Below are 144,179 nucleotides of genomic sequence, written 5' to 3'. Positions count from 1 at the left end.
CCGAATGCAAATGCAAGTCAACTTTCCTATGACCAGGTTGTAGATTCGCTAACTATTACGACCAACAAGTGTATGTGGTGGCAGCTAAGTACCAATTCTTTTGTTTCAAGAAAAGATCAGAACAAACTTGTCGCGAGTGGGTGATAGGTTTTCAGGGTATGATGAGGAAATGTAAATTCAAATGTCCTTGTGGTGCTTTATATAGTCTAGCAATGCCGGAGACTGAAGGTCGAAACACTCGCCCAGTGGCAGCGATTGACAGGGAGTCCAATGTTTGAGTCTTTATAGGGGCACGCTGGTCTCGCACTTACAGATTGGGATTGATGACCCTGAAGTTTGGTCCCTTTATGCTCCAAACCAGCCAACCAACCAACTTAATATTTACAGCCCCGGCCATAAGGTTTACGCACGACGAGTAGCTTCGGTGCTGAGCATCTTTGCAGCCATGGAAAATAAGTAACTTTTGTTCCGAGGAGTGTATTTTCGACTCGCAGTAGCTGTTGTTCAGTTAATGCATGTTGCACAGTCTTGCAGTTTAGTGGTTCACCATCTCTGTCACTTAAAATACCGTCAGTCAGATACGTTAATGTTGATACTCAAAGAGGGAGGGGTAATGCAGATAGTTCCACCTCTCCTCACCAACTTTGCCAAACGATCATCATCAGTACTTATCTGATTGTGATTTATAGGTGTTCTAATTGCATATCTGCTCTTGGTTATTGCGGTTGAATGGTCATACTTCATGCATGTTGTTTTGCAATAAATCCATCTTCGCAATGAATAACCTTTCTCATTTCGATAGGTAATATACCTTATTAACTTGATAATTTTTGTCTTTTTCCGTGGATATTTGATTTAATTTATTACACTACTGGCCATTAAAATTGCTACACCAAGATGAAATGAAGTTGGTAAAAGGGTATTCATTGGGCAAATACAATATTCTAGAACTGACCTGTGATTATATTTTCACGCAATTTGGGTGCAAAAATCCTGAGAAATCAGTACCCAGAACAACCACCTCTGGCCTTAATAACGGCCTTGATACGCCTGGGCATTGAGTCAAACAGAGCTTCGAAGGCGTGTACAGGTACAGCTGCCCATGCAGCTTCAACACGATACCACAGTTCATCAAGAGTAGTGACTGGCGTACTGTGACGAGCCAGTTGCTCGGCCACCATTAACCAGACGTTTTCAATTCGTGAGACATCTGGAGAATGTGCTGGCTAGGGCAGCAGTCGAAAATTTTCGGTAACCAGAAAGGCCTGTACAGGACCTGCAATATGCGGTCGTGCATTATCCTGCTGAAATGTAGGGTTTCACAGGGATCGAATGAAGCGTAGAGCCACGGGTCGTAACACATCTGAAACGTAACGTCCACGGTTGAAAAAGTGCCGTCAATGCGAACAAGAGGTGACCGAGACGTTTTACCAATGGCACCCCATACCATCACGCCGGGTGATACGCCAGTATGGCGATGACGTATACATGCTTCCAATGTGCGTTCACCGCGATGTCGCCAAACACGGATGTGACCATCATGATGCTGCAAACAGAACCTGGATTCACCCGAAAAAATGACGTTTTGCCATTCGTGCATCCAGGCTCGTCGTTGAGTACACCATCGCAGGCGCTCCTGTCTATGATGCAGCGTCAAGGGTAACAGCAGCCATGGTCTCAGAGCAGATCGTCCATGCTGCTGCAAACGTCGTCGAACTGTTGGTGCAGATGGTTGTTGTCTTGCAAACGTCCCCATCTGTTGACTCATGGATCGAGACGTGGCTGCACGATCCGTTACAGCCATGCGGATAAGATGGCTGTCATCTCTACTGCTAGTGATACGAGGCCGTTGGGATCCAGCACGGCGTTCCGTATTACCCTCCTGAACCCACCGATTCCATATTCTGCTAACAGTCATTGGATCTCGACCAACGCGAGCAGCAATGTCGCGATACGATAAACCGCAATCGCGATAGGCTATAATCCGACCTTTATCAAAGTCGGAAACGTGATGGTACGAATTTCTCCTCCTTACACGAGGCATCACAACAACGTTTCACCAGGCAACGATGGTCAACTGCTGTTTGTGTATGAGAAATCGGTTGGAAACTTCCCTCATGTCAGCACGTTGTACGTGTCGCCACCGGCGAAAACCTTGTGTGAATGCTCTGAAAAGCTAATCATTTGCATATCACAGCATCTTCTTCTTGTCGGTTAAATTTCGCGTCTGTAGCACGTCATCTTAGTGGTGTAGCAATTTTAATGGCCAGTAGTGTATTTTATTACGAATTTGCAATTTGGGGTTCACTGCTAGGGTCACGCATCATTAATAAGCGTTTAGATAATTCCATACGCACAAATTAAAGAAGCGTATCCTAAGGGTGTTTCTGTGTCAGGGGCCATTCCGACGTAGAAATTAATCTCAGGTTTTCCCACGTTACCATATCACCGTGGCATTTATTAAGGTAGCTGGCGCTTATTTTCTCTGACCGTTTCCGGCGTTACTTGGGGACCCACTGTACTTTGGGGCTCTGATACGTGAAGATGTCCTGGAAGAACATCTCTAGTAGCGTAAACGAAGAAGTTAGAATCTTTAAAACACAGCGTAGTTTGAGGCTTTAATGCTTTTCCTCCAAGTGTAAGCATCGAAAACCAGGCCGATAATTCATTTCAGTTATGGAGCAGTATAATTTTTAAAAACATTCCGTTTCTTTAACTTGATCTTTAGTTCTACCGCAGCTTAGTGATGGGTGAGTGTAATAGCCAAGCTAGGTCCAAATTCAATCAGTTTGTGTTTCGTATGCTTGAATGCATTGTCTGTTTTCTGTAAGTTGTGGTAGAATTATTCTTTTGTTGTTGGTTTTCATTTCATTTTCGCAGAATTCCGTGTTTCTTGTAGCGTGCTGCATTGTGTAGTCGCACCCAACTGTTTCCCATATGGTGTAATGAGCCTTCAGCTTTGGTAATCCATCTTCTTTCTCTGTGGCCTTTTAGAGGTCCTCCGTGCGAGTATGACTTCATTTAATAATAATATTGTCCTCGAGTTTAGTGTTTTGCATTGTGTTTCTTGTCTGAGTTAGAACACATGTGTTCTCGACCTGTGATGAATTTTCAGACCAATGTAATCATCCCATGCTTTGATCTGAATACTAAATTCAACTTACTAATAAATGTATTTCGCTGTGGTGGTATTTATCAAGACAACAGCGTTTACTGAAGTAGAACCTTGTTCACTGCTGAACCGTATAGTTGTTGATGTACTCAAGTTTCGTGGTTTAATCTAGATTCTACGAGTATATCACTTCCTAAATTACCTTATTTCAAAGTTCCTGCATTTACTGTATTTCCGGGGTTGGGAGTTCCTAAGGAAGTTACTGATTTTGTGGTTGGTAGTTAACACTAGTTACTCTCTGGCCCAATGCGTGTGAGTCTTCTCTGTTTGTGGACAGTTAGTATGAATGTACGTGTGGCTGTGCTTTGATAAATCCTTTCTTTCACCTATCCTACATATCTTCCACGTATTAAGCCATAAGTTCGTGAAGTGCTTGGTGTATTGTGTAATAAGTATCAGGCACCAGCATTCCCTTGCGGTTGTGATTCTTATTTGAAAGTCTTTGTATTTTGTGGTAAGCTAACCAGAGAATAAATGGCTAGTTAACTCTTAATCGGGATGCCGAAATTACTTTCTGCAGTCCACCTCAACATTCCAGGCAGCGCTTCTTCAAAACCATTCGGCGTTAGTTCTTGCGAAAATTTCAATGTTTACCATTTTATTGTTAAGAATCATTGAATATTTTACATTGAGAAGTAATTTTATGTTAATATGGAGAATCGTGTTGCAGATAACACACAGAAAATTAGGATTATCGAGCTGTGTTGGCAATCTGCTTATAAGCCGCCTAAAACGAAACTACTTGAGTTTTAATATATCATTTTAGGCACTTCGATACAGGAATCTCTAGTCTCTTTTGATTAAACGGTAATCAGAGAGGTAATTTTGCGGTATTTAGTTTCAAATTTTTCTCAATTAGTTTAACAAACCCACTCAGACTGAACGAATACTTACTAAATTCTTTTTCATCTGGACCACGTTCTAAATGAAAACTGAATATGAATCACTTAATATTACTGACATCGTTAATCTAAAACAAAATTTCAATACCTTCAACCGTTTATTTATTGGCAGAAGGGGGGGAGGGGGACGCTTATTGAATACGCGAAAGAATACAGATTCGTTTTTAAAAAGCAATCAGTTCCGACTTGGAGCAAGAAATATTTCGATTGTGCAAGAACCTCGAGAAACGGCCGAATGTGTGCGACACAGCGGACGCTTCCCATTTTTCTGCCGCTATGGTAACAGCGTCATAAAAATTTCAACCTGTTTCATTCCCCCCACCCCGGCGTAAAATTTTCCGCTCCGCAGCGCGCGCGCACCGAGAACCCAAGACGGAGAGCAAACGTATGCATACGCCCCTCTCAGCCACCAACCCCATCTCACCCCAATTCGCTACCCCTGCCCCGTACCGGCTGTAATTTTCGTCGGCAGTCGTAAAAGTTTCAGTGCCCAGCCAGCCAACCGGGGCGTGTGTGTAATTGTTTTTGCGCCCGGACAAAAATTTCTAGCACGGCATACATTTGCTCCGCAGTAGGCAGCGACGGCCGCTCTGTTTATGCAACAGCTGCAACGCCAACGGAGCCAAAATCGATAGTGGCTTCGACATGGCGACTTTGACCACGGGCGGCTACTTGTGTATGCCGTCTGATCTCTTGGCGTGCATTGTCCCTTCATACTGCTGGCGCCGAAAGAGGTCACAGTGCAAGGGGGTACCCCGTCTTCCTCCCTCAACTGTCATTATATACGTTCCGACTGCAACCATAACCACGTAAAATCAAAGGTCCGCGAACATCACACAGACTTACTAATGATCAACATTGAACATTAACGCTGTACGCACATCTTCGTTGCAGAACAGTTAGGTCGAGAATGAACCCAGCAATAAAATCTCGCTATCTGCAAGGTGTACCTAAAACAATCATTGAGTGGCATCACGAAAAGTAAATACGATCATTCACTTTCAATGGAATCTGTATTGGGCTCTCCACACTTTTGGCAACCTATTTATAGTAACTGGGAACTGTCAACAAAGGACTGTTTTTGTACAGATATTGCTAGTCCTTATATTCGCATGTCCGAGATGTCTACAGTGTGTATACCCTTCAGAACTCCCTTGAGAAGGGAAATAAAATCAAGTCTGCAGGCGTCAGGTACTGCTAGTACGTTTGATGTTCGACAAATCTCGTTGTTGTTAGGACAGATTCACACTAGCCCAGTAATTTCGTGCAGTGGGGAGCGATTTGTTCTTTAACGCAGAGCTTTCCACTGTCGGATGAATGGTGAAGTGTCACACAGATTATAATAGACACCAATATTACCGATTTTTATCTTTCTTCCAGCAGTCTCTCTCTTGTCTAAAGCAAGCCTCCAATACGCACACACGCGTAGCACTACAATGAAGTGGAAATTGTTCAATGTGCACGCAGATGGCATTAGCAGGACATAATGGACAACTAAACGACAAATGACCGCCTCTGCAGCCGAGGTCGCTACCGTGCACTTGTACTGGTTGCTTGACTCGGAAGTAAACCGGTTCGAATTCTGTTGGTGAAAAATTTTCGCAGCCAGTATTTGGCCGGCAAGGGGAGGAGATGTGTCGAAAAGTACCTGATAACCAGTCTTTGTGGTAATGGCCTGGATTAAATTCCTAACCTCCCCACAGCGTCTCATGAACAGACCAGGAAAGTACTTGGGCTCGTATAAACAGATCTGTATGAACGTTTGGTTACAGGATCATTATGTACCTATGAATGTGCTGGTGGGTGTCGTTTTTCTGCAAAACTCTGCAGTCATGCTCTAGATATCACTGTAGATGTAATTGTAGACGCCATACGCAATGCAGCAATCTTAACTATAAATGGAAATGCAGAATGTCAATAAAATGCTCCGAGCAATACGAATGACTGCAAAACGGACAGTGAAGAAATGCGAGTTGATCGCATGGCGTATTTGCACATTTTATAATATCAGTGTTGAACGCCACGTCAATGACACTTTTGAAGTTGTTCACTGGTTCACCAATATCGTAGCCAGCGGTCTGCCACGCGTAACGAAGCATTGGTCTGTATACTCCCGCAGATAATTGATTGTAAATGACAGAATGCATATTCATGATAAAGAATCTGTCGTGCAATTTCGGCTGCATATTACTGGAACGTAGTTTAATGAAGTCTGTTATTCGCTTGGTATATTATTTATATTGCCTGATGAAATACACATCCAGAGGTTGTGCATATTTTGTAGTTTTAGGCGGAATGATTTTTAAATCTACATCTTTTCCGCCAGATGCTTCCAGTAGTACTCGTTCATCATTATGTCCAGACCAGGAGTCACAAAGGACTAATGACTTTCTCGACAAATGTGGTTTCAAAACTGACAGAATAAACGTCTTCAGATGTTGTTTCGTCATCTTCCCACTAACACTTGCATCGACGACGATATTTGGACACGCGGGGTCCAAACTTTCCACTGGATTCTTGGGAGCAAATATAGGATTTGTCTGCTAATCGTCCGTCCACTGATATAGCAACATCGATCGTGTAACTATGTGTTGCACAGTTAACTGATTGCAACGTCGCGACAGTGTTTCTCTCCCCTTTCATGGATAGTGTTCAGTCACAAGAAAGTTCAAAGTTGAACTGACTCTGATCACAGTTCCATACAGAACTAATATCGATGTTTTCTCTCGTGATATGCTCATTGACGTCAGCAACAAACGTTTGAGCTCTTTCAATCAGCTCTTCTTCGTCATCCTTATCTTTTCGTGCTTGGAGCATAGTGATACGGCGTGATGATATCCTAAACTCCTTTTTCAAATTAGTAATAAATCGTAGGGAAGCTGTAAAGTTTGTAAACCCGAGATTTCTGGCGACGTCCAATGCCCAATGTTGCAAATGCCAATAATGAACGGCGGAACCGCATTCTCCCGCTTCATCGAATTTCGCCATTACACGCTCCTTGATGGTCTTGACCAGCAGTGTACGATTTCCTTTGAAAACTGTATTTCCTACTCTTTTCTTTGCCACGTAATCCAGTATGCTTTTAAAATTGCTTTTAGACTTCAGTTTAGGGTATCTTTTCAGAAGCTTGTCGTATGTGTCGAAACCTCTTACGTAATAATCATCGTACATGTTCTCCAGTGTGTTGTCATCAAACGCCGTGATGATACTTGCAACTTTAACCTTCTTCTTGGGAGACGGTTGGTATTCACTGTCACTGCTTCCATCGCCTCTTCCCGCACTAGCCGTAGCACTACCGTTTGCCATGAGTTGTTCGTCATTACCATCCCTATCATCGTCATTATGTGTTAGTGTTACAACAGTATCTGTTTCTAACTTATGCTCATATTTCTGCACTATAGTAGATACCAGAAAACATGCGAATGATTCGTCTTCTACACCAATACCATCTTCACGAAGACGGTGAAACGTCCCCTTTGAACAATTATACACGACTGTCCTTAAACTGATACACAATACTTTTTTTTTTAGCGCAACGCAATCTGACTTTCAAAAATCCCTACAAAAGAATGGCCCTGACTAACATTAAACTATACCTTTCACAAATCACTTACCTCACAAAAATCTTCGCTGCTCAAGCTACTGCAATACAGAGAGCGCCACTACTGCCAGCTAAATAAAAGATTCAAACTATGGAAGGCACTAACTACTGATAGGGATAGTTAGCAAATGAAAGATATTAGTAGAGAACAAACAATGTATTTACCTTGATATCATCATATATAAATATAGCAGTTCATGACAAATTTCAAAACTCCGCCATCTCTCTCCCCACATCCACCACTGCTGGCGGCTCACCTCCAACTGCGCAACGCTACGCACTGTTCACAGCCAGCTGCCTAACACTACAATGGCGAGTATTACAACAATGCAAAGCAGCCACAGACTGCACACAGCACAGCCAGTGATTTTCATACAGAGGTGGCGTTACCAATAAAAAAACCTAAACAGCCTACTTACATAGCCCCCATGCTCCCCACAAAAAAATTTTACAAATTTTTTTGGGCATTGGCCAATACATATTTGTTAAAAATTTTTTCACAATTACAATAACAAAGATATCAAATGCACACACTTATTGATACAATGTTGGTCAAAAGCTAAAATTTTCTCACAGTCTATAAAGACAGTCCTGATTCATCACAGTAAAATTACAGTGTTTTTCTTTTTATTTTTCAAAGTCTGAACAGTAAAAGAGAATGCACACAGAAGTAGTGGATTTCCATGCAGTCTTGAAGAAGTAGTGTCCTTCCATCAGAAAGACAGTGCTGACTCTTGACATGCTGACAGGTAATGGGCCACAACATAGCAAACCCACAGCAGAGTCATTCGACGTTTTGAAGAACATTGGTAGGTAGGTCATCACAGAGTAGACCCACTGCAGTCCTGGTAGAGATTACGGTATTAGTGGGCCATCAGAGGCGCAGACCCACTGCAGTCCTTGCAGAAATAATGGTACTGGTGAGTCAGCAAAGGTGTAGACCCACTGTAGTCCTAGTAGAAATGTCCAGCAGCCATCTGTTGCGATTGTGCAGGTGCACATTCACCATCGAAGAGTCTTGCGGAGAACATAGCAAGTCCATAAACCACCACTTGTGCACTCACAAAGTTTTTGGAATTGTCCTTAGAACCAGCAATGCTGTTATCCAGTCCCTTGCTGAATCATTAACACACGTGCAAACACTATCAGTCCCTACTTCTCACATATTGTCCATATACTATGACCAACAGAAACGTGTGCAGTGAAATGTAACTTACAAGTTAATAATATCATGAACTGGTGACAATTACAATTTGATAACATAAGAATACAATTACAAAGGTACAAAATACATCATTAAAGAACATAACAATACAGATAACATTTGTAGTAAAACAGGCGTTACAAAAGAATAGAAATAGACATATACGTCAGTGTTACAGGAATTAGGACATGAGTACACACATAAAAGATCACAATAACTTTTGAAACATCAACTTCACACATGAGCATTAGACAGAACAGAATTAATAATGTCTAACATCTTTACAAAGTAAATAACATATTATTAATGCCAATTATATTCGAGGATAACAGTATTCCTCATCATAGTAAATGTAGCTTAATATTAAAAGAAGAAAAAATTCTATGAAACTACACAGAGACAGGAAGAAAACAAATACACAAGGGTACACAAACATATAGTGGGATAACACAAAAGGGAAAGGACAGGGTTTGTTTTACTGCAGTATTTTGCATGGAGATCTCCCTTTGTTCATCATTATTCCCAAAAAGTCCTATCTAAGCCTGCCTTCTGTATTTTGTTCACATCCTCTGTCAATAATAGTTTTTCTCCACTGTACAGTATCTTATTTCTTATAAATTTATAATAGTTAGTTTCTTATATAGTCTACCCCCTCTTAAGCTAACTTAAATCTACTGAGCTCAGATGCTAAACTAAGGGACGAGGCAATGCAGCAGCACATAAAACAATTAATATAAACAGCAATAAAAAAATGGAAAATCGCAAAGCAAGCTACAGTGAATCTAAATTACCAAGCAATTCAACATTACAGCTAATATGAGGCAATGCGCAGCAAACAAAAAAATAAATCTGGCTTAGCAGAGTAACACAAATTAAAGTTCAGTAGCACTATGCCTGGCAAACAGCAGCTTATATCTAAACATGACATAGCTCAAGCAGAAAAAATATTACAGTAAAGATAACAATGCAGATAAGGGAAATGTATAATCACATCTTAATGTCTAAGTAATTAAAGTGGTGCACCACAACAACTTATTGTAAAAAAAATATTACCATGTACTTGAAAAGAAAATTATGTGTCCAGTTACTGTTACTAGTCCCTTCTTATTGTTCTTTCCTTTCCAAGTGCTCCTTTTTTTAAAAGAATGTGGATTACAAAATTATCATTTAATAGATCTGTTGACAGAAAGTGTTCACATTAGCAAATGCATCTAAGTTTATTTTATAAAACTAATGCTGTAACACAGCTGGAAAACAGGTATCAAATGAAATAAGCAATTACGCAAACCAAAGCATACAAATATCATTCAATAGTCATGTGACATTTCATAAGTCAGTAGCTCTCAACTCTCGTAGAAAGACACTTGTCATTATCAGGTTTGCAGATGTAAGAATATTTCCCATCAGTTTATAAGCATTTCAGTAAGTAGCAGAAAGTAGGCGCTCCACAATATAATCATATGTTTCCAAGTAATGAGCGTGTCTTATTTGCGATGCTTTCCACAAAGGAATGTCAATAGCCGGGTTAATGGTCTCTCCTTTTTTTTTTCTCCACCTGCGCCTCTGAAAGGCTAATGGCTTTTTTTTTCGGGCGGCCATCGCCCAGGTGGGTGCCCGCGACGCATTACGTGCAGGTGGTCACTTAACTTTCTTACGGAAATATTTACGACAGCAGTTTCCGCTACAGTGACAGTCTCACATAAAAATATTTCACAGGTCAAGAATTAGCGTTGCAAATCTGTAGAAAGAAAATCCTATAAATATAAGTGTCCAAATAAAATATTCGTCAGCATTGTGATACAGTCACGAATTTACGCACATTTCATAACTCTTAAAGTACGATTCTTGGTTTCCAACATCCTGTTTCACAAGTCAAGAGTCCCTACCCACTATTCATTACTCCTTACCTTATTACACATATACGTATCCATCGACACTCGTCAATATTTCGTCATTATAAATATGAAGCATAATCAAATAACTCATATAGCCTCAGCCTATTAATCATAAACATACCTCAGCAGCATAATACACATCGTCGTCGTAAAAATAACATCATAACACCTCAGTCAAATCTCAAAATCGTCGTAGCTTCCTCCAATAATTAAAAAAATTCTCTGCTCATGTCAAAAGTGTCATCTGCCTCAAACGTACTTTAAAATCATGCTCCCTTACCAAATACATCATTCAAAGCTCTCATAGTATCACAATGATTCCGAAAAAATATGAACAGTTTACAAAGTACAGACAAAATACAGTTTCATAAGTGTGAAGTTACCCAACTGTGTATTGCGTAAACATGTCTCACTGATGTAGTAAAAAAAATGTTTATCTCTCAGTTAAATGATCAGATAGCTGGGTAATTTGTGTGTTAGAGAAATATGGTACCGATGTGTAAAGTTGTATAAGCAAATACCATATTAGCTAGGGTTCCTTGTGGTTGCCAAACACATGGTACACAAAGTAAGTGTGTAACCCCCTGAGGATAAATGTAATTATACTCCCAGGTGTTACAAATTACAGCAATGGAATGAAATGTATCACGGAAAACTTTCTTTGTAATTAAAAAAAATCTTTAAAAATAAGTGTTTTAAGTATAAGATTAATCACTGAAATGCGTGTTCTGTAGCGCTAAATGTGCATCTTGTTGTAAGATAATCTCTGTGGAAGTGTCGTAGTTATTTTCCTCCGAAAGCTAAGTTCTGCAGAAGCCAATGTACTTACCACATGATAAACAAAAGTGAAATGCTTTGCGTATAGATATCGTAGTTATTATGCTTATTGGCGTGATGAAGAAAGTACTGTACAGTAACGTATTGTTATGCCACGAAAAAGGCTGTCTCGTTGTTGCTATACCACAAAAGTTACTACTAAAACATGTTTTTCTACCCAGAAGAATTCAGAAAACTGCAGATATGAAACAGAAACACTGCAAAAGCAACATTGTAAATTGTCACTCATTAGTAGCGTCGTGATAACATCGTGTAGCTGTCACATAAACTAACCACTGTGTCATCTGGTATCTCACAGAAAGTACTTTAAATCCAGAATATATTTTCAAGTAAACCAAAATGTTGCATTAAAATCTCATTAGCAGTACCAGATATAATGTTATTTTTCTCGGAGCCAGCCGGCGCACGTGTATGCCTGCGGTGCGAGTCATTGTCTGTCTCTTTGTTGCCGCGCGTCGTTACTGGGATTAGGAGGCCTAACTTCCACAAATTCGCCTTGCCGAGAGGGCCCAGCTCTGTTTGAATCCCGCCAGTTCTGATGCAATTCAGGTCTGTCGTTACGAATATATCGTCTGTCGTCATGTCGGTAGCTTCCGTAGTTTCTTCCTTGTCCGTCACGTGGTGGAGAATTTCTCCCTGAATCGTAACTGCGCGCTGAACTGTTGCGTCTGAAGTTATTCTGTCTCCCTTGATAATAATTATTTTGGTTCCCATATTGTCTGTTTCTCTGATTGTCTCTGTGATAGTCACTACCGCGGAGAGGTGATCTTTCCCTGTAATTATTACTACTCTGCCAATGGTTGTCGTATGGGTGGTGTCTATTTTGGTCACGATTTGCGTTGTAAGAATAGACCAGTCATGTCCGGTTATTGTTTCTGTCGTCACGGAATTGTGACGGATGTGACCTGTAATTGTTGTGTCCTTGTTTTCGCGTTCCGCGATTATCAGTGTCAATTTCTAGTTCTTGTAACAGTCCCTGAAAAGCTTCAATGTCGTCTTTGCAACGTCCTGCTAAAATAATATGCCGTAAATGTTCAGGTAATTTGATTAAGCAAATGCGGATGAGTTCTGAGGGGCTGTATGGGTTTGACAGGTACTGATTCTTGTGCAACATGTCTTCAAAATATTTCACAAGGCTGGGGAATTCAGATTGTTCGAAATGTTTCATCATTATGATACCATGTTTTACTCGGTCTTGTGTGGCTTGAGACCAATATGCTGAGAGGAAGGCATGGTAAAATTCTCCTTCACTGTGGCAATCGTGAATGACCGATCGCATTCTTACAGCTGGTTCATTCTCTAAGTAGCCACACATAAATTCTAATCTGTGTTCCAACGACCAGTTGGGAGGAAAACAATGAGAGAATTGATGGAGCCATGCTTGTGGATGAATGTCGTTGCCAGAATTCTTAAATGTTTTGAATTTACGTGTAGTAATGAACAGCTTATAGTCAAAATCATCATGTCGGCGAGTCGCATATCGGTCATTGTTAGGTCGTGTCGGCCGTTCCATCTCAAAATTCGGTGCACATTGCCAATTTCTTTCATAACTTCCGAAATGCCCTGTGTTATTATTTTGCGGCTTTTCCGTGTTTCTAAGTCCCTCTTCCCGTGTTGGAGCGCCAGTGTCCTCTGAAATACGTAATTCTTGTATTACTTGTGTCAGCTGATCTTGTACTTCCCGGATTTCTCTTTGGTGTTGTGTATTAATTTGATTCTGATTTTGTTTGAATTTTCTTATTTGTTCATACTCTTGTGTGTCAGTGAAGGCTACGGGTCTTGTGTCATTCAGATCATCATCTACCTTTGTAGATAAGTTAGTGACCTGATCCGAAAGTTCGGCTACTTTCTCCGATAGTGTACTTATTTCTTCAGTGTGTTTTTCTGAACCAAGCTTCAGAGTATCTACTGTGTCCTTAAAGTTTTCCTGAGTTTTTGCAAGTTGCGTAACCGAATCGGTAGATGCAACTGAGTCAAATTTAGCTTGCAAGGTCTCATGATTTTCATGAACAATAATTTGCAGTTCTTTTATGGCTGCTTCGTAATTCTGTAATGCATTTTCATGCCGCGAAAAAATAGGTTGAAAATGCTCACAAATTTGTGTTTTTACGTCATTACAGACTTTTTGACATTTCGATTCAATGTTATGTAACTCAGTAGTTAAATCTTCACGTGTTTGTTCAAGTGTTTGTTCCAATGAGTCTAACTTTTTAAGATTTTGTTCCACTGTGTCTAACTTTTGAAGCTTTTGCTGTGTTTGTCTCTGATTTTGTTCCATTGTGTCTAACTGTTGCTGTGTTTGTCTCTGATGTTGTTCCATTGTGTCTAACTTTTCTAGCTTTTGTCCCATTTGTTGCATTAATTGTAATAACAATGCACTGGTGTCTGAAACATGTTCCTCAGTGCTTTTCGGCAGTGAAGTTGCACCGGCAACATTCACATTTTGACAAGTGGAAAATGTGTCTTGACTCATTTGAGAAAACGGTGGGAACCCAAAACCTGAGTCTGCAGTATTTGCAATATTGTGTTCTGTCATTCCCGATTCCTGAGGCGAGCTGTTGCCGACCAATCGATCGATAACGCTTCCCTGTTCACTACCTGTTTCACTGTCTACACCATTGTTTGCCGCCCGCTCCATTTCCCTATGCGCAATTACCAAATTACTACTTTGAACATTAGTTAATTCATTACTCTGCGGCGCTAACACACTGCTTTCGTCTTCACTGTCATTTCTCAGTATACTTTGGAGCCTAGTATTACGTTTTTCACACGCCATTATTGTCACAGTATTTCACACGATAACACAGAAAAGCGCAATTTGAAGAGCAAAATAAAATAACATAGCAATGGAAATAATGTCTACTTAATTGCCAGCGCAGCTGCGAAATACTTGGTGCAAATCTACATGCATGTCACAACTGTTTTACTGTACAACAATGAAAAACTACAACTACAAAGGAAATTCTCTCTATAATTACGCGCTAGCAATAAACAATAGCTACACTAATTACACAAACTACAAGAAAAAAATCAGAAGATTCCAGTGAGGTATCCTAGGCTAAGGGTCGACATATGAAACGTCCCCTTTGAACAATTATACACGACTGTCCTTAAAGTGATACACAATATTTTTTTTTTTAGCGCAACGCAATCTGACTTTCAAAAATCCCTACAAAAGAATGGCCCTGACTAACATTAAACTATACCTTTCACAAATCACTTACCTCACAAAAATCTTCGCTGCTCAAGCTACTGCAATACAGCGAGCGCCACTACTGGAAAATTGCCAAATACGTTCGCAAATAGGATCCGATGTTCCATTTTTTATTCGCTAGAACGAATCAGTACAGTCCAGCAAATCGTCCACTAAATGGTGTACAGGTTTACGTGGAATAAAATCGTCACCTCTGACACTCTCTCATCCATTTAGCGATAATGCAAAAATAATTCACCCTTCTTTGAACTTTCTTCGACGTCATCCATCAGTCGTATCTGGTAAAGATGTTGTACCACGCAGGAAGGGTGAACAAGCATGGTGGTAGCAGTGTCTTGTGTTCGTGTATTTGCTGTACGTGGGGATAAAACAGTTTCTGCCTCGCCTTATCTTTCCACGTGATGTAAACGATGCTGTAACCACATTACTTCGCCACCGTTTCAGTGTCTTTAGAACCCGAAACACGTTAAACAATGTCGAAATGTTACTGTAGACTGCTAGAGGGCATCTCCATACATTACCTCCAGAAAACGTTGCATTCACAGCACGTCTCAGACTTGTCTGTCACGTTTTCTTTTTTAATATGGCGTGCAGTTAGACCATTAGACGGATCTCACATTATTTTCGACTAGCAGATGTCCGGATACTTTCAACCAGATTGCACATCGCTAAAATGGGAGCAAATTCTCGAATTGGTTTTGTTAACTGTTCTCTCTGAGTGTTAGTGCACTTTTTTTTAACACCGCTGATCCCTAAAGCAGCTGGTCCGTCGCCGACGGCAGCCAAGTCTCGGTAGGCCATAACACGCAGCCTCAGTTTAAGCGCCCACGGAGGTTGGGGCGGAGGCATTACTGACGTTACTTGAGGCGAGGCTGCTGCTGGCAGAGCTCAGAAAAGTCGGCGCCCATGCTGAGAAAACTCCCGCTAAAACAGCGTGTTCTGCGGTGCGATAGGAATACAATGTGCGGAGTAAGGAAGCTCTTTCTTGCTTGTTTTTAAACAAAGTACATGGATGGCTCTCCAATTCTTATCCTGGTGGCAGCAGCACAAGCGTGGGATATTAGTAACGTATATACGTATATACATCTCCATCGTCATTTGGTGTTACAGTCTCTTAGGTGGCCTAGTAGTGATACCATTGCGTTTTAACACACTATGGTTGCTTGGATAAGTTCCTTACATTGAAACATAGCGTTGGAGTGTAGCAAGAGCATATTTGTTGTTAACGTGAGAGGCACCCACATGCGTTGCTTATACTGTGGCATCAAGCGGTCAGGCCTGCAAGATGAGTGGTCTGCCAAGCGAGTGGACTCATTCTTATTTATCGCAAAACATCAATGACTGATTGTGAGCTCTAGTACCCACAATTAAGATACAAATTATTCTCCTGTTTCAATATTACGCAACGGAAACCGATAACGCACATCTGACTATTATTAATTTACACAACTCGGATTGTTCACTACGCTCTGGCAATACCACATTTTCTTTCTTACCCAACGGCTTTGATCAACACATGGCCGGCCGGCCGAAGTGGCCGAGCGGTTCTAGGCGCTACAGTCTGGAACCGCGCGACCGCTACGGTCGCAGGTTCGAATCCTGCCTCGGGCATGGATGTGTGTGATGCAGTCTGGAACCAGGCGACCGCTACGGTCGCAGGTTCGAATCCTGCCTCGGGCATGGATGCGTGTGATGTCCTTAGGTTAGTTAGGTTTAAGTAGTTCTAAGTTCTAGGGGACTGATGACCTCAGAAGTTAAGTCCCATAGTGCTCAGAGCCATTTGAACCATTTGAACCAACACGTGACCATCGCACTGAATGTGAATGGCGCACACATTATAAATTCTGGGTATCATGATCACACACTATTCGAAGAACAAGGCCACCAATCTTTCTCTTTTCACTATCTTTTTTATTCCGATAAATTCTATTATGATTCAAAGGTAACCTAAACGCACCATTACATTTTATACAACAATTACACATGAGAAACTACGCCCAGTGGGCATGGCTTTACATTGGTGATTCGCTAACTTATGGTCTCGTAATTATCTAACGCTACAGTGCACTTTCTGGATAGGATGGTGGATATTTTGCTGTATCTCACACTTCGACTCTCACACCCTTCATCACGAAAATTTCCTCCAGACCGAGCGGTACAAAAAGGAACATGCATAACCCACTGCCTCTGAACCTATCTTGCTACTCTTCCATGCAAACCACACGTACTAAAATTTCATGAAATACATCACACTGACAACATATAATACGTCACAAAGAGTAGTCACAATGTTAGAATCACTTCAGTTTCAGCTTTCCCACTTCAATTAGTATTCATCCCAGTTTCACACGACGCTGCCCCACTTTGTAACTTTACTTTCCTACTACGAACTCTGGAGGATATATGCACGTCTTCCTGTGCAATGCAAGCCAAGTGGCGTTGCTGGAGAGACGGCTGACTCACCTTGCTTCTCTCTCAGAGTATTAGAGTTTGAATCCAACGTCACACGGAAACGTAACACGCAAAGTAATACTAAGATCATATTCGTCACACACGCGAGTCCTCAACTGATACCATGGACGAGTACTTCTCTTTATCCTTTGTCTCATACACAAATTGAGACTCAGTACTCACCACGTGGAAGTGCTCGTCACTAATTTCAAGTCCTGCACACGCCATTTCTTAAATATTTCCAACTTATAGTACACACGCCAGTAATTCAGCTTAACTTTAGTACTCGGAAGTATTAACAACTTAGTACTAGCACTCGCAAGTATTTCAACTTATTGCTACACGTGGTTTCATTGTGACCGTTGGTCACTTCCGAAGATTACTACGATCACTTTAATATTACCTGCCTGTCATTTAATTCTCCCCACAAAAGTTCCTGAAATAGAGAAATAATTATTCCAAACTACTCTTAAGTATTCCACATGCATACCATTCTCTCCACTCTTTTGTCTTTACGGAGCACACCTAAGACAGGTCTTACCAACACAAGATCCAGCGCCAGAGTGCTGAAACATGGCGTTCTTCAGGTCATCTCGCACCTGCACCGAGGTGGGGGAGCACCTTGCTACCGTATTGGTCAGCCACATTTCAGGCGCTCAAAGCTCAGGTAAATTTCATCTCTTTGGTTCCACCAAAGGTGACCAAAGGACCGTCTCAAAGATGATCATATATTGCACATTCACTATCTGCAGTTAGCAGATGACCATACATTCATTCATTTCGCAGTTCTCACCTAATTGGATATAGGGATTTATTTTGTGGGAGTGCACATGTGATCAGTTAAATAAATATTTGTCCTTATTTCCTACACTGGTATCCGGCTTTGGTGTATTAAGTGAAATTGAGTTATTATTACAAAAAATATGTGGTTCTGGCAAGAATAACGAAGAATGTTGTACCTATTTTCAGTGTAGGACAGTACTGTACATTTCAAACTAATACATTGCAGAAATTGTTTAAACTGGTATATTGGTGTAATTTCTTTAAATATCACGCTGTAATAGTTGTGTAACATTTAGCAGTCTCAATGTGTATGGAATACCGTGAAAAACTGGAAAAAATTGTAGAGAACTGCACCAAAACCGTAAATAATGATGGAAGAAGATAGAGTGCTTGGCAGAAGATATGTAACAAAAGTGTATTTGTTGTTAAATAATGCATTGCAGAAATTCTCTTATCAGAAACATCAGTGTATTTGTTAAAACATCAGACTGTGGAAATTATATCTTCTTGAAAATTGGGAGACAGTCAGCATAATTGTACCGTAAAGCCGCAAAAACTGTGAATAATATCATAAACTGCAGAAAATCCTTTGGATGTAATACGGTAATACGGGAAGAAGTAGGAATGCCCTACATGAGTGAACAAGGGGAGATACCACTTCTTGATCATAAATTATGATCATTAAGATAAGACATAAAATATGATTATTAAGTTGACAGTTATCAGATTAGGCTAAAAGCTTTCGAACACCTACGCAAACATGAATGCAAGTGTACTAATCGGTGTCCAACTTAGGTCATAAATTATGGTAGTTAAAGTGACAGTTATGGGCCATTAATTAAATAAATCTTAAATAAATAAAACAAAGAGTCCAAATGAGCAGTTTCTTTATACGCTGAAGCGCCAAAGAAACTGGTATAGGCATGAGTATTCAAATACATTGACATGTAAACAGGCGCTGCGATCGGCAACGGCTGTATAAGACAACAAGTGTCTGCCGCAGCTGTTAGATCGATTTCTGCTGCTACGGTGGCAGGTTGTAAAGATTTAAGTGAGTTTGAACGTGGTGCTATAGTCGGCGCACGTGCGATGATACACAGTATCTCCGAGGTAGCGATGAAGTGGGGATTTTGCCGCACGACCGTATCACGAGTGTACCGTGAATATCAGGAATCCAGTAAAACATAGATCTCTGACATCGCTGCAGCTAGAGAAAGATCCTACAAGTCCGGGACCAACGACGACTGAAGAGAGTGGTTCAACGTAAAAGAAGTGCAACCCATCCGAAAATTGCTGCAGATTTCAATGTTGGGCCATCAACAAGTGTCAGAGTGCGACTCACTCAACGAAGCATCATCGATATGAGCTTTCGGAGCCGAAGGCCCACTCGTGTACCCTAGATGACTGCAATACACAAAGCTTCACGCCTGGCCTGGGCCCGTCAACACCGACATTGGACTGTTGATGACTGGAAACATGTTGCCTGGTCGGACGAGTCTCGTTTCAATCTGTTTCGAGCGGATGGACGTGTACGGGTATGGGGACAACCGCATGAAGCCACGGACCTTGCATGTCAGAAGCGGACTGTTCAAGCCCGTGGAGGCTTTGTAATGATGTGGGGCGTGTGCAGTTAGGGTGATATGGGAGCCCTGATAGGTCTAGATACGACTCTGACAGGTGACACGTACGTAAGCATCCTGTCTGATCACCGGCATCCTTTCATGTCCATTGTGCATTCCTACGGACTTAGACAATTCCAGCAGGACAGTGCGATACCTCACGCGTCCAGAATAGTTACAGAGTGGCTCCAGGAACACTCTTCTGAGTTTAAACATTTCTGCTGGCCACCTAACTACCCGGACATGAACATTATTGAGCATATCTGGGATGCAACATGCTGTTCAGAAGAGATATCCATCCCTCCGCACTCTTATGGATTTCTGGACAACCCAACAGGATTCATGGTGTCAGTTCCCACCAGCACTACTTCAGACGTTAGTCGAGTCCATGACACGTCATGTTGCGGCACTTCTGCGTGCTCACGGGTGCCCTACGCGATATTGGGCAGGTGTATCAGTTTCTTTGGCTCTTCAGTGTACAAGGGAAGCTAGGGCAAAGGCTGGTTTGTTTACATAGGAAGAACAACGGGCTCATTAAGGTCGAATCCGCCCAACCCCTCTACTAACATCTAAATACATTATTTTTAGGAGCAGGTATCCATATTCTTCTGATATAGGTACAGGTAATCGTAGATTTCTAAGATAGTCTCGAATTAACCCCAAATATCTTAGCGTTTGCACTGCAGTACTGCTAGGATCCCTTTTTCTGCGTACATGATGACACGTACTCAGTACTTAATTCTCTATATAGTGAGGCTACTAGTATCACTACTCATTAAATGTGACGAATCCAGCTATTCTCTTTAATCCTATATCTGTCGTTTTTAGTGAATATGTAATGAACTGTTCCATTTTTAATATTTGCTCTTTAGTTGCTATGTAGTCTATATGTGATTTAGCCCAGACACGTTGCTCGTGCTAAGGCAATTTTTCCATTTCGTAGTCTCAGCAATCTTTCTACATCTACATACTCCGCTAGCCTACAAGCGGTGTGTGGCGGAGGACACAATTCGCGCCAAAGTCATATTTCCGCCCCTCTGTTCCACTCGCGGGTCGCACGAGGGAAAAGCAACTGTCTGAACGCCTCAGTACGAGCTCTAATTTCCCTTCTCTTTGAATGGTGATCATTGCGCTATTTGAAAGTTGGTGGTAATAATATATGCTCTATATCTTCGGCGTCAATCGGATTTCGGAATTTAGTAAGCAGCCCCTTCCGTTTAGCGCGTCGTCTATCCCACTTCAAACTTCATATGAGATTCGCGCCAAAGTCATATTTCCGCCCCTCTGTTCCACTCGCGGGTCGCACGAGGGAAAAGCAACTGTCTGAACGCCTCAGTACGAGCTCTAATTTCCCTTCTCTTTGAATGGTGATCATTGTGCTATTTGAAAGTTGGTGGTAATAATATATGCTCTATATCTTCGGCGTCAATCGGATTTCGGAATTTAGTAAGCAGCCCCTTCCGTTTAGCGCGTCGTCTATCCCACTTCAAACTTCATATGAGATCTGTAACGCTCTCGCGATGGCTAAATGTACCAGTCACGAATCTTGCCGCTACTCTTTGGACCTTTTCAATCTCTTGTATGAGACCTCACTGGTAATGTTCAAATGGCTCTGAGCACTATGGGACTCAACAGCTGAGGTCATGAGTCCCCTAGAACTTAGAACTACTTAAACCTAACTAACCTAAGGACATCACACATATCCATGCCCGAGGCAGGATTCGAACCTGCGACCGTAGCAGTCGCGCGGTTCCGGACTGAAGCGCCTAGAACCGCTCGGCCACCGTGGCCGGCAATTGGTAAGGGTCCCATAAGACTAACAATACTCTAAGACTGGATGAATTAACGTATTGTAAGCAATTTCCTTTCTTGAAAGACTGCATCGCTTCAGAATTCTACCAATAAACCGCAATCTAGAGTTCGCCTTGCCCTTTACTTGTGTAATCTGACCATTCCATTTGAGATCATTTCGAATAGTCACACCCAGATACTTGACGGATGTTACCGCCTCCAAAGACTGGGCATTTATTTTGTACTCGTACATTAATGGGGGATTTTCGCCTTTTTGTACGCAGTACGTTACACTTACCAATATTGAGAGATGAGTGCTAGTCATTACACCACGCATTTATTTTCTGCAAATCCTCATCGATTTGTTCACAACTTTCGTGTGATACTACTTTCTCGTAGACTCAGCATCATCGGCAAACAGTCTAATGCCGCTGCCGGTACCATCAACCAGATCGTTCATGTAAATCGTAAAAAGCAGAGGACCTATTACGCTGCCCTGGGGCACACCTGAAGTTACACTTGTTTCTGTCGAAGTCACCCCATGTAGGACGACATACTGCTCTCTCTCTCTCTCTTAAAAAACTTTCTATCCAACTGCATATGTCATCAGGTAGACCGTAAGCGCGCACTTTTTTGAGCAAGCGACAGTGCGGAACTGAGTCTAACGCCTTTCAAAAGTCCAGAAATATGGTATCAACCTGGGAGATGGTATCTAGAGCCTGTTGTATATCGTGCACAAAGAGGGCCAGCTGTGTCTCGCATGACCGTTGTTTCCTAAAACCGTGTTGGTTGCTGCAGATGAGCTTCTGAGAGCCTAGAAAGGTAATTATGTCTGAACACAAAATATGTTCCATGATTCTACAACAAATCGATGTCAGAGAAATTGACCTGTAATTATGCGCATCCGATTTTCTACCATTTTTATAGATTGCTATGACCTGGGCCTTCTTCCAGTCCCGTGGAACTTTCCGCTATTCCAATGATCTCTGATAGATGATGGATAAGAATGGTGAAATATTTGTAGCAAAAATGGTTCAAATGGCTCTGAGCACTATGGGACATAACTGCTGAGGTCATCAGTCACCTAGAACGTAGAACTACTTACACCTAACTAACCTAAGGACATCACACACATCCATGTCCGAGTCAGGATTCGAACCTGCGACCGTAGCGGTCGCGCGGTTCCACACTGTAGCGCCTAGAACCGCTCGGCCACTCTGGCCGGCTATTTGTAGCATAGTCAACATATAATCTTATGGGGACACCATCTGGGCCAGATGCCTTCCTGGCGTCTAAGGATCTTAACTGTTTTACAATCCCAGAAACACTAAACACTATGTCAGCCATCCTTGCGTTTGTTCGATAATTGAAAGGGGGAATGGTGTTGCAGTTCTCTACCGTGAACGAGTTTTTGAAAGCTAGGTTTAGAATTTCGGCCTTCTGTTTATCATCATCCGTTACATTACCCGTACTGTCAGCAAGAGAAGGTATTGAATTATTTGTAGCGTTCATGGATTTTACGTACGACCAAAATTTTTTGGGGTAATTTCTACAATCTGCAGATAAAAAGTTGCTTTCAAATTTGTTAAAAGAATCTCTCATTGACCTTTTGTCAGCTGCTTTCATTCGCATAATTTCTGTTTGTCAACGGGGCAGTGACTACGTTTTAAACGACTGTGCAAAATTCTCTGCTTTCTCAGCAACTTCCTTATATGTTTGTTGTACCAAGGTGGATCCTTTCCCTCCCCTATATTTTTGCTAGGCACATACTTCTCTAGCATGTGGTGGACAATACCTTTAAATTCCAACCAAAGATGCTCGATGCTTGGAGCTGACTCTGAAGATATTCATTAATGACAATTTTATTTGCTTTCCCAAACAAGAAAACTCTACGCTGTATTATTATTATTATTATTATTGTTATTATTATTTTGCACCTTCCACTGACATAGAAGCCACAACGACATTATGGTCACTAATACCTTCTGATAGATTAACTTCCTCCAAATGATCAGGTCTGTTTGTCGCCAAGATAGCTGATATGTTCCCATCTCGAATTGGTTTTCTAACCAATTGCTCAAGGTTATATGTTGAGAGCGCTCCTAGAATAACTTCACACGAGTCTTTGCTTCTGCCCTCTGTGATAAACGTGTAATTTTACCAGTCAATAGATGCCAAATTAAAGTCTCCACCTACAACTAATGGATAATTTGAATATTTATTTCCTATGTACTCAAGACTTTCCCTGAAACATTCTGCGACGTTTGTTGCGGATGCTGGTGGTCTATAAAAACAACCTAATATAATGGTCAATCCTTGTCTGATTGACAGCTTTATCCGGACTAGTTCACAGTCCGACCCAGTATCGATCTGAGCTGCGTTAAAACAGCTTTTAACTGCAATGAACACACCACCTCCCATAGCGTCAGTCCGACCCTTTCTAAACATTGTCCAATCCGAGTTCAAAATTTCACTGCTATTTATGTCTGGTTTCACCCAGCTTTCGGTGCCTAATATAACATTGGCAGTGCTACTATTTATTTCGGAGAGTAACTCGGGGGTCTCGCTACAGACACCTCGACTATTTACTAACATGAGATTTAGCATATTTAAATCCTTTGGAATGACCTGTTTAGGCGAACTAACAATTTTTACAGTTGGCACACCCACATCAGTGTCATGAACTGGTAATTTCTTAGGCCAACGGTTTGTTTCCCGTGGGGAGGAACCTAATCTAAAAAAAAAACCATGTGCACACTACAAGTACTGCGCTACCCATGGAAATGCTTCCTGTGTGTAGTACACCCCTGATCTATCGAGGGAAGTCCTACAACGTTCCATCCCATAGCACAGGTCGATGAATCTACAATTTTCCTCACGGAGTCGATGTAGCCTCTGGTTTAGATTCTCCACTCGACTCCAGATCAGAGGACCCCGGTCCATCCTGGGTACGATGGTGCAGATCGTCAGCTCGGCTTCCACTCCTCGAGAGGTGGAGGCCGCCTTCGCCAATTTAGACAGCCGTTGAAAGGACCCAAAGATTTCCTTGGAAACCTGACGACAGGCATCGCTGGTGCCGACATGTGGAGCTGGCTGCACCCCACGCACTCGATAGCTGCCGGAAGAGCCTCTTCCACATCCCTCCAGCAAGCACACCAAGTGAACGTTGGACTTCTTCTCCGCCCTAGTCGCTATGTTCCTGAGGGGCTCCATGACCCGCTTAACATTGGAGCTCCCAATAACTAACAAACGCCTACCCTCACGGCCTGTTCAGACCTTGCTGAAGGAGCGGCCACTATCCTGGCAGAAGGTGCATTCTGATACGGCTCAGCCTCCCACCAGTATCAGATAGCACACTGAATCTATTAGCAAAGTGTGTGGGATTTGGCAGGAGCCTGCGTCCCCCATGCAGCCTTCGTCTTGAGGCTCGAGACCTCGACACAGTCCGCCACCCACACTGAAGTGAGAGTGGGCCGGCCAGCTCAGTCGCACCTGAGGTCGGCTCAGTGACAGAGAGCTGTGACATGCCCCCCCCCCCCCCCGCTGCACATCTAGTATGACATGCCCCCCCCCCCCCGCCCCCCGCTGCACATCTAGTACAGAGGCTGCCCCAGGCATCCCATACCCATCGCACCTCAAGGTGGCACTCTGGAGCTCGAGTGAATATTATTAACGAATTAAACGATAACCTACGATAAGCTATACTTACTGATTATCCCTCGTATTTATAATGTAAACAAGCGTTACGTACACTCGAAAATGACCTAATAAAACTATAAAAACTGCTACCTTAAATGTACCGAGTCTAAATGACACTAATAAACGTAAATACTGAGTATTGTACACTGACAGATGCTGGTACAAAACAAAACCTTTTGCTAACAATAAGAGATCAGAATGCAAAGCAGAAATACGAAATCTACTTTACAGGAACTGATGGGCTTACAGTACACGATCACTAAAGCCCACAATAAGCTAAGGAATTTAAGCAGACGGCGAGATGAGATTTAACTTTCTGCTAACTAAATCGAATGTAAGAAGGGCTCAAAAGTTGTATTGTAACACTGATTTACTCAGTCGTTGTAGTGTAACACTAATTTATCACGTATTTTACGTATGCTTAACTGTTAACGGTTGCAGGTTGCTCTAGTCAAACGTACACAAGTGAGGTTAGAATTCACTGTCAGTATCACTTTTCCTAATAAAACGTATAAAAACTGCTACCTTTAATGTATCGAGTCTAAATGACACTAATAAGCGTGAGTATTGTAGACTAACTTAAACTGATTAACCCTCGTATTTACAACATAAACAAACGTTTACGTACACGCGAAAAAATACCTAATAAAACGTATAAAAACTGCTACCTTCAATGAATCGAGTCTAAATGACACTAATAAACGTAAATACTGAGTATTGTGCACTGACTTAATTGATAATCCCGCGTATTTAACGTCAGTTACGAATGTAAACAAACGTTTGGGTACACGCGAAACTTCCCTAAACAGAAACTTCGGTTATCTCATTCAGACGCAAATAAAAACTGAAACCTTCAATTTATCACGTCTTTCTGAAACTAATGCACGTAAATACTATAGAATATACAGCAAAAACGATTAATTACTAGTTAAATTACTTATCTCGTAACACAGCAATCGCCGGCCGGTGTGGCCGTGCGGTTAAAGGCGCTTCAGCCTGGAACCGCGTGACCGCTACGGTCGCAGGTTCGAATCCTGCCTCGGGCATGGATGTGTGTGATGTCCTTAGGTTAGTTAGGTTTAATTAGTTCTAAGTTCTAGGCGACTGATGACCTCAGACGTTAAGTCGCATAGTGCTCAGAGCCAACACAGCAAGCGGAAAGCGCTCATAGCCGGCGTCAGGGCTGCCAACTCCGATCGTGCTTCCATTGCGTTAATGTATGCTTTATAATTTGAAGCAACAGCTACGTCCAGAGTTCCGAATAGTATTTTACTGATTTCATCCACAACATTTAAAATTTACCTCCTGGATCTGGAGCTATGTTTGATTAGTTGCTGAACTAATTGTTTAGCTTACTCTAATCTGGCTATATTACTATCAGAATCATTAGTTAGAAAGTTACATTTTGTTCTACTGAAATTCCTTTATCTTTCTCTTCATTGCTGGAAGGCCTGCTTTCTTATTCGCACCACTGTGTAGAATTTTTCATCAAGTGTTCCCAGATTCATATACGTCACAATTTTCTATGTGGTATTCGTGACCTCTACCTTTCCCTGTTGATGGTAGTAAGCCATAGGTGAATGTTTAAACTTTCGGATCTCCACTGAATTTTCATGGGGTCTGGCAGTCAACCATCCTGCTTAAGAGGATCAGTACGAACGAAATCAGTTTCGTTTCGGCCATGGCTCCTTGGTTCTGTGTAAAATTTTACGTCATACTACTGTCTCTCGTAGGCCCTTCTTGCCGTTACTAATAAGGCTTCAACCAGTTTGCAAGTATCTTGATTTACATATTCCTAGACATCGTGATTGTTCCATCGAGTAAGTCTACCGCAGTCACTTCCTGTGGGCCTCATAATTAGGCATGCAGCTTCTAAGGAGACACCTTCTAGCAGTCTCATTGCACGAAAGAAACTTATCTCCTGTACTGCGCATTCTTGGATTCTCCGTCTTGTCATAGTGAGTCGCACTTATTTCTTTTGCTTCCTTTATCCTTTCTCGCGCTTCTCGGCGCAACTAATACAGGGTGTTACAAAAAGGTACGGCCAAACTTTCAGGAAACATTCCTCACACACAAATAAAGAAAAGATGTTATGTGGCCATGTGTCCGGAAACGCTTAATTTACATGTTAGAGCTCATTTAAGTTTCGTCAGTATGTACTGTACTTCCTCGATTCACCGCCAGTTGGCCCAATTGAAGGAAGGTAATGTTGACTTCGGTGCTTGTGTTGACATGCGACTCATTGCTCTACAGTACTAGCATCAAGCACATCAGTATGTAGCATCAATAGGTTAGTTTTCATCACGAACGTGGTTTTGCAGTCAGTGCAATGTTTACAAATGCGGAGTTGGCAGACGCCCATTTGATGTATGGATTAGCACGGGGCAATAGCCGTGGCGCGGTACGTTTGTATCGAGACAGATTTCCAGAACGAAGGTGTCCCGACAGGAAGACGTTCGAAGCAACTGATCGGCGTCTTAGGGAGCACGGAACATTCCTGCCTATGACTCGCGACTGGGGAAGACCTAGAACGACGAGGACACCTGCAATGGACGAGGCAATTCTTCGTGCAGTTGACTATAACCCTAATGTCAGCGTCAGAGAAGTTGCTGCTGTACAAGGAACGTTGACCACGTCACTGTATGGGGAGTGCTACGGGAGAACCAGTTGTTTCCGTACCATGTACAGCGTGTGCAGGCACTATCAGCAGCTGATTGGCCTCCACGGGTACACTTCTGCGAATGGTTCATCCAACAATGTGTATGTGTCAATCCCCATTTCAGTGCAAAGGTTCTCTTTACGGATGAGGCTTCATTCCAACGTGATCAAATTGTAAATTTTCACAATCAACATGTGTGGGCTGACGAGAATCCGCACGCAGTTGTGCAATCACGCCATCAACATAGATTTTCTGTGAACGTTTGGGCAGGCATTGTTGGTGATGTCTTGATTAGGCCCCATGTTCTTCCACCTACGCTCAATGGAGCACGTTATCATGATTTCTTACGGGATACTCTACCTGTGCCGCTAGAACATGTGCCTTTACAAGTACGACACATGTGGTTCATGCACTATGGAGCTCCTGCACATTTCAGTCGAAGTGTTCGTACGCTTCTCAACAACAGATTCGGTGACCGATGGATTGGTAGAGGCAGACCAATTCCATGGCCTCCACGCTCTCCTGACCTCAACCCCCTTGACTTTCATTTATGGGGGCATTTGAAAGCTCTTGTCTACGCAACCCCGGTACCAAATGTAGAGACTCTTTGTGCTCGTATTGTGGACGGCTGTGATACAATACGCCATTCTCCAGGGCTGCATCAGCGCATCAGGGATTCCATGCGATGGAGGGTGGATGCATATATCCTCGCTAACGGAGGACATTTTGAACATTCCCTGTAACAAAGTGTTTGAAGTCACGCTGGTACGTTCTGTTGCTGTGTGTTTCCATTCCATGATTACTGTGATTTGAAGAGAAGTAACAAAATGAGCTCTAACATGGAAAGTAAGCGTTTCGGGACACATTTCCACACAACATATTTTCTTTCTTTGTGTGTGAGGAATGTTTCCTGAAAGTTTGGCCGTACCTTTTTGTAACACCCTGTATACAGGGTGAATCACATAAAACTTGCATCGCAAATATTGCGGAAATAAACAGTCCTACTGATGTGTGGTTTTCACGGAAAGGATATGTAGGCATGATCTTGTACTGTTAGCCAATCAGCAGATTGTAATTATACTTGGAAAGTGTATTTTTGTGCAAACATACACTTCTGTAAATGTAACAAGCCTATTGACATTAACAAGCTAGTAGTGGGGTAAATTAGAACGTCAGTAACGGTTGTTTCAGGATTCTAGTGCGAGCCATTTATGAGATATCGTATTTTTAAAAGTTTCCTCACCGACACTTGTTTGTGCCATTCAACTTGCATAGTTGCTAGGTACGATGCTGTTATGTTTCATTACAATGTGCTTGTGTGTTTGTTGAGTGCTCTGCGACCTGCTAGTCGCGTAGTGGGTAACATCCGAGCAGTAGATCGTGACTCGAAGATGGGATTTAACAATGCAGTGTGTATGGCGTGTGTAGGAAGAATGCAGTTCATTCTTATTGGCTGTATGTGGCAATATATCCCAATAGCCGTCAACGATCTCGGCAGTTATTTATCAACATCTTCAACCAGTGAGAGTTGGCAATACTCTCCTAGGATTTAAAGGTTGGCTACAGCGTGCATACATAAACTCTGGAATCTAAGCTATTGTTGTCGCGCTTCGCAGCGCACTGATTGATTTGTGGCAGTTTGGAGGCCAGTGTAGGAGACCGCCTGCTGTGGTGCGCACATGTGTTGGGCGAGGGGTCGTCGCCGAGCTGCCGTACTGCCGTGTCCGCCAGCGGCGACACAGGATTTGGTACTGAGTTGATATTTTTTATAATTTGCAGTGCGCTTATTAATTTAAAGAAAAGTGTTTGTGTATGTGCGTAGCAGCAGACGGTAATTTTGATAATGATAGGAGTTGAATTCTTAAGGGAAGCCATTGTTAGGCGAATAGATTAAGTATTGATTTTTGTCACTGATTTCGTTTGTAATTGTCAGGGAATTGTTTCACCATGTATTTAATTGAGAAGTATTTCAGTCCGTCTCATAAAGCTTGATTAATTTGTAATATTGCTTTAATGCCACTGGAGGCAGATTTACATATGAAGTGATTGTTCAAAGAGCTTCTAGCGTTTTGTTAATTGAATGAGAAAGAATCGCTTTCAGAATATAGTTTTTGACATAAGGAATTGCTTGTTTGTGTTATCATTTATCAAGTTTAGATTTGACCAAACCCTTTCTCTTGAATTATATGTAGTTGTAGTAAGCAGCAGCAGCCGCAGCAACAGCAGGAGCCGCCATACAGAACATGCATTGCACTCAGCATGAATAATAGGTTTTTTTACGTTTTTGTTAAATAATGGAATCCAGCAGATCAAGCAGTGGCAGCAGAAAGACCAAGTAAGTTATCTGTTGCGCACAGGAACAATTAAAAAGAGTAATAATAAAGTTCAGGGATCTCTGTAATAGCAAAGTTAACAAGAGTACAAGCACGAGATTCTCAGTAGAAAACAGGAGATAAGAAAATAGAGCTCGCGACTTTCACCAGTTACATGAAAGTGGTAGTATAACACCTGGACAACGTAACATAAGGAAATAAGTGCTGACAGAATAGGGAGAAATTGATGTTCATGCTGCTGTTGCGGTTGATTCGCACGTTAGCTCCCGCGCAATCGCTCGAGAGGTGGCATGAGTCATGCAAGTGTGCTACGCGTTTTCCATCGACATAGGTTCCATCCCTATCACATCCCTCTCCATCAACAGCTGCACGGCAACGATTGTAAGAACAGTGTTAACTTCTGTAAATGGGCATACGACAGGATACTCCAGATGTATCACGTTTCTTGTTTAGTGATGAAGCCACATTTGCCAATCATGGTCAGGTAAACCACCGAAACGTGCCCTATTGGTCTGCTGGCTATCCCCATTGGCTCGGTCAGGTGGAGCGTCAGCGTCCACGGGGTGTAAACTTATGGTGTGGGATTGTAAACTATCAGCTCACAGGCCCGTTTTTCATAGAACGGAACACTGAACGCGTAGAAGTATCGCAGCCTCCTAACAGATCATCTTCCATGGATACTAGAAGACGTTCCTCTGCAGGCTAGGAGGAAACTGTGGTCGAACAAGATGGCTATCCAGTCCAAAGTGCACGAAGTACTACAGCATGTGTTCACAAAATTGTTTCCAAACCTTTGAACGGGACGCAGAGTACCTATAGCTTGGCCGACACATTCGCCAGGTCTGAGGCCAGTAGACTTTTTCTGGGGGAGGAGGGGGGCGAGGGGGGGGGGGGGGGGGGGGAGAGGGAAACTGAAAGACGCCGTCTACAAAGACTTACCAACAACACCCGATGATATGCAACGGCGTATTACTGAGGTCTGCTCGGACATCTCCTCTGGAGCGCTAGCACACGGGGAACAGTCGTTCCATACGAGGCTGGAAGCATATATTGTCGCTGCCGATGGTCACTTTGAACGTCATGGTCACTCGTCGTTGCTGGTCAAAAACCAATTACCTAGTGTATGCATTTGTGTTGTTCTTTAGTCCGAGCTGCCATAGGTATTGTATAAATGTCGAAGTGTCGGTGTGGGAGATTTTCCAAAAACAATTGAACCGCTTCGCTATCAATAGTTCGCGCTACGTCTGCCGGAACGCAATTTTTGGTGTGAAGGGGGCGTGGCACGTTTGCCGCGAGTGCTGTAGGGAGCGTATTTCGGTAGCTTCAGCGAATGAAGCAGCACGAACAGCGAGGTCTGCGGGCAACGGGAAGACTGTTCTACCGCCCATGTGGTTTCCAAGTTGGTCTGGATGAGCATCTTTCCGACATTATGGACCTGAACTGGAAACGGGATTGGACAAATTATTGCTATGGCCGATCAAGTCCGGAGGCTACCGTTGAGTCGTTGTCATCCACACATCTCTTAGCGGCTCCAAGTTTTTCCACTGTTCGCCATCGCACTGCGGTTTTGTGTGCTCGGGGAGCGGCTTCTGGTTTGTTGCTTAGGTTTCGAGGCCTCGCTGCATTCGTAAAGACTGATCTTGCTCTTCGCTGTAAGCGTGCTAATCGTGACTGTTTCGCGTCCTGCGTGTGCTTCCGCTGCTTCTGTATCGGATTCCGTTCAGCTTTCTGTTGTTGTTGCTCTCTGTTCCTGTGTCTCGCCGGGCGATTTGAGGGGCGTGTCCATCGTATCAAATGGTTCAAATGGCTCTGAGCACTATGGGACTTAACATCTGAGGTCATCAGTCCCCTAGAACTTAGAACTATTTAAACCTAACTAGTAACCTAAGGACATCACACACATCCATGCCGGAAGCAGGATTCGAACCTGCGACCGTAGCAGTCGCACGGTGCCATACTGAAGCGCCTAGAACCGCTCGGCCGGCACGAACGTATCAAAATATAATAGCTTCCATTTGGTAATTGTCATAGGGTTGTTTGATACTGTGTTCTAAGTTATTCAGGTTTTGTAAATTGCTTTAATAATTAATGTGTCATTAATTACTGCGTTCAGAGTATTTTTTTGACTGGTACGTTGTGCACTAAAACGTCAAGTCGCCTTCTTTAGTTGTTTGGAGACCGCTAGCTTATGCGCCTTACCGGGGCAAATCTTGTTGCATGTATTTTGGTGGGTTATACTTCCCAGCCAAGCTTGTCTTGGACACAGATGAGGTTCATCAGCCAACTATTCGCGTCTCCTTCAACCTATGTTTTCCGTCCCGCGCGACGGTTAAGTACACTACTGACCATTAAAATTGCTACACCACGAAGATGACGTGCTACAGACGCGAAAATTAACCGACAGGAAGAAGATGCTGTGGTATGCAAAAGATTAGCTTTTCAGAGCATTCACACAAGGTTAGCGCCGGTGGCGACACCTACAACGTGCTGACATGAGGGAAGTCTCCAACCGATTTCTCATACACAAACAGCAGTTGACCATCGTTGCCTGGTGAAACGTTGTAGTGATGCCTCGTGTAAGGAGGAGAAATTCGTACCATCACGTTTCCGACTTTGATAAAGGTCGGATTATAGCCTATCGCGATTGCGGTTTATCGTATCGCGACATTGCTGCTCGCGTTGGTCGAGATCCAATGACTGTTAGCAGAATATGGAATCGGTGGGTTCAGGAGGGTAATACGGAACGCCGTGCTGGATCCCAACGGCCTCGTATCACTAGCAGTAGAGATGACAGCCATCTTATCCGCATGGCAGTAACGGATCGTGCAGCCACGTCTCGACCCATGAGTCAACAGATGGGGACGTTTGCAAGACAACAACCATCTGCACCAACAGTTCGACGACGTTTGCAGCAGCATGGACTATCAGCTCTGAGACCATGGCTGCTGTTACCCTTGACGCTGCATCATAGACAGGAGCGCCTGCGATGGTGTAATCAACGACGAGCCTGGATGCACGAATGGCAAAACGTCATTTTTTCGGGTGAATCCAGGTTCTGTTTGCAGCATCATGATGGTCGCATCCGTGTTAGGCGACATCGCGGTGAACTCACATTGGAAGCGTGTATACGTCATCGCCATACTGGCGTATCACCCGGCGTGATGGTATGGGGTGCCATTGGTTACACGTCTCGGTCACCTCTTGTTCGCATTGACGGCACTTTTTCAACCGTGGACGTTACATTTCAGATGTGTTACGACCCGTGGCTCTACGCTTCATTCGATCCCTGTGAAACCCTACATTTCAGCAGGATAATGCACGACCATATATTGCAGGTCCTGTACAGGCCTTTCTGGTTACCGAAAATTTTCGACTGCTGCCCTGGCCAGCACATTCTCCAGATCTCTCACGAATTGAAAACGTCTGGTTAATGGTGGCCGAGCAACTGGCTCGTCACAATACGCCAGTCACTACTCTTGATGAACTGTGGTATCGTGTTGAAGCTGCATGGGCAGCTGTACCTGTACACGCCATCCAAGCTCTGTTTGACTCACTGCCCAGGCGTATGAAGGCCGTTATTAAGGCCAGAGGTGGTTGTTCTGGGTACTGATTTCTCAGGATTTTTGCACCCAAATTGCGTGAAAATATAATCACAGGTCAGTTCTAGAATATTGTATTTGCCCAATGAATACCCTTTTACCATCTTCATTTCATCTTGGTGTAGCAATTTTAATGGCCAGTAGTGTAATAAATTAAATCAAATATCCACGGAAAAAGACAGAAATTATCAAGTTAATAAGGTATATTACCTATCGAAATGAGAAAGGTTATCCATGTGAAGATGGATTTATTGCAAAACAACATGCATGAAGTATGACCATTCAACCGCAATAACCAAGAGCAGATATGCAATTAGAACACCTATAAATCACAATCAGATAAGTACTGATGATGATCGTTTGGCAAAGTTGGTGAGGAGAGGTGGAACTATCTGCATTACCCCTCCCTCTTTGAGTATCAACATTAACGTATCTGACTGACGGTATTTTAAGTGACAGAGATGGTGAACCACTAAACTGCAAGACTGTGCAACATGCATTAACTGAACAACAGCTACTGCGAGTCGAAAATACACTCCTCGGAACAAAAGTTACTTATTTTCCATGGCTGCAAAGATGCTCACCACCGAAGCTACCCGTCGTGCGTAAACCTTATGGCCGGGGCTGTAAATATTAAGTTGGTTGGTTGGTTGGTTTGGGGTATAAAGGGACCAAACTTCAGGGTCATCAATCCCAAACTGTAAGTGCGAGACCAGCGTGCCCCTATAAAGACTCAAACATTGGACTCCCTGTCAATCGCTGCCACTGGGCGAGTGTTTCGACCTTCAGTCTCCGGCATTGCTAGAGTATATAAAGCTCCACAAGGACATTTGAATTTACATTTCCTCATCATACCCTGAAAACCTATCACCCACTCGCGATAAGTTTGTTCTGATCTTTTCTTGAAACAAAAGAATTGGTACTTAGCTGCCACCACATACACTTGTTGGTCATAATAGTTAGCGAATCTACAACCTGGTCATAGGAAAGTTGACTTGCATTTGCATTCGGGAACAATTTCTGGATGAGGTGAAACACTGCACTTCCTACCATTGACAAAAAGTAATGTACCTCCACAGGACCTTTGTAAGGTGGCTATAATTTCGCACCTTCAAGCACTCATGTACATACTTTGCCGTGATTTACAACCGGAATTAGGTATCATTTGATAGGTTGTACATCGAATATATGAATATTTAAAGAAGACTGACATTGTCACGTACACCTTGTAAACAGCTGTTAACGCTTATTGCATGAAAGGTGACGGAGTGTCTTTATTATCAAAACGGCGTAATGAAGGATTGCCTATACTAGTAGAAGTTGGACCGCCAGTGGGAATGAAACGACAAGCGTAACTCAAGCCCCGGGTGGAAAAGCCCACACAGGTGTGTTGGTCCTGTTTGACACAGGAAGTAACCAAGACGGACGTTCGGGGCACCTGAGCGCTGAAGCACAAGACAGTTGCTGCCAGCCGGTCTTGTAGTGGGGCTGGAAGGATAACTGGATAATACCTGTGAAACTGTGAAAATCTTCGATGCAGCAGAGAGGAAAGAGGAAGTGTTACCTCGGAAATCACGCAGGCTGGGTTATTTCCGAGGACTTTTACTCTGAGAAGCGTAGCATTGTATGTATTCCTAATTAACAGTGATAGGTAATAGGTATTTCCTCGCAAACTTTCCGAGCTGGACGACAAAAGACTGAAATATGGTTGGTCGGCGTTCGGAAGAATCTGTAGAGAGGGAGAATATTCCGTGGTTTTTAAAATATGATTCGCTTTCTGCAGTTACGAGAGAGGGGAGCCGAGCTTTGCTGGGAAGCCAGCGGAGGAGAGAAAGAAGTCTTCCTTTTTGAGTGCCCGTGTTTAACGGTCGCTTAGTATCAGCTTTTCTTGGTACAGATGGACTTGCTGTCTTTGCTCTCAGGAGATTTCCTAGTTAGAACGGTTAGGCGCTGTACTGTTGCGAACTTATACGATTCTGGACTTCGCCTCCTGGTAGGGAGTCATCATTGAGTACGCAGCGTTCAGTGATTGAGAGCACTTCTTCTGTTTATACGCACGTACAGACGTTATCTGAATTCCGGTCTTGTGGCTGGGAGTTTGCGTTTCTTGTCTGTAGAACACAGAGAGAAGAAGACAGTATTAGATCATACTAGTCAGGGGGCCGCCTTCTGCCTTCCTAGTGTTTGAAAGAGATTTTTTATTTTGTGGCTGGAGTTCTTCCGTCACAGATGTGTACGAGGACCATCACTCGGACTCACCGGACGCAGTACATACGGTGATATTGCTAACTGCTTCGGCTTAGTAGGGCTATAAAACTAAACAGCTAAGATCAGCAAGTTTTATTTCCACTGAGATTGCACACCACTGTAGATCATCTTGGAAAGTATTGTCTTCTAGTGTCTGGGATGAAGATGAGGTCAGTCATATCGAGTTATTTACAGTAGAATGGGTACCCATAAAAAGGGGCAGATTTGGGCAATTGATCAATAATATTAGTTAGGAAATTCATTTTTATCTCTTTATGTCCATGGATTATTGATATATAAACATTTGTAATACATAAAGGGGTTTTAATCTACAATAAATGTATAATCAGAACTGAAATTTATCATTTAGTATTTGCTAATTTCCTTAACCATTCAGTTATGTTTATTTTGTAATTTATATGTTAAAGAGCAAGAAGGCGGAAATAATATCACCGATAAGAGATCCTAAGATCTGCTTCAGAGGGTAGTCAGACAGGGCCGAATCTTCATTTTCGCGTTCAGTATTTTCTGTTGCGCACATTCATTTTTACACCTGCCTGGAGTAGCATCTTGGACCTGGTACGTTGTGGGCAGTTAGGTGGGCTTCATACTGTTGCTACCACTCGAGCCATTCCTTGCCTTTTTCGTTAAACTGGCGTCAAAGTGGTATGGCACTCGGAGCTACAGTTGTAATTTGCACTGTATTGGAGGCTTGAGTGGTCAGTAGCTACTGTACCGTGTTTAGCAACGAGGCAGTTTGCTGGGTCTGAAACTGAAACATCTGTGTTAGCTGCGTTGCATCTAACACTTGCAGCTGAGGCGCTTGAGCAGGGGGTGGGAGAGGTTGGTTGCTCATAGTGGAAGAGAGAAATGCAATAAACAGATAATGCAAGGAATAAAAATAAGCACACAAGCAAAGAAAATTTATGCAACACCCAGCCGAAAACCCTGATTAGAATAAACGGTATAAGACATTGTTAAAGCAAGGAAACACACCCCTGCAACGAAAAAGACAAAGTAGAATTAAGGCACCAGCACAACATAAAAGCCCATGGAAAACTGTGGCAGCCAGGCACTGAGTTGCCGCTACAGGATCCGTTGAACCCTCGTCGACAAATGCTAAATCCGGCCTAGTCGTCAAATTTGGGGTGTCTAGGAGACCTGCTTTCTCGGGTCGCTAGACAACATTCAAACAAATCGTATTCATGAGTTTTATTATAAAATGAGCAATTACGGTACTTAACTTTGTATTACACTGATGTCTCGCAAGCAAAGGGCGACATACGAAATAATCAATGTTCTTCAGTATAAACAATATTAATACAAGAGATTTTCACTCTGTAGGGGAGTGTGCGCTGATTATGAAACTTCCTGGCAGATTAAAACTGTGTGCCGAGCCGAGACTCGAACTCGGGACCTTTGCCTTTCGCGGGCAAGTGCTCTACCAATTGAGCTACCCAAGCACGCCTCACGCCCCGTCCTCACAGCTTTACTTCCGGAGCACTTGCCCGCGAAAGGCAAAGGTCCCAAGTTCGAGTCTCGGTCCGGCACACAGTTTTAATCTGCCAGGAAGTTTCATTTGATAAATTGTTCATCAATTATCAGCAATTGTTCTGAAGTAATTTTATTTAACAGTTTGGTATTAATATGTAAAAGTCCTGTTGACCTAGTTGATAATGTCATTTTTCTGTCAAGTGTTAATAAAAATCCTCACACGAATGATGTTCAACCCTTATTTGGCCTGGTTATTCCACTCCCAGCCGACCTTACGCCAGCAGTGCGCACCAACAATATCTCTTAAACGACTCGTACTAGAATCTTTCAAGAAACGCCACTGACACTACCCTACTTTTAGTCTGTTGGTGTCAACAGGCATTCTTCCATTTAATAAAGTATATGTTAACACAAAAAAATTTCCAAGTATTATTACTACCTGTTGATTGGCTATCGATATACGAGCCCTTGACTACGCAATCACTCAGTGAAACTCGCACGTCAGTAGCACTTTTCATTTCCGCACTATTTGTGGTGCAAGTTTTATGCGGTTCACTTGTATAATCATAATAATTATATCTAAGGGCTCTTTTTGCTTTCTACAGGTCTGCTGATATGTTTACTTCTCTCCCTAACGTTAAAGTAAACATTGTATAGCTAGCGTTGCTATGAGGTGTTGTATGAAGCACAAAAATATTATATGGTGCACATACGTCCCAATTACTACGGTCCTCTACCATGAAGTGTCGTAAATATTCCACCAGCGTCTTCTGCGTCCTGTCAAGTGCCTCATTTGTCTGTGGGTGAAACGTAGTGGTCTGGATCTTCCAGATTCTTAATAATTTACTTACACTTTAGAAAACTTTGCTTAAAACATTCGACCACTTGTCAGTCAACAGCACTGATGGAATTCTGTACTCCAACACAACTGTTTCGACAAAATTCTGCTCCATTGTCTCGGCCTCCTGTCTCTCAGTTGAATCTGCAATTGTGACTCAGTCAGGCCATCTTGGAGTGTCAAGATGCATCGATTGCCAGTCCAGTTCTTGTTGTATCTAGCAGACCTACAATCTCCATGCTACATTTCTCGAATACTGCCGCCACCGTAATTACTAGTGGCATCTTTGTCTTGATCTGCATGAACTTATTCCTATGGCATTGTCACATCTCTCTACATCTCTTTTCTTGTTTTTCGATTGCTTGTAATATTTTATTCAGTCTAAGGGTCTGTACAGTCCCTGATGTCTGTGTAACGGATTATCATTAATTTACTTTGTGATTTCAGCCTTTTCCTCTGTGCTAAACTCCTGTCTTTCTTCTTGTTCATTTTCCCAAACAACTCTTATGTGTCCCGTGCTTTCATCAAGCTTTCTATAGTCTGTTGTGAATCTATATTTCACTATTCCATTACGTCTCGTTTTTCCTGTACTAGCAATAGAAGTGCATTCCATGGACTCTAACTTTCAACGACTATATTTGCATTAACCATTTTCTCAATTTGCTCCTGTAATACCGAATTTTGTGCTTCAGGTATTCTAGACGGATGTACATTCACAACCTTTCCTTTGTGATGTAGCAAAATTGGGAGAGCATACTTTTCCTTGTCTGTTTCTGCCAATGGCTCATCTTTTCGATAAAATATATTGCAACACGTAGGACAAAGTTTCTACAAATCGTGCTGCTCTTCTTTATTCAAACGATTGTTTCAGACTGCTCCTCTAACCAACTCGATGTGATTTCTGTGTGTCCCTATACCACTCGTTGCCTCCTGTTGATACATGTACGTTTGAAATACGATTGGAACATGTGCGTTTGAAATATAATTGAAATTACGTAACTGACAGTAGTCTGAAGCACAACTGTTAGAAAGGGAATGGTTTGTAAATGTGTATTTATATCGTCGCTTATGCACTTTGCCCTGTGCTGACCTTTTCTGACTGCGAGAATGTAAACTGTCAATAACTTTAAACCAAACCAAAACTGCACGAATTTAGATAACAGGAAAACTGAATCTGATGCAAAACTATTGATCTGATTTGGCCCTGGTAATAATACAAAGCTTGACCAATTTGAAAATAATGGTTCCTGTGCTTAATGAATGCTATTCCTGAAATAATAACATTTCTTACCTTTATCTGCACAATGGTAACGCTCTCTGCACTGCTCTCTGTTATTACTGTCAATTGTACAGTTAGCAAACAGTTATTGTGCAAGGCTTTTGCTTAGCATACATTTTGATTAAATCGAATATGACTGAGACAATAACTTCTTTGGCCGAGTGGTTCTAGGCGCTACAGCCTGCAACCGCGAGACCGCTACGGTCGCAGCTTCGAATCCTGCCTCGGGCATGGATGTGTGTGATGTCCTTAGGTTAGTTGGCTTTAAGTAGTTCTAAGTTCTAGGGGACTGATGATCTCAGAAGTTAAGTCCCATAGTGCTCAGAGCCATTTGAACCAATAACTTCTTGAGAAAAATAGTCAATGAAAATGACATGGATCTGTAACTAGTATTGACTTGGAGTAAGTTACAATATAGTACTAATTTTAAAACTTGTATTTTGTCCCTTTTAAAATTAATGATGCTCACAATTAATATGCGCAATAAACAGATTATACATTAACAATTACCTATACAAAATTATTGTACATGAGTGCTATGCATTGTCTCAATCATCACTTACGAATACGCGCATTGCATTAGTAACAAAACAACTTTCTTTACCTTAATTATTTAAACTTCTATTGAGATTACTTTTACAGTTATCAAACCTCATAGTATCTTGCAAATAAAATAATCATTACTGTCTGTAGCGAGTAAGTATATATCCAGCACACACACACACTATAATATTTTCTTACAAAACTTGAATTAATTTACCCTGTGTATATACCTTTCAGTGTACTGTTTGTATTGTTTGTATTGCTGTCACTTTCTTTGTTGGTTCGCCCAATACTTTCACTGTCGTCAGATCACACTCGGTCTCAGTCATATTCAATACACTGTAAATACATTTCCCTTGCTCTGTTCATACCATAGATCTGTTGATATACAACACACTCCTGGCATCACATCCTGTTTGCCAATAAACACTTCTTTTTCTTTATTGGGATTCGAACCGGTTTCTACACTTATCTTTAAGATTTTTTCTTCCCTAATACCTATTCTCGTGTAACTTTCTGGTGTCATGCTACTTTGCCTTGAAGGTAACCCATCACTTTTCATCTCATGACTTGCCTGTGATTTGCATATTTTACTTTGTCATTCGTTAAGCTGTGATGTATACTGTCTCATCTTTGTTTCATGGGGGGCTTACCCCCTTATTAGAAGATCCTTTTTACATGCACTGTTTCCGTTCATTTCCAGTTTCTCAAAACATGCCTTCTTTCATTACGTATCGCTTTTTCGGATCGTCTATAAATTCGTTATTGATTAATCGTTGTTGCTACCCGACCCGTATGTTTTCTAAAAGCATGCGGTGTTGCTTCAGTCTCAGGCACTGTCAGGAGCGGAATATTTCGAACCTGTTTTCAGATAGCCTTCTCATCGTAATTAATCACTACCTTTAACTTCCTCAGGATGTCTCTTCTTCCTCCACATGCTGCTTCCTATTAGACCATCATAAGGAATATCCGATCCTCTGCCTACGATATTTAACTCGTGCTTTGACTGGAACCTTTCTGTTGCTAGTAATTAGATGTGGTTCCCAATGTATCTTAAGTACCTTGAGTCATATCCTTTAATCTATGGACATCTTTCATGCTAATTACTGCTTGTTTCGTGGCCTTCTCTTCCTTTATGAGACTTACGTCTGACCCAGTATCTATTAATGGCTCACTAATTCGTAGCAATATGCAGTTGTAATTTCGTTCTCTGCTTCACAGTCTATGACTCTAACGTTTGATGAGTTCGTCGTGGTAACACGAGACTACTTCATGGACCACATTCTTAGTTTCACGTTTTACTTGTGGATACGGTCCCTAATTTCTCATTGCATTGGGGTGTAATGTGTCCACACCGACTGCACCTCTAACATCTAGGTGTTTCACAATCCAGTGGTAGATGCATGTGCCTTTGGCACCTTTAACAAATGATTACTCTTTTACATACGGCATCTGAGTACCTTTCACATTCAAGCTACCCGAAGATAAAGACATGTCAATATTTCGTTTTGAGATACAGTGTCATCCCAACAGCTTCAGTAACAAAATTATCCGTAATTCACTATTGAACCTATGACTAAATTGTTTTTAACACTGTAATACTGCTGATAAATAGCTCTGCCTCCCTAGAGCTTGTAATCTTGTCTGTATTCCCGCCCAGGTTGGATTTCCTACGACTATTCTTAATCCGATGTTCCGCTGGATCAGAACGATACCAAGGACATAGGTGCATCAGCCTCGAGGTACTGCAGGTACCACTTACAATCTTAATCATTCATATAGCATCTGCCATTTCACACATCACTGTGGAGGAAGCAACATTTGATGGCGTCCTTAAATGTTTCTCACGACCATGATAGTTATGGGCACAACTGTCTCAGACGTGAAGCCCGTATTTAAAAACAGGAAGATGAGACCCTCAAGCGGGCTCTGTCACTGTTACGTTAATCTTTGAAATTTAAAAAAGATGCAATGAAGTGTTACCCTAACGGAGAAAGCGTATCTGAATATAACATTGCAGAGTGGCCTTTGACATCCCAAGTGAGTGACAATGATAAAACGTTGGAACTGCAATCGCAATAAGTATTTTTAACGGCCTTTTGCGGAATGACTCCTTTCAATAATTGCACTAAGGCTGAGGACGCTGTCCTCAACAACATTAACAGTTGTGACGTTTACTTTCAAAAACTCAGTATTCGACACCACTTTCCTATGACTGGTTTTTTGTGGGAACTACACCAACCGAGCAACTTCAGAATTATCGGTCGAAAAACTTCTACACGAGATTCCCTTATTAAACGTAGTGTGTCTTGGGTCTCCCGTCGGGTAGATCGGTCGTCCGGTGCAAGTCTTTTGAGTTGACGCCACTTCGGCGCCTTGCGTGTCGATGGATGATGCGATGATGATGAAGACTACACAACATCCACTCCCTGAGCGGAGAAAATCTCCAGCCCAGCAGGGAATCGAACCCGGGCCTCATTACATGGCATTCCGTCGCACTGACCACTCAGCTATCAAGGACGGATTACCTTACGAAATCGTGGTCTTTGCAAAAAGCCACGCAGAATTTGTACTGATGTTGGATAACTTTTCTGAGCGTAGTAACGAAGTAGGACTTATTGATCGGTGAAATTAAGCCCGATACCATGGTCTGTAACCTCACAGAAGACAAATCAGCTAACAGTGTTATAAACTACCCCTCTTCAAAGCAGATAATTTCTTTCCAAAATAAATAATTCTTTGCACGCTACCAATATGGATTACTCCAGAGCACTCTGGAAAACCATTGTCCCCCTAGAGCTTAGTGATCTCTTAGAAATCGCCTTCGTAAGAAATGTATACGGAAAATGTTGAAAGGAAGAGCTTGTAGAAAGGAAGGGCTTCCACGGTTGGCCTGGACATTTTGAATAAGTTGGGCTTGGTGATGAGAATGACCGTAGAGGATGATTAGGGTGATTGACACGTGAGGCAAGTTATGAATCACACGCGTGCTTGAAAATAATGCGCCGCCCCTCATTCGTAGAGGGGTTACTCGAGACTTTCAAATATAAAATCAGACTGAAAATAGTCCCACACTTGGAGAATGAGCGTGACTGGTGGTGGCGGCGGGGAGGGGGTGTGTGTCCAGATGCAGGAGTGCTGCGATGCTGCGTCGCCGTTTTCTAGGCAAGGTTCTACTGGAGGTGACTTGCCATTGCCTTCCTCCGATCTGTTATGAAGTGTCAAGTGTGCATCTGTGCCAAGAGGATGACTTATGTGTGCTTGTAGTGTGTAACGGTGGTTTTGTATTGTCAGGGCGGGTTTTCCTAACAGAAGGACTTTTCGTTGTGGAAACAGGACGAGGCATTTTGCGTTGGCAGGGACGCAAAACTTAAATAGGTTGCGTCTTTGTGTTTTTCCAGAAAATGAAACCGCAAGTGCGTTAACTATTCAGTCCACACATTCTGTCTGGGATGAGCGTTCAAAGAAAGTACTGTCACTTCAGCCAAAGTGCTAATTACTGACAGTACTGATGAACAGCATGGAAGGGAAGAAAAAGAAAATTCCTAGGTTTGTTGATAGCTGAACAGATAACGGGCGATAAAGAAGAGGATTGTTTGTTCCAGACTTAAGCGACGCGCAGAAAAACAGTCAGTAATATGTTTTTGAGGGTACGTCAATTAACAGTATATCTTGAAACTTTCTAGCAGATTAAAACTGTGTGTCGGACCGAGACTCGAACTCGGGACCTTTGCCTTTCGCGGGCAAGTGCTCTACCAACTGAGCTACCCAAGCACGACTCACGCCCCCTCCTCACAGTTTTAATTCCGCCAGTACCTCGTCTGCTACCTTTCAAACTTCACAGAAGCTCTCCTGCGAATCGGCCAGGAAGTTTCATATCAGCGCACACTCCGCTGTAGAGTGAAAATTTCATTCTAGAAACAGTATATCTTCCTCGGCACTGAAACGGACTTGTAGCTTTTTAGCACTCTTTGTAGCACATGAACTATGCCTGAGGTGCAGCAATTGCTTCGTTAGAACGCAGCGTACAACACATTACACTTGTCTAGAACCAGTTGGTCTGTCACCGCGGAAATAAAAGGCTGGCGGTTTGTGCAATGCCGTCTGCCGGAAAACACCTTCACTATTTCTGACGCTGGTTGGTTGGTTGATTTGGGGGAGGGAATCATGCAGCGAGGTCATCGGTCCCATCGTATTAGGGACGGATGGGAAAGAAAGTCGGCCGTGCCCTTCCAAAGGAACCATCCCGGCATTTGCCTGAAGCGATTTAGGGAAATGACGGTAAACCTAAATCAGGATGGCTGGACGCGGGTATGAACCGTCGTCCTCCAGAATGCGAGTCCAGTGCGGTAGCCACTGGGCCACCTCTCCCGGTTTCTGTCACTGTCGAGGGGACGACGCACTATGACGTGCGCGTTACTTACATCTTGTGATCAAAAGTATCCGAACATCCCCAAAAACATACGTTTTTCAAATTAGGTGCATTTTGCCGTCACCTACTGCCAGGTACTCCATATCAGCGACCTCAGTAGTCATCAGACATCGTGAGCGGAACTCACGGATTTCGAACATGGTCAGATGATTCGGTGTCACTTGTGTGATAAGTCTGTACGCGAGATTTCCACACTTCTAAACGTCTCAAGGTCCACTATTTCCGATGTGATAGTGAAGTGGAAACGTGAAGGGACACGTACAGCACAAAAGCGTACAGGCCGACTTCGTCTGTTGACTGACAGGGACCGCCGACAATTGAAAAGGGTCGTAAAGTGTAATAGGCAGACAATTATCCAGACCATCAAACAGGGATTCCAAACTGCATCAGGATCCACTGCAACTACTACGACAGATAGGCAGGAGGCGAGAAAACTTGGATTTCATGGTCGAGCGGCTGCTCATAAGCCACACATCGCGCAGGTAAATGCCAAATGAAGCCTCGTTTGGTGTAAGGAGCGTAAACATTGGACGATTGAACAGTGGAGAAGCGTTGTGTGGAGTGACGAATCACGGTACACAATTTGGCGATCCGATGGCAGGGTTTGGGTATGGAGACTGCCCGGTGAACATCATCTGCCAGCGTGTGTAGTGCCAACAGTAAAATTCGGAGGCGGTGGTGTTATGGTGTGGTCGCGTTTTTCATGGCGGGAGCTTGCACCCCTTGTTGTTTTGCGTGGCACTACGCAGCACAGACCTACAGTGATGTTTTAAGCACCTTCTTGCTTCCCACTGTTGAAGAGCAATTCGGGAATGGCGATTGCATCTTTCAAAACGATCGAGCACCTGTTCATAATGCACGGCCTGTGGTCAAGTGGTTACACGACAATAACATCGCTGTAATGGACTGGCCTGCGCAGAGTCCTGACCTGAACGCTATAGAACATCTTTGGGATGTTTTGGAACGCCGACATCGTGCCATGCCTCACGGACCGACATCGATACCTCTCCTCAGTGCAGCACTTCGTGAAGAATGGGCTGCCTTTCCCCAAGAAACCGTCCCAGCACCTGACTGAACGTATGCTTGCGAGAGTGGAAGCTGTTATCAAGGCATATTGAATTCCACGAACTTGTAAGTCATTTTCAGCCAGGTGGCCATATACTTTTGATCACAAAGTGTACTATGCAGCACAGAATTCCTGCTGCTAGGAAACGCGGCTTAATGAATGTAGGAAGACAGCGGATGAAACCCGGTGTCCGAACGTAGCCACCTCCCCTCGAATGGCATCAACAGAACCGCCGAGCTTAACGTCCCCACAAACCATCATCAATAGTGGAAATTGCTCTATCTTCATAAGACGCTGCGGAGTAGTTTGAAATTTAATCGAGGACATTGATACGAGGCGTGTTTTTTAAGTAAGTACCGTTTTGAAATTAAAAGAAGACGTGCTAAGATATCTCAATAATTTTATTTTTACATGAAAGCCTGTACCTTAATCTACGCACTGACGCCATTACAGTCTGATTCTTCCTTGTTTACGTTGTGTACTGAGTGTTTAAGATGCCTCTCCCCCCCACCCCCCACCCCCCACCCCCACCCCATGAAACATGGACCTTGCCGTTGGTGGCGACGCTTGCGTGCCTCAGCGATACAGATAGCCGTACCGTAGGTGCAACCACAACGGAGGGGTATCTGTTGAGAGGCCAGACAAACGTGTGGTTCCTGAAGAGGGGCAGCAGCCTTTTCAGTAGTTGCAGGGGCAACAGTCTGGATGATTGACTGATCTGGCCTTGTAACAATAACCAAAACGGCCTTGCTGTGCTGGTACTTGGAGCGGCTGAAAGCAAGGGGAAACTACAGCCGTAATTTTTCCCGAGGACATGCAGCTTTACTGTATGATTAAATGATGATGGCGTCCTCTTGGGTAAAATATTCCGGAGGTAAAATAGTCCCCCATTTGGATCTCCGGGCGGGGACTACTCAAGAGGATGTCGTTATCAGGAGAAAGAAAACTGGCGTTCTACGGATCGGAGCGTGGAATGTCAGATCCCTTAATCGGGCAGGTAGGTTAGAAAATTTAAAAAGGGAAATGGATAGGTTAAAGTTAGATATGTGGGAATTAGTGAAGTTCGGTGGCAGGAGGAACAAGACTTCTGGTCAGGTGACTACAGGGTTATAAACACAAAATCAAATAGGGGTAATGCAGGAGTAGGTTTAATAATGAATAGGAAAATAGGAATGCGGGTAAGCTACTACAAACAGCATAGTGAACGCATTATTGTGGCCAAGATAGATACGAAGCCCACACCTACTACAGTGGTACAAGTTTATATGCCAACTAGCTCTGCAGATGACGAAGAAATTGAAGAAATGTATGATGAAATAAAAGAAATTATTCAGATAGTGAAGGGTGATGAAAATTTAATAGTTATGGGTGACTGGAATTCGGTAGTAGGAAAAGGGAGAGAAGGAAACGTAGTAGGTGAATATGGATTGGGTCTAAGAAATGAAAGAGGAAGCCGCCTGGTAGAATTTTGCACAGAGCACAACTTAATCATAGATAATACTTGGTTTAAGAATCATGAAAGAAGGTTGTACACATGGAAGAACCCTGGAGATACTAAAAGGTATCAGATAGATTACATAATGGTAAGACAGATTTAGGAACCAGGTTTTAAATTGTAAGACATTTCCAGGGGCAGATGTGGACTCTGACCACAACCTATTGGTTATGACCTGTAGATTAAAACTGAAAAAACTGCAAAAAGGTGGGAATGTAAGGAGATGGGACCTGGATAAACTGAAAGAAACGGAGGTTGTACAGAGTTTCGGGGAGAGCGTAAGGGAACAATTGACAGGGATGGGGGAAAGAAATACAGTAGAAGAAGAATGGGTAGCTTTGAGGGATGAAGTAGTGAAGGCAGCAGAGGATCAAGTAGGTAAAAAGACAAGGGCTAGTAGAAATCCTTGGGTAACAGAAGAAATATTGAATTTAATTGATGAAAGGAGAAAATATAAAAATGCAGTAAATGAAGCATGCAAAAAGGAATACAAACGTCTCAAAAATGAGATCGACAGGAAGTGCAAAATGGCTAAGCAGGGATGGCTAGAGGACAAATGTAAGGATGTAGAGGCTTATCTCACTCGGGGTAAGATAGATACTGCCTACAGGAAAATTAAAGAGACCTTTGATTATCAGAGAACCACTTGCATGAACATCAAGAGCTCAGATGGAAACCCAGTTCTAAGCAAAGAAGGGAAAGCAGAAAGGTGGAAGGAATATATAGAGGGTCTATACAAGGGCGATGTACTTGAGGACAATATTATGGAAATGGAAGAGGATGTAGCTGAAGATGAAATGGGAGATACGTTACTGCGTGAAGAGTTTGACAGAGCACTGAAAGACCTGAGTCGAAACAAGGCCCCCGGAGTAGACAACATTCCATTGGAACTACTGACGGCCTTGGGAGAGCCAGTCCTGACAAAACCCTACCATCTGGTGAGATAGATGTATGAAACAGGCGAAATACCCTCAGACTTCAACAGTCGAGGGACATGAAAGGGAAGCAGTGGTTGGGAAGGGAGTAAGACAGGGTTGTAGCCTCTCCCCGATGTTATTCAATCTGTATATTGAGCAAGCAGTAAAGGAAACAAAAGAAAAATTCGGAGCAGGTATTAAAGTCCATGGAGAAGAAATAAAAACTTTGAGGTTCGCCGACGACATTGTAATTCTGTCAGAGACAGCAAAGGACTTGGAAGAGCAGTTGAATGGAATGGACAGTGTCTTGAAAGGAGGATATAAGATGATCATCAACAAAAGCAAAACGAGGATAATGGAATGTAGTCGAATTAAGTCGGGTGATGCTGAGGGAATTAGATTAGGAAATGAGACACTTAAAGTAGTAAAGGAGTTTTGCTATTTGGGGAGCAAAATAACTGATGATGGTCGAAGTAGAGAGGATATAAAATGTAGACTGGCAATGGCAAGGAAAGCGTTTCTGAAGAAGAGAAATTTGTTTACATCGAGTGTAGATTTAAGTGTCAGGAAGTCATTTCTGAAAGTATTTGTATGGAGTGTAGCCATGTATGGAAGTGAAACGTGGACGATAAATAGTTCGGAGAAGAACAGAATAGAAGCTTTCAAAATGTGGTGCTACAGAAGAATGCTGAAGATTAGATGGGTAGATCACATAACTAATGAGGAGGTATTGAATAGAATTGGAGAGAAGAGGAGTTTGTGGCACAACTTGACAAGAAGAAGGGACCGGTTGGTAGATTTAAGTGTCAGGAAGTCGTATCTGAAAGTATTTGTATGGGGTGTAGCCATGTATGGAAGTGAAACATGGACGATAAATAGTTTGGACAAGAAGAGAATAGAAGCTTTCGAAATGTGGTGCTACAGAAGAATGCTGAAGATTAGATGGGTAGATCACATAACTAATGAGGAGGTATTGAATAGAATTGGGGAGAAGAGGTGTTTGTGGCACAACTTGACAAGAAGAAGGGACCGGTTGGTAGGACATGTTCTGAGGCATCAGGGGATCACCAGTTTAGTACTGGAGGGCAGCGTGGAGGGTAAAAATCGTAGAGGGAGACCAAGAGATGAATACACTAAGCAGATTCAGAAGGATTTTGGTTGCAGTAAGTGCTGGGAGATGAAGAAGCTTGCACAGGATAGAGTAGCATGGAGAGCTGCATCAAACCAGTCTCAGGACTGAAGACCACAACAACAACAACAACAAGATGCCTCTGATAATCGTGAGTCACCCCAACTGTTAAGTACGGGCTGCTTTCTTAGTGCTAAAGGCCTAAAAGCAATCGATATTTATCGTGAGACCTGTGCAGTTTACGGAGAAAACATTATGAGTGGTGGAATGGTAAGAAAGTGGGTGAGAGCATTTAAAGATGGCCGCACAAATGTGCATGATGAACAACGGAGTGGGCGTCCTTCTGTCGTTAATGACAGTTTGGTGCAGCAAGTGGAAAATAAGGTGAGAGAAAACAGACGATTTACGATTTCCTCCTTGTGGGATGACTTTCTTAATGTTTCTCGTAGTGTTATGTATGGCATTGTGACCGAACACTTGAATTACCGAAAATTGTGCGCACGTTGGGTACCGAAAATGTTGACGGATGCGCACAAAATCAAACGTTTAAACAGTGCATTGACTTTCCTTGAGCGGTACCACAACGACGGTGTTGATTTCTTAAGCCAAATTGTTACGGGCGATGAAACACGGGTGGCCTACGTCACACCAGAACCAAAGCAACAGTCCATAAAAGTTGAGCAAGGGCATCGTTTTTCTGCAAGACAATGCCCGTCCACATGTGGCGAATCGGACCAAAGATCTCATCACATCTTTTCGATGAGAAACTCTAGATCATCCTCCGTACAGCGCCGATCTTGCGCCCGGTGACTACCATCTGTTCCTGCACTTGAAGAAACACCTGGGCGGTCAGCGTCTTCAAGACGATGACGAAGTCAAAACAGTGGTGATGCAGTGGTTAACAAGTCAGGCGGCAGACTTCTATGAGGAGGGTATTCAAAAATTGGTACAACGCTATGACAAGTGCCTCAATACTGACGGAAATTATGTAGAAAAGTAGATTAAGGTAGAGGCTTTCATGTAAAATTAAAATTATTGAGATATCTTAGCATGCCTTTTTTAAATTTCAAAACGGTACTTACTTAAAAAACACGCCTCGTACAAAGACATGATCTGGGAGGAAATACATGATCTAAGACTCAACACCGCCACCTCTCCTCCCCTTGCCAGCCAAATGCTAGCAGTGAAACTTTCATCCACACAGGATTCTAGCCGGCTTACCTCCGACTATTGTACCACAACCAGAAGTGCGTTAGCTACCTCGGCTACGGAGACGGGTTCAAATATAAAATAATAAACATGAAATAAATTCCAGTGTTTTCAAAACAACAAGTCAATTTTGTCTTCCTGTTTTAATGAAGTTGTCGTGGTGGCCAACCGGGTAGAGCGCTAGTTACCGGCGCTGGAAGTCCCAGTTCAATCCCAGAAATAGGTGGGTGATCTCTAATCCTTCCAGGACGGCTCTATGTCCAATCAACCTGCTGCCAAAATAAGTACAGGGGACCTTTCCTGTGTTTTAGAGTTGGGCAGGGTGAGGGACCTGCCCCTCTTACCCCTCCCAGTGCAGTGGCGAACAGAAAGACTGTACTCTTCGTGCAGCGAGGCCGATGATCCGGTACGGTCACGATCTTGGGCCACATGAAACTGCGACACATGGAAAAAAGTAAGTAAACTGCTTATTATTTCAAAAGCAATCGCCATAACTGTTAATAAACTGATGAGCCACAATATTATGACCACTGCCACTGCGAGGTTAAATGCCTCCTGGTGCAGGCTGTTCCAGCTCGTGGGCTCCTCTGTGAGCCGCGGAGCGCTCCCTGCTCCAGGGAGCCGTGTCGCTCACTGTGACCAGTCAAGTGGGCCGGCACGCCTGCACGTGGCACGGCTGGCTGAGGCAGGCGGCAAGGCAAGGGTTTTGATGTGCCAGCTGCGTCTTACGAGATCGAAAACCTCACACTCTTAGCTGCTAAGACGTGGTGACGTGCTACACCAGGAAATACGATCTTCAGGAAATAAATAAGAAACAAATGTTTTACAAGAAATTGCATACTAAATTTATTGGGCCTCTGTAGTTTGAAATTTTCTTTTCATTGCAAGATCGGAAATATCAGGCGTCAAAGTGTTCGCAGCGTTAACGCGGAGGATGGCCTTCATTGTTGCATCCTGAAGAAGCGATCGTTCCTTACTTTATAACTGTTTTCATTGCTCAGAAAAGCTGCTCACATCAAAACGTAGATCCAAACATGCTCATGATCTGAGCGGCATTGTTGTGAAGTTTGGGAAATGTTTTTTCTGTAATGAACACTACCATCGTGACAAATACAACGTGATGTAGTACCTCTCTTTCAACAAAGTTGAATTTTGCAAATCAATAATCTCCAATTGAAGCGACGATGACAAGTCATCGGTGGAAACTGAAAAAGGAGTGCTGAATGCCTAAAGTTCCATTTCCAAACTAGTGAGGTCTCGGAATCGTGTTTCAAACGACGTGATGAGCTGCTTTGCTTGGTAATCGCCGAAAGTAGTACCATCAGGTAGTTTTAAAGAAGCAAGATGATTGAAGAACGTTAGATGTCCATCACTCATCTGTCTCTCAAATAAACGTAACTTTTCCATGAACACTTTGATCTGGTCGTGCATGTCAACGATTAGCTGCCCTTTGCCCTGCAATGACCGATTTAAATTATTCAGATGCATAGTTATGTCAGCTAGGAACGCCAGGCCTGATATACATTTTATATCTTTCAGACAACGCATTTCTTCTCCTTTCATTTCGAGAAAATGGGTATTTCCTCACTAATGGCAAAGAAAACATCAAGAACTTTTACCCGACTCAGCCAACGAACTGTACTGTGGTAAGATATATCCCCATACTCCGCTTCCACATCTTTCAGGAATCCTTTGACGACGCACAGTTCACGACATCTTTCATTACGCCACCTAGCTCTACTGTTTCAGCACACAGTGCCTCTTGGTGCATTACAAAACACGAACTATGTTGCATGTTTTGATACCCTCCGTATTACGAATCCGTTTTTAAACATACGTCTACTGGTATGTCGTTCTTAAGCCTGGCTACCAGTTCTCTGCGTGCAACGCCTTCTACCTGACTGTATTTAATTCTGTATATTGTACCTCTTCGCGGAATTAAATACTTTATGACATACAAAACACTGCGGTCGACCATCCCTCTCAATGAATAGAAAGGTATCCTCCAATAGAGGTACAGAGCTCCCGAGGCTAGTCATAGCTGTCATTGAGCACGGATTATTACGGCTGCATGCGGCCAGGGGGCATTGAGTTCGCTTTCCCCCTCCACGCGGGCTCCGAGCTGCCGCAGTGAGCGCTCCGGAGCGCTCCGGCTCCCTGGAGCTCGGTTGGAACAGCCTGTCCTGGTGGTGTTGTGAGCACGTGACGCAGCAAGTAAAGCATGTAAGCGGAAGAGGGACGAACGGGCAGCTACAGCGAAGGCACGGGCTGCAAATTTCGGAAATCCAATGATATAAGCGGTTTTCACAAAAGGCACATTGTTGTGGGTCTGCGGCCGGAAACGAGGATCTCTGAAGGAAAAGAGAATCTCTGAAGGAAACGAGGATCTCTGAAACGACAAAGCTGATCATTTGTTGGAATACTACCGTCGTGAGCACCTACGTGAAGTGGTTGAAGGATGGTGAAACAACGAGTAGGCCTCATGGTACTGAACGACCATGTGTCACCACAAAACGTGGAGGTCGCAGGATCTCACTCTGTGGGACCAGAACTGGCAGTGATTTGTCGCAGATCTGACGATAGACTACAGTGCTGGTGTTTCGGTGCACGCCGTTCAAAAGCCATTGTTGGACATGGAGCTCAACATCACACGACCTGCACGTGTTTCTGTGTCGACCCAAAGACATCGTCAGTTATGACTGCAATGGGCACACTATCACTGAGTTTTCATCGTGGATCAACAGAAACGTGTCGCCTGTCGATTGAATCGCATTTCTTGTTACATCAGGTCGATGGTTGGGTCCTCACACGCCGTCATCCAGGCGAGTGGCTGCACGGAAGATGCACCCAGAAACAGATGCAGGCCGGTGAGGGCAGAGTCATGCTGTGGGGTACACTGAGTTCGGCTTCCATGGGACCTGTGGTGGTAATCGATGGTGTAATGACAACAGTGAACCACGTGGATGTTACTGCCGGCCGCCTGCATCGCTCCATGCTTGAAGTCTCCCCCTACGGCGGTGACGTCTTCCAGGATGATAATTTTCAGTGCTGCACGGCCAGAATCGTGCTACAGTGGTTTGACGGGCATTAAAGTGAACTCACATCGATGTCTTGGTCAGCAAACGTGCCTGATCTGTGCCCACATAGAAACATATACCCACTGAAAAGCATATACCCACTGAACATATACCCACTGAAAAACATATACCCACTGAAAAACATATACCCACTGAACATATACCCACTGAAAAACATATACTGCGTGCCCGCAAACCGCCGTCCTGTAACTAGAGGGAATTGCTTGACTTGGGCGTAGCAACACTCTGTTACACAGGTGGTCATAATGTTTTTCCTCATCGGTGTGCATTTATTCTACTGTGAGATAAGATTGGCAGTGCCTTCAAGGAAAAATGTTTGCGTTTGCCTGTAGATCCGTGATTGTACCCAGGCATTCACCTCTTCGTGCGAAGCAAATCGACAGCCACGAATGTCTCTCTTTAGGTTTCCAAAAATATGGGATTCGCACGAGGACATATCGGGACTATAGTCGAAGTCATGATGACATTTCCTTTGACTGTTCATTTGCCGCGTGGGATTAGCCGAGCGGTCTCGGGCGCTACAGTCATAGACTGTGCGGCTGGTCCCGGCGGAGGTTCGAGTCCTCCCTCGGGTTTGGGTGTGTGTGTTTGTCCTTAGGATACTTAAGGTTAAGTATTGTGTAAGCTTAGGGACTGATGACCTTAGCAGTTAAGTCCCATAAGATTTCACACACATTTGAACATTTTTGACTGCTGATTTATACTCTGGAAAAAGGTGTTACAATTAATACACAGCGGTATGTGGGCACATTAAAAAAACTGAAGAGCGTTGTCAAGTCCAAACCCACAAGAATCTCGAAGGACGGCATCATTCTGTTGCGGGATGATGCCCGCCCACACGTTGCTAAGGTTGTTTCGGCAATGCTGCAGATGTTTCCCTGGAAAACCCTTACGCATCCTGCATACAATCCCGATCTCTCCCCGTGCGATTTCCCTATTTTTGAAGACATTTTTGACCGCCGCTATGCTTCGGAGGAACAGGTGCACGCCCTGGTACAGTAATGGATCCGTAGGCAGCCGCAAACACTTTTCCATGAAGGCATTAACAGTCTTATCTCACCGAGACATAAATGTGTTAACAATTAAGGCGATTACTTCTGAAATTATAAATAGTTTACTTTTTTCAAAAATGTTCAAATGTGTCTGAAATTTTATGGGTCTTAACTGCTTTGGTCATCAGCCCCTAAGCTTACACACTACTTAACCTAAATTATCCCAAGGACAAACACACACACCCATGCCCGAGGGAGGACTCGAACCTCCACCGGTACCAGCCGCACAGTCCTTGACTGCAGCGCCCGAGACCGCACGGCTAATCCCGCGCGGCTGTACTTTTTTTTCCATATGTTTCGTTTTAATTTAATTTTAATTTGACTGCCCCTTATACTATGTTGAACTTCTTTTATACTCATTCCGTAAGATGAAGTTTAAAATTTAATCAACCAAGAAATCTACGAATCTGGTGCAGTCAGCACTTACGTTTTGTCATTCTGTTGCTTACTTTTCGCCATTTTAGTAATTTCTCTAAATGTCGACAGTAAATTCGACACGGTGCACAAGAAAACTTCCGCATATCCATAATCAGGGGCTGCAAAATAAATTTGTTTATACGATTTAGTTTTCAGTTGGTGAAAGCGGTGTCCAGTAAATCACTAAGCCCACCTGCAACGTTTACTGCTCGCCGAGGTACGCTGATGTATTTATCGGATGCTCCTGCCCTCGGTATCCGCCGAAAGAGTAAGTTATCATCGAAGTCGGCGGTTGGCGCGGGAGATTTAGAGCAGCGTGCCGGCGAATGTAAATTTTATAAGCGCCAGTCGGCCGCTGCTGTTTATTCAGAGCGCGCCGAATAAATTTAAACCGCTGGTAGGGAAAAAGAGTAGTGGACAGCCCGGACGGGGCGGGGAGGAAGCGAAAAAAGAACGCAGATCTGTGTACAGCAATCGGAGGTCTCCTTTAAATTCAAAAGGGATGGATTTATCAGCGTATCCGTCGCTTGTTGCGTCCTTACGTCGCGGGCTGTTCAAAAAAACGGAACTGTTCCTCGGTATTAATTGTTATGCAACCAGTATTCTTGTGTTCATGGTAGTAAAAAAAATTCAGTCGTTGTGTAACAGAATTAAATATAGCGCTGTTGTGGCTGTAACGAGTTGGTCGCCTCTCGGCTAGCAGGTGTTTTGTCGTTTTTTCTGCGCCGCTCGCGATGGTACTGGAGCGTTTTTTGGCGACGGCTAAGGCGATAGACTCTGGCCTGTCACTTTCAGTTTCAACTGCAGCTGACGTTTTCCGGCGTCGCCATAAAATGTATAATGCACGCCGAATCCTCGAAAATTTTTGAGAAAAAAAGTGCACTCGATATTATCGCCGGCGGCGTGCGAGATATCGGTTGGTCGATACCCCTGCCAGTCAGCTGATAGTCCCGCCCACCGGCGCTGCCCGTGGTGGGGACGGGGGACGCCCGCCAACGCGATCGTTCGCTTGCCGAGCCTGCGAGGGGAAAACGGCCAAACTTAAAAATGCCGCCCGCAGTGAGCCTCCGAATCGATACAGCGGCGTCACGTCACGTGACTGCCTCCAGCCAATGGCGTGCAATGTTTGCCGCTCGGACGCAGTCCCGAGTGGGGAGCGCGAAAAAATGTTTGGCCGGGCGGCGTCGTGGTGGGGAGGAACGCGACGCGAGCGCCGCGCGGCGGCGGGCCCGGCAAGCGCGGCCAGTGTCGCGCGCGACGGCAAGAGCGCCGTCAGTGTGAGCTATGCCGTGCGGCAGTGCGGTAGGAGGTCGGTGTAGTAGTGCGGTCCAGTCGACTCGCGCGTCGTAGCCAGTGGGGCCGCCCGGGAGCACGACCGCCGCGCAGCTATGATGACCGACGAGGGCCACCTGTTCCTGACGGAGCTGCCGCCGCAGCTGGTGGTGCACCGAAGCGCGCGGCACCACCTGCAGTTCCACCCGTACTCGGCGGCCGCCTTCCTGCACCAGCCGCACCTCGAGAGCGTGCCTTCCGCCGCGCACCACGCGCTGTCGGCCGAGGTGTCGGCGCACCTGGGCAAGCACTCCAAGGCGGCGCCGCCGTCGTCGTCGTCCTCGTCGTCGCACCACGGCCACCACCACCACCATCACCATCACCACCACCATCAGCAGTCGCAGCAGCAGCAGCACGCGCAGCAGGAGGTGGCGGGCGCGCCGGACGGTAGTCAGACGCACGTGTCGTGCCTGTACCCCGAGATCCTGGCACTGATCTTCGGCTACCTGGACGTGCGCGACAAGGGCCGCGCGGCGCAGGTGTGCACGTCCTGGCGCGACGCGGCCTACCACAAGTCGGTGTGGCGCGGCGTCGAGGCGAAGCTGCACCTGCGGCGCGCCAACCCGTCGCTATTCGCCAGCCTGGTGCGCCGCGGCATCCGGCGCGTGCAGGTGCTGTCGCTGCGGCGCAGCTTGCGCGACGTGGTGCAGGGTGTACCCAACATCGAGTCGCTCAACCTGTCCGGTTGCTACAACGTCACCGACATCGGCCTGTCGCACGCGTTCGTGGCTGAGGTGCCGTCGCTGACGCACCTCGACCTGTCGCTGTGCAAGCAGGTGACGGACACGAGCCTGGGCCGCATCGCGCAGTACCTCAAGAACCTCGAGTCGCTGGAGCTGGGCGGTTGCTGCAACGTCACCAACACCGGCCTGCTGCTGATCGCGTGGGGCCTCCGCCGCCTGCGCAGGCTGAACCTGCGCTCCTGCTGGCACATCTCCGACCAGGGCATCTCCTACCTCGCCGGCCTCAACCGCGACAACGCCGACGGCAACCTCGCCCTCGAGTACCTCGGACTGCAGGTAATCACCCACCACCGGCGACGCCTCCTCTTCGATTCCCCAACTGCAGTTCTCAATGTGCGCTACCGTTAGTAGTGATATACCTAACGACCTTCCGTATCTTGGCAGAAGTTATTTTTTATTGCTCTATAGTCCAGTGCTTGATTTGTGATGGCACGTACCGGTACCTCTGACGAGAAAACAGCGTTAAAACAACGTTTTAAGACGTTTAAATTCCGAAAAGACGCCCCCCCCCCCCCGGAAGTTCACAATACGGGAACTTCTTTTTTACATTTTTAATATTACAAGAAAAAGGCACTGCTCTATCATATTCTCTCCAGTCCTGTTCACGAAGGCTCCGCGCCTGTATGTATGGCGAAGAAACTCGCCAAAAGCCACGATTTTATAGAATTTATTTATTAGGCCCGCTTACACTAGAATAAGCCCTTGTCGAAGTTCTTATAAAGGACTTTTTACGAAACCCACGAAACCTGTGATTCCACAGAGGTACTTATATATATAAAAATAGGTCGTAAATTGTGTAAAAGGGTAATCGAAGCTTATGACAATGTAATGCAGGTCATATCCAAGCTGTAACTGGTTTTGGGTAGAAGTCCCATCTTCAGATGACTATTTTTTCATATAAGGTTTACAGCTTACAACCCGACTATATTAATTGCAGGAAAAAGTCGTCTACGAATGTTAATTCTTTATTGTTTTTTTTTAATACTACGAATCATATGTAACGGGCTCAAAATACTCACTGAATGCATATATATGGCTTATTGATCCCATAACTTTTGTTTCGAAGTGTTGTCAAGGTGTGGCGTGTGCTTGACATTACCTTAAAACGTGTGGATAAAAGCCGTACGTCAAGGTCGCATGTTTTCTTTATTGGTTACCGGTTTCGTCTTAGTGACGAGCCATCTCAGTTATAAACTCCAAAAAATGGAGATTAAAAAGCGAACAGTGAAAAATACGGTCAGTATTTGAATTTCCGTTGTGCAATTCATACCAATCTAAAATGTAGTTCAGTGTGCGAGAATCATTACACTTCGGCCTTATTAAATAAAAAATCATGTAGACGTAACGGGAAAAATATTAAAAAGCAAGACAGAAATAAGCAAAAATATATTCACTTTTTATTTGCAATTTTCTGTAATTTAGTTCTGCTTGTCAGTGAGCCGAAACCGTTAATCAATAATGAAAATTTGCGGTGTTGAAGGATTTTTGTCCATAAACGTTTTAAAGCAACAGGTCACGTTTTCTCACATAGACGATGTCAAAGAAAAACATTTACATTACCTACTGTGAGGCACACGTCCGATGCTGTGAATAACATGTAAGAAATAGTGGAGTGTATACTCGCGAGATGCGAAAACAGTATGTGCGTAGACAGGTGAGCTCTATTTTGTGACCTAGTGTTCGTCACCATTCCTGCGACAAAAGAACACCAGAACTGAATGAGGGACAAGACCGTAGCAAGCTGTACACTTCGTATTAAACTTGATTGAATCCATTTGAAGGTAGGTGCAAGTCGCTTAAATCTGAAATCGCTTTAATAAAATGATGCATTCCTAACGAAGCCACCGAAGTTCAACACGATGAAAGCGATTGACTCGTCACAAGCCCATGGTGCGAGTTTTTAAACTCTTAACCAGAGTGATATTCTCGTATATTTCACCCCGGAAATTAAGTCTAGGATTTTGTAAAAGCTACCAGGTATTTTCATTCGAGTGTGTGTGAGATCTGTTTTTGTAGTATACCTGTCACACTGAACAGCGCGTCAGATAAGCCTGCGGTCCTCCGTGATACCTTTCTCTGCAAGCGCTCAATTTCCATGTGAAACCTCCTCACATGGGTATCAACATAAGAGCAGTACTCTAGCCTTGGTTGTACAAGTGTTTTTTTATTAACCATCTCTTCCGATGGCGGACCGAAACTAGCTTGTATCCTAGCGGTGAATCGACGCTTTCCGTTTGCATTAATCATCTAGTCCTTGATGGAGTGCTTGTCATCATATTTCATCCTTACAGCTTTTTTTCCAAGTGCCTCTAAGTGAACAAAAAGAAGAAAGAACACAACTGTGCTTCATATTACGTCTTCTACTTTCAATGAGAACTCTACGAAACATGAGGCGGTTATTCAAGGATACTTTACGTAACAGACCTGTGGAACTGATTCGATGCAGATATTGTTAAGCGTCTAAATCCCCGAGACGTCCTAATGCAGTACGCTATTAAAAATGACATGTAGGCCTACGCATCTAGTGCTGCAGCGCCAAAGACACTTTGTTAGTACTCAGGATTAGCGGATATCAAATTTCCGTTGGTCACTCAAAATTCTATTTGTTTTCTCAAGACAGAAAACGATGAATCCAGCAACATCTACATCTTAATACTAGTCCAGCTGAGGAAGTACTCGGTCTCTAAATTTTCTTAGTGTCATCAGGTGACAAAGTTCTAATAATTGATCTTTTCATTGTTGTGGCGGCCGCGGTGGTCTAGCGGTTCTAGGCGCTCAGTCCGGAACCGCGAGACTGCTACGGTCGCAGGTTCGAATCCTGCCTCGGGCATGGATGTGTGTGATGTCCTTAGGTTAGTTAGGTTTAAGTAGTTCTAAGTTCTAGGGGTCTGATGACCACAGATGTTAGGTCACACAGTGCTCAGAGCCATTTGAACCATTGTTGTGGCAGCTACTGAAATGCTCTGATATTGCACGGAGCATTATCGTATAATGTGGGAGACAGCTCATGAAAAGTATATTTTCGTCTTTCGTGTTTAATAATTCACGTGGTTTATGTAGTGCCCATGGATGAAAAAGTCAATTTTTTAAAATTCGTCAGCGGAGGAATTTATCAGTCGCGCGAATTACTGGGTGGCCCAGAGGACGGCGGTGTACCTTCAGAGTGACTCATGTACGGAGACAGTACCAAGTATTGGAGTTTTTCTCGCTAATTTTACTGTATGCCACACATCACACCAAATTGAGTAGCATACTGGCTATGCATTCTGCAGAGAGCAACGCCTATATTATTATATGTTATTTTAAATTAATGTTGTCTATAGAAGGTTACGCCACACGTCTTTCGTGTTGCTCCTAAATTTAGGGTTTGCAAACCACCTCCAGAGGGTCCTTTTTTTACCACGAGAAAGCCATTCTTCTCGGAAAAATCAGTTTGTCACCGTACCCACTCTATAGTTATTTCTGTTTGTTTAGAAACCTTTGTTCCTCCTAGGGGTTCCTTTGCTATTACTTTAGGATCAAATGTTGATTGATGATCACTTTTCAGTCCGATTCCATAATGGAATTACCAGTATACTTTCCTGATATCGCACGCCATTATTGCCTGATGAGCCCTGCCAATAAACGGCAAGAATGACTACACTGTTATGTCTTATTGTTAGTCAATGTTAGTTTCTGGGCATCGTTGAAAATTTCTTTTAAAATTGATGTTATTGCAGGCCTTACGAACAACTTTATACCACCTGCTCTTCAGCAAATTTCTAGCCTCTGCGTATCCGACGAATACGACTGACCGCAGAGGTCAAAGAAATTCAGAGGCGTGCAACAACCAAACCGGACGGTTCAGAGCACGGAAGAATGAGTAATAAAATCGCATATGAATCACTGGAAGAAGGATCTTGAAATAAAGTGAAGAGTGGAAGGATAAGGACAATTAGAGCGCGAGCTAAGACGTACTCATTTTTCTTTCGCCCTTATCGACGAAGGGGACAGTATAGGGAGCAAGTACGTACATTCTGTAATGAATGTCTCCGCAGATATTTTTGAGTTAGTGGAAAGTTACTTTTTCGAATACTGCTGTAATTTAGCAATAAAAATGATTTGATTTAGTTCAGGTTTACGGCCTGCGTAATGTGAAAGCCCGTATACAAAAATTGCATTTGAGGTATTAATTGCTCGTACCGGGCCCGAGCAAATAATTCATATTCTCGAAATTGTAATGATTACTTCCGAAACAGCGGCTGGAGCCTCAAGAACAAAAATGCAGTAGCAGCAGTACTTACCAAATGCGACAGAAAATCACATGAGACATTGTGCGCAAGTCACATTATTGCATAAAGAAATGGAGGTGACAAGCTGGGAGCAACGTCCTTGTAACCACCTGGATATTTCTCAGGAGAGGACCGCGAATGCAAGATCTTGCTGGTATCGCCACGTGGGGAGACATTTGGCTGTCGCGCCTGTACGCCACCTTCTAGGGAAAGCAATTTAAAAACAAAATATTCAGCATTCTGCGAAACTGATGTTGATTATAAGTACAACACAATGAAGTAAAGGAGCATCATAAGATTTAGAGACAGAATATGTTTCTCTAGATGGGAATGAGCGTGCGGCATCGTTGGCCGGGAGGCCCCATCCAGGGAAGTACGGCCGCTAAGTCCCGTCATTTCTTCACACGTGCAATGCCTTGGCCCATTATCTACGTTAAAATGTGATTCGGCACAGTGACCCAGCTATCAAATTAGCACGGTAACAGTACTTTCCTTAGGTACTGAAGAGAACTTACTTTTTAAGAAAAACATAGGCTACCACACAATGGAAATCGGCCGCATTTCTGTTTTCTTCACATAAATAAACTAAATAACAGTATTTGTGAACGTAAACTATGCCAGCGTATACTCCTGATAAAAAGCCCTTGGCTGCAACCCCGACAGCATTTCTCAAATAACAGCAGCTTGGTCAGGCATGATTTTTGCAGTCACAGTTAGCGATGTTTCTTTTGCTCCTTTACCCAAATACTAAGTAATAGGTTCCTGTGGTATCATTCTGGAACTCAAACTAATGCCTTTTTCATAATGTAGCGTTATTGAATGTTATAGGTGTGACACTGTGCATAAACGAACGCAATCTATAACAAAATTCTACGCCAGCCTATAAGGTAAACAATATCGATTGATTTCCTGTTCCTGTCACGTGTCATTGTATCGTAACCTCATGTGAAAGAAACATCGAAACTGTTAACAATGCACTGAATTAATATTTTGAGAGCCACACATATGAAAAGTAAGAAGATTATGCGAGTGTTGAGGAAATATCAGGATGGACATTCGTTTCATGTGAGACAACTAAATGTGCATCTTTCCACGTGAGATTGGAAACACCTGAAACTGATGCAAGATAATGAAATAAATTTGGTAATCTAAATAGTGACTGTTTTCTGTAGGTCCCTGCTTAGTTTTACCTGAATTTATTCGAACAGCGAGAGTCTATTTCTCAGTCAATAGATCGATATTTAGGTCTGAAGAAATAAAAGGAATTGCGTATAACGAAACTCCATCCATGTTTCAAATGTATAACAACTTACCTGCAACCAGCTGCTTTATCGCTGACATATTTAATACTCCCAGTTTTGGATGCCATAAAATTATAATTTTCTGTGGATGTTCAAAATAGTTCAAATGGCTCTAAGGTCTATGGGACTTCACATCTGAGGTCATCAGTGCCCTAGACTTAGAACTGCTTTAACCTAATTAACCTAAGGACATGACACACATCCATGCCCGAGGCAGGATTCGAACCTGCGACCGTAGCAGCAGCTCGGTTCCGGACTGAAGCGCCTAGAACCGCTCGGTCACAGCGGCCGGTTGTCTGGATGTGGTTCTTTTTTTGTCGTATTAGTGGCCAGACTTGGGGTACCAACACTCGACAGTACGGTGCTGAAGATGTAATTAAATCGTCGCTTTTATCCCTTACGAAAAACTTCGAGACCTTCGATCGTAAAGCATCCACTAGTCCACCAACGTCATTTACAACACTTCAGAATTGCCAGTTTTGTTTTATTTCATTTTTTCAAGGAAGGTGATCGAATAATTTGTTTCCAATGATATTTTCTCTGGCAGAATCTAAAAGGAACTGGATAAAAAGAGAGAAACTGACTAGTAAATTATCACAATGAAGAATCAGTTGAAAAGTTGTAAACTTCTCTGTAGAAATACAGAGTGTTCCCAAACTATTCGTTCAGATTAATACAAGAGATTGAGAACATGAAAACAGCTTGTAAGGTTAGGGAACATTTTGTTCGTGGTGCTAACGTAAACTGTTCCGGTAGCACTGACTACAAATGTGTCCGCTCGGAGACACACACACTCATTCGCAAGCATCGCCATCTTGTGACAACAACGGCGCCAGCACACTTTCAGCACTGCTGTGAGGAATCGTCTGAGAGTCGCCTTCGGGAATCGATGGATCGGCAGAGGTGGCCCTGTGGCCTTACCACCCAGGTCATCTGACCTCATGTGTCTGGGTTTCTGCCTCTGGAATCACAGCTGGTGTACGGAACCGTTGTGGGATCAGAAAACGACGACGTCGCTGGAACTGCCGTCACTGCTGGTACCGTTGCGGACATGCCAGGAATCTACGAAAGGAGATGAAAATCAGTGGTGCGACGATGTGCTTCGTGCACACAGGGCAGTGGTCGCGCATTTTCACGTACCGTATTTACCATAACTAAATATATTTGTTTGATGGATTGGCGACTCCATGGAGTGCTGTGTGCGCAACGACCATATATGTTAAAATAAAAGGAAGGTCAGCGTTGGTCGTAATATTGATGTTTTATTAAGAGCAGAATCGATTTTCGTTCACATAGTGATCGTCTTCGGTGCTGTACACATTAAACTCAGACACTAGTATCAAGTTATTGATAACTGTATTAATTATAAACGAATAATTTCGGGACATCCTGTGCGCGTCATAGGCACGGATAGTGGCAGCAAGTATTAACAAATGATACGCACTTTTATAATCGCTAGAAAGCATTTCGAGTATCTCTTAACGGAGCAATGAACTAAAGAGCGCGTACTATTTCTGTGACATCATTTAGTTTTTGAGAAGTCTTCATCATTTCAGGCATCCGTCAGTGTATAGCTTACACCTTCCCCCCCCCCCCCCCCCCCCCCCCCCCCCGCCCACCCCTTCATCCTCTCGCCGGAGACAACTGGTGTGGGACTGAATCGAGGACATTTCTGAATGCAAGAAATTGATAATCAACTCGATTACGTTGCCCTTTACAGGCCCATGCGGTCACTGTTTGCTACTTTTTCGTTTGCCAGGGGGATCGGCTATTGGAGACGAGTGCAGTTAGCATAATATCTCACGAGCAGCGCAGTTAACGGACAGTAAGATTTATCAGAAGGTAGCGGCAGCCGCCCGGCTAACCGTATGACTTAACGAGAAAGCACTTGCGACACTGCTTCATGGATCACGTAACGCGTCTTCTCTCGGATCTAAATCGTCAGCCAATCAAGAGTGATGTTTACAGTCTCCACGAAATACCACGGAGCACAAATCAGTCGACACGTATGATGCGGTACGATTTTTGCACGTTGCGGGATTTTCTGTTAGATGGAATTTGATGGGTATGAACTTAACAGCAATTGGTGGCACACAGTTTGAGAATTTGCAGGAAGCTTTATTATTAATTTTTTTTTCGTTCGAGTGAAACTTGACTGACATTTGTTAGAGTTTTTCTGCAACCGTCTAGCTCGTTATCGTTTTTTTACACCGCCAAAGACTTATATTCACCGTACACAACATAGTCCGACCAAAGTTGCTCTTTTAAGTAGGCAAGCCCTTTCACAGCTGATATGTCCACACTTCGTGGTCTACTGGTTTTTGTCGCTGCCTGTAGATCGTGGTGTCTCGGGTTCGAAGCGCGAACAGGTCTCAGATTTTCTTCGCTAGAAGATTGGATCTTCATTCGAACGAATAAATAACTTCCTCCAGACCCTCCAACTATGTGTCAGCAATTGCTGCTAAATTCGTACCCATCGCTAATCTGTTTTCGCACATTCTACTCGACAGAAAATCCTGCAATGTGTAAAAATTGTACCCTATCATGCGTGTCGACTAATTTTTGTGTTCCGCAGGGAAATATAAATATCAGCCTTTAATTAATGACGGAGGCTTCGAGGATTTAGGTTGCAGAGAAAACACCTTTCATCACAAAAACGTTCCAGTCGCCGAACCGGCTCAAATGGAAGACTTGCAGCAGGCCGAAGCACAGCCCAGGTGTGGTCTTCCTGCATAATGCGATACGATAATTTAATTTCACAACGTGTACGGAAGAAGTAGTGAAACCTGTAGTGACCTCGTTTTTTAATGATTTATTGAACACTAGCCATTTTACTTCCCTTGCTGGCGCTGGCAAATTCATTTTTACAATTGTGTCTACTATACTGATCTTTGAATTTCACCCGCGACAAGGAAAGAATAGTCTTATAGATATTTCTGTACAAAGAAAACGTAGATCTCACTGACGTAACAAATGAGCGTAGAAGCGTTCTTCGACGTGAAGTGTGCGGCACTAAACCTAGGCACTGAGCAGCGCTTGTAACTAGTACAGAAACTTCAGTGAGTCGCATTTTGTGTTTATGTAGAAGATCCCATTCTTATCCCGGAGTATGAGAAATTCAGATATGATTATGCCGGAACTAATATCTAAAGCGTCAGCAAAAAATGTGCCATGGTCTCCGAAACGTAAATGTACCCGAATAAACTTTTATGCAGACGGGAACGTGTTTGGTTTTACCACGTCTCATTTCAGCGGGTTTGCGATACCTTCTGGACTGAAAAAAATGTCCGCTAATTTCTGGTGAAATTCTCTAAGAGGATTGTAGGATAACATCGAGCCTCAAGCACCATAGTGAACTGCGTAGATATTTGTACACCTTGGTGAAAGGTATGTAAATACTGGAAAATTTCATGAAGATATCCATACGCAAGGAAAAAAATGAAAAAAAATTTGCGTTAAAAGGCCTCTGGGACACATCATGTAGATGAGTTTTTTCGTTTAAAAACTGCTGGTCTAGCCCACTGCGTTTACTGCCGGTCAAATTTCAGAATATAACACGAAGTGTTGATCAGCTGTTTCGGACTGTAGTAAAATAAACACTGAATGCCACTACTACATACTGAAGCAATAGCGTTTTCAGGTGTCCCTTAAAACACACATTTGATAAAATGAGACGAAAGTGGCAATAGCCCAGAATCGTTTAGGTGTGAATAATATTTGTAGCGAAAATCAGTTTTTCACGTCGGTTTATAGTTGATCCATATAATGAAATTGGCCGGTTATCCTGTTACCCAGCTCAAAAATTTGGTTATGATAGAATCCAGTAAGTAATGCATATTCTACGGATTGTGTTTTACGTTAAAGTGAAATTAGTTGGAGTACAAATGAAAATGGTCAGCCTCCCAGATTCACGTACTAAGTCGGACGTCGACGCAACGTACGCTTTGATGGAACAGAGGAACACACTTTTTTCGTTACTTGCTTTATATGGTTTTCGTGTGATCTCATTCAGCTACATTCATATACCATATAATAGATCGGAAGGAAATATTTTGTAACGTTAAATAATTGACACAGATATTCTTACAGGCCCTTAATTAGCATTGTACAAATATCTCTTAATTCGATTACATTCCATCATTAAAGAGAATGTTTTCTAACCAAAAATTTAGCTTAGATAGTTTCGCCCAAGAAATTATATCAAGTTCTGCGTATTGTAATGTCTCGTGATACTCATACTACAAATACTGCCATCGGAGACTGATCATTCCCCAGTCCGACGAAGGCTGTTGGCCTTCTCTTTTCGGTACATACTACGAGAGAAAATGTGACTTGTGTCTTCCTTGCTAAGAAACAGTTCTCATGCTCTTTGTGGGAGCCAAGGTGGTGGTGTGCATGTGACCTGTGTTACAGGCACTAATCACGCGCACACAGTTTCGATTTCATGTGAGGTTTTATGTATCTACAGGGTGGTCAGGAACAGTCTGATGAGCTTGTAAGGGTGTTTTGGAGAGACTGTGCTGAGAAATAATTATTAAGAGAAAAATTCGATAACGTTGCGCCGCTTTATTGTTACTGAGGATTTCATTGTTACTGAGGATTGAAGTCAGCCAAGAATGCGGTAGTGCACAGACATCTGTGGGTCCGTCAGTTACCGCTTGACCAAATGCTCATTACCAGTTAAAGTGAGCGTTTTTCGGAAGTGATAAATTTAAGGCACATGAGTAAAAACTTCGTTTGTTCTGATTGAGAAAACCAGACGAAGAACACGTTAGGCGACACTGTCTCCGGCAGGCTGCTTGAATTTGCGCGAGCGCGACGAGTGGTTAACTAAAACGCTAAATAACTCGGAAACAGCGCAACGTATCGAATTTTTGTAACAATTATTCTTCAGCACCACCTCCCCTGCAACACCCTAATAAGCTTTTCAGACTTGTTTCTGACCCCCCCCCCCCCCCCCCCGAATAAGCAGAAACGTAAGGGCTGTCCGTGTGGATAAACCTTTAATTTATTAAACGATAATCAACAGGAAAACTAACATCAAAGCGCTCCTTTACATTGACCGTCACCCCGCAACGGATTCCTCACCCTAGCATCTGCATTTCACAAGCTAACGTACGTTGCGTGGCACCTTGTATGCAGGTATTTCCCTCTTTTCTACAGCACCCACAGATGCTGACTAGGCGGCATTGGATGGATGCCCCTCTGCTTCTCTCCCATGTGTTATCATTCCAATCCGAGCGCGATATCTGGAAACATGACTCTGCGACGGTACGTTCTTGTTTTCTGGTAACTAGTTTTCACGACTACATGTCTTACTGCCATCCACCAGACTAGAAAAGAAACTGTTGCTATTACTGAAACATTTCTATTAACCTTCTAAACTTTTTCAGCTCTGTCGACCCGATCATAAAAATGGTAAAAAGAAAGCGTGTTATGTTTCTGTCTTCGACAGTGTACACTGCATCAGGATCATCTCAGAGAATCATTGCCTAGTTTTCACGTTTGGGACTATGAGTCTGACGCAGTTGTTGCACTTTAAATTGTAAATAAGGGCGACAAATTTTCCTGTTTGTGCTATAATGAAACTGTGCAGGAAGGAATTGTACACTTACGATCTTTTGGTTAATTTTGTATATTTAAGATAAAGTGAAAAGATACATTTCACCTTCGAAAAGAGCAGGGTTCAAACCCCTTTCGAGCCAACTAGACTCAGGTTTTATCTTAGTTCGGAAGATGATTTCTTTGAAAAGGACGCGGTTAATTCCCATCTCATGTCCCATCTAGTATACAGGGGTTAAAAAAAGTGAAACTAAATGCCAAAATGGAGATCAAAAGCGACAAAGAACTGGCTCGAGAATAATTCCAGAAATGCTATTGGCTGTCTTAAATTTTCTGAAAGAACGTCGCCTTGAGAAAAAGTTGGTTTAGCTACGTGCAAATACTACAAACCGCGTGTCTAACCAAGTAGAAAGTGATATATCTAAAAACACAGATGATGTGACTTACCGAACGAAAGTGCTGGCAGGTCGATAGACACACAAACATACACATGATATTCAAGCTTTCGCATCAAATTGTTGCCTCATCAGGAAAGAGGGAAGGAGAGGGAAAGACGGAAGGATGTGGGTTTTAAGGGAGAGGGTAAGGAGTCATTCCAATCCCGGGAGCGGAAAGACTTACCTTAGGGGGAAAAAAGGACAGGTATACACGTACACACACACACACACACACACACACACACACACACATATCCATCCGAGAAAGTGATGTGCGTCTGGCAATAAAAGTTACATGTTGGAAACAATAGCTTCTCTCTATGGCTTACGGTACGAGTCTGGCACTGCGGACTAATTGCCCTTTTCTTGTACATCTTTGTCGATTGCAAGATTAGATATTGTGCCAAGCACAGAGCTGTGCAGAATTTCTGTCCTGTTGAACGTGACACTGAGTATCGTTATTCGGAATATGTAGCATAAGAACAATGTTCTGAACATCGCTGTCATATCGGTCACTTTAAAGACTTATTAACGTACTTTGATATGTGTTAATAAATTAACATGATAATTTTATATATTGTTCTTTAGGTTTTTGCCGTGTCACAATTTAAAATAAAGTGTTTCAAATATAGAGCAGACTATGTATGTAGTTAACCTTATTCTTTCATTCAGAAATGGAAAAATGAAATGGCAGTACATTTTCCACTGCAGAAAAGTGGGGTTATATATTTAGTCACTGCTTTTATTGTAATGTAATTCTAAGGACAAAAAATTGTTTTAGATATAGTAATAAAAGATCTCCAGAAACCTTTCAATTATTAACACCGTGGCAGCGCCTATGACTGATTTTGGTTAATAAATGGTGATATGATGATCGTAATGAAGATTGTTTTCGTTGTTGTTTTTCTTGTTCGGGGTTAGAGTAGGGTTTTCGCCTTCACCGATTGTCAGAAATTTATCATTTTATTGTCATGATTTCCATCCCAAGTTATGTTAAATAATGCCGAATGTAGCGTACATCCTACAGTCTTTGTCTCCTGATGCTTTATATTATATTGCTACAATGAATCTGATGCTTCATAGTCGCTCATGTTACATCTTTGTTAATTGGGAGAGATCTTAAGCCGCCAGTAATTGTGAACCGTATTTAATTGCTTCGTTTCAAACCACATGTTCTGCGTCATTTGTCGCATCGGATTCCGAGTTATTAGAAGCAAGAAACCGAAGAAACATTAGATCAGAAAGCTTTTCGGGCATTGACATTGTTGTAGTCTGAGAAGGATTGTCGTTCACTGCTCAGACCAAAAAATGAGAGAAAAAAATAGTTTTCAGTCGCGTTATGTCGGTAACTAGTGTTGAAAATATTAAAGTTGAGAAGCGTCTTTGCGCCGTCACTCAAGAATATAGTTCAATAAAGCAAAACAAGGAACTGTTTAGCTGTTGGCGATACTTCGTAAACTATCCGTGTAACGGTGCAAGTATGAACGAACATTCACTTACTGTATCAACCAGATGTCGCAGATGAAAGTACACTCTACGGGGAGCTGAGGAAAACGCCATTCTGATGAATGTTTGAGTTGTTTCTCCTGATGATACCGGGTGCCCCTCCCTCCCCATCTATAGCGTACCCAAGCGAAAACTCATCCGCGAATTAAATAAAATGGACTCCCTTTAGCGACTCAGTATCGGACACATGACGCTTTATACAAAACGTACGATAGTAGCGGAATCTCTTAAGGGTGTGTAAACAGTGTTGTCTTATATGATTATATTTCAGTTTTGTTATTTTATTTTTATTAGTATCTTAATGGAAAAAATACAGCAGAGACTTGGAATCTTGTTTTTCCCAAAGAAAGTAGAACTAACAAGAAATATAAGAAAGCCGGTATATTGCACAGTGTGGTTCAGTAGCGCACCAGTGTTGCTAAATGGAAGTACAATTTCTACATATCAGACTACAAGCTCTTTTCCGTCGGAATATTGAGCAGAAACCTGCTCGTGAGCATGTGATAGGCTGTAACGTTCGTTGGTGTAAGACAGATCAATAGTTTCCATAAAATTGCTTTACCACACATTCCGAGTGTCTGTAGGGGACACAATGGCGCTTCAGCATATTTTTTCATATTTTGGCGATATACGCTTTTACTGTACGTAGTCTTTCTTGAACCGATAATTTTGAGAGTACTTGTGTAACGTAATGTGATCCAAGTACATTGTTCCTCGCCAATTGAATGGACATGGCATTTCTTTGTTTTAGAACTACCGTTTGTTACGGAAACAGCAGAAGGCTCACCTATCTGTATTTTAAAAAATGGCACATAACTATTTTGAAAGTATGTCGCCATTTTGAAATCCCGTCGGTATTAACGACTTAATGCTGCGGAAACAATAATCTTAGTAAAGCTAACCGTTACAAGTCACTTGCATTGTAGCAGGGAGTGACTCAAATTAGCAAGAATTCATTTTTAATGTTACTCGATCTGCAGTATGTCACTGGCCATTAAAGATCACTTGCGGAATGAGCAGACAAATTATTTGTAACATAATGTACACTCTGACAGACGTTTTATAGGAAGTAATGAAATGTTTTACGGAATTACGACCCAGGAAATAGGGCTGATGAGCAGTTGCAGGTTTTTCTCATATTTGTAAATATTTCTGGATATGATTTTCTGGAGACCCGAGTTTTAACTGCTGTAAGTTTTGATGACACCCCGACGTGCCACAGATGAACGAAATCATAAGCAGAAGAAAACGAAATGGAGTACGTCCACAATCCGGTATCAGCATTCACCAGAAACCAAAAATCGAAAGTCCCCATTATATTCCACTTAAGACAGTTCGGAAGCTGCTGGAAGAATAACAAATTCGATGTAAGAGAGCGTTTGCTTCCAAGTCAAATCTTGCCATTGTTTGAGAACTGTGAGTCTGAAACATTGCACAAATTACAGAAAATACAGAAATGGCGATTACTCAATCAGTTTTGATGATATAGTAGTAATAATTTCATGGATTGCATATACTGAAATATGCCGTTCTCGCCGGGGAAATAAGTTGAGCCGGTGAACTCTGGAAAACTGGACAAATGTTTGCAGGTATTTATGAAGGCTAGCAGTATCGAAACGCCTGCTGCAGTGTATATTCGGGATGCGGGTCATTTTTGTTTGTCGAAATACGACAACTAACTAACATTGGCGTCCCCATGTGCTCAACATTCGTCTGGCATTTATTTGTTGTTTGACGTCGCCTCTTTAGTTTTCAGCCCTAATCGACGAATTCTTTCTTCCTTACTGGACTACCAAGGAAATTCCACATGTCGTACTTATTTCCTGATGTTGTTAGAACACGCATTTACAGCACACTCGTAGCACGCTGTATGTTTCAGAGCTGCTTCGTTTGCGAGGCCCTTACCCTCGCTTCTGCGACCTCCATTCCTTGAAACAGTCGCCGGTTACTAACGTAAAATGAGCAAATGCAGATTTTGTCACTGGTTTAGTGTCGTGTTGAATGAAATCCACCAATGACATAGGAAGCGTCTCATTCCCTTTTCTCTCTATGCACGTATAGTGCCGTTGCAGACCAGGGCATGCATATATTCATTAATTATGTGAAACCTTCATTACCTTCCACGACATCGGCTTTCTTTTATGGGTGACCGAGTTTTTTTCCTTTGTCCGGACGCTCTTTCGCTTTTCTTCTTCGTAAAAGCCTTTGGATGTTCCGATAAGGTATCTGCACTGTGTTCGTTTGAAACGCCCCCTCGTTATAACGCTGCTTTGTAGAAGTCTTTTTCAAGTCCGTAACTACTGTGTAGAGTTTAATTAAAAATAGTGTTTTTAGTGTCTTCTCGCCATGTAAATTTCAGTTGACGTTTTATAACATTGCATCAACTTCTCTGAATGTTTTAGGTTCCCCTTAGCCCTGCCTTTCCCGTCATCCAGAAGATCCAACTTAAATAGAAACACTGTATTGCAATATCAGAATTTTGCTGCTCGTCTTACGATGCACATCATCCAGCAATCGTTCTATGTTGTACGAAAACCAGCTACCATGTAGTCACGTATTGTGCTCTTAGTTTCTGTAACACTGTCCCGGATTACTTCTAATATACAGTTTAGACATGTTTACATTCTATCGCCTGCCAATATACAGTGTAGAAATGCTATCGCCCGGACTGGCTCCTGTTGTACCTTAAATTCTTCCGATACTTGTTGCACAAATTTTTCCTAGGGGCGAGAACACCTCAAGATTTGCTTAATTATTTCTTTTAATGTGTGTTCCAAATTTTGTGGAAGTTGAGAAACCAAACCGTATACTTCTTGTTTAAAAAAAGTCCGGCAAGATAACTGGAAACCACATTGAGCTATGTTTTTCAAATACACATCCCTGTCATCTGTGCAAGTCTTTCCTATCCTGAACCCCGCTAGGTATTCAACAGATTGTTGATCTGTTTCTCGTCCGAATGGGGATAGAAAATGATACTTCGTACTAGTTGTGAGTGTCTGTAGTACAGCGTAGCAACCAGTTTTTGCCCACGTGCGGATAATTGCCACTCCAGTGACTGACTCCGTAAAAACATCATCAGAGCTCCAACGGGATATCTCTGCGGTGCAGCACGAAGAGCTCTTAAATGCGTAGTTTGCTGAGCAGAGCACTGTCAGACCTTCTATTTGCAGATTACATGAAAACTCAACCCAATGTCGTTCAGTTGCTACGATCGCCGGCCAGCGATGGTTTTAAATGATTTTCCAGGAAGAAGTTTTCCACTTTTGTCCAGAGAATTCCTTCGAAGACATTACGGAATCACTCGGACTAGGCGGAGAGGTTGGCTGTAGTAAGAGCAAGAACAATGAAGAGGAGGGGGCAAATTAATTTTGGCGAACGCGCGTAGTACAGGTCGGTGCGGGCCTGTACGAGGCTGCTGGCCCGGATGCCTGGACAGCGGCCGCCCCCCCCCCCCCCCCTCAAGCTTGAGTGGAGCGCCGCAGGAAATATTTAAATGAAAGGGCTGCGCCGCTTCGCCTGCCCTAGGGGGCCTGTCATTCGATCGCGGCGTTGCCACGACTCCGCTGCCGGTGCAAGGGAGCACAGCTGGACAAAAGGACGGCGCACTGCACCAACTACCCGTAGCTGTCTCTCGCCCCTTGTCGTGATAGCTCCCATCACACGTAGAAGGCATATGCGCAACTCAGTCTGTAATGGATAAAATGGCAACACGCTAATCGGAGAAACGATATCGCAAAAGACTTCCCTAAAGAGCCCACTCGCGAAGGAGAATTCCTTGAAATGCCTTCAACATCCTAGCTACACATTCCATTCTTGGTTTCAGAGTCGCAGAGCGGAAGGAATGTCAGAGGTAAACAGGAGTAGGAGAAGAAGACAGATGTACCGTTCATTACCAGTGAGTCAGTGGGTACAACCGCCGATCTTCGACGATTTTGAAGACTACTGCCGCTTATGTAGTTCATTCGAGAAACATCTGCACTGGATCGTTCTGTAAAAAACAAAGTACCGTCATATTTTCTTTGGCAGCGTGAATAGAAAAAAAATGGTTCAAATGGCTCTGAGCACTATGGGACTTAACTGCTGTGGTCATCAGTCGCCTAGAACTTAGAACTACTTAAACCTAACTAACCTAAGGACATCACACACATCCATGCCCGAGGCAGGATTCGAACCTGCGACCGTAGCAGTCGCGCGGTTCCAGACTGAAGCTCCTAGAACCGCTCGGCCACACCGGCCGGCGCAGCGTGAATAGAGGTGATACAAATAATCTGTAGTGCCGTCTACTGAGCCTGGACTTTTCGCCCACAGACAGACCTAATTGATTCTATTACAGTAGGAGAAATACCACAAATGGCACACAGTCATGCAGCAGTTTTTTTCGGAATTAGAACGACGCTTTTGATGAGAGTTACTAGAAAAGCGAGTGCCACGGATTGGAACTATGCCTCACTACGTGGATGTTGGTTTTATGTGTGTGGTCTGTGTTGTACATTTGAAGAAACCGAAAATATGTGTGACGGTTGCAGTTCAAATCACGAGTGAGACGCACTGAAATAGTTACAAATATAAGCCCGTGGAATGTGACCATGTAGCAAATTGCAATTTTTAAACAGTTAAATAAAATAAAACATACTCAACGGCATCGTCTTTTTTTTTCTTTTATTTGAGAATTGGCATTTAATGCGTCATGGAACCAACCTTGCTACACAACAAACCATTAATCAAAATCAGAACTGTTCTATGAAAGGGTGGGAGGTCTATGGCCAGAATCGGGTAAATGCGGTTGCTTGCTTTTGTGTGTGTGTGTGTGTGTGTGTGTGTGTGTGGCAGGGAGGGGGTTTGACCATATCTAGGATCCCGACCGCCTCACTTCGGGTGCGAGTGAAGTCTGCTAACCGCTGTTTTTGTGCAGCTATTTGATGATTTGCCTTTTGCTGATGATTTGCCTTTTGCTGATACGTTTCTGCTGCACCCCTCTGTCTTCAACACAAAAAAAAGGTAGTGAAGTAAAAATGTTTTATTCCTTCACTTATACGTATCAAGTTCGAAAGCACCTGTCTTTGGTGTTAAGACAGGAAGCCGATGTCTGGAGTGAATGGAGTCCATTTATTGCAGCATGTTCTATAAGCGCCAGCTGCAAGCTCATTAAAAATTTAGGTTGCTGGAATTCAAGGAATTGGACAGAAAAAGAAATAAAGGGGAAGTAGCATTCTCCCATAATAGGAAGGAGCAACATGACCGAGAACGCGAAAACCCTATTAAATCTAAAGTATGCCATCAGACAATGCCGAAAAAGTAAACCTTACACATCTTTCAGTTAACCAGCACAAACTTAGAATGCAGGCTGTTGAGTGCGTCGAAACTAACATGTCGTGAGAAAAACATAAAAACTTAAATGCTAAAATAAAAACACAAGAGTCTTATAATTGCGAAGCACTTTTAGAAAAAAGGGCGAAAGTTGACAAATTTAAGCTTCTTTCTAACGGACGGGCGTTCGTCGCAAAACGCGTATATTGGTGGTACAGTGATTGCAAGTTTCACTTTGGCTTCTTATGAGAGCAGACTTTAAGAATTATGCAGAGAATGCGTTCATAGTTTAGTCCAGTTATATAGGTTTTGCATCTTCAAAATTCTTGAGGATTTCTTAGTCGACCGGCATTTGATATCCCTGATAACGTTATATAGGTTTCAGTAGTGGAAACAGACACCAATATTTTGAGTTGAAGAGCAAATACACTATCTTTGCGCTGAAAGCTATTCCAGTAGGGGCATCAATGAGAGTTCTATTTTGTCCTACGTCACGAGTAACAATTGATACTCCTAAGTTTATAAACGCACGACATACTCAAACAGCAGTTTCTTCACAAAATTGTAGCTTCTGAAAATAATATTTAGTCCAATTTGTCATTAAACAAACAAAAAATACGCACTGCAAAGCGAATGAAACAACGCAACATTGCAGTACAAGACCAAAAATAGTTATTTTTCTACAGCATAGTTAAGGAGCCCCATTGCTCAGCTACACTGACATATTTTTCCACGTACGTTGAAGTTTAACACTTTCGGGAAAACAAAAAAAGTAGATGCACAGGTGATAAACTTAGTAATTTATGTTTGGCATCATGTACGTCAATTTATTGGCTTGGCTACATTGACATCACCAGGGAATTACGGTTTACCTGCAAAAATCAGGTGAATCTATAAAATCTCAGGGAATTTGTATTTTTGACCAAGCACTGTATTTTAATTTTACTGGTCTTTATAAACCACAAATTTTAAAATGTTTAATATTTCAATATATGTTAATTACATGAATATTATTCTGCTTATTGACTAGCATGTCTCAGCCGTGAGGAAACAAAAGCCATTGTGAGATGATCGAATCCCCCCCCCCCCTCCCTCCTTGTTGCCCAGCTCACCCACTCCCGTGAATTTATCAGGTGCTTTTTGTGTCTCCGTCTTCCACCTCAAACGTGGAACTCTCAGGGACTTTTTTTCCCAGTTTTGAGTAGCCACCGAGTTGACTCGCACTGATTTCGAATGCACCTAATTTTCATCGCCAACCATGAGGTAACGTGGTACGCGATAATACAACGCGTGAAAAGAAAGCGCGAATATGATACCGCACCAGCAGCGATTACATACCTACTTCCCGACATCCACAAAACAAAACGAATCTTCGACAGAACTCAATTTGACATTTGTCTGGAAAAGAACGGTAGTGAAATGTTACGTGCACTGTAATCCTGACCCTTTCCTAATCGTCCTCGTCATTTTTAACAATTTCTAATCCTAGAGGCCTTACCCCCGGCTCCACACCCGCTGCAGTACATTTTGCGCTCCTGAGTGCGGAGAGCTCACCTTGCACGGAAAGGAAAAGGAGGAAGTTTCTGTAGTCGTTCTCTGCTAGCGAAGTCGTCAAGAAGTGAAGAAGACTATTGTTATTGGCACTCGTCTGCTATTTGTGGAACTATCCTGTTATTTACTGAAGCAACATCTGATGTAGGTGGATATGTTCTTGCTGAAAAATACGCTCCGACATAAGGATCTCGGACTGTTACTGAAGCTGCAACTATGAAGCTTTTCACAGCCCAGTGCCAATGAACTTCTTTAGATATTGTTAGCGTTTCGATGTTTCCGTCGGCTTTTCATTTATAAACCACAGCTAAGAAGTTTTCGCCCTTAGCGGGAATATCTCTCATTGATTAGGACGTGGATCATAGTGTGTTCTGTCTTTCACACTGTGTTATTCAGTCTGGTGCCTTCCGGTATCGCTAAAACTTTATGTTGTAGGAAAACTGTCCATTGTCGCGTACTTCGCTTTCCTGTTACTGAGTTGCCGATTACTTCAGCTACGTTACAGAGCTTTCAGTCAAGAATGCCATCTCTTCGGTGAATGTCTCGTCTACAATAACTTGGTTACAAACTACGCACCAGTACTTTTGCTTAAGATTGGGAGGAGGAATCATGCACAAGCAGACTTATTGTAAGTAGCATTCTAACTTTCACTACGACTAATCCAAATAACTTGCGAAAAAAACAAGTCATTGAGAGTCGAGTGAGGTTTTATATCGGCTTTTGCTTTGGTATGCAAATGTGCAACTGCACTCGGATGGGAAAGCGACGACGGAACGTGGTGTTGAAAAAAGGTAGTACTTTAGCTGTTGTTAGTGGTCCCAAGTCATCAAAAAAAGGAGAAAAGATACATGAAGACTGGAGGCCTTCTGTCATTTACGTGAAGCGTGTTACATATTCCGGAAATGTTATTTGTTTGTTTACATTCGTGGCTTACGCCTGTGTGCACGCAAAGGCCACAGGCTTGACTCATATATTTGGACGGTCTGTCTTCGTTGTATTTGTTTGTGCACGTATGCCAAAGAGCAGATAAAGTAGTGTGAAAATTACGAAACTGCTCTCCACGATATCTAGAAGATATTCAGTTCTCATATTTCAGAAGGATGCACCCTCCTGGCTAGATCTGCACATGCTGAAACATAGGTGAAGCTAAAATTAATAACTAACTTAACTGCGCCAAGCACAGGCTGGATGAATGTTACTCAAATTCCCATTTCCTTGATGAAATATTCCACGGTCAGTCTTACTGATGAGGGAAGACTGTTAAGGAGAAAACGTAATTTTAATTCTTTCAGTGTAATTACAAACATAGCCAAGCTGAAAATTCAGCGACATTTTTATCTGCCGAGATATTTCTGTCACCTCTGCAGGCAGTGAAACAGCATATGTTACATTTAAAGGATAAATTACAGATTCTCTGTAATGTCTGTAAATACTGATCCCTTTACATGATGATATTTCCGAAGTTTAGATTTTATGCAATTCTCTTCCCAGAGAGAGAAAAATACTGCCGCTAATATTCGTATCAACGTCATGTCCTTCTCTTTGGAATTACCATCACAGCCGAGGAATTTCGAAGTTTTTCGTCTGTGTCAGTTAATGATGTGGCCTTTTTTTCGCACTGGCAGAAACTGTAGACGATGGGGAATCGACACTCTTCCCGTAGATGATCGCTTTCTTTAGTTTCGTATTTTTGGCAAATGACTGTCAAATGCCTGTTTTATCATCAAGTACGAGGTGTGGCTATAAAATAACGGGAGTGTTGCTGTTGCAGAGTAAGCAAGCATGTGCCAATGATGAACGACCAATAGCTGTGAAGCGTGAAACCTTCTCAATCGGATGCTGCTTCTCTGACACCTGTAAACACATTGTGACCGTGGTCTTCGTTTGTGTAAGATCTGTAATTGGTTTTGCCGGAAAAATGATAAGCGAAATGACAGAGAAACGAATTTTTGTGAAGTTTCACACGAAACTCGGCAAAAATGCTATTAAAACCTATTTTTACTAAAAGAAATTTATGATGAAGATTGTTCATCATGTACATGAGTTTTTAAGTGGTTCACGCGATTCAAGATAGCAGAGAAGACGTATTAGATGACTGACACCCGGACGCTCTTCAACATTAAGACCGTAGGAAAATGTGGAAGAAGTAGGTAACCTGATTCGACCTGATAGTCGGTCGGGTATTCGATCGGTTGCTGAAACTGTAGGACTTGGCGAAGAAAAGGGAAATTTTATACGACCAATTTAAGATGAGAAAAGTGTGTGCGAAACTGGCGCCGAAAATTCTCACAATCGAAGAGGATGAAACTCGTGAAAATATTTGTACTGACACTTTAAATGCCATAGAAAAGATCCTAATTTCTTGGCAAGAGTGATAACATATGACGAATCTAGATTTGTCACTGACTATCCAGAAACTAAGCAGCAAACCTTGCACTGGAAAGGCTGAACTTCACCGAGAGCGAAAAGAGCCCGAATGAGCAGCTCAAGATTCAAAACGATGATAACTTTTTTTCGATATTCATGGAATTGTGTACCTTCACTGGATTTCTTGTTCAGCTCCGTGAGAAAATAAAAAAAAAATACGACTCGAATTGTGGAATTGTGACTCCGTTATGCCCAAGACTACGCACCGGCTCATATCGCGTTTTCTGTTACGAGGTTACTAACAAGAACAGGGTCCCTGTGTTGGACCAACCACCTTATTTGCCTGACTTAGCCCCATGTGATTTTTATCTATTCTCCAAGGGCCGGCCGAAGTGGCCGAGCGGTTCTAGGTGCTACAGTCTGGAACCGCGTGACCGCTACGGTCGTAGGTTCGAATCCGCTACGGACGCAGGTTCGAATCCTGCCTCGGGCATGGATGTTTGTGATGCCCTTAGGTTGGTTAGGTTTAAGTACTTCTAAGTTCTAGGGGACTGATGACCTAAGATGTTAAGTCCCATAGTGCTCAGAGCCACTTGAATTTTATTTCCCAAGGTCAAATCTGCATTACAAGGAACAAGATTTCAGTCCTTGAAGTAGTGAAATAAAAAACGGTACGCACCATTAAGGAACTCACAGAATAAGATTTCCAGTACTGTTTCAATCAACGGAAAACGCGCATGGAGCGTTGTAGAGATTGAGGAAGCGTTGTAGAGATTGAGGATGGAAATGTACTGCCGGTCGCAATAATTAAATATGTAAGTTTCTGAAACAATGTCTTTTACAGCAATAGATCCGTTATTTTATAACCACACCTCGTAGGCTTGCCCATGTGTTAACTTGTAGAGATTTTTTGTGCAAGAATATTGCATTCCGGGTTTGTTCGTATGACGACTAGTAAATTCGCAAATGACATTTATCTTATTCGCGAGTGATATTTGACAGCTCGGAAATTTCTCACTTCAGATTTCTCTCAAGATGTTCGCACGGAAATAGCGTATAATTCCCATCAACAAATTTGTATCTCTGGTTATATGTTTACCTCAATGATTGCACGAGAGGTGTTCCGGAAAGCACTGAAATATAGAACAGCAAGCGCAACAAGAAAATGGCAGATCGGGCATAACTTTACCAGCTGCAGTACTCGTAGAAGCCTTGTGACAGTTGCTTGTCTTCAAAATGCGAGAGGAAAAAGATGTTGCTAAATTCTTTTCCGCGTATGTTCACAGTATCTTACAAGAAATGTGCACAGAATAGCAGATCATTCCACAAATAATTGTATTAGATTAGCCTGATGCATAATTGAAAACAATTTTGCCCTTTGTTTTTGTCGGTACTTTACTTTCGTGTAGGTATTTCGTTTGTATCACAGTGATTTGCGCAGATATTGGACATGTATTTTATTTTAAGTTGATGTCTAGGAAACTAATGTAGACACTATTATTGCGTGAAAAAAGTAGCTGTGCCCCTGTGTCTGCCTCAACGATGCCACCCCTGTTCCTGGTAAATGTTTTCATAAGAACTCTCAGTTTTAATGCTTTGCCGTAGCGCTGTCGCCGTCAGTTTGAAATTAACTGCAGAAATGTAACGATGTCGAGTAAAGTATTATACCCGATGTTGCAGTGTTTTAGTTTGCCACGTAATTTTTCATGTCTGTATGGTCGTTTAGAAAATGTCCGTAGACTAGCAGCACTGCCGTGTTTGTTATTGTTTCGAAAGAATTTCCTCGTCATTCAGCTAATTTCCTCCTCTTCCCATTTTATTAATTCAACTCGGTTTGGCAACACTGTCCCGTAAAATCTTTGCATTCCGCATTTCACAAGGATACACGGTCGAATACGGAACGGTTGCGTTAGCGCAAGCTGCGACAGAGCTGCAGCGCAACGCGAATCGCTGCTTGCTTTTCATTCTTCTTTTTCTCTTTTTTTTTTTTTTTTTTCTTTTTCCCCCGTGGCTGCGCGTTTACGCAACGTGGGCAGCTGAGACGAGACGGCAGCCGTGATGCAACTCCTCTGTCTCCGCCCGTGACGAGTCCCCGTAATTCTGTGTAATCGCGCGCGAGGGAGACGGCCCGCGCTTTCGCTAGTAGCTCGCTCCGCTCCGGCGACCGTCTTTTTTTTTATGCGAAATTAAATTTCGATCGATGCCGGCGCTGGTGCCGGCGCCCCTCCCCCCCCCCCCCTTACTCCGCCCCTCCCACCTCTGCTGACGCGACGGCGCCGAGCCGGTGGGAGGGGTAGGCGCCGACGGCGCGTCTGGGCGCCGTGTTCATGTTTCATAAGCACAGCCGCCTGCAAGGGTCTTAGCGCCGGGTCCCAAAGACATTCCGCCGCATACAGCAATACGCGCGCGGCCCACCTACGAGAAATGTGCCATAGGTTTCGACAAAATTACTGTACTCTTTCTCCAATACAATTGATAGTTTCAAATTTGATTTGTAGCTCTTCTTGACTTACGAGAGGCGACTGCATTTTCCTCTTGACATTCAAAGCGATCCAGAAAGAACAGATCTGAGTTTCTTGTTACGAACTATGAAAGATAGTAGCTGTGCACAGGTCACATCAATATTCAAGAACGTCCATAGGTGTAACACACTAAATTACGAGCCCATATCATTAACGTCAGTATGCAGCAAGATTCTGGAACATATACTGTGTTCGAACATTATGAATTATCTCGAAGAGAACTGTCTATTGACAAATAGTCAACGCAGATATAGAAAACGTCGTTGTTGTGAAACACAACTAGCTCTTTACTCGCACGAACTGTTGAGTGCTATCGACAAAGGATTTAAAATTGATTCCGTATTTCTTGATTTCTGGAAGGCTTTTCACTTAAAGTAGTAAAGGAGTTTTGCTATTTGGGGAGCAAAATAACTGATGACGGTCGAAGTAGAGAGGATATAAAATGTAGACTGGCAATGGCAAGGAAAGCGTTTCTGAACAAGAGAAATTTGTTAACATCGAGTATTGATTTAAGTGTCAGGAAGTCGTTTCTGAAAGTATTTGTATGGAGTGTAGCCATGTATGATTGTGAAACATGGACAATAAATAGTATGGACAAGAAGAGAATAGAAGCTTTCGAAATGTGGTGTTACAGAAGAATGCTGAAGGTTAGATGGGTAGATCACATAACTAATGAGGAGGTACTGAATAGGATTGGGGAGAAGAGAAGTTTGTGGCACAACTTGACTAGAAGAAGGGATCGGTTGGTAGGACATGTTCTGAGGCATCAAGGGATCACCGATTTAGTATTGGAGGGCAGCGTGGTGTTACAGAAGAATGCTGAAGGTTAGATGGGTAGATCACATAACTAATGAGGAGGTACTGAATAGGATTGGGGATCGGTTGGTAGGACATGTTCTGAGGCATCAAGGGATCACCGATTTAGTATTGGAGGGCAGCGTCGAGGATAAAAATCGTAGAGGGAGGCCAAGAGATGAATACACTAAGCAGATTCAGGAGGATGTAGGTCGCAGTAGCTACTGGGAGATGAAGAAGCTTGCACAGGATAGAGTAGCATGGAGAGCTGCATCAAACCAGTCTCAGGACTGAAGACCACAACAACAACAACAACGGCTTTTAACACAGTACCTCACAAGCGGTTTGTAACCAAATTGCGTGCTTATGGCATATCGTCACATTTTACTACCGGATTCGTAATTTCCTGTCGTTCGTAGTAATTGACGGAAAGTCATTGTGTAAAACTGAAGTGATTTCTGGTGTTCTCCAAGGTAGTGTTATAGGCGCTCTGCTGTTCCTTATCTATACAAACGATTTAGGAGATAATCTGAGCAGCCGTCTTAGGTTGTTCGCAGATGGATGATGCTGTCGTTTATCGTCCAGTAAAGTCATCAGAAGATCAAAACAAATTGCAAAGCGATTTAGATAAGATATCAGTATGGTGCGAAAATTGACAATAGTCTCTAAATAATGTGTGAGATCATCCACATGGGTGCTAAAAGGAATCCGTTAAACTCCAATACACGATATATCAATCAAATCTAAAAGCCGTAAATTCAACTAAATCCTTAGGAATTACAATGACGAACAACTTAATTTGGAAAGAACATGTGGAAAATGTGGGGAAGCCGTGCCAAGAACTGCGCTTTTTGGCAGAACATAGAAGATGCAACAGATGTACTAATGAAACTGCTTACAATACGCTTGTCTGTCCTGTTTTGGAGTACTGCTGGGCGGTGTGGGATCCTTACCAGATAGGATTAATGGATTACGAAAGTTCAGAGAAGGGCAGCATCTTGTCCACTATCGAGAAATAGGGGGAGAATGTCACGGACATGATACAGGGTTTGAGTCGGCATCATTAAAAAAAAAGTGTTTCTCATTGCGGTGGGATCTTCTCACGAAATTCCACTCATCAACTTTCTTCTCCGAACGCGAAAATATTTTGTTGACGCCGATCTACATAGCGAGAAAGTATCATCATAACAAAATAAGGGAAATCAGAGCTCGCACAGAAATATAAGTGTTCGTGTTTTCCGCGCACTGTTCGAGAGTGGAACAATGGAGAATTATTGTGACGGTGGTTCGATGAACCGTTTGTTAGGAGGAAATTAAGTGTGATTTTGCAGGATAGCCACGTGGACGTAGATGTTAAGTAGAAACGCATTGCGCATGTCACTGGATAAAGGAATGCTCGAAGTTTTATGTTCGCACATAACTCTATACCACACACTCAACACGAGCGCCATGCGCTGCTTGAGAAACCTCGAAACCGAATTCAATTTCATTCCACACACGTATCAACGGGTCCCTGGTTACTGGATCGACAGCTACAACAGTTCGATTTGTCAGCAGTGGAATAGCTCCTTAGGTGGGACAAATACTCCGTCTTTTATCAACCACCACAGAAACAAATAGCAAGATGTCAGGAATGGTGACGTGAGAGGCCAAAAGCAATGAACAAGATCTTGTTGTCCACTTATTCCAATCCAACGTTGTGGGATAGTCTGTTAAAATAACGCCGCACCTTAAGGTGAAAGTGAGGCTCCTCCGTCAAGCATGAAAACGAAATCATTGGAATCTTGGTGAGGTTGACGAAACAACCAGTGTTTCAGCATGTACGGGCATGTCATTTCTGTCACAGTTTCCTCCCCAAAAAAGAAAGGTCCATAAACTTAGTGGACAGAAACAGCACAAAGTACTCGTACTCTGTTTCGGTGAGTTTCTTTCATGTCCGACGACGTCACCAGGATTTTGTGGCCCCGCAGTTTCTTGCACTATGGAGGTTTACTTTACCCGATACGTAAAACGTCGATTCGTCCGAAAAGATGAGTCGTTCGGAAGAAAGTGTCTTCTGATATATCCTGGAGGACTGAAACTCAAAATTCGTACCTTCTGTTATGGTCACCGCGACGCAATTGCTGCAGTAACCGCAATTTGTAAGGCATCATATGCAGTCTTCGTTTCAGAACTCGGCACACAATTGTTTGAGGAAGTTGTAAGTTCTTGGCCTGGCCATCTCGTGGACTCCCGAGGGCTCCGAGTGAACCCATCTTGGGTACGTTCGACATTTTCGTCAGACGTGCGTGGACGACCGGTGCTTTTCCCTTTGCACACTCAGCCATCTTGCATGAATTTTGTATGCCAGTCATAAATCTGCTTCTGAAGAGGCGGCTTCTTTCCTGAATTGACGGCGGAATGCACGTTGCACTTTAAGGATGGACTGACTTTGCACAATTTCCAACACACACAATGATTTTTTTTTTTTTTTTTTGTGGTATGGTCGCCTTGCTGCTACGAAGAACAGAGCAACTGTGTCAGAACTTTGAATCTTCCTCTATCCAGCGCCGTGCGCAACGTGTTATTGTCGTTCATAGTTTGTGTGTAATAAACAATTGAAATCCGTTATTTCTTTTAGAATCATTCGGTACTATTCCAGGAAATTTCACTATCCCTGCAGCTACGTCACGTTTATTGACGTACGTAAAGCTTTATGTGCCAGTTTTGAGATGATATTCCTATAACCTTTAATTTTTACAGCTAGCTACGATACGAGTAAAACCAAAGTTGTTCTCAGCCTGGAGTTTGCTTTAAACATTGCAGCGCTTCACTGCGCACATTGCTACGATGGTATGCTGTTGTTTTCCTCTGTCGTTTGAGCTGACTTCACGCAGCCAGTTATGTGAACCTACTGGTTAACGTGGATTCCTACCCATGAATTTATTGCATACTCAAAACATTTCCAGAAGTGAAAGAAGCGTCAGAAGAAAGGCCTAGGAGCAACAGTAACGCTACAACAGACTTCTCTCCTGTAAAGATAGTAGCTAACGAGAAAACAATGTCGTAAGAGTGGAAAACAGAAATTAACATCTGCATCTAGAGTTTTATAGAAAAAACAATGATTTTGACTGATGTGACATATTAGGCCACTTCAGTGACAATTACTGTACACCCACATGTCTTTGTAGCCTAGATCCTGTCAGTAGCAGGAGGAAAAGTTAATTGTAGCGCGGAACAAAATACTCAGCTTTAACGAAAAGAGTGAAAGCGTGCGATACTGTCCTTGAATGCTACAAAAGATTGTATAGTTGCGCTAGCAGTCATTTTTTATCGTCGCCGCAGCAATATCGAACATAATTTTAGTTTCAGCCTCAGTTTAATCAGCAAAAATTATATATCCCGTCAGGCTAAAAAAGTGTCGAGTCTCGGTTAATAATAAAAACAGAAAAACGTTAAGATGATGGTTTTAATGGTTCAGTTGTTCTGCACAGTCGCTGACTCACCCCCCCTCCCCTTCGCCCGTCCTCTTGAGTACGATGCACGGAACGTTCATACAACCTTGTTCACAAAGTCCTCGCGCGTCACATTGGCTTGAATGTCAGTTACGTGTCCAAAGCGTTGACCATTCATGTGAATTTCTGCGCTCTGTCGTTTTGTGATAGATTCAGATTGGTAACACCTTGTCTCTGCTTCGGCAGGCGTCCACACATCGTTGTTTTTGTTCGGGAGTCAAGGTGTGCGGGGCAACTTTGCACACACTTTTCTCACTTTCAAAACATTCTGCAAGATGTCTTGAACACTTTGTGTGTTGTTGCTCGATTGCGTTTTTGAGACAGTGACGCTGACACACTAGTCGCATTTCCACTGTTTAAAACTTCCTGCCTACTACCGACTCGTGGAGTGCACGTCTGCTGTTTACAGTCGTTCAGGCCGCCGCCGCGCTGACGTCTCTTTTACGGACAGGAGTAAAATCAGTCTGGAAACTTTTTGGACAGACGGTGCGCCTTGCAACTGACTCGATTTCTTACTTTTTAGTCCATTTCTTCTCATACAGACATAGCTCTTTATGAACGACCTCTCATCCTTGCTTGGTATCGGGACAGAGCATTTGCCCGTCAAGTATTCAAGACAATAGAAAATCATAGGTTAAATGTAGATTAACTAGGAGTCGCAAGCGTTACCGACATGGTCAGCGTTTGTTAGTGAACATTTGAAGCTCTGCGCTTCTAGTCTGTTCTTTGGTATCACTTTTATTCAGCCTTTATCCGGACATATTTTACAGTCCGCTAAACAATACACGGCAGAGTTTACAGCTTGAGAATTTAAAACGATCTGGAGTTAACAGCACTTATAAAATAACAGCGTGTATGGCGAAGGAACAGTCAGCCTTGGTTGCAGGAATGTATTTATTATTTATTAACCAATGACGCATTTCGCCTGATTCAGCCATTTTCACACTGATAGAATATTAGATGGGGATGGGTACACAGGATACCGAACACACAGAGCGTCCCAGCAAATAACTGCCCGGCTCAGATACCTGGAAACATTGCGCGGTGTCCTTGTTGAGGCATGCGACGTGGTCCACTGACTGCAAAACAGGATCAGGCCTACATAGATCTGTCATCATGCAAACTTGTCGGAGCAACTACACCCCCGACATGTCGGCATGGTGACAGATCTATGTAGGCGCTATCCTGTTTTGCATTCACTGGACCACGTTGCATGCCTCAAAAATGACTACACCCCCGACATGTCGGCATGGTGACAGATTTATGTAGGCCCTATCCTGTTTTGCATTCACTGGACCACGTTGCGTGCCTCAAAAAGGACATCGTGCATTGTTTTCAAATATTTGACGAGGGCAGCTATTTGCTGGAACGTTCTGTGTGCTCGGTATCCCATGTACCTAATATTCAATCAATGTAAAATGCCTGAATCAAGTGTAACGCGTAATTGGTAAATAAATAATAAATACATCTCTAGAACCAAGAGTGGCTAATTATCATATATCAATGATTGCGCGTTTTAAGAGCGTGCGTGTTGGTTTCTGTAATGAACCTATTGAAATGACAACTAAAATGCCATTCGTGATATTTTTAAAGCAGGAGGAACAAAACTCATGGATCTCCACTCTTTTTGGCGTACGTGAAAGCTTCCTGCTTTTCTTGAAACTGGAGATACAAAAAGCAAGGAAGCAAAGCTCCGCGTCCTGGTCCTAATGGAACAATTGGGGCGTGCAAACCGCTGTGTCATTCTCTACCAATGGCGTCATGGCATGGTGTCTGGATGGACACGGAATCGGGACATCATTCTCCCGGCCGTTGACGGCTTTCTCGACGCTGGCACCGCTAATTCTTTCTCAAGTAGTTCCCCAACTCGTCGCACGAGGCTGAGTGCAACCTTCTCCAGTCCTCCCACCAAGGAAAAAATGCTTGGCAGTACCGATAATCGAGCCCTGGTTTCCCCCCCCCCCCACCCCCCCCCCCCTGGGCGGAGCCACCATACACGCTGACCACGGGCGAAATGGAGGTACAGCCTGTCTTTGCTGCCGACGACACTAATCTTGTTATTCCATATATAGACTTACCACTAGAGGAAGTTTAGATGCTGTTTTGTCTTCAGTTATTTCGCTAGTGGGGTGTCCTAAACGACGCGCAAAATATCGTTGGACCAGTCGGAATCCATTCAGCACACCAAATTCTTCAAACGAAGTTTCTCGCGTCATCAAACAGTTCCAAACAGCAGAGGTGCTTACCATTCATACGACTTTTCCAGCAAACAATAAAATAGTCATTCCATGGATATTCTAATATGTTGTGAGATGATCTGAGACGGGCATTTTTCAGAGGCCGGTAGCGAAACGCATATCAATGTGTGGATGGGAAAAACCGACCAGTTAAAACCGATACCGGTATTTTAGTTATGAATAACCGTTTTTTTTCGTTATATGTTTGGTTTCATGTATAACAAGCCTTTTCATTCTTTATTAATAACCGGGTAGAACGTCCGACGTATCAATTTGCCATAACTGCGGAGCTCACATGAACTGTACACCATCGTCACAGTGATCCTCAATTACTTCTGGAGAAATTGCCTGAATATAGAAAATTTTACAATAAAATTGGACTCTCATAAACTAAACGCAATTTATTTCACCTCTGTTGTGTACTTTTTCAATCAGTATTGACATTAATGCATCCAAATTCCGAGACGAAGTAAAAACTGCCATGGAAGCTTTTCAGTGACGAAACTTGAAAGTGACCCGGATCTAAAGACTTAATTTGCAGTTGAATTAGATGACGATGCTACTCATTTAATGAAATGCACACATTACACAAATATTTTGAGGTGTTCTTAATTATTCGTAAACCCGTTCCGTCATTATTTCCACATATATATATAGTTATCGGTAGGTGGCAGGCCTCTTCTATTAGAGACAAATGTGTTCCAAGAATGACCATTGCCTTCTGTAGGCGACTGTATTTTCTTCATCGCTGAGATTCGGCAGACTGATCAATTTCACCGTTGTCCGTAACTGCTGCAGGGGCATCAGCTTCAAAATCGCCTTCACCACGAAAGCCATTACATCACGTTCACAACTGAGTTCTGCTAAAAATGCATTCCGTATATCATCTTCCATTGGTTATAATGTCATTCCTACGTGCTATTTTCCCTCAAATGTACTTCACATTTGGCGACAGTATAGTAACACGATGCGTACTCCAGCGTCACAGTGACCCTTCAAAAATATTTTTGTCAAATTAATTAAACAATGTCTCACAACTTTCACTCAATTCTGAATTTATATTGGCGGCAGTGGGCTGTATATGTGCAGTGGTGCGTAAGCGTTTCCCCACAGTCGTTTAATGAACAAAGTAAGAGCATATGGACTATCAGGCCAATTGTGTGATTGGATTGAAGAGTTCCTGGATAACAGAACGCAGCATATCATTCTCAATGGAGAGAAGTCTTCCGAAATAAGAGTGATTTAGGTGTGCCCCAGGCGAGTGTCGTAGGACCGTTGCTATTCGCAATATACATAAATGGCCTTGTGAATAACATCGGAAGTTCACTGGGGTTTTTTCCGGATGATGCTGTGGTATATCGAGAGGTTGTAACAATGGAAAATTGTACTGAAATGCAGGACGATCTGCAACGAATTGATGCATGGTGCAGGGAATGGCAATTGAATCTCAATGTAGACAAGTGTAATGTGCTGCGAATACATAGAAAGGAAGATCCGCTATCATTTAGCTACAATATAGCAGGTCAGCAACTGGAAGCAGTTAATTCCATAAATTATCTGGGAGTACGCATTAGGAGTGATTTAAAATGGAATGATCTTATAAAGTTGATCGTCGGTAGATGCCAGACTGAGATTCATTGGAAGAATCCTAAGGAAATGCAATCCGAAAACAAAGGAAGTAAGTTACAGTACACTTGTTCGCCCACTTTGAATATTGCTCACCAGTGTGGGATCCGTACCAGATAGGGTTGATAGAAGAGATAGAGAAGATCCAACGGAGAGCAGCGCGCTTCGTTATAGGATCATTCAGTAATCGCGAATGCGTTACGGAGATGATAAACTCCAGTGGAAGACATGCAGGAGAGACGTTCAGTAGCTCGGTACGGGCTTTTGTTGAAGTTTCGAGAACATACCTACACCGAGGAGTCAAGCAGTCTATTGCTCCCTCCAACGTATATCTCGAGAAGAGACCATAAGGATAAAATCATAGAGATTAGAGCCCACACAGAGGCACACCGACAATCCTTCTTTCCACTAACAATACGAGACTGGAATAGAAGGGAGAACCGATAGAGGTACTCAAAGTACCCTCCGCACACACCGTCAGTTGGTTCGCGGAGTATGGATGTAGATGTAGATGTAGAAGCTTCATGGTCAAGAGTGACCCTGGTGTACATTTGTAGTGTTAAATAAAACTCTTTTAACAAGTAATTTTTAATTGCAAAATTTCCATTGCTTTGAAATATTGGTTTATTATAGAAATTGGCAAAGCGATCAGCACTATTTTTAATAACAACGCCTACAGTAGCGAACATATGACATAAGAATCGGTACAGCAGTGTAGAGACAATAATGTAACTGTGGCCGTGGGGCGTGATCAATAAAACGGTACGACTGCACGTGCATTACGTAAAACTTGCCCCAGCCTGGTCAGCACAATAGTTTTTCGCTGTCTTCCTTGTATATCGTTTGGACTACTGAATGGCAATATACCTAGTTTAGAGGTATTTTACGAAGTGCAGTAGCACTGAAGTAAAATGCTCCATTTGCTTTAAAACATTGAAAACAGGAGGAGGCACAAACTTGTGACTTCATATAAGCTCGTTATATGAAAATCACATCCACTATGTTCCTTGGAACAGCAGATAAATTTGATTGACACAATTTTATTACGTGCCATAAACGTGAGACAATAACGGAATCCTTAATTTTGTGGGTGCTTCAGCGTGAAAAACTGATGCCATGCCAAAGTGACGATGCATGGAAGTCATCAGCTTATCAACCTCGTAATGTTTGCTTGAGATGGTGAGACCTATCTCTGTCGTATCCTAAATATCACATCGGTCGTGATGATCTACTCCTTCACTTTCATTAGAATTCCTCAATCTTTGTTCCATGTCTCCTATTAATACCAATAAAAACGAAAATATTTATTTCGGCAACCAGTTATTTTGAGCAGTTTTAACGGTCAGGTTAAACTGGAGACGACAAGAACCGGTATTTCAGCGCTAATCGCCATCCCTACATTGATGATACCAGTACTTCTGAACCCACAATCGGGAGAATTTGCAGTCATGAATGCAAAACTGGCAGTCCCGAAATCTCTTCCAAAATTTAATTCGCCGGGAAAATTTTAAATTTCATGTAACTCTGAAAATTTAGTATTGCTATCCAGTTTTGAAGGTCTGCTGTGCGTAGGGCAACACTGTCTAGCGGCAGTTCTCAGTTAAAAGTGATACAGCCGTAACATTGAAAAGTGTAGCATTGTCAGCCAGAAGATCGAAGGTTACTTGACTCTTAAAATATTCCTGGAATTACGGTAGATACGATAGTACAGAAACTGCTGAACATGTAGACTAACTTCATTGCTACAGTACTTTATCAGACATAATACTATTAGGGGTTGCATGTCAGTATTACAGTCTAACATGGAAGGTATATGCCTTACCGATTTTACTGTAGCGGTACCTACGTAGTTTGAGCAGGGGTAGAACTTGCGTAAACTGATAGTAATATCATTGCATCAGACGCGAAATGACACTCAGGTCCTTTGGAATACTGCCCTGACATGCGAACCACTAGCTTAAAGTCAGATGTTAAAGCAATAAAAGAATTGATCACGCATGATGAGCATCTTGTTTATGCATTGCGATCTGTAGTTATAATAACATAGGAATTGTTTGCTGACTGCTAGAATATTGCTTTACTTACAGAGTATTAAATGCCCTTGCTATGAGTGTTTTCATACGCGCACCATTCTTAACAACAGATGAATACCGCAGAAACAAATTCACATGCACGAACCGTGACGAACGCTATGACCAGAGACTCATTTTACATGGTTTTTGCCACCGCCTATGCTTAGACACAACTGAGGTATACAAATCTTATATAGAAGCTGAATTCTATAAAAAAATATACTAAATAAAACGAAAATGTAGCAAGACAATAAAAGTAATATTTCATCAACGAGGAATAGCATAACTTTATTATGAAACTGAAGTGGGGAAATCTGCGGCAGAACTACTGAAGATCACGTAGTCATTTATTGTATGTCTATTCTGTTCAGCATACAGTTGTAAATGAATTTTGCCATATCAGTTAATTATATTCTCTGAAAAAAAAAGTTGGTAGACCATGATGTTGCTTAATCTCAGGATAATGGGTTTGAGCACCAGGGTATTTTTTTCCCTTAATATCAACGTCGAATACTCTTTTCTAGACGTTAACCACCAAAAAATAGTTACCTTATTTTTATTGGGAACGAGCTATGAAAAACGAAACATAAATCAAATATTTTGTTGAAAAAAAAAATGGAAACTCATATTCGTACATGTACAGGAAAGACGATGCTAAAGGATTAAGCAAATAAGAAAGACATAAGTGAACATTGTATTTTGAGGAGATTTCTGAATTTGTTTCGTCACCACGGGGGGAATTTACGAAAAACCATAGAATGATTAATTAGGACTTGGATGCTCATGAAGAGGACCCGCAGGATGCGCAAGAACCAAATGGAGATACAGAAATTTCATCACTTCAGTTTGACAGTGAAGTTACTTCCCAAGGCCCATTTTATGAACGCTGCAATTGCCAACTGTAATTGGGAATTTACTTACAGAGGCTTTCTCACTACAAGCGACGTCTTGTACGTTACTGTATTATGTGAAAAACTTATTTATTATTCTTAATTATTATATTGTTTAAACCGTTACACGTAAAAATGCTAATGTATTAAAAATGAGATCCTTGTACCAGAACAATAAGGTAGAAGTAAAAAGTAAGGTAGAAAAAAATTGTAGGTGCAGACCACCAATCTAAAGGTCCATGGGTTTTTTACGTCCTTTATCGCTTCGTTCACCTGTGGCAGTGGTATGTGTACGTGAAAAATGGCGAGTTATACAGAGAATCGGAGTCCGCGTTTAACTGTAGTTTCCTCCATAACTGACTGTGTAACTCAGTTCGAAGGTCGGAGGAAGGCAAGGGGAACATTGCAAATAAAGTAGTGTGGTATTCAAGCCAATCTTCCGCCAATCATCTGCATAGAGCAATATCGTTTCCATAGGTCCAACAATTACATTATTTGATGAAATGCACCCGGACGTCGCTATGTAATGCGTAATTGGCCACTAGATGTGACGAGGGGCAGACCCGCCGGTATGAAAGGTGACGGGGGTATTAATGTGAGTAGGGATGCAGTAACAGTAGAATAAGTCGGCTAGGTGAGATCAGTGGCTTCGAAGGTGAAGTAGTCAACGTATCAAATGAAACTGTGCTAGGTTGGCGTAGTGGTTAGCGCATCTGCGTAGTGAGCAGGAGACCCGGTTTCGAATCCCAGCCGTGGTCCTAATTTTGATTTGTCGCTGTAGTCTGCATATGTACGTCATACATGTTTGAGACTGGGAAACGTTTCTGGAGCCATATAGTTTCATTTCATTAAACCACCAATGCCTGGGTTTCAGGCTCGATCCCCGGTGCCGTTCGCTGGTGTGTGCTATTCCAATACGGTTAGAGAGCCTTTGTAGTGTTGTTCGAGTGTAGTCGGCATGCCGAGTGGGCTGAGGTGCGGATGAGAATTTGAACTGAGGAGGGAGGCACACTAGGATAATCCGTGCAGTTACGCAAAGCCACTGTGCCAGGATGGCGTAGTGGTTAGTGAAACTGCGTAGTGGACAGGAGACGCGAGTTCGAATCCTAGTAGCCTTGGTACACATTTTCATTCGTCGCTTCAGTCTGCAAATATACATAATAGTAGATGTCTCCTGAGCGACAGATTCATTGGGGACATATCGACCCTTCTAAAGGCGCGCAAGTCGGTTGTTGGTGATGTGATAGTCAAAATGGTTCAAATGGCTCTGAGCACTATGGGACTTAACATCTGAGGTTATCAGTCCCCTAGAACTTAGAACTACTTAAACCTAACTAACCTAAGAACATCACACACACATCCATGCCCGCGGCAGGATTCGATCCTGTGACCGTAGCAGTGGCGTGGTTCCGGACTGAAGCGCCGTTCCCGAGTTCTAGGCGATGCTAGTTTGTACCAGCATGACTGTGCATCCCGTCATAAATCAGCATTGTGGACAGTACAATTCCTGAAATGGACTGTCCTGTCCAGGGCCCTGACTTGAACCCAGTGGAATCCCTTGGGATGTGTCGGAACGCCGACTTCGCTCCAGACTCCAGAAGAGTCTAACAAGACTACCTTCTCTGGTTTCGTCTGTTGAGGAAGAGTGGTCTGCATTCCTCCACAGACAATTCAGTCACCTCACTGAAAGTGTCCCCATCAAATTTCAAGTCATCATTAAAGTGAAGTATAGACACACCCCCACATTAATGTTCACTAACAGGTGTCCTTATACTTCTGATCAGAAAGTGTTCGAAGACCATTGGAATTCAATCGTCGCATCTATTACGAAACTCATGTGACTTAAATACGTTTTTAAATCTCTTAGAAGAGGACTACTGTCAAAACTCTTCGTGTCCAATATAAAAAGTATAATAAATGTGATTAGTAATAATATATATGAAGCAAGTAATTGAAGGAAGTTACGCCAATGAATGTAATATGAAATAAGCTTCGTTGTGACGTATTTGTCTTTCTCAACCGCGCACTTTGAATTTCAGAATAAGCGTTTCCTTATTCACATTGATTTCGTTACAATTCTGCAACAGTAAGGAATACCACTGTTCCACTTACAGTCAGATGGAGGGAACTCAGTGAAGGCTATACACTGTAGAATCCGGAATGCGTGCAGAGCGGCTTCTAATCTTACAGCATGAAACTTCTCGGCATTTGGTCTGTACAGGAGCTGCATAGATAGGTTCTGACGTCGAAGATACGTTTCTCGTAAGTTGCACACATTCTACAGATGACCATTTGGATTCAGAACAACTCGTTTAAAATCCCTTTATGAATATGAGCTAGTTAGAAATCGGTTTGTCAGACTATCAGTCTATTGCTCCTTTGTCTAACACAGTAATGTCACAACTTGCAAAATACTTTCCAATTTTGCACGCACTTGAGTCTGTTACATCTGATATTCCAATATTCTGAGAAAGAACAAATTAAATTGTTTACGGCCATTGACATGCTGATCAGAAAATTGATCCCAATTTGTTTAACATACACTGTATTCATATATTTCGCTACATTTCAAAATAACTCCATAAGATGTTATATAAATGCGTGAATTAGATCATTATTAGCTACACTGTCAAGACTGTGTAGTTGTATAACTAAGTGCCGTAAACAACGCAGTCAGTGAACAAAGTCGACAAATTGCTTGTTCAGACATGCCAATACTGATGACTATAATTTACGTGTGACATAAGCAAAAACTCATTAAGTATAAACTGATAAAAATGTCCAAAGGAAACTACGTCTCGGCCTACATCGAAGTAACTAACATTTTTACAAAAATGGAACCGAAGTGGAGCATTGCGCTCCACCATTTATGTCGGCGTTCAATGTACTGTAAACGCAACAGTGTATTTCTTACAAGACATTAAGTATCGAGTTTTCAGGAAGATTTTCTGCAATCCTGGGTATTACGGCTGGTCCCTCTATTGACAGCATAGACACATATACAAGATGTTAGATAAGAGATATGGGGAATAATTTTGCAAATTCTTTATGTTACCTTTGCAAGAACAGAAGCACAAGAAATATTGCAAAATCCGCAGCGAATGTGAAGGGTGGAATTATTCTGAATATGCGCTAGTCTTCTTATGATGTATTGCAAACTTATGCTATTACAGACATTACTGCAGTCTTCTTCCCCTTTTTTTTTGTGCCTTGTCCTGCATCTATGACGTGTGGCCATGGTTTACTGTTGGATTTGGAATGGTTAATTTAAGGGGTGGTAGCATGCCCCGTAACCCCCTTCCCCCCCGGTGATGCAGTATGTGTATCCCAACTGCCTGCGTCTATTGTTATCCATTTGAAAGAGCTTGAACAATTTTCTAACTGCTTGCGAATCACGTAACTGAGGCGGGACTTGGGTGCCGGTCCAGTATTCACCTAGCCGAGTGTGGGAAACCGTCTGAAAACCACATAAAGGCTGGCCGGCGCTCTGGCCCTCTTCCTTAATACGCCAGATGAATTAGATCCGTGGCCGGCGTACGTCCGTCCTGGAAGCGGCTATCCGGGTGGATTTAGAGACCGGTGCAGTCCATTGTGTAAAGTCTATATCCAGTAATTAGTAAGCAATCTTTAATCAAGTAAATACCGATGGAAAGTTTTTGCCTAACTGTAACCTGCTAGACGATGTAGATGCGCGGATTCTATGCTCCCGTATCAAAGTTCTTCGTCCGGGTAATACAGAGATTCCTGGGACAGACGTTATCACTTACACGTACTGCCTTATGAAAAATTTCGTCCATTACATTACTGCCTGCCCATAATTGCTTATTGAGCTAAAGTCATTTTGTGGTGTTACTTTCTTTCTGTATCGGAGTGTCTCTGGTGGGCTTTGTAGATATAGTCAAAAAAATGGTTCAAATGGCTCTGAGCGCTATGGGACTCAACTGCGGAGGTCATTAGTCCCCTAGAACTTAGAACTAGTTAAACCTAACTAACCTAAGGACGTCACACACATCCATGCCCGAGGCAGGATTCGAACCTGCGACCGTAGCGGTCTCGCGGTTCCAGACTGCAGCGCCAGAACCGCGCGGCCACTTCGGCCGGTCCGTAGATATAGTCAATTAGAACTACGCAGGACATTAGAAGAAAAACGAATTGTTTTCACGGAGCGAAGTCAGTATTGGAACTAACCGAACGCAGTCTTATGAAAATGATGAAACTAAACAAGACTGTTTGCTTCTAGAACTCATTTACGTTAACGGTAATGTTCTTGGCCATGCAGTAGGTATATGAACAGGATTTTTGTCGTTAGTATACATTGTTTCACAGGTCGTGTGGCCGTTTTTAAAATTTATTTTTAGGGTTTTAGGTCTCTACGGATGCAGCTATCTACATATAATTTTGAATCTTTAGTACTTAATTCTTACAATTTCTAGGCACGTTTTTTAGCTGTTGCAAATAGGTCGGATGGAACACTTTTGTTTAACGCATAGGGATCTAACTAGTTACAACGAATAATTAGGAATAGACTGTACGTGATCTTGTCTTAGGTCAACTAAAAAAAAAAAAAAAAAAAAAAAAAAAAAGGGTAGAGTAATATAATCACCTGACCTCAGTAAGGAATAAGGTTTGGCTGCAAGTGTTTCTCCTACGGCGTATTTCAGTTTACATCTTTAGTTGCAACCATTATACCTCAGCGAAGTTAGTAAAAAAAATGTGTAAAAGCAGGGCAAATACGCGTGATATAGTTTAGCGCAAAATGTCAGCAACAGTATTTTACCAGCAATACGTTGTGATCATTCCATCTATATTTCTGTATGCTGTGGTCAGTCCTTAGATATTAATCCTCAATTGTTAAGTTTGTTTGCCTTTTGGTACTTGTCTCGGAATGTAACACAGCAGGTCCGCTTGTTACAACGTGCGAAATTTGGGTCTAAGCTGTTCTGATGTGCAAAAGTTCCTGATCGACGTATGTAACTAACAGATGTACAGTATTGGTATAGCATCTTTGGATCCTAGACTTCGTCTGAATGTTAACAGTAGGACGCTGTCTGTGTACTCCCAACTCGGGAATTTCATGGCCGGACGAAGATATGAGTCCTGTGAGTCGAGTGTCTGAGACATTCCGGCACCTCACACTGTTTCATGACGGTGATAGTGTTATTTATTTGGTGAAACATTTTCCTGTTGATAGATGACTCGAGTTTCGTGTCAGACAGGAATTCCCGATAAATGGGTGACAGATGTAAAGAGAACGATTCCGTACTAACCCCAGTGAGACAAACACTGGGATGTTCAAATCCACACTGGGGTTCAGTGCATCGAAAGTGTGTCATTTTTAAATTATAGCTGAGATATCGTTTCTTTAGAATTCTACGTATGCTTTCTTCGGAATTCTAGATATGCACAGAACATTATTTGCTTAAAAATCATCAAAATTAAGTTTTTTGCTGACATTTTACAATGCACACAGCGTCGTGTGTAAACTAATTAAAGGCTGTTGTCATCACTTTCAGGACTTAACATTGCATCGACGGGAAACACCACTTACGTAGCGTCTCTGAAACATTAAAAAAGATTTATCGTCACAATTACGTAACAAATTCACCGTCTGTCACGACATAAAGGCGCTCAGTGCAGTGGTCCTCAGAACTCTTTGATTACATAACAGAGCCTACTACTGTTTCCAATATTCCGAATTATGACACTTTTCTTTTGTGTGGATAAAGAAATGGGAAGTGATAATTTATGAGTAGCGTCAAATTTGTACAGGCCAATATCATAGTCTGTTTTTCTGCGGGCGAAAGTGAGGAGTGTGCGCCCGCACGTCCTCTGTGTGTGTGTGTGTGTGTGTGTGTGTGTGTGTGTGTGTGTGTCTTGAATGGAATATTCTTTGTCGCCTGAGTTGCCACAGCTTCTAGCAGAAGTTCGCTTTCGTCGAAGCAAGAAACTTCACTGATTTGTATGGAACTAGCTTCCCAACACTATCTTCCATACGAACAATAGATCTGTACGTCAAAAATTACATCAAATGCAATGGCGCCAGACCCTTAAAGGTTAAGTCTTACAGTATGTATTTAATTAGTAATTTAAGCTCTTGTGATGCCGTTAAAGAGAAAAATTAGGAAATTCATCTGCAGTCGAACTCACCCAGAAAATGCACACGCAGTGGTTTTTTTTTTACAGGTTCCTGGCGGTATCCACTAGGCATGGCGGTTATGAAACAACGGATTTTTTTTTCAACGCCGGTTTAACCCAAGTGTTAAAACCGTTCACAATAACCGGTTTCTGAAATAACTATTTTCATTCTTTATTCCTATTATTTCCTGTAATAAACGTAGAAATCGAAAAAAAACATTCAGTAATTTTGACTCCCTCAATTTCAAGACACATAGAATCAAAATATTTAATAAAATAGGCAGATTAAAAAAAATTACTCCATCAACCGTTCGCTGCTTTTCTCGAAATGGGTAAATGATTGAATACTACAAAAAATCGCCAGTAATCCGTGGTAAAGGGTGAAGACTGAGGCTGAAGAACTTCTGCGCTACGGAAAATTCGAGTACTTCCAGACTAGGGAATGTCCACACTGTAGTAGAACTGAAGTCCGACAACAACACCGAGAAAGTACCAGATAGTGCAAGTCACGCACACTGCTTATACACACGCACCATCCAATGGGTCACGCCACACAGGTACAGGTACATTATTATCTCAACCATGCGGTGCACATTCTTATGCCATGTGTCTGTTGCTCGAATCTGTCGGCATTGTTATTAAAACAGCACTGATCCCTCTCCCCATTTTTTATAATAACGCAGTGTTCGAAAGCAATTGAAATTTTACAAATAAAACTTACTCGTTTTCTAAAAAAGATTTAGTTAAAAATAACAAAATTGAGACTGCCTAATTGAGATTTAGGTTTTTTCCCCGGTTATTAGTAAAAAAAACTATTATACCCGAGGCCAAACTAATATCGAAAAGTTTCGGTTATCCAGAATTAAAATACGGGTATCGATTGGAACTTGTCGGTTTTTCCCACCCTTGGCATCCACCTATTCTCGTCTAGCTCACAGCAAGAATGATGCATGTCGTATTACAAATTACCGATCATTAATAAGGTTTGTCGGTCTACAGTTCATCTCCTTTGTTACCATTTACTTACTTCTGTTGTTAATTACACCTTCGTTGAGTAATATTTAACTTGATACGTGATTCACACATTTTGCAACTTCCAGTCAAGAAGACGGGTGTATGCCAAGTATTTTTAGGATTATTTTTGCGTATTTGTTTTCAAGATTTGTCGTGCCGCCATTCAGTTCATACAGTGAAACAATACAAATGTCTAGAAGGCAAACCACGCTGAAATTGAGCTTTCGTGGCATAGTCCGGCTGGAAGGTCTCACTGCTTTACAAAATGTGGTCATGTGATGTATTGCATTTCCTTTGCGTTATTTCAGTTTGAGAATCAGTTCACGAACCAGTTTTCAAGGAAGAGACAGTTTAAAGTAGTTTGTAGTTGATCTGCATTGACAGTATTAACAGAGATTATAATGCCACTGAATACTAGATAAAATAATTGTACACATCAAACTTTTAAGCTTTGGTTTATTATCCTGATACTTTACCTGTTGATTTATGCAATCTTTACAAATATGAATGACATGCATGTAGAATAAATTTAGGGACTTTTGTGGCTTTTTAGCATTGTATATGTCAGTTTTGATTCTATTGTCACTGGCACCCTATTACCAGCCGTGATTAGCTGGTTTCGTCATGAACTGTTATTGGTGCGTGCTTATGCATTAAATGTGCTCAAGTGCGTGGCACGGTTGCTTGCATCCTTGCTGAAATAATCTCGGGAAAATATGGTGATAAAGTTAAAAATAAAAGCAAACCAGCAAAAATTGCGGTAAAATATTCTACGGTCCCTCTCAGTATCACTAACATTAACCCACCACATAGTCCGTAACATGGGCAGAAAATAAAACTGCTAAAATTGTGCTAAAATTTCAAGTTAACATTCTTCACTGACTTATACACGGTAAATTAAACTAAAGCGGCCTTGTAAACTGACATACGTCCGGGAGAGCGGCGTGCTGACCACATGCCCCTCCATACCCACATTCAGTGTCGCCCGTGATCTGAGGATGACACGGCGGCCGGTCGGTACAATTGGATCTTCATGGCGTGTTTGGGCGGAGTTTAGTGTAGTTTAGTTTCGGGTTCAACCAAGGGCTCGAATAAGGGAGGATGTCTTATGCTTACCAAAAATAGTGGATAAGGTGACCAACCGCATAAAACTTAAAAATAATCTGCTCTCTAACAATTGAGGAGCACACGAAACACCAAATTTTAGAATTGCTAACACGCTTTTCTCTTTATATGCTAAAATAGAGGGCAAATCGGATGGAAATTTAACCTATGCCTTTTTCTGTAAATATAAGATATTTGTTTTAAATGCAGTGTAGTGTAATCTACATGGCAGGCACTGCACGTTCGAGAGCCCTCTAATAGAAGCAAGAAAGTTTGGTGACTGATCAGACGAGGCTCATTGCGCGTCGCTTTCAGCCATTATTCTTTCCAAGCTACGGTCGCAGTTCGAAACCTGCCTCGGGCATGGATGTTTCTGGTGTCCTTAGGTTAGTTAGGTTTAAGTAGTTCTAAGTTCTAGGGGACTGATGACCTCAGAAGTTAAGTTCTGTGGTGCTCAGAGCCATTTTAACCTTTTTTTCTGTCGTAATAGGGAACATATCCGATAATTGCAGATATTAAAAATTTCCTTTCATTGCATGTTGTGATTGGAACATGTAATCTTGTGAATGTGTTACTTGCCAAATAGTTGGACTGTTGAAGGCTATACATAAAATGATAGTAATGTCATAATTAGTTTCGTTGAATTTCCATGTGCCCTGTAAAAGTCAACAGTTGAACACTGCCCAAAGTGTTGAGAAGCATACGATATATATGTTACGGACTTTTCAAAATTTATCTTCTGCGCCAGAGCGGGGACGAAATTGACACTCATCAATGCCCTTGGCGATTTACCTTTAATGAGCATCAGCTGGCGTTCTGAGGTATTTTTTTTTTTAGTATGTATCGTTTCGTCTCCTAATGATAGAAACGTAATGCTAGGCTGTGAAGGCGTTGTTACTTACGCTTTAACAAGCACGGAAAGTCGAATTGTTGTACGAAACTCCTCAGAGATGGTGTTATGAAACCACAAGAGTTGTACTGTGTGCGTTAGATTGCACCAAGGCCCACAACATGTGCAGTTTAAGTCGTTATTATGACAGCGATCATGACCGTGGCCGTAGGCAACGATCGCATGACGTCATTCCTAGGCAACGATCGCATGACGTCATTCCTAGGCAACGATCGCATGATGTCATTCCTAGGCAACGATCGCATGATGTCAGTTGTGCGGTTGAATATGCACTTTCAGCTTTGCCGAGCTTGCGTAAACAGGAAAAATCCACTGCGATCCCCGCGCCGTGAGAAGTCCGCTGTCTGAGGGGGCTAGGGCTGCGCAAAGAGGAGGGCGCCCTGTGCGTTGCGCAACACGAGTAGCGAAGTCCTAGCGGCAAACATCGGCCGCCTCATTGTTTGTGGCGGAAGTGAGCCAGTGTTGCAGTTTCGAGGTCATGTCATGTGACATTCCTAGCATCGGCCGCGACGTCTGGTGGCCTGGGGATAGTACCCCTGTATAGCCTCTGGGGATGTTTCTAGCATTAGCAGAGATAATATGCCGCAGTGAAACATGCCTTGAATCACGGCTTCATCATCTTCGCATCCTTCCAGCGAGCTGGGTTGGGTGTTTATGAGCAATTTGCCTCTATCTTGATGTACTTCTTCTCTTGATATTGTTCCCCAGGTTTCGCCTCTAACCTGATCCAACCACCTTTTTTGGGTCGTCCTATTGGTCTTTCTCCATGCAGATTTTTATTCAAGAATTATTTTGACAAGCGGTTATTTCATCGTCTTCACGTGCCCAAAACATTTCAACTGCGCATTACACAGTCTCTCGGTCATTGACATATCCAGTCACATCTCGCCTCTGACGTCTTCAGTCCTTATTTGAACTCTTGTAGTCTTCTAAAAGGCTAAAGCAGTAACTGCATTTCTCATGCTTTTAACTTGCTCCAATATGCCTTCTTAATTACACAGCACTCTGAGCTGTAGGTCGAAATCGGCACTGGATACCTTTTAAACTTGGCAACATGGCCTGCTAGGCTCTCACAGGAACTCCCTTCCAGAATGAGATTTTCACTCTGCAGCGGAGTGTGCGCTGATATGAAACTTCCTGGCAGATTAAAACTGTGTGCCGGACCGAGACTCGAACTCGGGACCTTTGCCTGTCGCGGGCAAGTGCTCTACCATCTGAGCTAGCCAAGCACGACTGACCCCCGTCATCACATCTTTACTTCTGCCACTACATCGTCTCCTACCTTCCAAACTTTACAGAAGCTCTCCTTGCGAAACTTCTGATAAGTTTGGAAGATAGGAGACATGTACTGGCAAAAGTAAAGCTGCGAGGACAGGGTAGCTCAGATGGTAGAGCACTTGCCCGCGAAACGGAAAGGTACCTAGTTCGAGTCTAGGTCCGGCACACAGTTTTAATCTGCTTGGAAGTTTCACGAACTCCCTTGTCCCACACGTTTCTACACTTGACGAAAAAAAATTATTAGAGCGCTTTGTTACACTGTTCTGTACTGCATCCCAGCTTGAAGCTCATAAAACTGAAACGAAGAAGGATGCAGATACAGACCGTGAATGACTGTATTGTATGATTGTATTATTCAGTGACTCAGTCGTAGTGTTGCCGAACAGAGCATTCAAAGGACTCGGCCATTATCGCTGCACAGTCTAGGATTTTTATGTCCTTTATCATTTCATTGGCAGCGGCCTTGCCACAGTGGATACACCGGTTCCCGTGAGATCACCGAAGTTAAGCGTTGTCGGGCGCGGTCGGACGTGGATGGGTGACCATCCGGGCCACCATGCGCTGTTGCCGTTTTTCGAGGTGCACTCGGTCTCGTGATGCCAATTGAGGAGCTACTCGACCGAATAGTAGCGGCTTCGGTGAAGAATACCATCATAACGACCGGGAGAGTGGTGTGCTGACCCCACGCCCCTCCTATCCGCATCCTCCACTGAGGATGACACGGCGGTCGGATGGTCCCGATAGGCCACTCGTGGCCTGATGACGGAATGCTTCTATCATTTCATTGGCAGCGGCCTTGCCGCAGTGGTAACACCTGTTCCCGTCAGATCACCGACGTTAAACACTGTCTGGCTCGGATGGGTGACCGTCCGGGTCTGCTGAGTGCTCTTGCAAGTTGGGTGCACTCAGCCCTTGTGAGCCCTTGTGAGGCCACTTTGCAGAGCTACTTGACCGAAAAGTAGCGACGCCAGTCACTAAAACAGACCGCTCAGGGGAGCAGTGTGCTGACCGCATGCCCCCTACTTATCTGCATCCAGTGGCGCCTATCAGCAGTGGATGACACAGCGTTGGGTCAGTACTATTGGGCCTTCCGGAGCCTCTTCGGATGGAGACAGTATCATTTCTCTAATCCTCGGCAGTTTGCTTATGTGAAAAATGGCCGTGGTTCTGTGTTCCCGTTAGACTGCAGGTCCCAAGTAACAAGTGGCTATTCCATAAAAACAGGGGAGAACTGCCGGGTGTCAGTAACGTCCTGCCACGATATTTCGGCGCATAGTCTTCTGGCCATCTTCAGGTGAGTACCGCTGTAGTAGTACTACAGTAGCCGGATGTCAGTAACGTCCTGCCACGATATTTCGGCGCAGAGTCTTCTGGCCATCTTCACGTGAGTACCACTGTAGTACTACAGTGGTACCCACCTGAAGATGGATAGAAGACTCTGCACCGAAATATCGTGGCAGGACATTACTGACATCCGGCAGTTCTCCCGTGTTTTTATGGATCAATCAGTACGCCAGGAAAGCTTTAAACATCACAACAAGTGGTTAAGTTGGTTCCAAGGTCAATAGGGCCGCAATAGTAAAGCACGGCCGTGCTGTAACCAACTTTCGTGTCGACGAGGGCTTTGCCTTCAGCTTCCTGACGGATGTGTTTTTTGTTGTTTGTGCAGGACTGCCAGCGGCTGTCGGACGAGGCGCTCAAGCACGTGTCGACGGGCCTGACGACGCTCAAGAGCATCAACCTGAGCTTCTGCATCTCCATCACGGACAGCGGGCTCAAGCACCTGGCCAAGATGGCGTCGCTGCGCGAGCTCAACCTGCGCGCGTGCGACAACATCTCGGACGTGGGCATGGCCTACCTGGCGGAGGGCGGGTCGCGCGTCTCGCACCTCGACGTCAGCTTCTGCGACAAGATCGGCGACCAGGCGCTGGCGCACGTGTCGCAGGGGCTGTTCCACCTGCGCTCGCTGTCGCTGTCCGCGTGCCAGATCTCGGACGAGGGCGTGTGCCGCGTCGCCGAGACGCTGCACGACCTCGAGACGCTCAACATCGGCCAGTGCAACCGCATCACCGACAAGGGGCTCACCACCATCGCCGAGTCGCTGCGCCACCTGCGCTGCATCGACCTGTACGGCTGCACGCGCATCACCACGCAGGGCCTGGAGCGCATCATGCGGCTGCCGCAGCTGAGCACGCTCAACCTGGGCCTGTGGCACGTCAGGTGAGCCGCCGGCCCCGGTGACTGAGTCGACGCTCGACCAGACGACGCCCCCCCCCCCTCCCCCTACTCGTCGCCGTGCTGTTCGCTCACTAGTCCCGTGCCGTGACGCCCACTGGACACCGACGACCGCCCCGTGCCGAGCGTCAACTGTCACGGACACATCCTGCCGCGTCGGTTGTCGAGGCTGCTGCTGCCCTGGTCAGTTACGAGTTGAAGCAGCAGGGCCGAGGACGATAAGGACATTGCCTCGGCTGACAATAGCACTCTTTTCCACGCTTGCTCGTATCTCGTCAAGTTATCAGCTCCCCACATTGTTGCAGGTGCAATAGACTGAGATTAGGATATATGTACATATAAAAATACATGGTGCTGTTCAAGGACCCAGTGCGGTTCTCTGTCGAATCACCAGCTCTAAATGTCATCAGTGTCACACACTGTCGATATACAGTAGTATATTAATACACTGCGACGCACCGTTTACTCTCTGCTAGCAAGCTTTCAGGTGACAGTCATCTACAGATTAGGTCACCCTGTTGGGGCAGCTATTCCACAAGTATCAGACAGATATATTGTGTTTTGTGCACCGGCAGTTAAGGTGCTCGTACTGTGCCAGTTCTCCACCTTGCAACCGAGTCTCCTCCAACGTAATTCCTCAACAAGTGGACGTCGACAGACTAGTGTACGGGTCTGACATCTACAGCTACACAATGAATGGGCTACTGTGCCCTGTGCTGGTTCCGCATAACTGACTTGCCATTGTATGGAGCTTGAGCTTCAGTTGTTGGTGGTCAGCCACGCAGATGATTAATCGGCGCCTTACTGGATGAAGCATTTCCATGAACACCGACAATAAATTATTTCATCTTCGGTAGTTGCCGTCCCAGGGTTCAGCAACGGACGCTGCAGTGGTCCTCGAGCTGAGAGGAAGAATGAAAGCGCTAGTGAAGTTGTGAGAGGCATTTGCTGCCGGCCAGCATGCCGTAGTGTCGCAGAACTGAGGAGTTGCAGTGCACAGCGGGACTATTATAAAAACTGGAGAGGCTAACAGCGTACTGTGAACTCTTGTGTATTGACTTTCAGCTTTCGTAAAGTTGAGTGGTTGCTGCTATACACCGCCTTCTGGACACATCTCTGCCCAACAGCTCTTGCTCAAGAATTTTACTAGTGCTGCAATTATCTGCTACGCGTGTATTTCGTTCTTGGGCACTTGTACTTTTCACCTCACAAGGTTCATGCTGCAGTATGGTAAATAGTATGAATGAGTGCTAGTTTCATTCACATGAGTGAATACGTAAATCATTTCGTGATACTAAGCTGATAATCTTCTTCAATGCCACCTGTGGATCACCAGAGATGTCGACTGTTCGAGATCCGTTCATCAGCAACACTGCAACGAAAGTAGTTCGCGGTAGTTGTTCACTGTACTGTGTTCCGTGGTGGGACACGACACTCATAAGTTAGGCTGCTGACGGCGCAAGCAGGGCCCGTCGCGCCGGCTCAGAAATTACACGTGTGGAGCTTCCCACTTGGAAATGTAACCATATTGCCTTTTAATCAAAATTAAAATTATTGTATTAATTCTACCTCGTGAGTATGTTTGCATTTATTTAACTCCTAGTGTCATTTCTGTTATCAACCACATTATCTTCCTTTCATTTTCGTCAGTTCCTTTCTCTGCGTACGGTACAGCCACGCTTAACGAAAAATGTCTTCTCGGTTGCATATGAATCAGGTGTTACGTACATATAAAATTCCTCGTTCCACTTATTTATGAAAAAGATGGGTTCTTCTTAAATTTTATGTTGATTTTCCTCGACACCAGACGATACACACGGTGTTCGTGGTCTGGCCTTTTTAGTGAAGGCAGTGTGTTTATTTGCATTGTTTAACTTGCCCATCTCTCCATATTCCAAGAATTTGTTTCGACTTTCAATACAGACTTCAAGAACTTTCCGATAGCCGTGGAAATTGCACCCAACACCAGTATTAATTGTCGCCAGCGACTGGCTTCTTTGGCATACGGAAGGCGGTTACCTGCGCAGTTACTGAAATTCGTGTTCTATCTGATAGCTGGAGCGACCTCTTACTCCTTCCTCGGAGTAGTACCTTAATCGAGATGTTAGTACAATCACTTGTTCTGTCCCAACGAATGGGCATTGTGAAACTGATCCACTTGCAAGCTCATGCAGTGAAGCACTGAGTTCGTACTTCGATTCAGTTGTCCTCACACGTGCTGCAGTTGCCTCAAACAGTCCGTCATTCGAAGCAAAGTCTGGAAAGTCAACAAAACTCATGCGGCATGCCTGCATTCTGGAGGGCCTGTCATTGTTTGGTACATATTGTCACAGTTGGTGTCCAGCCTAGTAGATTTAACAGTTGGGTTTCATGCCTCAGGCTACTGCATGTTGATCGGGTTGGTCGTCCACTTCTCCCTTCGTCAGGATGTCCATCAACATTGTCATCTGGTGGTTTTCGCACGTCAACTGCGAAAAGTTCGACTGGTCTCAGTTGTGGTAGATCCCACATGTTGCCCACATCTGGTCCAATTTTATAATGTAAGGTTGGAACTGGTAATCCTTCACAGAATTCGTGCGTTGCTTGTGATACCATTCCCAAGAAACCTGTCGCTCCTTCAAACTCATCAGAAGACGGGAGACGCATCGGACGGAACTTGTGATGTGTCCCGTCTGGGTCTTGGAAGTTTCCGATGCCCCTCAGATTGCCAGCTGAGTGAAGCGGGTATTCTCTGCTACTGATGTAACACACCAGGTTCCTCTCTTCTTGCGCACTCCCATCGTGCTCGCGCATCGCGGCAATCCCTTACCCCAGAGGTGTATCAAGTTGTAGTAGAAGTACATTCCTTTAGAGACGTGCCAGTTGAACTCCTTACCTGTGGCACAAAAACTGTCGCACATCACGGTGAACTCCTCCCCAGCGTCTTCCAGAAATCCCTCATCTCCTTCGATGACGAAAGCTTCTTGCCATAACGGGTTGTTAGTTAATGGTGAAGCTGTCTTGGAGAGATGTTGGGGTTTTGGTACGACGGACGGCAGCTGAGCTGTCGCCCCTCCAATCCTTGGTGTAGGTCTCGGTGGGTTGTTAATCGCTGACCTCGGCTGCTGGAGGTTCTTCTCGTGGGGGCTTCCTGATGTCTACCTCCTTCTTGCCCGCGTCCGCGCCCTTTACGTTGGCCTCGTCCTCCCTGACGGGGCGCACTTGGCTGCTCCATCCTCCTTGATTCTCCATGACTCTCCAGTCTTGCACCCTGCACTTATTGCCGCTTCCGCGTAGCGATATGTCCTCTGTGAGCGCAAACACTGTCAAGGGCTCTCTGAGAAATGTTCTGATCGCTTGCTCTTTGTCAAAAAGTTTAGAAAACTTGTAACAGAATTAAAGTATTGTGTCAGTATTTATTATTCTGACAAATAGTAAAGGATTTTGTATTGGTGCAGAACATATTAAATAAATTGTGGAATGTTTCTAAGTACGTAACAGCCCTCCCTCGTTCTTCCTTTCACATGGAGTTACTTAGAGAAGTTGTGCGAATCGAAAGTGGAAAGTATCAGTAGGAAAAGGATTCCGGGACGGGCAAAAAATTGATTGTTAAAGAGCTATCACATCGGAACAAGCATCTTACCCTAGATAGCGTCACTGGACTTAGGAATTTAGATGAAACAACTGAAACTTATTATACTGCTGGGAAATCATTAAGCTCTTTTTTGGTACTCTTTTCTTAATTTCATTTAAACAATTCTTTTGTCCCTTGGAGAATAATATTTTGTAGTTCATACAACTGATAGCTAACTTTCTCATTTGTGACCTCAGAAACGCAATCACACAATTCTCATTGCTTTAATTTTTGTCCTTTGTGGAGTAAATATTTTGAGTTGGAGTAAAAAGAAATATTATAATTCCCTCGCTTTCTTTGGCAACTCAAAATGAACTGCCATTGTTCTGACTGATCTCTTTTGCAGTCAGAAAAGAACCTTTTTGCATGAACGCTCCTCTTTCCTTACAAAGTGCTTGAGACACTTTTACGCCATTTCTCATCCTAATTTTTCCGAAGGTATTCGTCATTCACTATAGTCATCTAATACTTTGTTACACATTTAGCAGTGATTATCACTGGATCGGTACTGAAGATATTGAATGTCGGGATTGTCTGCCGCTCTTTTTAGCGAACAGTCCCAGAATTCATTTGACGTGATTTAGTAATTGCTATTTTTTCTACTTTTCAGATAAGTTGTCTGGAAAGGAGTGATACTGAAATTATTATTTTCAGCATAGAAAAATATTTGTACTCTTAGTGACAGCAACGAATACCATTTTCATTCTAAGACGACAATTGTATTTAATTCGACCTAATTTAAGTCCATCAGTGACGTTCAGATTGGTTTGCAGTGAAACTGTTGGAGTTTTGATGAAGCCAAATGAGGAGGGGGGGGGGGGGGAACAGCAAAGAATTGGACACACCCTTGATTAGGTAACTGCCCAATAGCAATGGCACCCCATATGAAAGAAAAAATTAATTCTCAGCTATCTTTAATGATCCTAACCTCGACACCTGGATTCGTATTCGACAGCAGTGGGTTCCTATTCGTATTTGGCCATTCGGAATTAAGTTGTTTGTGGCTTCCTTAAAGTTGAGTGAATGTTCGGATAGTTTCTTCATCAAAGCTGTGCCCAATTCCCAATGAAATAATATCCCTGACTAATGATCGAAACATGTACAGCATGTCAGGCCTGGAATGTCTTACCTTCAATGACTTGGGGCATTAAAGTCGGTAACTTTTTTCACTTCAGAGGTGGAATGGATTCACTCTGTCTACATCGTCATGCCGCTGCGTCTTGGAATGTGGCAGAACGCTATTTGATTAACGGCTGGAAGTCGTTTGGGTTGTTGTTGTTAATTTATTATTTTAACTATCGATGTGTTTCGAAAATCATAACTTCAATTTTCAGCTGTTTTGTCATGAATATATTTTAGGCGTTTCTCATTGGAATGATTTCCTTCTTATAACTACAAATTGAAGCTCTTAGTGCTGCAACGGAAGAAGTAATAAATGGTATTTAATACCGTTCATTTTGTGTAGTTTTCATGTGTAAAAGAGTCTACAGTGTATCTAAATCTTGAATCGCATCGCGAAATAAAATAGTAAAAAAACTACTTGCTATTAACAAAAAGCGTGTAACAGAATTACTTTATGCATTGGTAGGTCCGTAGGTGTTTTAACTGGACAATGAGGAGACGTAAGCGTGTGCGAGAAAATACAGGGGAAAATGAATTCCGTTATGCTTCGCGCCGTTTAGCCACGCAGTTACGTAGGTGGAATTCTGCGCCCAAGTTTTCTCCTTAATAGTCACGGACGAACCGTGCGTGGCGTCTGAGTACTCGGTTAAACATCGTTATCTCCGGTAGGCGAGCTGCGGCCACACCGCCGCGCACCGGCTTTCGAAAGCCGCGAGCCTGGCTGGCTGTTGGGTCTGCCGTGGATGGCGCCGGCGCGTCACGCGGCTACTGCGCATGCGCAGGCCGCGCCACAGGGTTGCCGCGCCCGAGTTCTTTCGGGGCCGCGTCGGCCGATTTCGATCGCAGCTATATAGCGCCACGAAACCTCGTGCAGGCTCGCTCGCACGTCCTTTCCCGTACAAACACAACGCACAGGGTCACATTTTGTCGGGAGTCCAAAAATACGCAAAAAAGAAAAGTTTTGTAGCTTAACTTCACTGCAGTATTTACGCTTTGCTATCGTCATTTGTTTGTCGCAGATTCATGAGCAGCAAAAAGTAAAAAATAAAGAAAAAATTAAAAAAAAGCGAGCGCGTAGTATCCATCTGGTATGTAATGCTTCGCAACTTCCTTTATGTAAAAATATTCGAGTAGCTATCCGTTTTTAAAATGAAACAATGTTGCCAGTCATTAAAATCATATTGTTATGACATGTTTCGCAGACGTAGTTGAGCCTTCTAGTAACAACGTTGGATTTTAGTTCGTCAATACTTTGCGCTTTTCAGTTTTGCATTTATCATTGAAAGCTGCATTGCGTTCCCGAGAGCTCCGCTGATGAACTAAATTACAAGATTGCCACTTGAAAAAAAAGAAAAGAAAAGAAAGAGCCAAGCTTGCGAATTACGTCGTTAACAATAATATATTTTTAGTGGCTGGCCACTGACTCGTTATTTTAACAGTTAAACGCACAGTCATGGACAAGATCATCAGAATACATAACATTGGATAGAGTACTAAAAGAGAGCTACTGAAAATGTGTGTTAAATTTGGCGATGAGGCACTTCGCAAAAACAACTGTAAAATCTGTTGCAGTTGAACACGAAATCTGCCCTCTCAGAACAACACCACGGGATTTTTACCCTTCAATGGAGATAAAACGGGCCGATAGACTGCGGCATACTTCGTGGTTAATTTGTGAAACATTTCACAGCGGACATTTCGACTTGCTGCCCGTTGCTCTAAAAACGACAGTTGCTTGTATTTGTCAGTGATTTGAAAAGCTACGCCAGTTTGTTGGTACAGAACACAGCGGAAAAGTTTTCGATGCACAGGTATTGGTATTTAAAAGGGTATTAAAGGTTGGAATAAGTTTTGAGATTTAAGTTAATGAACGTCAGATTCATTAGACAGTGGCTGTACTAATCTGCCACTCTAGGTGTAACAGTTTTCTGATTTTGAATAACAAAGTCAAGCGTCTGTTAGACAGTGACGAAGAATAAATAACTGATAAAAATACGTGTCCTACGCGAATGGCAGGCATCAGAGAAATAACAGAACTGTTTGCATGAATCTTATCCAAACAGTTGCACCTCAGGCAAAACTTAGGGGAACCTGTTGTTTTAAGCAAAGTGGTAGACAACATTTCATTCAATTTAAACAATTCAGTGGGTCATGGCGTTTTGTATTGGTTCCTGTAAATATAGCGTAACTGATGCATTGTGATTCAGTTCCGGAATGAAGTGCGGTATGTCAGTTTCAATAAGGGATGGAGAAGAAAAGCTTCGGGATCGATGCTCACTACGCAGATTTGATCACTGAAACTATTTGCTATGTATGTTTAGTCATCATTTGTTTCCCTGCCCATTAAAGGAACATCATGTGTAGCAAGGGCGTCCGCGATAATATTTTGGTGGGGAGGGGGGGGGGAGAATATTTTTAATATTTTGAGAGAGAAATGGCGACTTTTAAGTAGACATGAAAACTTCCATTTCTGACGCTGTTAAAAACCTATGAAATACTGACTCTTAAGTCATTTTCTTGAAAGAAAAACACCTAACTACATTTTTTTCCCTTTCCCTGAGAGGCTGGCAGGAGGCGGTCGCCCCTTGCACCCGTTATGGACACCCTTGATGTGTAGTGCTGGCGAGGTGACGAACCAAAGGTTTAGATGGTCAAAATCGTAGTGGAGTGGTATCATTCGTGTATAAGCGAACTTGCGCTGCGGATAAGAGTATGTACCAGGCCGAGAACAAAACTTAAAAAGTCTTTATCAGTGGTAGGAAGCTCACTGAAGCCTCCAACGCTCAGCTTTTGTCTGGCACTTTCAAGAGTTGCAGGGCCGTAGTGCCAGATTGAAGCCAAATTCGTCAGTCAGGGGGGCCCTGTAGTTTGTTTGTAGATCACTATTTCACTCCTTACGTTGTGTGGCGGAGTTTGCCATCGGGACAGACTATAGCGGAAATTCGCCCGAACTACCACGAAAGTTGCAACGCAAGGATCACGATGAGCGGCTAACGTCTATGAGCTTTCAGGAAGCTTTTAAATTTGTATGTAGAGTCAGGCATCTGTCTTTGCGTCACCATTGTTATAATCTGTAACAAAACTTCAAGTAATATGTACATAATTAAATTTAAAGAAAGACACTTTTTTCACATGGAGCAGATATATATGCGTATAGCTAACAGATGCTAACAGCTAAGATCGGCGATTTGGTCATGATTTGTCATCGACATGAGTACTGTACTGCTGATCAGCGAGAATAACGAGCAGCGTAATTCGTTAGTGGAAATATTGCCCAGGAGTAGAGTGCAAACCTGAAGCTTTAATGTAGAAGGAATGTGTGATAGACTGTTTGTGAAATCCTCCTGTTAGCAGATTTTTAAATTACGTAGGAGACATTGTTGTAATAGAGGTGGTGATGAATGAATAGAACAAGTTGATTGTTCCCTTTTTGGCGTGAAAGATTAACGCTTTTAAAATAGGTCTTATTGTACAAAAGGGCGCTGTAATGGAAGTGATACGGTACAAAGGTAAGAATGGCGGCAGTCGAGAAAGAAATGGAAGTATTGTTAGCGATTTATAGGAGTTCACAATGGCATCAGAAGCTGCGAAATAAAAACACAGGAAGATCGTTGTCGTTATACTTGACTAGAATTTATCGTGGTGTTGACCATCACACGAAAAGTAACGGTGTGTAGTAGAAAAGACTGCGAAGAAGGCATGTGTGAGTTTGTAGAGGAAGTGCTACTATTTAAGGGCGTATATAACTATGCTGAAATCAATAGGCTATAATGAAGTGGAAATGAAGTGGAAATTTCTATTAAGATTTATTTCAAAATTCATTCTGTGGAATGGAGGACTGTTTTTTGTAGCGAGACATGACGATCAGTCCCGGTAGTTAAACTGCGCCTCATGGCTAACTTCGTTTGAAGATTTGTTTCTTAGCTATAGTGACAAATATTTTTCCGGTGTTCGCTGGTGAGCCTGATTCCGCACCCCGTTTTGTTCTCGTGTGCTGTAGATAGTGTCCCACGGTGAGGTAGGTACTTGGTGCGGCAGGGCATCCGCGACGCAAATGCTGGCCTCAGAGATTCCCGAGAACATACCGACGCAACCGAGGACAATGCGGTGTCTTAGGTAAACGTGGAATTGCTAATGCGGTGCTAGGCGGTTCTCAATCGGTAGCAAGTGGTTCTGCAATATCGCGGCCTCCTGAAACGACGGATTGTTGTCGGGGCCCGGTGTGTGTACGCCGTCCGGGCTGCTTGGTTTGCGGCGGACGGGGCACAGGACGCGAACGACAGCCTCGACTGATGGCCGCGTGTTCTCGCGTAATGTATGCGAGTGCGCGGCAGCGCCTGGGTAATTTCAAATGCTGATGCAGTCGGCTGTACAAGCAACTCACGCATGAGAAACCGCCTTGTCCGTCGCAGACTTGTTAGCTAGTGCGTGCACGCGGGATGCTCCTCCGGACATCGGCCAAACTTCCTGCGCAGGGCGCGCGCCCGGTTCCTGGTGAGGAATGGCTTCCAGCGGAGTCACACGCCAGTTGCCGTCTATTTCCTGTCAGCTGCGTAGCCGAGGCTGCCCCGATAGATGCTATCAGCAGGCTGCCGATAAGACGTCCAATTACTCCTCTGTTTAATCGCGTCATGCTTGCAGGAGCGGTAGAATCTAGTGATAACGCAAAGACGCGAGACTGCTGCTTATCCGACTCACAGAACGATATAGCAAAGTAGTTGAACGCCGGAGTGAACTTTCAGAGAAGCTGAGACCAAATAATGGTCAAGCCCGTGACCGAAGCCATTGCTCTGCTGAGCTGAAGACCTCTTTCCGCGATCTCGGACAATGACTTTCATTTGTCGAGCGCATTGCTGGATTTGTAATTAACTCGGACCCGTGGTACCGTTTCTCCGAGATGGAACCGACATGAGTGTCCTGGGTGTTTTGGTGACGTGACTCGCCACCATCGTCATGTGCGAGGATATCTCAAAGAGTTACATCATCGAAATGTTTTGCCAGCAAGACACTCGCGCTCGATTGCATGCCTAGCAACTGGTCTCGCAGCTGCAATGCCACAACAACTTGATTTTAAAGTAGAATCTGAACGATTTTTCAGTTTTCGTAGTCAGTGCTATTTTATCCGCCCTTCAGAACTGTTTAACGCTGTCACCCAGTCACTTCCCTACTAATATGGGAAACCTACCGTAATTCTTAGTGTTACCTTTATGCCATTGCTTGTCATCACATTACAACTATCCATTATTTATTTGTGTACACCTGAAATGACTGATGTGCCCGAATGACAAGTCACTGAAAATAAGCAGGAACAAAGTGGATACCGATTCAAAAGCAAATAAATATATCGTAGAAAATCGACAATTCGGAAGCGAATAATGCAAAGACGGTATTGAATCGAAAAGAGTGTTAGAATTTATAGCATTCGGTTATAGTGTTTGTCGTCTTGCTGCCTATTGGAGTAATGATTCAAGAAACGATAACCCTTGTACAACAATCCGCTTTGTACATTCTGATGGAGATTTTCTATGCCGGACTGTATAGGCTAAAAAATAGAGCTCAGTGCATGCGAAACTGCGGCGAATTCATAGAGGCATTGTATACAAAGTGAAGAACATTACAACCAGTTGTTAAGGTGAAATTATTTGCATCCAGCTAACGTGGCTGTCACGATACGTCTAAATGTAGGTCTTGAAAATTGCTGGTGTAATTGTGTATTTGACCAATGGCATGACTCGATGGACGTAGGTACTAAGTTTTTGAGTTAATGCTAATTTAGTCGCATTGGTATCACGCTGTACAAATACGTTGAAAAGCTATGTGATTTTATTTCGGTGATTAGGAAACGAAATCAACAACGAAATTGACAGTACGAGCATATTGATGTTCCTTTGTATGTAGGATGTTTCGTCCCATAACCTGAAAAATATTTCGGACATTTTGCAACCAACTGTCTTTTCATTTCGTGGTGACTTGTTGAATCCTCGATTTACGCCCTTTGCTGGCTGTATTTCGTACACGAGGTCTTCCCCTCTTTGTGATATTTATCGTTTCGGCTGCTAGCTGAAGTACTCGCTGATGTAAGAATTTTAGTGTTGTCACGGCAGGAAGACAACGTCGACCTTGAGTACAGTGCTCGTGCCGGCATCCGGCCGCCCTCGTAACAGGAAACGTAGGGAGGGATACCAGGAATAGAATAGCCGCGGCCGTCTCTTATCGTGAGTCGAGGTGGCTGGCGATGCAAAGGTGTGGACTTTCTCTGCTGGCACGCAGCGGACGCTTCAAAATAAGCGTGACGTCACAGCCGGCTGGCAGCTACTGCTGCGTTGGGGGGGGGGGGGGGGTTGTCGCTATGAGCAGCGAAGCGTGGGCGACGGGCTGGTCGTGCTACTCTACAGCCGTTGCTGCCACCTGCGGTGCCCCCAATACACTTCGTCTCGTTTGTGTGCTCCCCTGACACTGTCACTCTCTGTAGGCTCTTCATTGCAGTTGCCTTCCAAGTCACGTACTTTCCCAGAAACATCTGAAGACATGCGCGGAAAAACGGTCTAACCCTTAAACGTAAAAACGTTGAAATAAGCGTCGCAGTCTACGAGGGTTGGAACTTTAATAGTGGCAACTATTTATTTACAGCTCGTACAAAATAGACACTTGTTTCAAAGTTTTGTGGCCGAGCGGTTCTAGGCGCTTCAGTCCGGAACCGCGCTGCTGCTACGGTCGCAGATTCGAATCCTGCCTCGGGCATGGATGTGTGTGATGTCCTTAAGTTGTTCTAAGTCTAGGGGACTGATGACCTCAGATGTTAAGTGCCATAGTGCTCAGAGCCATTTGAACCATTTTCTTCAAAGCTTTACTGACCTTCAAAGGAGTCACAAGCATTGTGTATAACCCACTGCCAGCGATGTGGAAGTCGTAGGATACTCTTAGCAGTGCCAGTTGTGTTGATAGTTCGAGCGTAGCGGTCTATTGCCCGACGAATTTGTTGCAGTTCTGCAGCGAATGCCGTGAGGTGTTTCCTTCAGTTTAGAAATTGACTTGAACTCACGAGGGCTTAAGTCGGGAGTGCAGTAGGTGCTATAGCAAAAGCAGCTCCATCAGTCAAACACATTAGTAACAGCTTGCACTGTACATGATTGAGCATTGTCATGCAAAATGATGGTCAGATCCTGCAGAAAGCACTTCTGTCTCTATGCTGTTCATTTTTGGAACACAACCTACGACCACTTTAGAGACAGAAGTGATGACACTTTCTGCAGAACCTGACATCATTTTGGAGGACAATGCTCAAGCACGTACAGTGCAAGCTGATCGATGGGGCTGCTAAGTGCTGTACCACCTACTGCACTCACCTGACGTAAGCCCTCGTGAGTTCAACTCGATTTCTAAATTGAAGGGAACACTTCACGGCATTCGCTTCGGAACTGCCACAAATTCATCGAGGCAATAGACCGCGCCGCTCGAACTGTCAACACAACTGGCACTGCTTAGAGTATTCTACGACTTCTACATTTTGTGATGGCTAAAAAGTTTGTATGCTAGATGTCAATAAAAAGGGAAAAAAAGGACTTCCACATCGCTGGCAACGGGTTATACACAATGCTGGTGTATATTTTTTTTTTCTTTATTGTAATTTCACTCCCCAAAACAGGCGGGTTGGCAGCGGCACAATACGCCGCTCTTCAGCCATGCTGTTGGTACTTTGAAGGTCACTAAAACTTTGAAACACGTATCTATTTTGTACGAGCTGTAAATAAGTAGTTGCCACTACTAAAATTCCAACTCTCGATTTCTGAGTACGGGAACTATCAAAATAGAAGAGATAAGCGTTGACATCTGCTGCTGGGTATGGGAACTACCACAACTGACTTTGGTCTCACCCCTAAATACCACGTAGTGGTGAGACTGGTGTCAATTTTGGTAGTTCCCGTACCCACCAACAGATGGCCACACATATCTCTAAGCTCTTACATTTGAGGGTTAGCCCGCATTCCCGCGTATGTCTTCATTTGTTCACTACTCCCCTATTGTTGATTCGTACATATTTCTCGACTTTCTCAGGAGAAATAACACCACTGTTGTACAACATTTATTCTCGAACTGACAGCACATCACCATCAGTTGTAACCTTTAATTCTTACAGATCAGCCTTATGTAAATATAGGCCATATGTGATAGCCGATAAAAGCATTCTGTCTGAACGCATAATTTCGATTTAATTTGGACTATAAATGTAAGTTGGATTTTGTTCATTAATAAACAAGTCGAGAAAGTTAAAAATTCCTATCCCTTGTAAGATTAGACAAATATCTCCCCTACAGTCAATTTCCAGTACTATGTTTCTGTTGTCATTGATGTCATTTTACATTCTATTCACTTTTATTACTTTATGCCGAATTATTGTATCAATACTACTAAATTTTCCGGCCTGTTTTACAACCACTGTTCAGATTTTTTTTCTCCCGGTAAAATCCGTGGAAGCATGAACAAACTCAGAGAATCTCCTATTACAGTCCCATTTCCTCCGGTGCCCAGGTACTGCCCTTGTATATTGTTAAGAATGAGTATTTTTCCCCATTAGTTAGCATTCCCTAGCTTCTTCAAATAGAACTGATCAAAACGGAATGAGGTATTCGCGCCATGGCACGTGCTAGTTGCACTCGGTCAACCCTTCGTCGTCTTGGTAGCAGTCTGTGAGGCTGACATGAGAACCCCTGTAAAGAAGCAGGCAACCAGTGACTGAGAGAAGCCGTGGAAGCCCTGTAGTAGCAGGAAGCTCCACGTTCACTGCGGAGGGCTGAAGGTCAGTTCGGTGTAGCTATGTGAGATATGGGGGGGTGAGTCATGTGTTAGTTTTTCTGCGATTCTCTCTCTCTCTCACTCACTCCAGGTATCGGTTCATTATGCTTCTGGAATTAAGTAGTTACTTCTCTATTAAGTTTTTTGCTAAGGCAAGCAGTGTATATATGCGTTCTTGTTGATAGCTGAATAACGCAAATATTTTACATAAAATCGGAACAGTGTCACAAGCACCCATCTGTTTCATCAGTGTTAAGTTTTTTATTTTCTTCTGACAGCTGTTCAGCACTCACGTTTCTTTTCTCTGCTTTAGATTCATGCGCTTGTTCTTGTACTGCTTCTTGTTCCTCTTGTTACTACATACCTGAATGTAAACAGTCGGATAGTATGTTCAACAGCAGTTGAAAATAATCGTGAGTCATTCATCAGTTTGAACATTTGTATCTCTGAAGAATTTGTTTTTGTGAGGGCCTTGCAGTCTCTCACCAAAACAACCTTTCAGACATAAACGACAAAATAGTAATAAAGCCACATTCATAACAGTACTTAAAATATTCTGGAGATTAAAAGATTTAATTTCTCTTGCTTTAAATGCTTAGTGTTCTTCAATTGGTTGACTACAAATGTCCATCTTCTATTCAGTTTATCATGAAAGTGGTTATTTTCTATATTAGATTATACTACTGGCGTCATCTATTCCCATTCCGTATACCAATAACAATTGTCACAAATAACACAAAAAATAAAGGTTGACGCATTTCATCAATGTGTTTGAGACAAAATGTATGTTTAAGATTACTTCTAATTAAATTATGCGAACATGTTATGATCACAATTTCCCAATTAAGATTAGAAATTTTACGCGTATATCTAGGCCAGAAGAAACTTTCTGGTTTACCACTGCATATCATTAAACGCATGAAGTTATCAAAGTCTACATTTAGCATTTGATCAGTTAAACTACGTAACAAAACCAGTAAATCTTGGAACATAATATCAGACGGAATTAAAGAAGCATTACGATATAGATAGCCATTATTGCAAGCAGGTAGATGTAAAAATGTGTTAGCTCATGTAAATCATAAGTTGTAATAATTATTGGTTCTTTAATACGTGATAAGATCACATCAAACTGATCTGGTGGAATAAGTCCTTCTTCACACGGATTATATTCATCGGAAGTGTTTTAAGTTTCCCTCGCTAGTTTTTCACCCTTGTTTGTGCGTTCTGTAATTGGCCAGTAATATTGTCTCCTCCTTGTGCTAAGCGTAGCTGTAAGTTTCTGGTATATCTTTTGAGAAAAGTTCAGTAAACAAAAGTTTTTCATTTTTTCGGGAGAAATCATTTGATTTTTCGGTGTGGCAAGATTAGTGATCATCACATCTCGTATTTTTTTAAAGTAAACAGCTTGCTAGCCGTTGGCCACAGCTGTACTACTCTGATTCTACTGCGCTGACTCTACATCTGAACTTCGTGCGTACCCACGCGTTTCTCTTTCACTGTCACATCAGTGCTACGTTTTCTTATACCAATTCCATCTGCAGCACTTCACAATGTTCATTTTGTGAACCACGGAAAGCAAAGAAATTTCATCAATAATTCATGTTCTACAGAGCTACTTTTTGCCTTTATAGACTTTCATTTGAGCGCATGGAACTGTTGCCAATATTTGTATCTACACTGTTTTCTTTACCAGTTTGTCATCCATCACGTGTCGGTACACACTTCATTCTCGCTATTGTTTCTGACACGTTTTCTTTCCCAGTTTCAATATACACTGTTATACATTTCTCAGATGTTGATGACCACACTCAACGTTGCTTAAACTCGACCGTTATATCTATACAAGTTAATATTAACATACTTGCACTAACACATAACAAAAGTATATTCAGTTGTAAATGACAAACTGGTGATGAAAACAGGGCTATCCCAACTATTGATGGTTTGGTCACTCATTCATTCGTAAAGCACTGTGATGGTAAGACCAATTTTATTTCTCGTACGGACAGTGTGTGCAAAAAGCAAACGTTTTGTAAAATATCTACAGGAGCATTGTAGAGATTGTATCCGTCGATACTTCTTTACATGTTGCAATCGTGTCATAAAAGCAAAGATAAGCGAAGTAGAGGTTTTGCTTCGAATGTTCTTGCGAAGGACCATACCAACACAATATTTTCCGACAGACGATTTAATAGCAAATAGTATCTGTGGAGAACAGGCATGACATTTTAGAACCGCCCAGAGCACGCTACTAAGTGAATACCAGCAAATGTTCATATCTATAAAATTGTTTTTGGTAACATTTTGACGTGACAGTCAACTGATTTCCATTTTCAATCAATGGGTAGTGGGTTCATGCAGTCTGGCTAACTCCATGTGAATGGCATTTGGCCCTACCTCAGTATATCCCTTTCCTGATAAATCTGCCACGACATCCCGCTCTCTAAAAAGGAAATTAATAACTCGTTTGTCCCAGGTACTAAATGGTATGTTGCACTTCATTTCTTTAAGAAATAATTTAGTTGGTCACGTGGTATCTGTCTGTTGTCGCTCTGAAGTTTTAATCGAGCTTTTATTCGTCTAATACTGCGCTTTTTACTTTCCCCTCGTTTTTCTTTGTTTCATCTTTAATCCATAAAGTCCACCGACACCCAAACTGTGTCACAGCTACATAAAACTCTTTGGTGAAAATAAGTACATCTAGTAATCTATGAAGCTACTGATTGCAAGACTTCCGGGCTTTGTCTCTGATACAGAATTATTTCCAGAAGCGAGTTTTCTTAAGAGACGCAGTGAGCATTGACATTCAGCCTCGTAGAGGACATTTCTCTCTCTCTCTCCCCCCTCTCTCTATCTCTAGCTATCCAACTCTTTGTAGAAAGCGACGTTCCGAAGCAGACCGCCTGCGGAATCAAGAGCCCACCAGCGTAAATATTCACGCCAGTTGCCAAATAATATCGGTATACGAAATTTATCGCTTCGCGCGCCGCGCAGGCAACTGACAATATGTCAAGAGCGAAATCCGGGCCTGTAATTCTTCATATGCAACAAGTGGTCATAATCGACGCCGAACAATACGTCCCCCTTTAAAAAGAAAAAAAAAAGGTCCACGCGCTTGTGTAGATAGACGATAACTGCAGAGAGATAAAAAAAAAATAGCTGCCGAAAGAACTGGCTGTGTACTGTACTGCGTGTGCGCTTTTTGTGTGTATGTGTGTGGAAAGTCCCCACCGGTTGAGTCTTTCTTTCCGTTTGACCGACAGCTCCACCGTGCCTATCTGAGCCGGCGCCACGCCTGTTTGTTCAGTTGAGTTTTCTCGTTTTTTCTGTTGTGTTTTGTTCTTTACTCTGAAGTGTTTGTTTCCGTTACTATATTCGGGCGTGCCTCAACGTGTTTTTTTATGTACACGCCAATGTTTTTACAGTTTAGCTCGTTGTGTTACGTGTTGTTTGGGAAGGAAAGTGGTTGTATTGTCCATTTCTTTGCTGCTACGGACCCGAAGTGTGAGGTCAGGGTTTTTCTCCTGTTTGTTGAGAAAGGAAAGCGCAAGTCTTACATCGAATTGTGAAGTCTCTTGTGTACAGAGAATAATAGTATATTGTTGACTTGTTGGAAGTTACGTTTTATTTTTCTTCACAACTGCGTCTCACTAACTCTCCAAAGACCGAGACGCCCCGTGTGTGAATAAAAACGTATTTTGTTTCGCGAAGCCTAATGCGGACGAGTCTGAAAGAAGAACTGAGACTGACTCGAGGCGACAAGTGGGTGCTGTTTGTGTACTGATAGTAAGTAGATCACTACTGTATAAAGCATCGCTCGTGTGTTGTCAATTTTTTATTTTCCTAATTTCTAGAAGAAATAAGAGATCAACAAGCTACCAAAAGATGTGCTTTTTGGTTGCAGGTTAGTTTGTTTTTCTCGTCTGTGATTTCTCCATCGAAAATGAAACGCGACCAAAACATAGATTAATTTTATATCAGTTACCTTATTTAAGGAGCCTTGTACAGTTTTAGCATAATAAAGTTACTTGTAAAAATTGAAAATATTACGTACAATATTCATCACTGCAAAAGTATACAGCTCCATCGTTTGTATGTACTCATTAGAATACTGATAAGAACTAAAAGTGTATATTGAAATGCAACCATTAAATCAAACTGATCTATAATTTCCTTGATATTTACATGTTCATATTATATTTTTGTCGCATAGCATTCCGATAAAGCCAAAAGACGTGTACCTATACTTAAGTTCGTTACAATACATGATTTATAAAATCAAATATTTTCTTTATTTTAAAAAGCACCCTAGTATTCAATAGAGAAAAGTTCCGCTTTCTACAATACAATGCGAGAAGTTTTCTTTGTGTTCGTACGTAAAACTTCACTGATCCAACATATAAAACCACCTTGAGTACTGATCCTTTACTAACTTACTGATTGTGATCCTCCTTACTCCTGAAAACCGTTTTCAGCACAGAAAACCCAGTTATCAGTACTATACAGTGAAAGTAATTCTACTTTATGATTGCTTGGTTTTGGATGATGTTAAACTCTATTTTTACTAATGCAGCGGAAGCAAGTTCCAGTCAGTCGCGAAGGAAGAAGAATCAAGAAAGAAATTCTTACATCCTATTAACTGGTCCGTAACATATACTTTGCTATGAGACAGCTGATAATATGAAACGATATTTTTCTGAACTATACCCGTAAGAAGGTAGTTTAGCCACTTTGGCTCTGAAGTTTGTTGAGTCACCTGTACACTCGAATTTTCGATACCTAGGCGATTCTTTGAGTTCACGAAGACATATTACTCATTGTCCACAACTATAATATGGATGACTATGTGTATTGCAGTTTTATTGTGGTGGATAACAGGTCATGACACCCGTGTTCCCAGTCGTCTCTACTGAACTATGCGTGGCAGTCTCCAAGAATCACTCTTAAAAATTAGCACAACCGTAGTACTTAAAAGCACCAAGAAAATCATTCGAAGCACATTCTTTAGTCCTGAAATATATCTGCCTTCATTTTCTTCCATATTTAGTTTACTTCGGAAGGACTCGAATGACTCTCTTATTAGTGTTATTTGATCTAAAAACTGATATACAAAGACCACATAAAAATACACCTGTCTTAAGAGAGAACCAGAAAGAACACTACGGGGGTCGCACTCATATTTCCGTGTCGCTTGTCAAAATATTTGACTGCCCGTCATGCACACATGTTTCAGTTGTCCTGCGTGTCACAGTTTTAAAGAGTCATGTTGAAATCGGCTTTGGCAATCGCGTGACATCAGTCCTTCCCTTCATCCAACCATGGTAGGTCTCTATAATTGACAAAATCCAAGCGTGATTTCAACAGCATTAAACCTCGCGGTCGTTTATTTCCGCACACACCGTACAGGCAATCACAGAACAGTAAACAACCATGGAGGAGGCTGTCATAGAAAAGTAAACAACTGTGGACGAACCAACTGAAGCAACTTCAGAATCAACACTACAGATCGTTCTTTACACCAAATGGGCCTTTTTTTTTTTGGAAATGTACCTCAACCGTCACATTCCCTGAGAGTGACAACAATGTGATTTTGTTAACGATATCACGAAGTGAGGTGAGACGTAATTGTGATGCGGTATGATGCAGTAGAGTAAAGATGTGGAGAAGGGAACACGAACACACATTGGACACAACTAAACGGCATGAAGTTCGATGATTTCAACTCAGAACATTAGCTTGACGAATGATTGCTCTACAAAACCTTTTATTGCAACTCAGTCATAAGCTGCAAAATCAGACTTGTCAAGTCCAGGTATTGAGTTATTACTGTTATTTAAAATAAAGACATGACAAGTTATTTTACAGCTTATGCCTGAGTTCCTTTACAGAAATTTTTGCCCTTTTGCAACTCATGGTTAATCATATCTGAAGATGATAATTATGTTAGCGAAACCAATAATCGTTTGTGACATTGTGCTAATGAAAGTATTAAAGAAATATTGTTATAATGATTTTTAACATTGGTAAGGTGCATGCTGGGGATTACAGGGACAGAAGAAAAATGAATGACAGAAGAGAATAGTGTACGAGACGGAGTTTTTGACTCCACTGAAAACGAAGTGGTGGGGTCGAGCATACGTAACCAGGCGGAGGAATGATGAAGCAAAAGTTGTTCGCCGGATTCCAAGAGGTAAGATGAGTCCGAGATGACGACCTAATGGAAGGTGGGTAGATCTTAGAAAACAGGCAGGAGGAATATTGTCTGCCCCCGCTGCATGGTGAAGTCTAGAGAGCGCCATTTTAATGCTGTATGCTGTGTGTAGCAGTTATTGTATACTACATCATCCAACACTAAAACAAGAAAACCAATCAATATAGCAAGAAATTGTGACTGATAGTGACTACTGTAAAATATACTTACTACTTAAAACAGTAACGTCAGAAAAAGAGTCAATATGGCTGATAGTTTACGTAAATTTTGCGAATTGTGTAATAAAAAGAGATGAATTTCATCAGCGCCATTAATTTCAACTCTTTTGCCTAAAATGAAAGTTTCATGCGTCATACGCCTCCTTATGATTGGAATCCAGTCCAAACACATGACTTTTTAATATAAGTATTATCAGTAGTGAGCAGTAGCAGGATATATAATTGTTTAACTAGCATAACACAGTCACAGAGTTTATCTGTGTGTACGTTTTGAGCAGCGATGAAAATCAGGATTAAAAAGATATATGATTCCGCGTCAGTCACACAGTTTTATTTCATTCATTCATGTTTCGCATGTTGGGCCGCCGAAATCGCCACTGCCTACCACTAACAACACACGTAAAAGGTGCCTTCCACCTTTAACCATCGAAACACGCAGTGGATGAAATAAAACTTTGTGACTGACGCATAATTTCAAATTATTTCATTCTAATTAACAGTCGCAGACCTCACAGCACACTCCACAATGGATTTAACAGAAATCAAGAAACTACAGAGTACAGCTGCCACAATTTAAACAATTACGCCTACCATCCCAAAAATTCTGAGAGTGATTTTATTCGTGGCGATTGAGCGATGTCAGCACAGCAACTACTGTCGCCGCTTGAACTAACAGGTGTAAACAATAAATGTGCATTCAACCAGTCAATTGTGAGCACGCAGTGGTAAGTAGTGGGCGGGCGGCACTAGTGTGTTAACGTCGTTGTGTCACAAATCACCATTTTAACTTTCTTTTTCAATCCAGTCTTGAATGTTTTTCGACCTACCGAATGTTATTTCTACCACCAATCACTGTTGTTGTTGTTGGGGTCTTCAGTCCTGAGACTGGTTTGATGCAGCTCTCCATGCTACTCTATCCTGTGCAAGCTTCTCCATCTCCCAGTACCTACTGCAATCTACATCCTTCTGAATCTGCTTAGTGTATTCATCTCTTGGTCTCCCTCTACGATTTTTACCCTCCACGCTGCCCTCCAATACTAAATTGGTGATCCCTTGATGCCTCAGAACATGTCCTACCCTTCTTCTAGTCAAGTTGTGTCACATACTCCTCTTCTCCCCAATTCTATTCAATGCCTCCTCATTAGTTACGCGATCCACCCATCTAATCTTCAGCATTCTTCTGTAGAACGACATTTCGAAAGCTTCTGTTCTCTTCTTGTCCAAACTATATATCGTCCATGTTTCACTTCCAATCATTGCTACACTCCATACAAATACTTTCAGAAACGACGTCCTGACACTAAAACTCTACGTTAACAAATTTCTCTTCACTGTAGATTAAAATTCTCGGTGTCTCCAGTGGGTTCCATCCATTATCAGGCGTATAAAAGAAGTAATACAGTCTCTTCTGCAGTCTGACTTACAAAATGTCCCTCTGTAACACACCGCACAAAAGTGTCGGACCTCCTTTTGCCCGGAGTAGTGCCGCAACTCGATGTGACATGGGCTCAGCAAGTCATTGGAAACTCCCTGCAGAAGTATTGAGCCACGTTGCCCCTATAGCCGTCCATAGTTGCGAAAGTGTTGCCCGTGCAGGATTTTGTGCGCAGACTGACATCTCAATTATGCCCCGTGAATGTTGATGAGGTTCATGTCGTGCTATCAGGATGGCCAAATCATTCGCTCGGACTGTCCAGAATATTCTCCCAGCCTGTCGCGAACAATTGTGAAAATTCATTTGTTGTTTGGGAACATGAAGTCCGTGAATGGCTGCTCTCCAAGTAGCCAGACATAACCATTTCCAGTCAATGACAGGTTCAGTTGGAGCTGAGGACCCAGTTCATTCCATGTAAACACAGACCGACCACTATGGAGGCATCACCAACTTCCACAGTGCCATGTTGGCAGCTTTGGTCCCTAGCTTCGTGGGGTATGCGCAGCACTCGAACCCTGCCGTCAGCTCTCACCAACTGAAATCTGGACTCGGGTCTTCGAGTCGTCTAGCGCCCAACAGACACGGTCACGAGCCCAGGAGAGGCACTGCCGGCAATGGGCAACGTTGTGTTGTTAGCAGAGGCACTAGCATCAGTCGTCTTCTGCCATAGGCCATTAGGGTCAGCCGGCCAGAGTGGCCGAGCGGTTCTAGGCGCTGCAGTCTGGAACCGCGCGACCGCTACGGCTGCAAGTTCGAATCCTGCTTCGGGCATAGATGTGTGTGATGTCCTTAGGTTAGTTAGGTTTAAGTAGTTCTGAGTCTAAGTGACTGATGACCTCAGAAGTTAAGTCCCATAGTGCTCAGAGCCATTTGAAACATTGAGGTCAAATTTCGTAACACAGTCCTAACGGATACGTTCGTCGTACGTCTCACATTGATTCCTACCTTTATTTCGGGCAGTGTTACATGTCTGTTACACTGACAACTCTACGCAGACGTCGCTGCTCTCGGTCGTTAAGTGAAGGCCTTCGGCCACTGCGTTGAACACGGAGAGAGGTAATGCCTGAAATTTGGTATTCTCGGCACTCTCTTGGAACTGTGAATCTCGGAAACTGAAATCCCTAACGATCTCCGAAATGGAGCTTCTGACTCCAACTACCATTCCGCGCTCAAAGTCTGCTAATTTTCGTATTGCGGCTGAAACGACGTCGGACACCTTTTCACATGAATCACCTGAGTGCAAATGACCGCTCCGCCACGCATTGCTTTTTTATAACTTGTCTGCACGATACTGCCGTCATCTGTTTGTATGCATATCGCTATCCCGTAATTTTACCACTTCAATGACTTTGCTGATATTGCCATCAGGTCATCACCACATCAGCAAAAGTGAAACTGCTACAACCTGTCGCAAAGCAATGGGCAATTAAGTAGACTGGACTCTGCTTTAGGAGGCTCTCTTTGCTGTGTACGTCATACAGCGGATGATGAATCGAACTCACTCGAAACACGTCACATTTTAATGTTACTGTTACTAGTAACATAATAAATGAATAATTGCTGAACTGGTGCAAAATAGCCACAGAAGTCATATTCACTAAACGTCACCAGATATAATGAACCAGTATTTGGATCTGCTCTATTATAACTACTTGCGGTGTATTGTAAAACGTAACATACGGTATCTTCCCGAAACCTAAGCGAAGTATTTGTGTTTTCCTCTCTAAGTTTACATTTTATTGATACAGAATTTCCAGCTCAGTAACACGAGTTAATTTGCATGTAACGTACTTATGATGGTATAAAAATGATATTCCTCAGCCTAGTCGGAAAAGTGGCAAAAACAAAGCGTGTAAGAGAAGAGTTTCTTGTGTAACAGTGTGTATTGCAATGCATGCTGTGGAAATGAATCATGTCAAATTATTTTATATAAATAAGAAGGGGCTGAAGCAGGAAATGATGGTAGGCTAATAAACACACCATCTGTCATTACACTACCAGAAAAGACACGAACTTACAAATGTGAAAACTATCAGACTGTCAATCTCACGTTTCAGGTCTCTAAACGTACTAACTGGGATGATATATTGAAAAATTGACAAAATATTGCATTGAGACAGGTAGAGCGAAGTGAAAGGAAGGCAATGAACTAATTCTTAATAGCTACAAGTAAATTAATCCCGATGCATTCATACAAGGATGTGTCTAGAGAAAACTTTCGAGAATGGAAGATCCATTAAAATGTTACAAATCTCTCGCCAGAAGGACGTACGGTACAGAGGTAGCATAATATTCTCCCAAAATAAACGACAAGTGGAACTAATGAAAGTGTAACCCCTTACGAGAGGTGATAGTCTGGGAAGCCCTATTTTTTCATAGCAGAAACCCTTTGGTTGTCACCCGCCGCACCCTTACAGCACAGCGGTAGGTCGACGATATTCTACGCTCCATTTTGTTGCCCTTCGTGGCAAGCCGTACTGGGCTTAAATTTCAACACGATAACGCCTACCAGCACACGGCGAGAGTTCCTGCTGCTTGTCTTGGCGCTTGCCAAACCCTACATTGGCCAGCAAGGTCACCGGTCTGTCCCCAACTTAGAACGTTAAGATCGTTATGGAAAGAGTCCCCAAGCCAGTTCGAGTTATGGACGATCTAACGGGCAAATTGGACAAAATTCGGCACGATATCCCTCAGGACGACATCCAAAAAACGCTATTAGTCAATCAAATAACTACTTGCATAAGTAGTGGAGGTGGAGCAATGCGTAGTAGACTTGCTCAATTTTAGAAGCTCTTTCTGTTGAATAAATATTTTTTTCTTTCTTTTTTTAAATTGTAATCGTTTGTTCGGCCGCACATATACATCACACCTGCCAAATTAACCAGCGTGAGACTGCGAGCGATGATGGTGAAGGGAAAGTAACACTACCTGTGTATTGCGTAAAAGGTTGGGAATTTAGATTGGACGCGAAGCGTGCTCAGGTAGCCGCATGTTTAATGCGAACACGCGCATAAAGCAGGAAATCTGGGTTCGAGTGCCAGCCTGGCACGAACTTTCGCTTGTCGCCCTGAACATACTTTAATGCTTGAATGCGACTGATGAGGAATTTCAGTTTCGTCGAGGACATATTCGTCCTGAGAACAATGTGTCACACAATCGTACCTTTACAGCATTGTTGTTTAACCTGTACGTTGAAGAAGCAATGAAAGAAAATTTCAGAAAAAGAGGAAAAGAAGAAGAGATGCAAACACTAAGGAACGCTGTATATCCAGCCTTTCAGGTCGATGGAGAGGAAGAGTTGCAAGAATCTTCGAACTGTCTGATCAATGGGGCATAAAACAAATGAAGGAAAGATGAGGACCATGAACAGTAGAAAAATAGAATAGAGACATGCTCAACATCAAAACTGGGAAAGACACAGTAAGAGTGAAAGAATCCTGTCTGGAAAACAAGATTGCACGAAATATTAGTAGTGAGCAAGACGTTAGGAGAAGACTGTTTCTGATTAAGAAGAATTTCTGCAGTGAGAAAGGTAGTCTGACATCAAATTTATGTGGGGGACAAAATTATAAGGAAGTGAAATATGGACTGTAAGAAAATCGGAGGGCACGCTGGAAGTATTTGAAATGTGGTATTAAAGACAGGTTTTGAAAATCGGGTGGGTATGTTAAATGTAAGATAAGGCGCTACCGGAAAGAGGAAGGAAAACTAACTGCATCAAGGGAAACGTCATTTGAGTACAAGAACTGGACAAAAATATGGAAACACATATTCTAAGATGGGACGCGGCAGTGTTTTGTATAAATCTCCTTCTACTGAGCCACACGATCATACCTCAAAAAAATGTTCACCTGGGTGTTTGTCTGGAATTACTAATTCCATTTGTGACTGGTATTGTAGTAATAGAATACTATTTTTCTGAGTTCCGTACCGTGCACAGATTTAGATTTCTGAACGTTTGAAGCGTGTTAAAAGAAATTTTAAATTCCCATGTTTCACCTTACAGGCCATTTTAAAATACAATCTACAAAAAAAAAAAAAAAAAAGTACAACAATGGTACAGAAAGCACATGTTCGGTGTACTGACACACGAAAATTTTACAAGATACGGTGCAAAACTGAGCTCGTGGGTGTTAATGTATTGCAACACTACGCGACCATTAAACAGCGCACATACATCCGGGAGAGAGAGCGCATAACGTGCAAGCCTAAGAATTAAAGCCAGAATGTTTGTTGAGTACAGTAATAGCGTAATGTTTGTAACTTATTTGTGGTATTCAGTGAAAGTGATGTGAGCTCTTTTTTATACAAAGTGTCGTACTTGCCAACTGTACACTGGATATTTTTAAACAGAATCTTCAATAACTGAGCACTCCGTGTGGAGTTACGAGAGAGTCGTGTGTTGGATGCGTTGCTGAGGCGTCGGGAAATAACTAGAGATTTAAAAGCAGAGGACGTTGCTTTTTGGAAATATGATTTTATTGAGATTGAATTGAGGAATGTGAAGATATTCAGGTAATCTTTCTGCTGCATTGTTTGCACACGTGTAATTTATAATGAGTTTTGAAAAGCAACTTTTTAGCATGATTTTTCATTATTGGTTCGGGTCAGTTATTTGACTGTCGAGACAACATTTAGCAAAATTATCTGCTCACATGATTTGCACTCCTAGATTCACCACCACTTTACCTTTTCAGTAACGAATTTCAAGAGAGAATTGCAATTTTTTAAAGAAATCATTGTTATGAAGATAGTTGTAACTGTTAAGGAAAAATTAGTGGTAAGTGCTATGGGACCAAACTGCTGAGGTCATCGGTCCCTAAGCTTACACAGCACTTAAACTGAAGTACGCTAAAGGCAACAGACACATACACACCAATGCCCGAGGGAGGACTCGAACGTCCGACGGGAGCAGCCACGTGAACCGTGACAAGGCGCCCGAGACCGCACGGCTACCCCGCGCGGCCAACTGTTAAGGAATCAAGAGTTCCACAGTACAGTTTGTAAATGCTAGTCTGTTCTACATCATTCAGTATGTTCAGTTACTTCTACTGTCGTCTCCCGAAAATTTGTTTTGTAGTGCTGTGTCGTCGTCGCTTTGGACTTAGTGGAACACAGTCATTCAAAGTAAAATATGTTATAATTAGTATAATTACATTTCTTTGCATTGCACTTTGGCTTGGTTTAATTTCTTTAGATGGTTTTCTGTCGTGCTGCATGTTAACATTTATCACTTTTGAGCAGTAATGAGTCTTTGTTGCTGTCAGGTAAGTCACGAAAGCTTGTTAGAGCCAGTATAACGTCACAGTCAGCACACAGTAAAAACATTCACATCTGTGCATTGCATTAACAAATTACTATCAGGTTCAGTTTCGGCAAAGTCCAGTTCAGATTTCATTACTTTGTCCCACGTTCTTATTATTACAATGCAGTGTTACGTGTTCACCTGTGTGTAGGGTTGCCACCCGTCACGATGTATCGGAACCGTCACGGTTATGCACCTTCTTGTCTCGACATCCCGAAAAATTCCAACTTTGTCCCGATTTTGCAAAATACTGTTACGAGGTTGGCGCAAGTACTGAAGTAACGCCATCTATTACCGCAACATGTAAATGCACCCTCAATTTTATTTATGCTAACAAGTTTATGTTGACAAAGTCGTCTCACAGACAGAGTTGCATGTTGCGTAACCTGCATTGACTGACTTCGCAAGCACCTTCTTTGTCTAGCGCCATCATTCGAGAAAATAGCAGACTTCTCCAGTAGAACGGGGCTGGAACTATTTAAGCAGCGCCATATGGATGGATCGGACAGTTGCCATTTGAGTAGCGATCTGATAAAACGATTCTTTCTGAATGTAATGCGAACAACGTTTGCAAGTTAGTAATGTTTGAAGTGTTTACTGCGGGTATAGTGGCCGTGAAGTGTGTAGCGACGTGTACTTCGATGACTAAAGTGTTTGCCGTCTAATAAACGTATCTTATCGTAGCATACGAAAATACCTAAGGATGTAAACAGAAAGTATCACTTTCCACACGATTACACAAAAGAGTGGTCTTTCGCCAAAATAAGATGTACGGATCAGGAAGCGATGTGTGAGATTTGTAGCTGTTTCATCTCAGTAACGTACGGTGGTATGGCAGATGTGAGGCGTCACATTTCTACGAAGAACCGTACAAATGGATTCGCGGTAGCATCGACAACAAAGCCTATTTCTACATTCTTGATTAAAGAAGATGCTAGGAAAGAACTGTTCGTTGCTGCTGCAGAACTAACAACAGCTTATAAAGTTGACAAGCATCATCAATCCTTCAGCTTTCGTGACTATACCGTAAAACTGAGTGCCACGACGTATTCTGATTCCAAAGGCGCTGCAAAGCAGTCTACAGCCAGGACAACAGCTAAAGCGATTGTTAAAAATATTCTCGCACCACACTCCGTGTCCGAATGCATAAAACAATTGCAAGAAGTTTCATTTTACGACGGAATTCAACGGAAGCTGTTGAAATGTGATTAGCTGAATAACGAAACATGGGAGAAAACTACAAAGTTTCGTGCAGACGCTTTAAGACAACTGCAGATTGCATTAGATAAATTAATCGCTTTTTGTGGAGACAACCCCAGCACCAATTTCGGAGGGCTTGACGACGCGGCCAGCGGCATCAGTTTCACCAAATTGAAGAAGAACTATAAAAAAGTCTAGACGGAATTGATTGGCTTGCCCATATTCTACACAATACTGTAGGAAGTGCTGCTGGAGTCTTAACTGTCGAAACTGAAATGATCTTCATGAAAATATTTAATTATCTTTTAATATACACGGTAAAGACAGAGAAACTGAAAGAGTTCTGCTTTTACGTTGCTGTCTGTCATAAGACTGTTCGATCTTACTTAAAAACAAGATGACTGTTGTTAATGCCCACTGTTTAGAGAATTCTTAAGCTTCGGATTCCATTAAAACAATTTTTTGGCGCCGAAGACGGGCCACCTAAAATAATTTCAAATTTTCTCAGTAATCCTATGAATGAAATTTATTTCATGTTTCTGCAGTCACGCTTCGCTCTGTTTGAAAAAAAGCATAGAGAAGAATAAAGTCTCGATACTTGAAATAAGAAATATATTAATTGACACTCGAAGAAATCGGAATGAAAGGAAGAGTGCCAATTTTATTGGCATGCAAACCAAAATGAATTTGAACAAATTAAAGAATGAGAACCGTAAACAAGAAATAATTTGATTTCGTAATCTGAGAAAGTGACAATGCCTTTCTATACCATGGCATTTGTTTGCTTATACAAATGGGCTATTTCTTTTAATAAACAACAAGCATTTGATTGGATGACGTTGTCTGAAACCCCAGATTGGCTGATGATAGAAAGCACTGTTATATACCTGACTAAAAATAGTGTGAAGATTTCAGGCGACTATTGATTTACGGAATATATGTACCTGAAGAGCTTTTCAGAAACTAAGCGCGACCCAGAAGAATGAAATTCAAAGCACTCTGTAGAAGAAAGGCGGATTTGCTTTCTTCAGGAAACCGAAAATTCTGAACGCAAATACTATCTGATAAAACTATGCAAGTCTTTGTTTTCTATTCCCGCTCATAACGCCACTTGTCGGACAAGTGGACTGACGATAGCAATTGATTGCTGCCAGGGACTGTGGAATCAGTCGTACAGTGCCAGTTTAATTACGTACAAGCTGACTGGCATGGAGTTTTATGAATACGTAAAAGAGAAAAAAGATTTGCTGAAAAAGGTGAATGAAATCTTCCGAAAAGTATGGTGTACCAACTACTTCTGCCATAGCAAGTACCATGTAGTTTTGTTCTAAATAAAAAGTAACTTTATTACGTAATTTTTTTTACTTCATTTCTACACTCCCATCTCTGAGTGTTGCGACGAGGTCCCAGCTAGGTATGGAAACCTTACCTGTGTGTCATTTCGAGCTGGGAATTTTTTCAGTCAGTTTTGGTACGTAAGTTTGCAGGGCAATTTTTACAGAAGTAATTTGGACAGTTATTCTAGAAAATTTCGGTTTGTAATTTTATGTATAATTTTTACGCAGTTAGTGTCTGTGTATTGGAATTGTAAGACATGTATTGTGACGTCACGGTTTGTAGCGCTGTCCACTGCACTGCACAATACAGAGTTTCACAGGACAGCTTTTTTTAGGATAAGTTTCACGTTTTCTAAATTTTTTGGATAAAATTAATTGCGGTACCTTTACAAAGTTGTAGATGGGTTTTCTGACTATTTTCATCAGATAGCATTTACATAAGCACATCACTTGCATTGTTCTGTTCACATTACAACACAGACATACACGAAAGTTTAAGAATGTGAAAGCAGTAGTTTACATACACAACAACAAACAACATAATAAACAAAACAGCTACAGTAGACATCTTTGAAACTAATGCCACGGTGTAGGTCACTGTACGCTGATCATCCAGAACATTACGACCCTGTGTCCACCTTTGGCACGGATAACAGCGGCGACGCGTCGTGGCATGCGTGCTATGAGGCGTTTGGTAGGTCGCTGGAGGGAGCACCACATGTGCACACACAAGTCACCTAATTATAGGGAAGGGGCGATGAGCTCTGACGCCATGTCCAATCACGTGCCAGATGTGTCGATCGGGTTCAGTTCTGGCGAGTTGGAAGGCAAGCGCATCAATTGGAACTTGCTACTGTGTTCTTCGAACCACTCCCTCACACAAAAACATCAACAAAAGCAAAACGAGGATAATGGAATGTAGTCGAATTAAGTCGGGTGATGCTGAGGGAATTAGATTAGGAAATGAGACACTTAAAGCAGTAAGGAGTTTTGCTATTTGAGGAACAAAATAACTGATGATGGTCAAAGTAGAGAGGATATAAAATGTAGACTGGCAAAGGCAAGGAAAGCGTTTGTGAAGAAGAGAAATTTTCTTAACATCGAGTATAGATTTAAGTGTCAGGAAGTCGTTTCTGAAAGTATTTGTAATGGAGTGTAGCCATGTATGGAAGTGAAACATGGACGATAAATAGTTTGGACAGGAAGAGAATAGAAGCTTTCGAAATGTGGTGCTACAGAAGAATGCTGAAGATTAGATGGGTAGATCACATAACTAATGAGGAGGTATTGAATAGAATTGGGGAGAAGAGGAGTTTGTGGCACAACTTGACAAGAAGAAGGGACCGGTTGGTAGGACATGTTCTGAGGCATCAGGGGATCACAAATTTAGCATTGTAGGGCAGCGTGGAGGGTAAAAATCGTAGAGGGAGACCAAGAGATGAATACACTAAGCAGATTCAGAAGGATTTTGGTTGCAGTAAGTACTGGGAGATGAAGAAGCTTGCACAGGATAGAGTAGCATGCAGAGCTGTATCAAACCAGTCGCAGGACTGAAGACGACAACAACAACAACCTGTGTACCATTTCGAGCTGGCAATTTTTTAGTCAGTTTTGGTATTTAAGTTTGCACGGCAATTTTTACAGAAGCATTTTGGACAGTTATTCTAGAAAATTTCGATTTGTAATTTTATGTATCATTTTTAGGCTGTTAGTTTCAGCGTATTGGAATTGTAAGAGACGTACTGTGACGACACGCTTTGCAGCACTGTCCACTGCACTGCACAATACAGAATTTCACAGTACAGCTCTTTTAGGATAAGTTTTATGTTTCCTAAATTTTTTAGATAAAATTAATTGCAGTACCTTTACACAGTTGTAGATGGGTTTTGTGACTATTTTCATCAGATAGCATTTACATAAGCACGTCACTAGCATTGTTTGGTTCACATTACAACACAGACATACACGAAGCCGGCTGCGGTGCCCGAGCTATTCTAGGCGCTTCAGTCCGGAAACGCGCGACTACTACGATCGCAGGTTCGAATCCTGCCTCGGGCATGGATGTGTGTGATGTCCTTAGGTTAGTTAAGTTTAAGTAGTTCTAAGTTCTAGGGGACTGATGACCTGAGATGTTAAGTCCCATAGTGCTCAGAGCCATTTGAACATGCACGAAAGTTTAAGAATGTGAAAGCAGTAGTTTACATACACAACAACAAACAACATAATAAACAAAACAACTACAATAGACATCTTTGAAACTAATGCCACGTATTAGGTCACTGTAGGCTGATCAGTCAGAACATTATGATCGTCTCCCTAATAGCCGGTATGTCCACCTTTGGCACGGATAATATCGTGTGGCATGCATGCGTGCTATGAGGCGTTGGTAGGTCGCTGGAGGGAGCACCACATGTGCACACGCAAGTCACCTAATTCCGGGGAGGGGGCGATGATCTCTGACGCCATATCCAATCACATGCCAGATGTGTTCGATCGGGTTCAGATCTGGCGAGTTGGAAGGCAATCGCATCAATTTGAACTTGCTACTGTGTTCCTCGAACCACTCCATCATACTCTGACCTTTTAACATGGCGCATTATCTCGCTGAAAAATGCAACTGTCGTCGGGGAACATGATCGTCACGAAGGGGTATACGCGGTCTGCAACCAGTGAGCGATACTCCTTGGCCGTAATAGGACCTCGCGCGAGCTCTACTAGATCCATGGATGCCCACCTCGCAGTACAGATGTCAAGGAGCCATTCCCCTTGAAGATGACGGGTTCGCGCGTCTCAACGGCATGATGGAGAAGGTATCGGGATTTGTCAGACTACGTCTGACATCTGTAATGAGGAGTGGTCGCTGAGACCTACGACGTCCGGATGGAGTTCACCTTGGTTTCGCCACGTGTTGAAGACACTCACCACAGCACTGCTCGAACATCCGAAAAGTCGTGCTGTTTTCGAAATGCTCGTGCCGAGCCTTGGTGCCATCACAATCTGCCCCCGGCCAAAGTCAAATTGATCGCACGCCTCCCTGTTCTATACACGGACCGCACGCTCGCTGATTCCACATGCACCGTGCCTGTGTCTGGTTAGCAGTCATTCCATGCCAGGTGACGCTGCTATTGCATCGACGGGTTTTTATAGACAGTAGGCTGGTGGTCTTAATGTTCTGGTTGATCAGTGATATGCTCGCTTTCGCTGTTAAACTCTAACGATCATTTCTGTCTGCATGGGAAACCGATACGACAAAGATACAGCAATGTAAATCAATGTGTCTATAGATCCACAGATGTGTCAGGGACATTACGTAGTCTAGTATACTTTAATGTTGTATAAGCATATATTATAAGATCGAAATTGTAAAAACCAGAATAAGCAGTGTACCAAAGCATCTAATATGTCTGCAGAGTGGGGTGAAATCCAGGAGGAAATGAGAGCAAGTCTTTATTGGGTTTTAGGAGAAAAATACTAAATAATATAGGTGTGCGAGATGGAAACAATGTTAGAAACATAAACCAGTGACTACATAACTACGTGACCATCACTAAGGTTTATATTAGCTAGAAAGCGACACTTCATGAGTGACGATAGCTTGTATTCAGAATCTGAATAGTTTTTGTGATACGTGATTGTGGCTAGTGGAACACAAACATAGAAGGTTATGTAACAAATGACAAACATAACGATATATTAGAAATAGGGGCTAGTGTTGTTTGCTATAGCAAAGAAATGACGTTGCAAAAGTGCCGGCCGGTGTGGCCGTGCGGTTCTAGGCGCTTCAGTTTGGAACCGCGTGACTGCTACGGTCGCAGGTTCGAATCCTGCCTCGGGCATGGATGTGTGATGTCCTTAGGTTAGTTAGGTTTAAGCAGTTCTAAGTTCTAGGGGACTGATGACCTGAGATGTTAAGTCGCATAGTGCTCAGAGCCATTTTTTTGTGAAGATAGGCAACTCGCTTTAAATGTTCAGAAATGAAAATTTTTTCACTTCAGGAAACGAAAATACAGTATTGTATGGCTGCAATGGGGCTGAGTCACTGCAGGAATCACTCAACTCACGCAAATATCTGGAAGTAACGATTTCCCGGGAAATTGAACAGAATGATTGCATAGACCCAGCTTCAGTCTACAAAGGAGAATGCTTACAAAACACTGGGACGACACATCTTAGAATATTGCTCAACTGTTGGGGATCTATACAAGTTAGTACTAACAGGGATTAATAAAAGTATGTAAAGGAAGGCAGAACGAATGGTTGTAAATTTGTTTGGTGCGTGGGAGAACCTCACGGCGATGCTGAAATAAGTGAAGTGGCAAATGGCAGAACTAAGACAGCAACTATTCCGTGAAGGTATAACTAGAAGGTTTAACGGACCATTATTATTTGAGGAATCGAGGGATGCGCTGAAAGCCCCTTCTATCACTCAGGAAGGGATGACGAAGACGAGATTACAATAATTACAGCGCCCACAGAGGTGTTTAAGGAATGGTTCACTCCATACGAGAGTGGCACGAGAAGAAGACCTAATAATAACTGGTACAGTGGGAAATACTCTTTACCACGCACTTTACACTGGTTTGCAGAGTAGAGATCTAGATGTAGTGCTTCATTACAGATGACTGCATCGCCTGTAAATAGTCTCAGGTTTGTACTTGCCAGATAATTGATATACAACGTTAACACTAAATATTTCCCTGTGCCAACCCTGAGAGTACTTCAGCCTTTCTCGATTACCCTCTATCCAACGTAAGAATTATGTGTACATTTTTTGTAACAGAGGATCCAGTGTCCACTCTACGACCAAACCGACAACCGATGTGGAGCGTGCAAAATCTTCAATGTCCCACGGAGATGTAAGGCGTTACCAATGCGGTCCGGACCCCGACAGCAGGTGAGCAGAGAGGGGCGGCCGTTGCGTGCCTTTTAACGCGTCTATTCTGCAAGTCCGCAGCCGCTTCCGCTCACAGGCGGCTCGTAGTCCGAGCAACACAAGAGGCCCCCGCCGGCCGGCTTTGTCGGCGAGTTGCCGCTGGGTGCGCGCTCGCCTTGCTAATGGCGAACGGCCTACGTGAGCGGCTTCCGTGGAGCGGAGCCGCCGCCTCTGCCTCCCTCTCCCCCACCCCCTCTCTGCCCCTCTGCCTTCCCCAGCGTCCTGTCTCTTCACTACCCAATTCCCTTTCTTCGTAAAAATCGGCTGGACAGCGAGACCGTCAGTGGTGGACTCACCTGTTTCTTCTCGTATTTGGTAACCAGCGCGAAGCCAACTCTGATCTCTGTTTTTCTTTAACTAGCGAGTGCTGTGAGCCCATTGACATGATTCGAAGAACTTAAAAGAGTAAAAAATTAAGGGGGGGGTGCAAACTGACAGTGTTCTATGACATAACACCTCTCCACTTTTACACATTAAAGTTCGATTGTACTAGATGGAACGTAACATCTGCATCGACATGGCAACTAGTGAAAGGATTTTAAGGGGAGTTGGAACGCCCTATCCCGACAATGTTAAATTTAGTGACTTGGCTTCCCTGTATTTCAGGAACCACTCTAGCCATTGACATGAAACTTTTACAGGACATTAAACTGTATGTTGTGAGTCTACTAAACTATAATAATTGCATTTCAGCCACAGCTTTCGGAAATACAATTTTTTAAGTAGACGGTTAAAATTTTGTGTACTTTTTTGTACATTATCCTAAATAAATTATACATAACATGTTGTTCTTCTTTTAGTTCAGTACCGACTGTGTACTGTGTTGTTAACCGGATTGGTCTTTTTCGCAACAGAATCATGACGAAGTTTAAGAAGAAGAAGTTCTGTGTACGTTCAGAAGAATTCATGACTCAGTTTATCGAAACTTATGTTTCCTCTCCGGAATAAATATTGCAATCGATGACAAGCATGAAAAACAACAGAACAAACCAGCACATCCAGAACAACAAACATTTAAACAACTTTGAACTTCGGAAGTAAAAACGTAAGCAAACTATATTGTTACACGCCTCGCTTCAGGATCTGAATGAGTATAGTGCGAATCTTGCCATGGCAGTAATCTAGTCGCGAATTCTCGTCCAACAGGTAAACCATGCCCCATTCAAATCATTTATTAAGAAGTAATCAAAGACGTCAGTACCAGATGAGAGCACTCTGAAGAAAGTTAGATACAACTAATTTATTAGAACTGAACAGAAAATAATAGAGGCGGTCGGCAAACATAAGTGAGATATGTTTTAGATGTAACTAGTGATGAGCTGCAATGATATACACTATGTGATAAAAAGTATCCGGACACCCCCAAAAACATACGTTTTTCATTTTAGGTGCATTGTGCTGCCACCTACTGCCAGATTCTCCATATCAGCGACCTCAGTACTCATTAGACATCGTGAGAGAGAAGAATGGGGCGCTCCGCGGATTTCCACACTCCTAAACATCCCTTGGTCAACTTTTTCCGATGTGATAGTGAAGTGAAAACGTGAAGGGGCACGTACGGCACGAAAGCGTACAGCCCGACCTAGTCTGGTGACTGACAGAGAACGCCGACAATTGAAGAGGGTCATAATGTGTATTAGGCGAACAATTATCCAGACCATCACACAGGAATTCCAGACTGCATCAGGACCCGCTGCAAGTACTACGACAGTTAGGCGGGAGGTGAGAAAACTTGGATTCCGTGGTCGAGCGGCTGCTCATAAGCCATACATCACGCCGCTAAATGCCGAACGACGCCTCACTTGGTGTAAGGAGCGCAAACACTGGACGACTGAAGAGTGGAAAAACGTTGTGTGGAGTGACGAATCACGGTAAACAATGTGGTGATGCGATGGCAGGGTGTGGGTATGGCGAATGCCTGGTGAACATCATCTGCTAGCGTGTGTAGTGCCAACAGTAAAATTCGGAGTTGGTGGTGTTATGGTGTGGTCATGTTTTTCATGGAGGGGCTTGCACCCCTTGTTGTTTTGCGTGGCACAGGCCTAAATTGATGTTTGAAGCACCTTCTTGCTTCCCACTGTTGAAGGGCAATTCGGGGATGGTGATTGCATCTTTCAACACGATCGAGGACCTGTTCATGATGCACAACCTGTGGCGGAGTGATTACACGACAATGACATCCCTGTAATGGACTGGCCTGCACAGGGCCTTAACCTGAATCCTACAGAACACCTTTGGGATGTTTTGAAGTTCCGACTTCGTGCCAGGCCTCACCGACCGAGATCGATACCTCTTCTCAGTGTAGCACTCCGTGAAGAATGGGCTGCCATTCCCCAAAAAACCTTCCAGCACCTGATTGAACGTATGCCTGCTAGAATGGAAGCTGTCATCAAGGCTAAGGGTGGGCCAACACCATACTGAATTCCTACATTATCGATGGAGGGCGCCACGAACTTGTAAGTCATTTTCAGCCAGGTATCCGTATACATTTGGTCACATAGTGCATTTTGAATGTGTTGGCGTTCTGGTGGATGGGTAAACCATATTCTTTTGTAAATGTACCAACACGGGAAGACAAATATCTGCACGACTCCCGTATGAGCTTGGTGCCAGAGGGGGGAGGGGGAGGGGCGACATACCATACGAAAACGTCAGGCTTGTAGAGGCTGATTAAGCTCGCTGTATGCTTTCGGCTTTCCAGCAATTGAGGGACATGTACCCTTGCCTCAAATATGTGCCCTGTGTTGCACTTGCTCTACAATTTGTTTGTGGAAGTATTAAGAAGAATTACTGCAGTGTAAAAGACTTCATTTTTGCTCTGAAGAAAATTCTGGTAAAGGTTTCCAGTCAAGTTCTGTATCACGTAATGACAGGGCTACACCTTCCACAGTTTCTTGCCATCAGAAGACGGTTTGCAGTTTTCTTGTGCGAAAACTTCGCTAAAATCAAATACGTCATAATGTGCCGGCACTGGATGGACCAGCAGCCACCAAGCAGGTCCAAAAATTAGTCAAGAACAAAGACATAGAATTGGAACTTTTTGCAATGTATGTCCACAAGTATTTGCCTGATGTGATTAAGAGATTGGAAGAAGAAGGTGTGGATAAGAGGAACAGTGAAAGAATCTGATGAATGCTAGGAACATCCTTGATAGATTTGCTAAAGGCAAATTCGAATTAAATTTGAAGAACAATCCAAATGCGGAAACCTTCGCAACTTTGACTGAACTTTCTTTGCGGGTGCTGGCAAGCTATGTGCCATTGGTTTCTGTAGATCTCGAGCTATTATTCCCGGCATGCAAAGAGCTATTGAGCTCAAGGCGCCAGCGACTTACTGTCAAAAACACTGAAATTAGCTGTGCGGGATTAGCCGAGCGGTCTAGGGCGCTACAGTCATGGATTGATGACCATAGAAGCTAAGTCCCATAAGATTTCACATACATTTGAACACTGAAATTATTTGTGTAATCCAGTATAACAGAACCCTCTAAATGGCAGAAAGAAAGTAAACGTAGCTAGTTTAAACCAAAATAGTTCCATTAGCCTCGTTTTTGCACCGGTTTGTATGTATTTTTAGAATCTTTTTTCCCCCTTTACTGACTACAATTTGCACGTGAACCCTTAAATCACGAGATGACTTTTTGGTAACGTGTACAACAAGGTTGATACTCTGGGTCCCCTACGTTTAATCCGAGATGTAAGGCTTAAATCATTTGAAATTTTGAATTTAAGATATATAACAATTATTTTTATAATTATTTAGATGTTGTTTAAGTATTCCTTATCGATTTTACTGCACAAAACAATGCCTGTACTATTTTGCTTTTGATTATACAAAAGCACATAGTTCAAATATAGCTTTTTAAATAATAAACGTAAACTAACTGCTATAGAACTGTATTTTACAATCTGAGAAACTGTTATACTCCTGTAGCAAGTAAATGTTCACAATGTCTGCGAAATTGGCGCTCAATGCTGGGATCTATGTTTTTCTTTGTCACCATTCAGAACACATTTGATTTTAAGTGACACTTGAATTGCTTTATTGGAGAAACAGAAAAGTCTCCACCACAATTATCCTGAAGTTCTTCTACTGAATGATCATCTTGTTCGCTAGCAAGAATGTGATCCCTGGTTATTGTAAATTCGTCGTCATTTTCATCTTCTTCTTGATCTATATCACTGACGGCTTCCTCCATCTACTGACTAACAGTTTAATTGAACTCAGGATCGTAAAACTGACACGTTCCTGCGTACACATTTTGTACTAGAGCCTACTAAAGGCTCGGTTTAGGAATATATATATAACTTATAAACTCACATGGAAAGTATTTTATTTTTCAAAT

The 144,179-nt window shown here is 42.8% G+C and overlaps 1 protein-coding gene and 1 pseudogene across 1 annotated transcript; both read left to right on the top strand.

The window, feature by feature from the left end:
* The first annotated feature begins 56,262 nt into the window (after positions 1-56,262).
* Positions 56,263-107,232, top strand: LOC124798609 (F-box/LRR-repeat protein 14). Its single transcript, XM_047262085.1, has 2 exons — positions 56,263-57,326; positions 105,099-107,232. The coding sequence occupies exons 1-2, from the start codon at positions 56,364-56,366 to the stop codon at positions 105,651-105,653; spliced, it is 1,518 nt and encodes a 505-aa protein (XP_047118041.1). The 5' UTR covers positions 56,263-56,363; the 3' UTR covers positions 105,654-107,232.
* LOC124799530 lies at positions 103,883-103,999 on the top strand (annotated as a pseudogene).
* Positions 107,233-144,179: the final 36,947 nt, after the last annotated feature.

This window comes from Schistocerca piceifrons, chromosome 5 (assembly GCF_021461385.2).
Source record: "Schistocerca piceifrons isolate TAMUIC-IGC-003096 chromosome 5, iqSchPice1.1, whole genome shotgun sequence".
Lineage (NCBI taxonomy): Eukaryota > Metazoa > Arthropoda > Insecta > Orthoptera > Acrididae > Schistocerca > Schistocerca piceifrons.
This window is presented reverse-complemented; position numbering and strand designations above follow the sequence as displayed.

Excerpts from the sequence above, each read along its gene's own strand:
- LOC124798609 (XM_047262085.1), top strand. The coding sequence starts at position 56,364 with ATGATGACCGACGAGGGCCACCTGTTCCTGACGGAGCTGCCGCCGCAG. Across the intron at positions 57,327-105,098 it reads TCGAGTACCTCGGACTGCAG|GACTGCCAGCGGCTGTCGGA; the intron begins GTAATCACCCAC and ends TTGTTTGTGCAG.